Source organism: Panthera tigris, chromosome A3 (assembly GCF_018350195.1).
Source record: "Panthera tigris isolate Pti1 chromosome A3, P.tigris_Pti1_mat1.1, whole genome shotgun sequence".
Lineage (NCBI taxonomy): Eukaryota > Metazoa > Chordata > Mammalia > Carnivora > Felidae > Panthera > Panthera tigris.
In genome coordinates, this window is record NC_056662.1 from 21,470,465 (window position 1) to 21,595,320 (window position 124,856).

The 124,856-nt window shown below is 44.6% G+C and overlaps 2 protein-coding genes and 1 long non-coding RNA gene across 6 annotated transcripts; 1 reads left to right on the forward strand and 2 right to left on the reverse strand.

The window, feature by feature from the left end:
* Positions 1 to 6,309: 6,309 nt before the first annotated feature.
* Positions 6,310 to 56,528, reverse strand: RPRD1B (regulation of nuclear pre-mRNA domain containing 1B). 3 transcript variants are annotated; one of them, XM_042980427.1, is made up of 7 exons: positions 56,014 to 56,528; positions 50,853 to 50,982; positions 43,321 to 43,454; positions 35,902 to 36,011; positions 33,980 to 34,106; positions 27,567 to 27,742; positions 6,310 to 8,999 (listed from the first exon to the last, which is right to left on the reverse strand). In XM_042980427.1, exons 1-7 carry the CDS (start codon positions 56,162 to 56,164, stop codon positions 8,850 to 8,852), a joined length of 978 nt encoding a protein of 325 aa, XP_042836361.1. In that variant the 5' UTR covers positions 56,165 to 56,528; the 3' UTR covers positions 6,310 to 8,849. The 3 variants fall into 3 exon arrangements, with proteins under 3 accessions (XP_042836361.1, XP_042836360.1, XP_042836362.1); XM_042980426.1 differs by having other exon boundaries at positions 35,902 to 36,014; positions 56,014 to 56,526; XM_042980428.1 differs by lacking the exon at positions 6,310 to 8,999 and adding an exon at positions 13,331 to 13,607 and having other exon boundaries at positions 35,902 to 36,014.
* A 100-nt stretch (positions 56,529 to 56,628) lies between these two features.
* On the forward strand, positions 56,629 to 101,240 carry TTI1 (TELO2 interacting protein 1). 2 transcript variants are annotated; one of them, XM_007077708.2, is made up of 8 exons: positions 56,629 to 56,706; positions 73,142 to 75,481; positions 79,606 to 79,815; positions 82,776 to 82,924; positions 85,528 to 85,668; positions 87,624 to 87,828; positions 88,103 to 88,190; positions 100,508 to 101,240. In XM_007077708.2, the coding sequence occupies exons 2-8, from the start codon at positions 73,180 to 73,182 to the stop codon at positions 100,689 to 100,691; spliced, it is 3,279 nt and encodes a 1,092-aa protein (XP_007077770.1). In that variant the 5' UTR covers positions 56,629 to 56,706; positions 73,142 to 73,179; the 3' UTR covers positions 100,692 to 101,240. The 2 variants fall into 2 exon arrangements, with proteins under 2 accessions (XP_007077770.1, XP_042836359.1); XM_042980425.1 differs by lacking the exons at positions 87,624 to 87,828; positions 88,103 to 88,190; positions 100,508 to 101,240 and adding exons at positions 85,852 to 85,958; positions 87,542 to 87,583.
* A 2,357-nt stretch (positions 101,241 to 103,597) lies between these two features.
* On the reverse strand, positions 103,598 to 106,818 carry LOC122236977. The gene is made up of 2 exons (XR_006215169.1): positions 106,727 to 106,818; positions 103,598 to 103,874 (listed from the first exon to the last, which is right to left on the reverse strand). It is a non-coding gene; the product is annotated as an uncharacterized LOC122236977 (long non-coding RNA).
* Positions 106,819 to 124,856: the final 18,038 nt, after the last annotated feature.

Genomic DNA, 124,856 nt, shown 5'->3' on the forward strand with positions numbered 1-124,856 from the left:
GCCCCAAATGTTTATTTATTTTTGAGAGAGAGAATGTGAGCGGAAGAGGGGCAGAGAGAGAGAAAGAGAGGGAGACACAGAATCTGAAGCAGGCTCCAGGCTCTGAGTTGTCAGCACAGAGCCCAACTCAAGGCTCGAACTTCTGAAGTAGGAGATCGTGACCTGAGCCAAAGTTGGACGCTTAACTGACTGAGCCACCCAGGCGCCCCTCACCTTTATTTTTCAAAGACATTTTTGCTAAATACAGAATTCTAGATTGACAGGAGCTTCCCACACCACTCCCTTCTCCTTCAACACTTTAAAAATGTCATGGCCATTCTTTTCTGGCTTGCATAGTGTCTGATGAGAAGTCTGCCGTCATCCTGATGTTTGTGACTCTATGTGTTTCTTTTTACTCATTATCACTGGTTCAGCAACTTGATTATGATGTGTGTTACCATGTGCAGCTCTTTCAGGGTTATTTTTCTTGAGGTACTGAGCTTCTTGGATCTATGGTTTTATAAATTTCATCATATTTGAGGAATGGCCATCATTCCTTCAAGTATGTTTCTCTTTCCCTTTTTCCTTTCCTACCGGTATGTATTTTTGACAGTTGGTATTGTCCCATAGGCTGCTTTGTTCATTTCTTTTCTGGTATTTTCTCTCCATGCTTCGTTTTGAATAATTTCTAGTTCTGTGCCTTTAATTTCACTCATCTTTTCTTCTGCAGTGTCCAATCTGCTGTTAGATCCCATTCCATTTATTTTAGTTTCAGATATCGTATTTTTCATCTCTCGAAATTTGATTTGGATTTTAGGAATATGTATTCTATTTTTTTCCTCATTATGTTCATATTTTCCTTTATATCCTTGAGTAGTTACCATACTAATAGCAGCTATTTAAGATCTTTGTCAACTAATTCCATCACCTGTGCCATTCTGGATCTATTGACTTATTTTTCTTCCAACTCTGGTCATATTTTTTTCTACTTCTTTACAGGTCTGATCATTTTTCTTTTTCTTTTTTCTTTTCTTCCTTCCTTCCTTCCTTCCTTCCTTCCTCTTTCTTTCTTTCTTTCTTTCTTTCTTTCTTTCTTTCTTTCTTTCTTTCTTTCTTTCTTTGTCTCTCTTTCTCTCCCTCTCTCTCTCCTTTCTTTTTTGGAAGCCAAAGATTAAACTTTACTCTGTTGAGTGCTAGAGTTGGTTCTATTTCTTTAAATACAGCTGGACTTTGTTTGGCCAAGCAGTTAAGTTACAGACCAGTTTGAAGTTTACTACCAAGCTTTATTTATGGCTGGCTGAAAGCAAACTTTATTCTAGTACTAATTTAGCCCAACTACAAAGGCATGACCTTTCTGAGGATTCTCTCCATTGCTCTGTGTATTACAAGGCCTCTCTACTTTGGCTAGCAGAAACTTCACCTATCCGCAGACCTGTGTGAACTGCAGGAATTATTGGGGTTACTGCTTTCTGTTTGTTCTTTCCTTGGTCTCACTGAGTTTCATCCCACACATGTCCTCTGCAGATTTTCTGCATTCAGTCTCTGTGCAGCTGCCCCGTTAGCTCTCCGTGCAAATTGTAGCCGCCTCAACCTTCCTGAACTCTGATGTCTATCTCCTCAATTCAGTGATACAGTGGGCCTCTGGCTCCCCATCTGTGCACTGCAGATTGGAAGCACCCTCAGTGAGTAAGATGTGGCAGTCTCCTCTCCCTATCTGTTCCCCTTCTCCAGGGACTCGTAGTTCTGTGCTTCCTGATGTCCAGTGTTTGAAAACACTTGTTTTACATATCTACTTTTCCAGTTGTTCAGGGTGGAGGGAAATTCCCATAGCACTTAATCCTTCATAGGTGGAACTGAAAATCTCTACTCGAGTTGTTTTCACTATTGGGTTAAACTTCAAAATATCATTTATCGTTTCATAGATGGTAACTTCACTGAAGGCTGTTAGAGACCTTTAAGAAAATTGTACTTGGAGTAAATTCATGAGTATTCTGGAGCTTTACAACTCTACAGAATGCCAGGTCTGTCAAGATTTTATGAAAAGCTGAGCTGGGAACCTGATCTTCGAGGTTAAGGTGAATTGATCGAGATACAACCCATTACTGAAGTTAACTCAAAACGGATCAAAGACCTATATATAAGAGCTAAAAGTATAAAATCCTAGAAGGAAATACAGCAGTAAATCTTCATGACCTTAGATTTATCAACGTTTACTTAGATGTGACATCAAAAGAAAATGGAATTCACCAAAATTTAAAACTTTTGTATATTAAAGGACACTATCAAGAGAGCAAAAAGACACCTATGGGAGAAAATATTTGTGCATCATGTATCTGATAAGGGTCTGATATCTAGAATATGTAAAGAGCTCTTCAACCCAACAACAGAGACAAGCCAATTCAAAAATGGGCAAAGGGGCAACAGGCACGTGGAAAGATGTTCACTGCCATTAGCCTACGGTAGGAAAACGCAAGTCACTTCATACCCGCTAAGATGGCTACTACTATGGGTTGAATTGTGTCCCCTCTCAAAAAAGATAAGTTGAAATTCTGAGCTCCAGTATCTGGGAATGTGACCTTATTTAAAAATTAGGTCTTTGCAGGTTTAATCAAGTTAAGATGAGGTCATCAGGGTGGGCCCTAAAAAGAGGTATATTTGGACAAAGATATAGGGGGAGGATAGCCATGTGAAGACAGAGGCAGAGATAAAGGTTAGTTGCCACAAGCTAAGGAATGCTTGGGGCTACCAGAAGCTGGAAGAGGCAAGGAAGGAGCCTCTCTTAGGGGATTTGGATGGAGCATGGCCCTGCAAACATCTTGATTTTGGGTTTCTAGCTTCCACAATTGTGAGACAATACATTTGTTGTTTTAAGCCACCTGGTTTGTGGTACACCCAGGACTCAAATATAGCTATGATTTTTTAAAAATGTAAAGTAGTGTTGGCGAGCATAATGGTTAATTTTATGTGTCAACTGGGCGAGGCCACAAAGCCCAGATATTTGGTCAAGTATTATTCTGGATATTTCTTTAAAGGTGTTTTAAGGATGAGATTCAACATTTAAATCGATGGACTTTTTTTTTTTTAATTTTTTTTTTTTCAACGTTTTTTATTTATTTTTGGGACAGAGAGAGACAGAGCATGAATGGGGGAGGGGCAGAGAGAGAGGGAGACACAGAATCGGAAACAGGCTCCAGGCTCCGAGCCATCAGCCCAGAGCCTGACGCGGGGCTCGAACTCACGGACCGTGAGATCGTGACCTGGCTGAAGTCGGACGCTTAACCGACTGCGCCACCCAGGCGCCTCTAAATCGATGGACTTTTGAGTAGATCAGGTAACCCTTTATGTAGGTGGGCCTCATCCAACCAGCAAATAAATAATATTTAATAAATGAAACACACTGACATCCCCCTTGAGCAAGAAATGCTGTTAGCAGACTGTCTTTGGATGCCGGTGCCACTCTTTCTTGGGTCCCCAACTGCTGGCCTATCCTACGGATTTTGGACTTACTAAGCCCCCACAATTGCATGAACCCACTCCTTAAAATTTCTCTCCCTCTATACACACACCTCCAGCTCTTTGCTTTCTCCTCCTCAGCACTACACCTGCTTGGGGCCACCCCTTGCCTCTTGGCCAGGATCTGAGATGACCCCATGCCAGTTCTCTAACATACGGCCCACGTCTGGTCCTTGGGAGACAGACATGCATCCCTCGCCCTGACAAACTCTAGCAGTAGAGGCTGCACTCAACTCAGCCACCTCTCCCTGCCTCCATCATCAAAGCACTTTGCTTCTAGCATCCCATCCTTTAGGTTTTTCCAGGTAGGGGTCTGTCCTGGGTACTGGATTGTCACCCCAGAGGGGACACATGTGAAGCTCCACAGAAGCCCAGCTCCCTAGCCTGAAGGCAAGGAGCGGGTGGCATCCACTAACTCTCCCTTGGGGGACTCAAAACACACCAATGACCTTCTTCAAAGAAATCTGTACCCAAAATCGTCTTCCTTCAACTCTGAACTCCTGACTCTCTTATACCCTCCGCGAGGGTGAGAAAGTTTAAGTGGGCTACGTCTCCACTGTAAATAGAGCGTATGGTCCAGGCATGTGGTATCTATTGCTGCCTCCCCCAAAACGCCTGAACCTCATGTTACATGTGCACTGAAATACCTACATTCATTATTGAATATAGTAACGCCTACCATCAAGTCCCTAGTTTATTCCAGACATGGCCCTAGGCCCTTTTAAAAAACACCTCCTTCAAAGTGATTCATTGGTATGTTTGTAACCACTTTACCACTTTTATAACTAAGACTTCATACAGCTAACTGGCACTTAAAAACCAAAGGAGTGTATGGTGTGGGTGTTTTAGTAAGATTCTCGGTAGAAAGACTCCGAAAGCTTGGGCATATGGAACTTCAGGTCGGGAAAGGACTTCAGCGGTTAGTCAACCTCATTCATTTCCTTTGAGAAGCAGCTGAGGCACCTAAAGGCTGAGGGACTTGCCCAAGGTCATCACAGTGAGGGGAGGTGAGAGGTAGGCCATCGCTTGCAGTAGCTGCCTCTTATTTGTGAAAAATACTGAATCCTGATCCATACTGCTAATTTTAGTGTTTATCTAACCAGTGGCAGAAATGAAATTTCAATGCCAAATAACTATTTCAGAGTCAAAAAAATGGAACCAACTGGGCTTTCAACACTACATAAAGCTATATGAATCCCAATCTACTGTACAGGAGAATAATGGGTTCTTAATTGAATCTGTGCCTTAAAGTGGAAGAATGATTTTTAAATGAAAAACCCCATGGAGGTGGTGAGGAGAAATGAGTTTAGCCAGATGAATGATTCTAGCAAAAAGTAAGACGGCAAACCAGGCTGGAAAATAGTTGTTTTTTTTTTTTTTTTTAAGACCTCAACTATACAAAATGCAGATTATTTGTGCCCGGTGAACAGTGTTTACTCCCATCTTCTTGGTCTTGGCACTGTTTCTCGTGTTCTGTTCCTTACAGATTCCCGGGGTTTTGTATATGCTCCTCCTTTTTTTAAAGTAACTGTATACAACACAACAGTGGTATTATTATCCTATCTAACACATATTTCCGGGAACCTAGGACTTGCCATATTCAGCATTCTCAGACTTCGGTCCTGCCTTTTTCTCCTGCAGTAAAATCACCATAAGCTTTTAGGGCTGGCAGAGAACCTAGAGATAATTTAGTCCAATACCACATTTCAGAGATAAGAAAACTGAGGCCCGGGGAGGGAAGTACCTGGCCCAGGAAGGTCACACAGAGAGTTAATGACTCTAATCACAAAAGTTAAGCATTTTGACAGATTCATGAACTCTTGGGCAGTCCCATCTTCAGCTTTGAGGACCTCACAGCCGTATTTTGTAGCCTGGGGTGCTAATTAAACCCGAGGAATTATGGACTTACTATTTATAGGTAGGAGTGAAGGCATTAACTAGGCCATGAAACCTGGGGACACAGAAGGAGATTCTGTTCTCCTGAGATTCACGTATCACATTCACCTTTTATATTTTAGGCCTGAACTCCAGCAATGCATACGTTCAACTCCCCTGATTCTGCACTCGGCCTCGAGCTGCATTTAATCTTGAAGGACCACAGGTACTGCGGCATTCTTGTGGCTTAAAACAGCCAACCCTGCTTTTTCTGACAAAGGTTGCCTTCACCCAGTGGAAAGGGTTCAAATCAGCCTTCCAAGACCATCAGTTACTTCAAAAGGCTGTATTTCAAACTGTTTTTCCATTATTTCAAGTTCTCATTAACAGCACTCGGCCAATAGGCTTTCATTGCATTCACAAGTGAAAACAAAGGAGAAAGGAAACGTGCAGAAATGTTTTTAAAGGACATACCACTTGGATTGACAACGATCTCACATTTTGCTCTTTTAAACAGTTCAGAGTGGCTTTCACTGGATTGCCAAACTCAAATCTCTCTCCGGAGGCCTAGCAGTGTGAACAAAAGCGCTGAAATCAAAAACTTCCAAGTTTGAATCTGTCAGAGACTGTGGTAGTGGGGAAAGAGTCATTTAACCTCTCTCCATCCGTTCCCACTTCTGTACAACGAGAATAAAACTATGGAGGTCCCTCTCCGGGGCCCTGTGTGGATTGGCTAATTAAAGCTAATTAAGCCCCTGGAAAGAACCAGAACATACTATGTAAGTGCTGAGTATTTATGGGCCGCTAACAGTAACAAAACTCCTAAGGGACAAGATTCTGTGCAGACGGCAGAATCTCTATTGGTGATTACTAATTACCCACCACTTACAAAGGAAGCACCGGGTGTTCTGTAACGAGGCAGGGGAAAGAAACATCACACAGTGTCGTTCAACAACACCATCTTTATTCAAAAATATATATCTATGAGACATTTCAGAATATACTGCTGCCGCCAATGACAGCCTATACTTCTAAATAAAGTCCTAAATTAATATACAAATTTAAGCTTTAAAAATATTCTTTAAGAAAAACAAAACAAAACAAAACAAATTAGAATGAAGACGTTCTGAGGAATATGACCTAAAGGAGAGGTCCTTGAGGCCTACGGATGCCCTAAAGAAAGAAAACACACAAAACAAAAGCCACCCACCCCACCCCAGCCCACCCCACCGGCCCACCTGGTACAGACAAGGAGAAAGGCTCGTTTAAATTAAACAAATGAAGTGAGCACACATGGGGAGGATACAGGGAGCATGAAGATTTAAAACACAAAAGCATTTCATTAAAAAACAAAACAAACCCCAAAACTAACTTCCTCACAGGAAGTCCACTAGTAACAGGTGTTAGGCCAACACATTCATTTACATAATTGCTACAGTTTCATTTCTTGCTCTTGCTGTTAAGAATCACGCACCAATTGCTGGTCAAACTCAATCAGAGAAAATACAGCGATGGGTGAAATCCATCACGCCGTAACATTGTCATCCAGCTGATCAGAGCAAACATCTACTCTGCCCTTTTGATTTGTGGCTAGTCAAATTTTGCTTCCTTGGTAAAAGCACAGAGAATGTCCCAGATGGGTCCGTTCCACATCAAGCTTGCACGGAGGACTGAAGCAGCACACCATGTGGGGAGGGGCGTATGCGCAGAAAACAGCAACGATTAGAAGCGATCTTGCAATTTTCCTGCAATTTTCCTTAGTAAAGTCACCTACTGCCCTCTGGCCTCTGGGAGGAAAACTTTATAGTTAGAGACTCGTTAATTTAATAATGACAGGACCACAGGCAGTATCAGTAAGCAAACAACATCCAGTCTATATTCAAATCCAAAGAACAGCTTCAATGCTACTATGTTCTACACAGAGTCAAACTGAACACCTGCTAGGACTTTTTTTCACTGTTCTCACTTCATGGCAGACAGAAGAGCTTCTAAAAGGAAAGCCTGCACACTGTAAAAACACAGGCTATGTTTCAACATGTTTAACATGTAAAATTACAAGTAATTGGCTTTTTGGTAATCCTGAAAATAACAACGCAAAATAATGGAGATTCTGAAGCCCCCACCGCTGAATTCCTTTTTATAGCTTATGGATTTCAGCCTCTGGGCCCTGACTCCTGTCATACTACTGGGGCAAACTGTTTTCTGCCCTTTCCAATGTCGAAAAGAAGACTGCCAAATCAGAATGATTTACAGTTAGCAGGCCTAACCTTTACTAAAAGCAAGGTAAAAATCCTTTGTAACTACATTATATAGTCATGATATCAGCTGGCATGATAATGGAATTAAAACCCAAAATTAATATCCCTGACTTCCCCCCTTCCTCTGCCCGAGATGAGCTACTCGGTAACAGCCGATCAAGTACTCCTCCTCCTCCGGGCACAAGGATGTGTGCAGTGGCGTAAACTGACAGACAGACAGACATGCACAGAGCGTCATATCTGCAGGGGAGATACTCAAGTTCACTCGCCATACCGTAGACCTGAGCCCAGTGAAACAATGCTAGTGTGAGCCCTACTCCCCAAAAGACAGGAGTCTAAAAGCAACACCCGTGCAGAGTCCACACTCTTGGTTTTGCCTTTAGCTTTTGGGGTCCACCAGTGCCATTCCTAACAACTGCCTTCACAAGATTAGGGCCAGAAGATCACGTCTTTAGGAACGTTTTCTACGACAGCAGGAACCCTGGGAAGGTGGTCCGTAGGAACCCGAAGCACATAACTTATTTTGAACTCACGTCTGTGATCCCCGTTAGTCTTCCTTCTGAACCGTATATCCCAGGTCAGCTTTGAATCTTATTGCTAGATTCCCTAGTCTGCTTATAAAACAAATGCACTGCACCTGTAACTATACATCACTACAAGCAGGGGAAAGGAAGGATCAGAGATTTGGCAAACTCTTCACGGCAAAGCTGCTTGACAGTCGTGCCTCCAACCTTTGGGGTGGACGGTAGCCAGGAAAGTCAATGACTCCAGAGTGAGTCCTTCAGTGGAGGCCTGCACTGAACTTGAACAAACCCAGCTCCGAAAAGAGAAGCGGCTCTCATGACACAATGCTGTCGGGAGGGACAAGATTCTTCTGAAAACTTCCAGAAGTACACATGATTTTCATAACTTCTTGGGTGTAAAGAGACAGCTAAGAATGGAGAACCAACAGGGGCATGAATACATGAAGTGGGAGACTTTGTATTCTTTCCAAATATGAATCTAATTGGACTCCACTCGCCACTGTTCTGAATTGTGCTCAACAGGAGAGGACGGAGAGGAGATTCAGAGTCAGTGGTTCTTTCTTGAGGCTGCGGGACTGGGATGAAGGAGGGACAGAACCAGGGGCCACAAGTTATTTCCATCATGGTTATTTCCAACCATGACTTGCCCTCTCTCTTCTTTCTGCTGGTAGAGATGGGAATTTGGGGCACGACACCTGTCCTAGTCAGTTGAAAACAGGTCACCAGCAGAGGGCAGGGGGGCCAAGCCTCCTGTGACGTTGGGCAGCAACGAGAGGTCTGGCAAGCTCTGAATATGGGACTTCAGTTCCTTGCGGACCTGGGTTACCCGAGCGAGCTTCTGTTTATATTCCTAAGGAGACAAAGAGAAGACAACGTGGTTAAGTCTGTGTGTGCTGATGATGGTCAGGCCTCAGGAGCCAAGACAGATACTCTCAGCTTCCTGCTCTAGTTCTCTTCACCAGACAGCCCCTCCCCACTTCAGCCAGGTTCGCAAAAGGAAGAATCCTTTACATAAAAAAGGAAAGCAGAGTTCAATACTGGCAATAGTGAATTAAATCGTATTTAACGTAGCACTTGAGATTTAGAAGTAAAAGCATGACATTTTGTGTTTGCATTGCCTTTTACTGATGCTTTTCTATTTCAAAACACCTTATAAAATAAAAGACAGATGCTCAGGCTTTACAGTTATTTTGAGGGTGCCACCTAGACATGCCTAGAAAAATCACTATAAAGCTCCACTTTGTATTAAACTGAGAGAGTCATCCAGATCTATCACCTATGACAAACAAGCACCACAGAAGCTCAAAACACCCACGTCCGTGCCCAGGGCTTCCTCATCCCACACCCAAGTAACCACAGCAAATCCCCGATGAGTCCTTCCGGTTGTCTCCCCTAAACACGCCAGACTTCTCTTCCGAAAGCCCAGCTTTCATCCAGTCACCTCCTTGAGAGAGTGAAGCACGGCACCGTGCTAGCTCCATGGCTGCTCAGAGCTCAAGGTCTTTTAAAATTAGCGCCTGCCCAAAAGTATCTCCCACAACTTCTCAACAACCCCCACCCCCACCCCACAACGCACAGGCCACTGCCTGCACGGGCCATTTGTTCAGGAGTCTGCTCCAGCTTTGAGGGGTATCTTCCTTCTCCTGCTCCCAGTGAAATTCTGCCTCCACTTCCCTGCCTACCAACTGAGCTCTGCCTCTTTTAGGAAAACGCTTTCTCTTCCAGTCCCCACCTCCACCCGTTCTGGAGCCCTCCTGTGCACCGAGGTGCATCCGACCTCCTAACAGGCTGCTCTGAGGTGCTCTTTTCATACATGTTAGACTTCTATGTTCCTCTAAAATATGACTTCCCTAATGACAGGAACTTGGTGTACTATTTTCTTTCCTCCCAACAAAAAGCGCCTTTGGTGAATCTGTATGGAATAACAACCCTGGGCCATTTGAGGTCTGTTTATGGCCCCTCTTGGGTCTCCTAGCCTCTAGCTAGCTGTGTACCCTCCTCAGTATTTCTGCAAAGACGGGAAGTTCCTGAGGATGGATCCCTGCTGACTAAAGCCTCTCCTGCAGGAATGCAAAAGACAGCACTGGGCTCCGAGGCAAGGACCTGAGTTAATTTTGGCTCTGACTCCAACCTGCTATGTGACTGTGGACATGGTCCCTCTCTTCCTTCGTCCTCACCTTCCTTATCTGAAAATGAAGGAACTGGCCTATTCGTAAGATTGTTCTTCAAATTCTAGATTCTTTCCTACCAGATACCTTAGACACACTTAGAGAGGCAGAGAGTTTGAGGGCATATGCTCGAGGACTCCTGGGAAGAGTGGTAAGACAGGAAACAGGTTAAATGAAGAACAATTAGCTCAAGTTATAAAGACAAAGTCCAAGAAAAGAGTGGGAGAAGGGATGTGGAAACGTGGGCAGGGAGGCTCTGTGCCCACATTAGCGCAGGCAGTTGCGGCTTCTGCCCAGAAGAACTGCTCACACAAGCCATCGGATGAAGACACAGGGAAGAAAGTAAGCTTTCCTGGCATCCCATCTCTTTTCTTTGTAGACTTAACACAACTAAAATAATGACTTACGTAAATTGTTAATAATGACTCCGCTATCACACTAGTGAGCTTCAGGAGGCTAAGACCGGACCCATCTGCTTTACCCATTATCCACCATGACCAACAGTGCCCTGTGAACAGTAGGTGTCCAACAGCTGCCCAATAAATTAACAACATATAAAACATAACATTAGGTATAAGCACACCACATTAAGCTTTCAGTCTTGAAACTGAAAACAAATTTCACAGATGAGGATCTAAATTGTCAAGGTTCCCCACCCTTCCCCCTCTGCAAACATTTTTTTTCTTTGGTTTTATATACTTCAAGGGAAATTAATAGAGAAGACTAATTCTCTATTACTGAACATGGATCCATTTAATTAGCTTCTCCTGAATTCTATGTACAAAAAGGGTATAAGAGCTCCTGAATAGTTGCCCCTTGCTCCCTGCCCAGATCCTCTGACCAAAGTAGACAGGTGAAAGCCACCGTGACTTGGAGCCATCGCTCCTGGCACGTACCGAGCACTTCAACTCAAGGAATTCCTTAAAAACAGTCTGAAGATCACTGAGTCTCTAGTGAGTGGAGCTAGATTCAGAATCCAAAGCTCTGCACTCTTGGGTGACCCTCAGACTAATTTAGCAAGTCCACGTGAGTTTAAAAGAAGAGGTGGTTGATCTCATTAGACATCACCTTAAGTTCAAATAATCCTCTCCCAGGCAATCTTTTAAAAAAAAACCCAAAATCCCATTTGTTCCTATTTGGGGGTAAGGCGGGGTGGGGGGGGAGTGTTGGGGGGGAGAGGGTATCTCATCATGTTTAGGCTGTGATTACATTTTAAATACAGTCAAATAAACTTCATTTTAATTAAAGGAAATATGTTTCCCCATTAAAGTCCTCTCTTCAGGCCACTCTGAAAGCTCATGGATCTTATACACACCTCCTCATGCCATTGGGTTACTCATTCCATAGGGATTTCTACTTTAAGAGCAGGTGCATGAGCCTAGGAGGAGGGCATCACTACAGAAAGGATGAAAGTGGGACTGTCACTGAAAAAGATGAAGTACAGAGTTTGCATTAGCACCCAAAACAATGAAATACTACTTAGGTATAAATCTATAAGATCCACATGAGGAAAATTATAAAACTCTGAAACAAAGAAGAGCTAAATAAATGGGGAGATATTCCATGTTCATGAATAGGAAGGCTCAATACTGTAAAGATGTCAGTTCTTCCCAACTTGATCTACAGATTCAATGCAGTCCCAATCAAAAGCACAGCAAGTTATTTTGTGAATACAGACAAAGTGATTCTAAAGTTTATACGGAGAGGCAAAAGACTTCAAATAACCAACACAATATTGAAAGAGAGCAAATTCAGACATTATTCAACCCTAAGACTTTCGATAAAGCCACAGTAATCAAGACAATGTGATACTGCCGAAAAAATAGACAAAACAGATCAATGCAACAGAACAGTCCAGAAACAGACCCACATAAATAAGCCAACTGACCTTTGATAAAGGAGCAAAGGCAATACAATGGAGAAAAAATAGTACTTTCAGCAAAAAAGTTGAAACAACTGGACACCCACATGCAAAACAAACAAACAAACAAACAAATGCAGACACAGACCTTACACCCTTTACAAAAATTAACTCAAATGAATCACAGACTAAATGGAAAACACAAAACTATAAAATTCCTAGAAGATAGCAAAAGTAAACCTAGATGATCTTTGGGTTGGTGATGACTTTTAGGATACAATACCAAAGGGTATTATATACATACCTATATATATATATAGTATATAATCTACCAAAGGTACAATACCATGAACGAACCCATAAGGTGGATTTCATTAAAATGAAAAATTATCTGCTCTGCAAAAGCCACTGTCAACAAAATGAAAAGACAAGATACAGGCTGGGAGAGAATGTTTGCAAAAGACAACATTCGTTATCAGAGAAATGCAAATTACAACCAGATGCCTCCACACATCTATCAGAATGACCAAAATCCAGAACGCTGACACCACCAAAAGCTGACAAGGATGTGGCACAAGGGGAACTCTCATACATTCTGGTGGGAATGCAAAATGGTACAACTATTTTGGAAGGCAATTTGGTGGTTTCTTACAAAGCTAAACATACTTTTACCATACATTCCAGCAATCATGCTCTTTGGTAGTCATCCAAAGGAGATGAAAACTTAACGCCACACAAAAAGCTGCACATGAATGTTTATAGCAGCATTATTCATAATTGCCAAAACTTGGAAGCAACTAAGGAGTCCTTCAGGTAAATGGATAAATGAACTTTGCTTCAACCAGACAATTATGTAGCATTAAAAAGAAGGGAGATATCAAGTCATGAAAAGACATGGGAGAAATGGGGGCGCCTGGGTGGCTCAGTCGGTTAAGCGGCCGACTTCGGCTCAGATCATGATCTCACGGTCTGTGAGTTCGAGCCCCGTGTCGGGCTCTGTGCTGACAGCTCAGAGCCTGGAGCCTGTTTCAGATTCTGTGTCTCCCTCTCTCTCTGCCCCTCCCCCACTTGTGCTCTCTCTCAAAAATAAACGTACATTAAAAAAATTAAAAAAAAAAAAATTCATGGCAAGCTCTGATTAGGTCAAACTGAACAGTAATACTAATTTTATAGTCCCCTAAACAGATTCAGTAGTAACAGACTGTGACCTCCAACCCTTCCTTTTTTTTTTTTTTTTTTTCAATAGATATAGTGATCTATAAATGTCACCATGGACAAATAAAAACTTGAGATCGGATCCAAACTGCACTATGCCCACAATACAACTCCGGCTTCTCACTTGCCTTCCAGTTCTCCGGCTCCTATGCTCCCTTGGTCGGGTGATGGCATTTCCTCACTAGCTGTCTCTCCACGGTTTTTCTCTTTGGTTCTGGACAGGTAGAGGAGACAGATTACAAAACCCCACGAATCTTTCTTCTCAATCTACCAGTCCACCTTCTAACAAAAGTTGGTCCACAAGCTCTCCTGCTGCAAGGTCCCGAACCGTGTCCTCAGCAACTCCAGCCCGCAGAAGAAATCCAGCTTGTGGTGTTATCACTAAAACCGACATCAATGCAATGACACCTGGTCAAAGTCTTCTGACCCATGTAAGTGTGCTGCATCCCACCACCTCTTCAGTGCACCAAGTACTGCTCAGCTAAAGAAACGATGTGGCAAAAGGTGGTCCTATGCTCCTTGTTTCCAATACCTTCCACCTGTGTGCAACAGATGACTAAGCCTTTACTCTGGCACTCACGCTGCCCTGCCTGGAACAGGAACACGTGAGATCGGGACCTGCACAATTTACACCTGCGGGGGGCACGGCCGCAGCGCTCCTGCTTTCGGCCTTCTGCTCCCCCACCCCCGCTGCTCTTGACCATAATTCACAGTGGCTCTTTTTCGCACTCTTGTCTTCAGATACCTGCCTTTCCCCCACTACCCATCTCAAGCAAGAGACAAGGCAAATCCAAATTGTCCTGCAGCGATTCCTCTCCTGCTCATGCATGATTCGTACTGGGGTCGTGGCGGAGGCGGGGGACTGAGCTGACCCGTTCCGGCACATGCACTGACCGCAGCAGACCCTACTTCACCCATGAGAGGCTGCAGGGAGCCGGGAAAAAGGTGAGAGTTCTATCAGACTTGCTGCTGCTATCCTGTTTCAGGATCCTGGAGGAGGGGGTGCGGGGGGAGAGGGGGCACCTGTGATAAACTGCCTGGGTTTATTTGACTGCCAAGAAATGTTTAAAACGTAGAGGGTGAGGCCCAGTGTGCAGTTTGGAGATAATGCCTAGGATTTATGCTTCTGGCAAAGCTCTGGAATCTTGCCTCACAGGCTCTCTGAACTTGCAGCAGAAAACGCGTCCAACACCCTCTGGTTCCTGTGGATCCAGCTGACACCGTGTGAACATGGACCATCGTGGAGCACGAACACAACTGGCTGATTGGAGCAAGGCTTCCACATTCTTTGCCTTTTTTGGTGAGAGCAGGAGGCCAGACCTGACATGCTGCAGATGAGCTCTGAGATAAGAGGGTTAGAAACGATAGGGACTGACATTGTGGTGACCTTTCTACAAGCATTTCATCTTCAGAACAAACAAAATTATAAGCTTCTCCCCTGGCAAGTCCTATAAGAAATACTGATCAAAATGTAAACATTGTCCGATCTATTTTTTTCTGGCTAGGAAGTATATGCATAAGAACAACTGTGTTAGAAATAACACCACAGGCAGGGGCTCGATTTGATGAGACAAAATTTCCAGTACTGAGACCCATGTTTTTCTTTATCTTGCCCTGTTGTGCTACAGGACATATGGTATATAAAAATCACCCACTGCTCGGCTACTCGCAATTAAGAGTCATAAAGGGTTATTATGCACAAAGCAGTTTATGAAGGGCCCTGTTTTAAAGGTGACCTACCACACTGAATTTAAGTCAAAGGACTGCTTAGCTGCATGAAGGCTGGCAGCCAAACAGAAAGGGGAAGCTGACCCTCGCCCTAAAACCATTTAACACCCCTAATCGGCCGCCTCATCTTGCCACTAAAGCTCACAGGATCTACAGCCTCTACTTACACCACAATTAATTCACTTCTCTTTCATTTTTTAGAGAAAACATACAAATCTTTGGGCTGAAAATAAGAATGCCACTTTTGCCTTTTTTTCATGAATCTACATGAGAACAAAAAAAGCCATCGCTGATCTGCACCTCTCTGCCCCAGCCAGCTCCATGGTCCCATGGGACTCAGTGGCAGCTGCAACATTTCAAAATGATACATCTTAGGATGTCACAGCAGGGCTGGAGCTGCTGAGTAAGATGCTGGGGAAGATACAAGAAAAGGAGGAAGTTGTGGCTTTGGCTCCAGCGCCCAGGACCTCCCGGCCCCATACTGAACCAATAATAAAGGTAAACACAAAGTATTTCCCAGAAAGCAAAATGACAAAATGGCTGTAATTAGAGGAATGTTCTCAGAGCGAGTCAACCATCCATTGGAGGCGTTGGATGGGAAAGGGCTTCTTAGGCTTGGAATCGTACCATGAAGTCTTTTCAGGATTTTTGTTTCTCCCCAGCAGACCTTCTACACAAAAGGTTTAAGGCAGCTTCTACTGCTGCAGCAAAAACTCCCTTCTGACAGGGATTTGCAGAAACAAGAGAAGAATAAAAAGTGTCGACACATCCATAATTAAATTAATAAAAAAATGAAACTAACAAAAAAATAAAGTCAATTTTAGGACTGGGCAAATTTTCAAAACTTGAAATTATAAACCTAAATATTTATAATTTAACAGATGTCCATAAAATGCTTTAAAAAGAGATTTATTTAAAAAATGCACCTGGGCCCTCCAAAAATGCTTTACATTTTTGCTAGGGGTCTCTCATTATACAAAACCAGGTAAATATATGGTACTAAAGTACAAGAAGAACTATTTACTATTTATAATAAATGTGTTTTTTTTTAAGTCAAATGTCAAAAATAGAAGTTTGATGCAAGTAACAAAAGCCCCCGCACACTGGCTTCCTTAACCATTTTCGTGGAAAAGCAGGTGACTGATGTGCAAACATCAGAAATGCGGACCCTGGGGCGCCTGGGTGGCTCAGTCCGTTAAGCGTCTGACTCTTGGTTTTAGCTCAGGTCAGGATCTCCTGGTTTGTGAGGTGGGGTCCCCCATCAGGCTCTGTGCTGACAGCGTGCGGCCTGCTTGGGATTCTTCTCCCTCTCTCCCTACCCCTCCCCTGCTTGCTCGCTCTCTCAAAAATAAATAAATAAACCTAAAAAAAATTTAAAAATTTTTAAAAAAGGAAATGCAGACCTTCGAATCGTTTCTCCTTCTGAGACAAATGCTGGTCCAGTCCAGCCTTCCCGGAGGGCAGCTGAGAAGCAAAGGGTAGAAAGGAAAAGGGCAGTCTCACCCGGAATAATCGTAGGCGGTTATTTGTTACGATTCTAAGTGCCAGAAGGTCTGCCTGGGGCAAGGCAGCCTGTAGGTTACTGCACTGCATCTGGATACAGTTTTCTCTACAAGAAATAAAAAGACCGACTCCTTTCCATAAGGAAAAAAAAAAATACATTTCCTGGCTCCTCCAAAAGGCTGAGAGGATATATCACGTCTCCCACCAGAGGGAGGCTGCTGTGATAGGAAAGCAAATACGCAGTCAGAAACTCCAAGTTCAAATGCTACTGTACCATTCGCCTATGGTGCACCCTATGACTTCACCTCTCTGGGCTCAGCATCCTTACATTGAAGACGGGAATGGAAATAATGCCTACACTATGGGGAGGTACCAGATCTGAATAAGACCAGGCACTTGCTAAACTGTTCAAGGTGAATCAGCCGAGGAGGAAGAGAACTGCCACCACTCCCATGTTTATTATTTTATAAGCAGTCCTTAGAGTTCCTGATTTACATGTTAAGAAAAGGCATAGCAGAATTGAAAAAAAGAGAAGTATTAATGGGATACAAAGATCCTTCTTCCCCTAAGCCATCTGAGTATGTCCTGAAAATTCACCACATTCACTAAAGTTGGTTTGAGCAAATGAAAGAGCCTCTAACCTTCAAGACCATGGAAAAAAAGTCAGATTTTTATAACTAGGTAGTACCACAGTCTAGTCCTATCAATCTAAAGGTCGAGAGAGGAAAAATTGGTCTACCCAGTAAGCCTAGCTCTTATGGTAGTGTCGTCAATGTGAAAGGAGTCCGACCCCGCCCCCACCCCCCCCCATCAAAGATCCAGTCTGTCCCAGCCTAGAGACGAACTGAGCTACAACCACAGCTGCCGCCTTAGATCAGGACGCTGTGTCAAGCATTAGCATAGGGTTGGGGATGAAAGAGTGACAATGCAGACAGGATTTTATGGTCTGGCCAGGGAAATGACCAAATCATCCATAAACAGAATGACAGACTATGTGGTGCTCTGAAGGAAAAAGATCGGGAGACAGGACAGTATATATGGGGTGGGGGAGAGGGGAGAAACCTGGTTTTATGGGGTGGAGATGGGGGTGGGGTCTCAGGAGAATGCTGTTTGACATGGAATATAAATGATGAACCATAATCAACGAGGTAAGGGTAACCGGTGGGAAGAAAAGGGGACAGAGTGTTTTAGGCAAGGGGAACAGCACATGTAAAGCCGGAGACAAAAAAGGCCAGCACAGACAAAACGCAATGGAACGTGACAAGAGACACGGCTGATGAGCTCAACAGGGGCAGGCCATGGGGTGGAGTGTGGGGCGTGCGGTGGGAACACACGAGAATTTGGGCTTATATTCCAGGAGCAAGGAGAAGCCATTAACATGCTCATACAGGGAAACAACCTGCCCAGGGCTACGTTTTGGAAAGTATCACAGGGCTGCCACGTGCAGAATGAATTCCAGGACACAAGAACAAATGCCGATGGGTCTGCGATGAGGCCACTATGGGGGAGCAGGTGAGAGGTGACGGCGGTCTGGGCTAAGGTGGTGGAAGTGGACACAGAGAGGAAGAGGAAGGGGACAGATTCAAGAAAAACTGAGGACGGAAAAATCACAATGGCTTGCTGACTACTCCGACGGGGCAGCCAGGCAACAGGAGGCGTCTGGCAGAGGGGTGGCACAGGGCCTGAGGGAGACCGGGACAAAAGGAGGCTGAAGGAACCCACTGGGAGGTGGGACAAACAGGGAGTAACACTGGATGAACTCCGGTGTCTGGTTTTGATGAATGGCAATGGCATTCTCCAAGACAGGGAGAGAGAAGGGAAGGAAAGGTTGGAAGAAGATGGTCTGTTCGGGCCACCTGGCGCTTGAGGTGTCTGTGGAAAGAAGATACATGGATCCGAAGCACAAGGAAGCATCTGGGCTCACGATCTAGATTGAAGCCATCAGCACACCGGCGGTAGCCGAAGCCTTTCTAAACGTGTCACGCAAGGACAGGACGAGAAAAAGGCTAAAGGAATACCAACATCTACGGGGCGGGGATGGAGCCAAGCTTCGTAAAGGACACACAAGTAAGTGTAGAACAGCAGGGGTGGTGTACAGAAACCAGAGAAGAAGAACGCACACAGGGTAATTAACAGCATCAAGCGCCGTAGAGAGGGCCAAAAAAAGAAAAGGAAACAAGAGACGGGGGGCCAAGTATCTTTTGGCTTTTGAGACTGGACCAGTGGTGGCGGATTCTGAACACAGCCACTTCAGTTGACCGTAAGATGCGCACGCCATGCCGCAGTGGGCTCAGAAGTAGAGGCAGCGAGGGAAAACAGGCTAGTTACAAGGGGACGGTGGTAGTGGTGGCGGTGGAGGCGTGCGCTCGCGTGAATGTTTTGTTTCTGTCGTTGTTTTTAATATTAGAGAGGCGAAGCGTGCCACCTGCCGAGAAGGACACCTTCGGCGACTCTCCTGGAGACTTCTTCCACAGAAAGTAAAAGAAAGTGCCGCTGAAGGCCCCGTGTGATAAGGAAAGGCAGACGTTAACAACTTCAGGTTAGACAAGTGTTAGAACCCGTTTGCCCCAGGTGAGGGTAACGGGGCTATTTTATAAGTGGAAAAACCACACCGAAGAGAAAAGGCAAGGACCACTCACCTCAATGGAGAAAGCCAGAAAAAGCCTGGAATGGGGACCGCAGATCCTCATCAATGAATCGTAACTGAGGTAAATGATACCCGTAGGAATAACGCCTAGCAAGTCTACGCCTCACGGACTAGAAACACGGAGGGCAAAATAAAAGGACCCGGAAAAGTACCAAATACATCACACCAGACATTTTGAAGAAAGACTGGACTGAGTCCATTAATCACTATCCAAACCCCAAGAATGCTCAGAAGGCTGCTGGTAAATTTTTGTGGAGTTTAAAACTGCAAAGTTGCTCTGCTTGAAGTTCTCCAAGTACCTAATGACTGCATTAAGCAAGACAGTTGTCCATCCTTTTTCCTGAATATAGAAGAACCTGAATAAAGAAGAGAACAGATGAGGAGGCAAAGTCACAATGACAGCTGGCTTCACCACTTCATGTGAAGTGCACCACACCCCCGGGAGCTCACGGACTTGTTTGCAAAGGTTTCATTCGGACTCCTATTCCGACCACGAACATCTCTACTCTAATCATAGAAAAAGACTTTCTGGGGCGCCTGCGTGGCTCAGTCGGTTGAGCGTCCGACTTCGGCTCAGGTCATGATCTCACGGTTCGTGGGTTTGAGGCCCGCGTCGGGCTCTGTGCTGACAGCTCGGAGCCTGGAGCCTGCTTCGGATACTGTCTCCCTCTCTGTGCCCCTCCCCCGCTCACACTCTCTCTAAAAAAATAAATAAACATTAAAAAAAACCCCAGACTTTAGAAGAAGACTTTCTTTTTTTTTTTTTTTTTTTTTTTTTAAATTTTTTTTTCAACATTTTTTATTTATTTTTGGGACAGAGAGAGACAGAGCATGAACGGGGGAGGGGCAGAGAGAGAGGGAGACACAGAATCGGAAACAGGCTCCAGGCTCCGAGCCATCAGCCCAGAGCCTGACGCGGGGCTCGAACTCATGGACCGCGAGATCGTGACCTGGCTGAAGTCGGACGCTTAACCGACTGCGCCACCCAGGCGCCCCTAGAAGAAGACTTTCTAATTTTCAAGCCCTATATTTTATAGAGATAAAAACGAAAGTCAGAGAAGGAACTTCCAAGATTACAAAGTATGATACAATCCAGTTTTACTTTCTAAAAAATGACAACCTGAAGTGGGTGAAGGCCCACCTTAACAGTCGAACATTCATAAAGACCAAAACAGACCTCTGCTCAAAATGGCATGTATCCACCGGGTCAAACACTTAGACACTAGGGCTCAGATTTCTGTAATCTGAACCTGCTCTCAAAGTGATGGTCATTCAAGTCACTGTTATAAATAAGAAGTAGCTGCTATTTTCCCACAGCAGTTTCAAATGTAAACCCAAACTTAAAGCCCAGAAGAGAGCCCCATTTGTCTAATTAAACTATTCAATGCTCTCACAATCCTTAACTCGTATACCCATGGATACATGGATTTTGTATCTTCTATCTCTAAAGCACCAGACAGCCTAAGAGCATTGCAAAGAGCAAGAACCCCTGAGGCAGGCGTGCATGCTGGTGGCAAAGACCTTGAAATGCATATACACTTCAACATACCCAGAGACAAGATGGCATCTACACATTCACACAGCATTCATTTTTAGAAATTTACAGGAAGGAAATAATCCAAATACTGGCAGTTAGCTCAAGGTAAAACAAAACAAAAAAATGTAAATGCTCAATACAAGTATCGTTGATTATCCAGCCATAAGTGTTCAAGCAGCCATTTCAAGTGTTTATATAAAGTTTGTGTTAATAAGGAAAGATGATCACATACCATTAAAATAAAGTAGGACAGAAAACTGTCTACATATTATGATCATTTTAATTTTAAAATTGGAGAAAAAAATAAAAGAAACACACCAAAATGAAAACATGTTATCTCAGGGGCTCCTGGGTGGCTCAGTTGGTTAAGTGTCCAACACTTGGTTTCGGCTCAGGTCATGATCTCACAGTTCATGGGATCGAGCCCTACATCAGGTTCCTTGCTGACAGCAGGGAGCCCGCTTGGGATTCTCTCTCTCTGTCTCTCTGTCTCTCTCTCTCTCTCTCTCTCACTCTCACTCTCACTCTCACTCTCTGCCCCTCCCCAGCTCCTATTCTCTCTCAAAATAAATAAATAAACATTAAAAAAGTTATCTCTGGGTAATGAGATTATAATACTTTTTTAAATACTTATTTTCCACGTTTCCTGTGATGTATGTCTTTTATTTAATCAGAAACAAAGAAATAAAGAAAGAACTGAGTATTCGCTGAATAAGAATGAACATTCTGGCAGGGAGGAAGTGACAAGGGGCCCAGATGCTGTTTTCACTTAACACGTATATATACTTTGTAAGTATGAGAAATTAGTGCTACACACACCAGCTAACACCCAGTGGAGTGGGTTTGGAAAACAGGAGGAATCACCAGAAGTTGGATTATAAATATGGAAACAATGCTATGGCTAAAAGAACTCTCGCTGGAAGAGCTATGAAATCATGTCACTTTTCCAATGTGAAGTCTCAAATGTTGGGGAACCATGCCTTTAGGTCACCAAGTATGTGAACTACATTATGATTATAATGTGGTATTTCCCCCTGGGATGAAAAGAGATGAACAAATACCATTTCCACGTTGTGACATGGCAAGAACACACACTAATACCTGCACACACGCACACACATGCGCGCCCTCATGGATCAAAGCTCAAGCTGCACACCCAACCAGAGCGTAAGGGTCAGCAGCAACTCAAAAGAAGGGAAGGACTTCAAGGATACAGCCCCTAATTCCAAATGACAGAAGCACATAATTCAAGAAAAGTCCCCATCTACTGGAGGGAAACTTTGTGGGGGGAGGCTCCCATCTCAAAACAGGGGTGAAAAGGCAGTGGGTAAGCCTTCCGCGGGGTCACTGGAGCTGTGTAAGCAGACTGACCTTTCGACAATGGCTGGAACAAGCCCACGGTGCTGACCACACTGCTAGACCAGGAGGAAAGAACTCTAGGCTAAGGAAGGGCACTGAGTGTAGAAGACTGTGGGCAGGCAGGGCCTCTAAGTTCCCAGGGGAACACAGTACAGGATCACTGGAGTCAGGAGTCAGTTTAGGGTTCTGGTCCTCACCGACTTCCTCTGTGACCCTGAACCGCTCACAGAGTCTGTTTTGTTTTCTCATCTAAAATGAGGATTAGATCGCCTGCTCCCATCTGCCCGTATTGGAATGGACAATGAGATACTGGCTTTAAACATCATGGGAAAAGGAAGAATCTACTCCAAAGCTGACAAAAATGGAGCTCTCTATCTCCACCTATCGCCAATCCCATTATTGAAATAACCATCTGCACCCTCAGGGAGGGGAACGATGCTGCCAAAAACAACAGACGGCCATCAGTTTGGTTTAGTACCTCCTCGGCTACAGCCAAAGAATTTCTCAAGTTGTTATAACCAAAGTGCAAACAGAAATACGAAGAGTCACAAGGCAATGTTAGATCCGGGGCCACTTCCCCCTTCCCAGCTGTACTGTCTGAAGTAGAAGGCTCTGCTCCTGAGTACTCGTTACAGCCAAGGGGGAGATGCCAAGCTGGGGAGATACAGCAGCACCCCCAAGTTCGATGAGCCAATCGCCCTCCCCCACACCGAGCACGCCCGGTCATAGCCAGGAGGGTACTCAGAACCTCAGTGGCAGAGTCCGCTCTCTCAAACCTTAGAAAGGTCTTCTCAGAGGCCACTCTGAAAATGCTTCATGCAACTATTTTAATTCCCCTACATAAGATGGCATTTTTCTAAAACAAGGTTCTTGGGGATTGCTGAAATGATTCAACTTTGGCTACTCTTTCGTGTAGGATGTCTTCTGGCTGTTCACCTGATGGAATCAAATCTAAAATAAACAAAACAACAAGAAAGAAAGGCAAACACAAACCTGATGGCAAGTTACCAGATGTCTGCCTCAGATTCTATTCCTGGTCTGTGGCAAACTCCCTTCTCTGGGCCTGAGTTTCTTCACCAATTCGGAAGTCAGATTCCATGATGTCTAAGGTTCCATCCAGCTCAAGAATACCGTTAACGACTTTGCCCAGACATCCGGGCCTCAACGTGCCACTTCATCTTGCGTGAAAAGTGAAGCTGGCTGCCATGGCTGTGCCTCGGTGGCTTTGCTGAGCACACACACGTCTACAAACACACCTCGTAAAGGTGGGGAACACACGCCTACCGAAAGGCAGCACACACCACAGCCCCCTCCCGGGACCCCTGATACTTATGGCACCTAAACGGGGCCTCTGTAATGTCAAATCCATCAGTAAGAGGGACTCCAGGATGCTTTTTTAAATTCCGCAGCGGATTAAAGAAGATCTAGGTAAACAGAAAGAAATCTTGTGTTCACTGATTGGAAAACCTATGATTGTTAAAATGGCAACAGTTCCCAAAGCAATCTATAGATTCAGTGCAGTCCCTATGAAAATTCCAGCGACCTTTTTTTGCAGAAATGACAATACCACGATGTGAATGAAAATAACTGATGTGTTAAGGTAGTAAAACTGCACACGTGTCCACCTTTTTGATTTTTTCCCCAGTGCTTGTACAAATAGATCTGCACTCCCTCCCTCCGCCACCGCCCCCACGTGCCCTGACCCCTCGGATGGAACATACCCACGCCACGCTTTATCCAAACTGACGAGACAGGAACTCCATCCAAACCATTCAGACCATGGCTTGTGAGCTTCTTACAGCCAACCGGGGCAACGGTCACCTCTGTCTACCAGAAACAAGCCTTCCTTTTGCTCTAAGAACTGAAGTTTGGAGGCTTTTCTGGTACCTTTGGCCTTTACCTTTGGAATTAACCTTCTCTGTCCCCTCCACATTTCTGAACTTCACCTCCAGGCTGCCATTTGTGCTCCTACCCACATGCCCTTTCCCATTTCTAGATTTTCTCGTGTCCGTGACAAAAGCATTGCAGACAGATTTGAAGCAGACCCTTCTAACTCTGCCTGTAGTTTAATGGAAAGGTGGTAGGCCAATGTCAACCCTAACATCCAGAAACAGAAGCTTAAAAAACAAAAAACCAAAAAATGTAAAAAAAAAATCATCTCAAAATGGATCATGATTCTATCTAAAGTGAAAAAAGCACAACAAATGAGAAACCCATAGGAGTTTCTATCAAAAAGTCACCTTTCTTTACCACAAATTAAATCAGATTTGTCAAACCACTTTGCCCACAACCTAAAAAAAAAAAACAAACCCTCTTATTTCTAGAAAAAGAATACACTGACTGATGAGATTTCATGCACAGAACAAATATTCACTGAGGAACAATTATGTCGCCGGCACTGACAGAGCAGCGAGAGTGTGCAGTCCAGCAGACTTCAGAAGACCTGTTGAGGGCACTGCCGTGTTCAGAAACTGCCTGTGTGTTTCATAATTCTCTCCTATTTTAAGTAAGCTTCAGACCAAATTAGTGTTATAATTAACATGTTAATTTCTTCCGGGTCTATTTCAACTGAGACACAGTGAGCTGGGATGCTCCCCTTACTCTGTCTCACATTCTGACTCCCCGTCTGCTGTTTCTCCCCCAACAGAGTGTCAGCACGTCTTGCTCATCTCTGCACATCTCCTGACGGGTACGAGACTTTGCGGACTTTCTTCACGAAGAAGCAAGCAGCTCCTTAAAGAGTACAGAGCCTCGTTCCCACACGTTCTGTCTTTCACCTTTCTTCACACACAGGTCTGCTCCAGTCTGGCTGTTTCCCATCTATAAACATATTTCTCTTCTTCGATTGCTATTTCCTTTTACAAAAAGGCTTCATTGCCTTACAGGAAGTTTGGATTTGCCCTTAAACCACAATCAGAGTTGCCAACTGTCTCCTTAATCTACATTACGTATAATCCCCTGGTTGGGTTTTATGTTCACCTATGCTGTTTATGCCAGAATGACTTCCTGGAGGGCAGAAACACAATCTCTTTCCGTGAGCTGTGACTGTCCCCTCCTACATCCCAGGGTGTGAAACATCCTTGGCTCTGAATCCTCCTATTCCCTATCCCAAAGTTTAGGAGCCATCCAGAAATCTAATGTTAAGTTTCTTAAGTGAATGACAAAAAGGTATGCTTATTATGTGAAGGAAGATATGAATTTAAAAAATAAAAAAAGTAAAAAAACCTCATGTGTTAACAGATCAGAACTTTGGGAAGAAAAGAGACTTTCAAGCAAAACATTACATTTCCAGAGTTCTAAGAATTCCACGTTTCTAATTAAAAGGCAATGAAAGAATTAAAAAAATAAAAGCAGATTTCATTTACATTCTGATTTGGCAATCTTAAAGCAAGGACTGGCAGTGTTAAAAAAGGGAATGTTAAAAACGTAAGTATATATTTGATACACTGTCCTCATCAACAGGAGACTCTGAGGATTTGGAATAATCCATGCTAGTAATGCACCTTTCAAGTGGCATATACTTTACAAGGATATGGTGGAATAAGACCAGTTTGTTATGGAATGTGAGAGAAAAAATCACAGTTTCCAGAGAGCAGAGTATTTGCACTTTTAGCAAACATGAATAAAGAACTACAGCCATCTCTCAACATCTTACACTGTATGTAGCCATTTGATTTTTCAAACAAGCAAATTTAGCTTCATTTTTACAGTGAATGGTTTTGCTCAAGTGGCTAAGAGACATGGTTTGAAAATAGAAAGAATCTTTGGTTCAGTGGTGGGACCCTCCTGTTCGGATTCTTAAGCAATGGAATCCCAATGCCCAGATGAGCAGAGAATTTGGGCTGGAAAGCTACGGAACAGACCCAAATCTCTGATCCATCTCTTTGCTTAATGGCCTGTTATGGCACCTCACAAAACACTGGTTCTACAGAAACCTGAATGATTCCCCCAAGAAACACAGGGAGCAAAGTGCAACTGTGAGGAAGGGAAACAAACAAAGAGTTAATCCACTCTACCAACCCAATCTCCTTCTCAAAGACTCTGTCCTCTATGGTAGCTTGCCACGTTCCACCCAACAACAGCTGCTCATGATAATCAATGTCTGACAGATCAGAGAAAGCCCTTAATGTGTCGCCAAGGGGCAGTTCAACAGATGGCATGGTGACTTACAACCAGAATCATTAATTACACTCTCTTATTAGTCCCGGGGCACAGTGCTGAAAATGCTTCCTCAGTGAAAGATGAGCGTTTCAGATAAATGACCGTCTGGTACTGCCTGTGAAACTCCCTTTAGGATTTCTGGTCAGTGTCGATTTCTAAATCTAAGCCATACTATTTTCACAGCCGTTTCCCATCTTCTACTTCTAGGGTGGCTTTATGAAGCCCCCCCACCCCCGACCCCAACCCGCACCACTACCCATCTCTGATCCCATAATCACCACAAGTAAGGATATGGTCAAAAGTGCCCATCACTCATCACCTGCCTCAAGTCAGCAACTGTGTGAAAAGGCAAACATAATAATCTCAGCCACAGAACTAGCTCCGTTTCCCCTCCCTCTGTGCCAGAGAACATGTTTCTTGAGTGCTGGGGTGGGGAGAGGGGACTATCCCCTCCTTCCCTTATCTATTCTGGTATTTTTCTTACAATATGTGACTGCTTCTCCAACTCAAAACTGTCCTCACCCCTGAAACCACTGGCAGCTTGGGGCAAGCAAAGATTCCCAAATGTCCATACTGCTGGCTGCATTATGCAAGTGCTGATGTTAAACCACCATGTACTGAATTAAGAAGCCAAACAAATTCGTGGTGAGGAACCAGTTCTAGAGCCTTCCCCAAGGGCATTCACGCTAATGTGAACTCAGGGTAGGAATCAGTTCCTTCTCCACAGTTTGAGAACTGGACTCCATAAACATTACTGTGAAACTGTAGAACTGATTGAAGACAGAGCTTAGAGGCAGACTTCTTATTGGCCTTAACCGTGGATATAAGTCAGAAATAAATCTCAATATAATCTAGACGACAGAAAATTCAAAGCATTTTCCAAATACCACCAAATGAACATGCTTGGGTTTTATTAACCACCTATTCTTTTTGTACCTCAATCTAGGTATATATTTTTTTAATGTGAATTCAAACTAAAGCAATATTAAGATCCTAAATGCTTTAAGACTTCGTTGTTTGTTTCCTGCATTCCGGTTCGTTCCTTCTTGGACACATAAAATCGTGACTTCATTTTCAACTCGGTTCAAATAATTACACAATTATCTGACGGATATTCTCATCTCATAAATTTTTAAAAGACAAAAAAATGTGTTAATTAAAGCATAATAAAAATCTCCTAATGTGGACTATAGGCAGGGAAACTTGGAAAGTCTGGGTCCGCCTTGCAACGTACTCACTTCTAGTTTTTTCTCCTTTTCTGACAAAACGTCTTTCTGGTTCTGGGTGTACTCCACCAACATCCGAGCCAGCTGGCGCCGGTCTTCCAGTTCTGCCGCCAGACGCCCGTTATATTCTGCTAGTAACAGACATGCTTCATCTACTGTTTTTGAGAGACGTTCGGCTGCCTCTTTGTCTACATACAAATGAGACCAAAAAATAGAGACAATATAGAAATCACACAGGCATGATTGCAAACATTTCTGGGGAAGGTTAACAGTTTCTCTCAATGTACAGAGTCCAAAAATAAGCCAGAACCTGTAGACAAACAACGGACTGACTGACAGAGAAACCCAAAGGCACTCACTCCTAATAAGATAGGACATTTCTGAATTACCTGAAGTGAGGGTAATCTTACAAAGGATTTCTAAATGCCTATTCCTGCAAAAGCTCTATAAATAAACCAAGCAGAAAGAGATATCTAAGCTCATACGTGAAATAATTTTTCCTTGCCTCTGAGAATTTCCAAAGTGCTTTCATTCATATTATTTTGTTAAGTATTCTTCGCACATTCTTTTGAAATAAAGAAGCAAGCACTCGTTTCTTGGGTGTGGAAACTATGACCAAATAAAAGCTACAGGACAGGTTTGACACCAGGCGGTCAGCAGAGGAGCTGGGACTCAAAACCACGGCTCTAAAATGGACCTATAGGACTCTACCCCTTACACCGTGTAAGCCTTAAACCCGGGGATGAGCTCTTGTCTTCCATTCAGCAAAATACAGGGTCTGATAACAGACATTCTTTCAAATTCTTTAACTGCGACCCATGCTAAGAAACACACTTTATGCAAACGCAGAAAAAAGAAGTGTTTCATAAGACAATACTTATCCTTACTATGTACAAAGTGTTCCATCTTCTTTTGTTTTTGTGTTTTTTTTTGGTCATTACCTACCAGACTGATGTACATCCCATTAACGAGTTGCAACTCATTATTCGTGAAAAAACCGGGAAGCAGCAAAGAAAGGGTATTCTTGGGAAAGAAGGTGAACAAGACTCAACATTAGGAAATGAGAAGAAGAAACGAAAGGATGATCTGTATTAGGAAACAATAGATATAATTAATTTCATGCGGGTGTGGTGAAACCGCAACTTTAATATGTGCATATCATTCAAGAAAGGCCGCTAGGGGTCAAAAGAGCGGATCAGTTCTTTGAACCAAGAACACTAGGGACACCAGCAGCTCTGTGGGACCAACTGGAAGGGGATTACAGGGATACTGGTATGCTGTTCCCTGTGAATACAGGTCATCAGAAGTGAGAGACCTCAGTATTCTGGGAGGCAATGGGATTTAAGGATTCCCAACAGAGTTTCTGTTTGGCACACAGGCTGTCTGACTTTTGGATGCCTTCTTAACATGAATGTCAGGAGGTGAACTGTTGAGAGATCCCAAATTCGGTCTGATGCCAAAGATGAGGAACTTCTACGCTCCTCAGGAGCAGGGAAACAAAAGGATGTTCTTGGTGAGGAAGAAAGAGTGAGCCAAAGAGAACACAAAGGAAAGAGACAATCTCAATCACAGAAAATTAAAGAAGATGGTGAAACTTATTCTTCAAGATCGGTGGTAAGGTCTGAGAACAAGCTGCCGGAGTGGTGAGGCTGATTTTACCTTTGTCTTCGCTTGACTGCATCTCTTTTCCCCCCAAATAGTTAATTCTTTAAAATGTTTTGAGCGCCCATGGCAAAAACGGCAAGGAAAACACTAATTTTAAGATTAAAAAAAGGTGGGGGGGGCACCTGGGTGGCTCGGTCAGTTAAGCCTCTGACTTCAGCTCAGGTCATGATCTTGCAGTTCGTGAGTTCGAGCCCCACATTGGGCTCTGTGCTGAGAGCTCGGAGCCTGAAGCCTACTTCAGATTCTGTGTCTCCTCTCTGCCCCTCCCCCACTTGCGTGCGCACGCACTCTCCCTCTCTCAAAAATAAACATTAAAAAAAAAAAAAAGATTACAAAAAAAAAAATCAATTCTCACCCTCCAAGTTGTACCAAGGGAGAGAATTCCTTCACACAAATAATTACAATCCAGAAAAATAACCTGTGATTTTAGGAGTCGCAGAAAAAATGCAGTCAAAGCACAGCAGATAGACGCTTACTCCAGAGAACCTACCAACTGCGCCTATCCTCACATGCTCTGCCCTCCCAGTTCTGCAGGCCAGTGGCTGTGTGCCTCTTTTGGCCGGCCCTCCACTTTGTGCACAGGCATCCTATTCCCTCTTGCTTACTCCAACATTCTGTTTCTGCAACTGTCCCTCATGCTTCCCCAGACCTCTCGATTTCTTTACTCTTCCTCCGCAAGCAGTGCCACGAACATACAGACATGCTGCTCTACCTTCTGGCCACGTGTTGCTTTCTAGCTACTGCCCCATCTCCCGGCTTCCCTTACAGAACTCTTCAGGAGAGCTGACCATATTCCTGGTACCCACCACCCTTTCTCCTACCAATGTCACTAAACCCACTCCGATCAGACTGCTATGCCCCAAACCTTCCAATTAGCTTAACAAATACGCGGCCTGCTATTATGTGCCCAACACCATTCTAGGCCCTCAGAGCAACAGGGAACAGGAAGGACAAAAACTTTCTGCTCCAAAGAGTTTACATTCTCAGGTAAGAAGAGAAACAATATGCTACATTTTGCATGTTTATCAACTGAAGGTAAGAATGCCAGAGAAAGAAAAGGCAGAGGAGAAAGCATGGAGCATTCAGAGGGAGGAGTGTAATTTTAAATGTACTGGTCAGGGTAGGGTTCACTGCGGTGGTACGTAAAGCAAGGCCTGGAAAAAGTGAGAGAACAAGCCATGTGACTATGTGGGAAAGATCATTTCAAGCAGAGAAAACAGCAAGTACAAAGGCCCTAGAACTGGAAAGTGCCTGGCAAGGAGCCTTTGCTCTGAGCAGAGGGAGACGTGATACAACTTCCATTCTAATAGATCACTCTGGCTACTCTGGTTATATTGAGCACAGAGTGACGGCTGGGGCGAGAAACAAGGAGGAAGCACGGACACCAAAGAGGAGACTGCGGCGGTGACCCAAGTGAAGATGGCGGTGACTCACACAGGCGGCAGCAGTGGAAGTGGTAACAATGTCAGATACTGGTTTTGGTCCTGGTCAATAGGGTTATGAGGGGCTCATTTACTGATATGGGCAAGACCATAAGAGAAGTGAATTCTGGAGAGAGGATGAGAAGTTTGGTTTGAGACAAGTCAAGTTTGAAATGCCTTTGGAGACACCTAGCTAGCAACACTAAGCAGAAGGCCAGATGTACGGGTCTCAAGTTCAAGTGAGAGGCCAACACTAGACATGTAAATTAGGGAATTATTAGCCCAAAAATGGTTATTTAAGGCCACCGAATTGGATTAAGAGGGACAGTAAAACTAACTAGAGAAGAGGGCTAAGTACTCGACATGAAGAGGGAAAAGAGGCACAAAGAAACCCCCAACGGATACTGAAGAGCCACTGCTAGAGAGAGGCGAGGAAAGCGAGGATATGGAGCCCTACTTTCCTGCTGCTGCTGTAACAAATTGACCACAAACTCCCTGGCTTAAAATAACATAAATGTACTACCTTAATATTTACTATTAAGGGCCTCTTCTTCCATCTTCAAAATGCATCTCTCCAAAGACTGTTCCAGGGTCCTATCTCCTTCTTTGACTCTTGCCCTCCTGCCTCCTCCTTAGAAGGAGCCTGTGATTAGATTGGGTCTACTTGAATAATCCAGATTATCTCCCCACTTCAAGATTCTTAACTTCATCACATCTGTAAAGTCCCTTCTGCCACGTAAGAGTACATTCACAGATTCTGGGGATTAGGACATGGACAACAGGGTGGAGTCGGGGGTATCATTATTCTGTCTACTGCACCAAATGAGAAGAAATGACCAACTGGGCCAAAGGTTACTAAGATCAAGTTACGGTGACCACAGATAAAGATTGGGTAAAAATTCACCACTGAATTTAGCAACATGGAAGTCATCAACGACACTGATAAAAGCAGTTTCAGTAAAGTGTAGTCAGCAGAGAATGGGAAGAGGGGAAATGGTGGCAGATGAGTAAAGGCAATCTATTTAAGACGTTTTACTATAAAGAACAGAGAAATGTAGGAATATCTGGGTCAAGGAAAAAAGTCTCTTCCACGTGGGAAAAAAAGTACATGATTTTATGCCATAAAGAATGATCCAGTAGACGGAGAAAATGGAGAACTGTTGGAGCTACATCCTTGAGTAGTGAGAAGGAACAGGGCTAACAAACAAGTAGGGGGCTGGTTTAGAAAACAGCATCATCACCCACCGAAGTAGGAAGAAAAGTCAGCCTATGTGTGTTATTTGTTTTTCCCAGCCACACTCAGCTGTTCAGGTCCAGGAAAGGAACAGAGGAAAAGCTGGATTTCAGAATGGTGGTTATCAGGGGCTGAGGGAAGGAGGAAATGAGTTATTAAATGAGTATAAAGTTTCAGTTTTGCAAGATGAAGAGAGTTCTGGAAATCGGCTGTGCAATAGTGTGAGTGTACTTATCAACACTTCTGAAGTGTACCCTTGAAAACGGTTAAGGTGGTAAATTTTGTTGGGTGTGTTTTACTGCGATAAAAATCAAAATAGGGGAGCCTGGGTGGCTCAGTCGGTTAAGTGTCCGACTCTTGACTTCAGCTCAGGTCACGATCTCACGGTTTGTGGGATCGAGCCCTGAGCATCTAGCTCTGCACTGACAGCATGGAGCCCGCTTGGGATTCTCCCCTGCTCGCTCTCTCTCTCTCTCAAAATAAATGAACGTTAAAAAAAAACCAAAACTAATTTTTTATTAATTTAAAAAAGCTATGAGACATGAGACCTTTAGGTCAGTGAAAACAGATAAATAAAATCACATACATTGCTAGCTTTATGTTAAGCTGCTCCCAATTTTTACAGACTTTGATTCTGATAGTACGAATAAATGAGTTGATCCTTATAGTAACAATAAAAGTTGAATTTAACCAGGAGAAAAGCTGGGGTCTGCCAGAAGACCACAGGCAAGAGGACAAAGAAAAACAGGGATTGAGGGTGTACGTAAGGGAGTGATTACAAAGACTCCATGCTAAGTGAAGAGAATAAGGGCACAGAGAAGTGGAAGCTGGCAAAAGGCAGAAGGAGCAGTAGACCGTTCAATCTAGTAGAGGGTCCAACTGCTGGAGATGGGGAAGTGGAAGCGCGAGCCGAGACGCGGCTTGTGGCATTCAGACGGCCTCCATGTTGTGTCCTCCAACTAAGCAGCCTCCCAGCCTCAAGGCCTCTCCTTGGACTATACTCTCTGCTTGGGTGGCACTTCCTCCCCTCAGAGAGCCTCACGGCTTGATTCCTAATCTTGGGGGTCCTCTGATCAAAGGTCATCTCATCAAAAAGGCTTTCCCTGACCCCCTTTAAAATACAGGTGTGGCTCGGGAGATACTGCAGGTTTAGTTCCAGACCGCTGCAATAAAGCAAGTATCACAATAAAGTGAGTCAAGTGAATTTTTTGGTTTCCCAACGCATGCAAACGTTACATTTACACTACGCTGTTCCCCCCAAGTGTGCAATAGCATTATGTTAAAAAAATGCACACATCATAATCAAAAAATACTTGTTGCCAAAAAATGCTATCACCTGAACTTTCAGTGAGTCCTACTCACTGATCACAGATCATAACAAATATAATGAAAAAGTCTGACATGCTGCAAGAATTACCAAAAGGGGACACGGAGACATGAAGTGAGCAAATGCCATGGGGAAAACGGCACCAATAGACTTCTTGAAGGCACCTAATCTCTCAAAGCCTCAATTTCCTCTGACGCAATATGGGGATATTCAGTGACCTCAAAAGGTTATCACCAAGAGTAAAAAAAGTATCTGGCACAGAGCATACTCTATAAACATCAGTTCATGCTTCACTCCTTCCTTTCAATTCTCCATGCATAAAGCGTTACTTGTCCCTCCCTATTGAAACGGGGGTGATCATCGTGAGGGCAAAATGACATGACTGACAATACACACCCAGCATTCCTGGCATTAGAGGCACTACCATCCACGGGGTGTGTCAGTGTGTACAAGTCACACAGCACTCAACCGTAATTTTTTTTAGTAAGAGGATCACGAGTTTAATACCTTCTCTCCTGGCCCCCACATCACACACACAATCTGCCCTGTGTTTTCAACAGTCCTGACTTAGGAGTGCTGCGGGTAGTGGCAGGCCTGCATTTCTGCATAGTTCCTAGAATCACTATTAAAGCTTGGACTATTTCAACAGCGTTGCTGTTTTGCAAAACTCAAACCGCACAGACGTCTGTTATCTCCAAACATAAGCATGTCCTAGGGCTTGATGCCTCAGAGATATGTCCCTCTTCCCTCACCTTTCACCCCAACTCTACCCTCTCACCTGTTATTTTTTCCAAGAGAGAAACATCTTGCACTTCTTGGGGCAAAGAAGCAATTTTCTGCCGGACAGTAGCATCCCCCGATGCAGCATTCTCCAGGTCCTGCAAAGCTTTGATTAGTTCCTCGGTCTGTACAATGAAAACACAAACAACGCTGTCCATTAAGATGTAGGAGACTTAAAGAAAATTAGCTAGAAATAAATGAGGTGGAGGCCAATTCTAAAAATAATCATTCCTGACATTTAAAAAAACATTGTTCTTAGTACCAGAGCCTATACTGAGGTCAATGACATGGAGTCTAAGAGAATGTACAAAGTTAATTTTTCTAAGTCAATGACAGAACATAAAGAAATTCTACATAATTCTGAAAAAAACAAAAACAAAAAAACCGCCACAACTTTTTAAAAGAGCATGGTTTCGGCAACTGAAAAAAAATGGAGTCTGGTTCATACTGCTAGGTTTCAATGTTCATTTATTTATTTTTGAGACAGAGAGTGTGAGTGGGGGAGGGGCAGAGAGCGAGGGAGACAGAGAATCTGAAGCAGGCTCTGAGCTCAGGGCTCCAACTCACAAGTTGCAAGACTGTGACCTGAGCTGAAACTAAGAGTCAGAAGCTTAACCGGCCGGGCCACCCAGGCACCCCCTTACTGCTTAGTTTCAAATAATGTATGATTTCTAATACAGAACGGTCTTGGTCGCCAGTACAGAACAAAGGCATACACACCAGATGTTGAACAATTGTGCGATGACTGATTAAATGAAATGACACCGCCGACTTCGATTCTTCCTTGGATTTGCTTTACAAAATAAATGTCACAAAGATGACAGTTTCGATTTTGGCAGCCACTCCCAAAATTAAATGTGTCAAACTCATTAATTACAAACAGAGGGGAAAAAGACACAGAAAAGAGCAAACCAAGAATGCATACTCTGTGTATCAAAAAAGAGGTTTTTAAATCATCAGAAAACAACGAACACCAACAGGTTAGCCAGTCCATAAAGACCCAGGAGACAAACTGACAATGCAGACGGTAGTCAAGTTATCCTACAAGTTGATAATTCAGGCTGTCCTTCTGGAAGTTTTTAAATGGAAAGATATGTAACGCTGTTTTCACTTAACCCACCATCTAAGTCAACATTTTAACATAACACAAATCAGACATGCTTCCTATTTACATGGGTCTTGGCCAGACCCATGTATAATAAAGTAAAGCTGTTTTAGGCAAAATGAGAGGCCATGTAACTCAGTCAAGAGCATAGTCTCTGAGGTCAGTCAGACCCAGATTCAAATTAAGACACTGGGCAAGTTATTTAATCTGTCTCTTTGAGCCTCACTTTCTTTGACAGTAAGTAAAGTAAGTAAGTAAGTAAGTAAGTAAGTAAATAAACAGCAAAAATTAAAACCACACAGAGTTCATGAGCTAATTTATATGGAGGGCTAAACAGCAGATATATAATTAAAAATTCAACGGCCTGTTTTAATATTTAAATAGGTTATATTGTAGCAAATTTGCTATTGCTGCACAGACTGTCCTAGAAACTAATGAGTTATTTACTTATTAAAAAAATAACCATGCTGTTGGAGAAAAGCCATGGCAGAGGACAGTCAAATGTCTTTGTAGCATTATCTACCCTTTCACAAAAATCTACTTTTTAAGAATACTGTCAATTCCTAGGAGTGAAAAAAAGCCAAGTCCAAATACTCTATAAGACATAAACCCATCCAGGCTCATGGCATGCGAAGACAAAGGCAAGCCTGCTATCTGCCAAGTTTCCCTGGGTGGATCTTGCACCCAGAGCCCCCGGAACTGCCCTCTGGTGATTTTGTACCATTGGTCCCTAGCGCCACCTTGTGGCCATAATCTTCAACTAGAAGTCATGCCACAAAGCCGCTCTGCCCCACTCTCTGGGAGTCCAGACATACCAAGAGGGGTCCTGCAGAAGGATCTTGGGGAGAGTAGCTTCCAGGGTAGTCGTCATCCTCCTCCTCTTGGATCTGCTGAAAAGTTCGCTTCAGGGATTTCTTCTCTTCTGCTGCTAGAGGAAAGAAATAGGGCACAAACTTGGGTCACGACAGCCCGTGTAGGTAAGAGTCAAATGCTATGCACAATGGGCCACATGCAAAAAAAAGGGCAAAAGGGGGTGTACATTTCCAAAGATAGCTTAACGTTAACCTATACGCTAGTTATTTTAAATTGGTGGTAGTTCCCTACATTACTGAAGAGTCAAAAATGGTCTTAGGTCTGTCATCTCACATTGACTCACTGAAGAAAATACTACCGAAAACATGCGTCTAAAAACGAGACTTCCCCAACTAACACATTTCATTAAAAAGCTTGTTTCTTAAAAATAAAAGTTAACAAGAGAAGTGAAGTGGCAAGAAACCCATGAGACAATATAACAAAGCCAGCCAATATACGGGAGGGTTTGTAGAGAATATACTGCATATTAAATGGAACACTATATACTTCCCAGGAGGACTTCAGAAAATAAAAACAGGCATTCCCCACTTTTCTAAAGCTTGCTTTTATGAAAGACCTACAGTAACAGCATCCGTTTTCACTAACCAAAACCAATTCAGAGAGGATATTTGCTTTCGCAAAGAAAGGCAAAAAGTGAATAGTGGTCAGCATTTGTTTTGAAGGGAGCATTGACAGAGGTGGTGTGCACCCCAAGCAGCCAGAGGGGCCCGCCAAGTTCATTCCAGAAACTACACTCAGAATTTCAACATAAAGCCACCAGAGCTTTGAGCTGTATCTGTGAGCATCTGTGCTTCATCTCGATTTATTTTGTGCATCTGTTAGCAAGATGTGGCCTAAGGTATCAGAAAAGCCTAAGAGAGGTTATTTTTGGAGTCTGGGAATGCTCAAAACTTTTTCCATATAAATTAACGGTAACTGCTTCTTCACTTTATTCCAACTTGGCTTAGGAAAGGTTTCATAGATACGGTCTACTTTCGACAGCAGGAGAAGCCTGTAGTAGAGAGAAACCAACCAATAAAATTGTGTCAGAAACTCTAAACACCCACGCTATGATAAGCATGACCATTTCAAAACTCTTTCCTTTTGCATCAAACTGGACAATACAAAATAAATGCCACACATCTGTGGGACACAAGTCTAAATGACACGTTCAGGCTTGGAAAGCAAAGAAACAATGGTACACCTAACGTGTGCCAGGCGCTGCAACAGCTTCTGTACATTTAGTCCTTCCAGCAACCCTAAGATGTAGTCTCTCCATCTTGCAGGTGAGAAAATGGAGGCCCAGAGAGGTTAAATAACTCGTGTAAAGGTATGTACGACTTTCAAAAATCTGTGCTCTTTCCACTGCAGTCAAATTCCTTAGCAGCACACAATCACTCTCTCATCTGTCAAATGACAGGTCGCCATGCACCTGCCTTAGAACTCTGTGAGTTATAAACAGAATAACGTACACTTCTTGCCTAATCAAACACTTTCTCCTGGAAAGAAGGATGTAGTTCCTGTTTCTACCTTACACATTAACTCACCAAACTATGCTTGATGTGAAAGCCAAGTCAGTATCACGGGTTCTATTTTTTGTTAATGCTTTGCTCCTCTGTTCTACTAAATATCTGCAACACAAGCAGGCCTCACCTTGCATGATTCTATTATGCATGGATTTGCTACCACAGTTTAAATAACACCAGTCCCCCAACGACACAGTCCAAATTTCAGTTACTGTGGCATATTAACTCTGAGTAATTACATAAAGTAGAACTTCACTAACTTCAGTCCACAAATCACTGCATAAATAATACAAATGCGTCATGACTGGTGACCACATCACTTCTTCCAAGGTCAGTGGCCGGTCACTGCACAGCTGTTCGGTTCACACACCACCAGCAAAGTGTTTAGCTGTGTTGTCCCCCAGTGATCAAACGCACATGGCATTTTATAAAAACGATTAGTCAAAACAGGGAACTGGCTGAAAATGACAAAGATGAAAGAGCAGCCCAGAAACTAAAACTAAAGCTCATGACGGAAGCGAGTGGAACGTCACGAGAGCTGGAGAAGACGTAGCTGGTGGAGGGGACACTGGTGTTGCCACACCCTTCCAGAAACTCTAGGTCCGCAGCCAGAGTCACCTGGGGAAAGGCAGCTTGTCCACAGAAATGAAGAAAGCGGTTGTGACGAAAAGGATGACCGTGTCCCAGAGGAAGCAACGCTAACGACACTTCACGCTTCGGGAACCCTCCAACTTATCTCACGACACGGCAGGCACAAAGGCTAAGCTGCCGGAAGCTGATCCAAACTTCTAGGACGCTTGCTCCGTACCACAGATGACACAGGAAGGCAAGCTCTGCACAAACCCCTCTTGTTAAGCTCATTACAAAGAAGTAAAACACTTTAATTCTCAATGTTTCTAACGTTTTATGTGACAGCATGCTAGGCAACCATGACTGTTACTATCTTTTCTGTTTCCCTATAGATTTGTAATGAACAGTGAGTTTTCAATTCTCTGACAAAGAATTCTTAACAGTCATAGAACGATCATAATTTTTCCCATTAAGATCATTTTTGCATGGTTTCAGCTCACGTGGTCATTTTTATAGTCCTGCACTATGCAAAATAAGGACAGCTATATTTGTAGAATAATCTAATGGTATATAATTTGCATATGAAGTATCTAACAGTACTAAGCACACACTAGCTGCTAATTAGTATGCAGCGTAGAGTATGACCCAAGTAGACACTTGGCCCCCACAGCATCAAAGAGGCCCCTGAGTCAGGAGTCACCAATAAAAAATAAGCACATAAGCAAAACAATTTTTTAAATATTTTTTGGTTCACTTCCAAGCACCTAGAACAGTGCTCGATTAAATAATTGTTAAATATGCTAAGAACGGTAGAAAAATTACAAAACTTGAATCTTTCAGTTTTCAAACTTCCATACAGAAGTTATTATATATAAAAGCCACACACCGTTTAGTATCTCCGGACATTCAGAATCACTGAATTTGGGCACTGGAAAGCCTTAGATAGATCTATGTCTTTGCTTTCAACCCACCTCGTTTGGGCCCTGTGGCCAAAGTCACCTGCCTCCGAAACTGGAGTGCTTTCTACCACTTCATGCTGCCACTCGCTCATGGCATTACAAGACTGAAATCAAACTAATGAAAATCACAGGCCCATTTCTGTCCTTTGTCCTCCCGGTGGAAGAGGGTGTAATAAGAAAAAACCACGTCATCCTACTTCAGTTCTCTCCTCTTTCCACTTGGAGGACCTATTGGAAATGCATTATCATGACTTCCTCCCTAAGCCTCCTCCTTTCCTGAGCTACCTACCTACTCACACTATGAACACTTCCACTGGCCCCATCTTCCAAGTACATCACCTTGGAGACCACCAAGATCTCTCCCGAAGCTCTAACTTCCAGCAGAGTCTATGCTTCTGAGAGGTACCTTACAGATCTCTCCTGTCTGTTCCTTCCCATTGCCTCTTATCAGTAATGTGGCCTTCTCCGTGCCTGGTCCAGACCACTGTCCCAACTGGTCTCCCTGCATCTAGTCACTCCTTTTTCAACTCAGACTATACTCTTATGAAATGAAATCACCCACTGCACCTCTCTCTCTGCTCAAAACCCTGTAATGGCCTCTAACGATGTGACAGTAATCAATGCCTACTAGTGGTAACCGCACGAACCATCATCTCCCTCTACGTCCACAGCACTTGGCCCTTGCTACTTTGAATGGCCACTGGCAGGCACGGGCCTTATCTCTCTGATAGAAACATTAAGCATCTTATTTCTTTACATTCCTATAATACCTAGGAAAGTGTCAACAGACCCAAGCTGGAAACCTCTTGAAAGCAGAGGCGGCACAGAGCTTGGAAGATGTTAGTGCTGTGCCAGAAATGACTATATTGCTTCCATTTACACTAACAGGACAGCCTGCTCTGGTAACTCTGCCCTGATTCATCTGTACAAAGACAGCAGTTACGACGCCTGGGATTCTCAAGCCAGCCAGGCAGCTATTAAAAACAGCCTAGGAAATCTGTCAGTCAACAACATACCCTCCCACTATCAATTCAGCTTCCGACCACAGTATTTACACTTCACTTTGGACTTATTCAACCACTCTGTTGCAGGCAGGGCAAACACTACGGATGGCTCCAATCTGCCTGTCCTCATATCGTATACCGTCTATTCTATTCTATTCTCCAACCTGTCCCTGTGTCTCTAGGGGCCTTGTACTTGGCTAACATTCAAGTAATCCTGGTTACCTAAGCATTTATAATGTGTCTCTTGGAGACCTGACCGTGATAGAATTTCACACACTATAGCAGACTATGAAATTAATTTTAAGGCAAAAAGCCTGAAAGCCCCCAAATCATTTTACGAAATGCAGTCATCTACCTGTAAAGCTAGGTCGTCCAGACAATCCACCTGAAATTTTCTGGGATTAAAAAACAAGCAGAAAAAACCCCAAACCCACAGATCTTATGTTACTTTTAGAATGAAAAAGAATCAGGAAATATTGTTTACAACAGCTCCCTCATTCTTTGTTCTCTCCCTGCAAAATAAAGGCAACTTTTAAAAGAAGCATATCAAACTTTACTCACAGAAAGATCCAAAGCAAAGGTCTGCTGCTGGAGGTACCATCCTGAAAGCACTCATCAGTACCGTCTAATCGAACTAAGTGCCCAGGTCCAGACCTGAACACCTGGGGACGCTGGGCCTGGAGCTCGTGCTCTTAACCACTATGCCTTCTGGTCTTGCACAAAATCTGGGGGACTGAAAATACTAAGCCTCTTCCTGTGTTTGCCACTGGCTCATACTGAGAAACTTAGAACATTAGATATTAAAACCTCAATCAAATAAAAGTCATATCGCCACTTTGTTAATAACATCTCACCTCCGTTATCTCAAATAACCCTCACAACAACACTATGGGGTATTAATACTAACAGACACATGGTACAGTGAAGAACCCAAAGCTCAAGAAGTCAAATGCTACGCACCAGGTCACAGAGGTCGGAAGTAACAGAGCTGGGATCCATACTCTGGAAGTCTGGTTTCAAATCCTTGCTCTGAAGAGCTAAATTAACTATATTAAGGTCCAGGAAAGTTGGGTGACGTACTCATAATAAACTCATATCCTAATTTAAGTCTACTGAATCCATGCGTTTTAAGAAAACAGGCTTTAAAGTCGTATAGACCTAAACATGAATTTTCCACTTACCAACTTCTTTTCTAAATCCTTCTACAACCGTAGGATACTGTGTGATTCACGTGTGACTTAAGTAAATGAAATTCCACGTAGTCGAGCGACAGCTTGAGTATTCCCACGAACAGAGAGACAACTTTAGAACACCTGGGGAGACGGGTATATAAACCCAAGAAACTTCCAGTTCTAAAACAAAATTCCTAAGCTCATTTATTCTCCACTGTCAAGGTTCCACAGGAAAATTTTTATTTCAAAGGTAAACTCTAGAATTGTCTCCAGACAAAGAAATATCATGAATCAAAGCTGAAAATATAAAAGGACAATTTGAATTCTGAAATAAACTTCTGTAGGACTTATCAATATTTTGAAAGGACTGAGGTAAAATATTTTGGTAACTCAGGTCCAAAGACAACACAAGACCTAACACATATGTTGGAACCTTTAGCTGTGTGCTTCCATGTTTATAGCACAGAGAAAGAGAAATTACCTTCAGATCACCACTGTCCTCCACACAGAGTACTGCTTCGACCGCTATTAACGTCTAGATGCTCAAAGAAATCAGAGACCCAAAGGAGCTGTTTTCAAATGTACCACTACCATAAACTCGCCAATTCGCCTGGCTGCTCCCTGAGCGCAAACCTATTTCTCGCTCCTCTGCTCAGTCCTACAGCATCTAGCATAGACGTTTACTCAAAGCACACGTCTGGCAAACGCTTGTTGAATTGGAACTCAACTCTTAGTTTCCAACGTTGTCTCGCAGAGCTCTCCTCCTTGCCCAAAGGTGTTCTAAAAACTCAGCACTGCTTACCAAGGAAATTTAAGAGTAAAGAATGCTGAGTAATTCCCCAACGCTGTGCAGAACACCTCCAAAAGACACGATACAAACACTACCAGAATCCAAAGTAGGAAATACCCTACTTTTCAGAAGCTTCCACCAGAGTGACCTCAAAATTGTTTTCCATCACCTTTAAGTAAAACGACGACGACCTGCAGTCTGAAAGCACTTATGTCATTCTCACAAAGCCTCTAACTTGGTAGTTTTACAGGAAAGTTGTTCTACCTTGAAATGCATAGAAACTCAGACCTGGGAGAGATCATAAAAGGTATACAATAAAGGGGGGCTGAATGAATGATATTGACACGTCAACTAACCACGGTTAAAGGCCACAGCAGAGGCATGTACAAAGTACCAGAGGAACATGGAGGGAATGGTTACATGTGCCCAGACAAGGTAGGGAAGATGTCAAAATGAGAATAGCATTCTTGAAGAATGAGTTCACCACACAGTGAAAGGGACAGAGGACATTTCAGGCAGAGGTAACACCGGACACAAAGGAAGAGGTACCAAGAGAACATCCAGAAGGGAAATGGGTATGGCCAAAGACTATGGTGTGTGTGAGGCAATGGCAGCAGAATCTGGGAAAGTAAACTAATTTTAGACTATAAAGGGTCCTAAGTATTATGTTAGCCCTTAGACTTATTCGTCCAGGCGATGAGTTCATGTACAGTCAGCTCAGGTCTGTAGCCCAGAAACATGTCGTGCCATTTCAAAGTAAACCGCAACTAACCATAAACCCAAGAACCACATAATGTTTGATCTTACTCCTCTTTAACGTAAGCTCTTAAGAGTGTGTGAGGTTCACACACTTATGTGTACACACTTCTGGAGGGTATCCTGGGTTCAGTGAAGACCAAAGTCAACTGTAGGCTGCAAACTGACAAACATCAAAAGTATGTTTCCAAACCACACCAATATCTAATGAAGCCAAGTTCTGAGAGGGCCAAGGGACATATCAGACCCTGTAGGGGTCAGTGGCAGGGCTAGGACAAAACCTCAGTCCGGGGAGTTTCCTAGTTCCCCAAAACTAAACAGCATTGTTTTCCTTTCCCTTGTGCAAGGAAAAGTCTCTGCAAGGCAGGAGAGAGCCAAGGAGGATACACGGCAAAGTTAAGGGTGTGAGATGATGAATAGCATGAATACTAGAACCAGGCTTACACGCTGCAAGCACTACATAAATTCTCACCATCATTTATGAGCATCTCTCTGAAGAATCATACAATCGCTGGTGGTTCACAGCAACCCCCACTGCAGCTTTTCATATGTGATTCGAAAGTAGGCAAAGACCAAGAGCTGTAAACATGTGGTGATGTTTCTACCTTTGGGGGGAGGGCTCTTGGAGTCCTCCATAGACAGCTTCAGCTGCTGTATGAACTCGCCGCCATACACACTTCTTTCTTGCCAGATGTTCAGCAATCTTTCTAAAGGTTTTTTACAGCCTTCATCTGCCTCTCTGCCCAGAAAAGACGAAAAGATATATATAAGCTTAAGATGTTTTGCTTTTATTAGGACAGATCTACTTTAAAAACAACAAAAACTGACTAAATGATTGGCATATTTAAAAACAGAAGGACGAGTGAGATACATATCGTGATGAACAGATACCCAAAATTTGACCAGAACTACATTCTTCCTTGGTGCACAGAAAAGACAGAGGGATTATGTTATAGAAGTAATCTGTGTCCTTGACCTCCTTTTAAAGATGGGGTAAATAGGGCAACAAGCCAATAGCGGGTTTTTACAGACAATTATCAAAAATTGATCATTTCAATTGTGACCACTTGCTTTTCAGGAAGATATTAATAGAAACGTAGTGCCAGACATTCTGCTGGAAAACAAACCTAAAGGGTCAAAACCTTAAAGGATAGAGAAAAAATGATTTAAAAAATAAAACATTTACAATGGGGAATAAATTCGCCACCACTCATCAAAGCTAACACAGCAACACCTCTATATGTATAAATAGAATCATACACACGTATATGCCAAGACCGATCTCCACTTAAATGAACTACTGCATACTTATTTTAATTCTGGGTCAGGTCATAGTCCTCATTCACACAAAGGTGTCGAATGGATAATCTTAGAACACACTGAGAATACAGCCCTCTGTAATTTATGTCTGAAAGAAGCTGCACGGTTTTTTTTCTGATGTATTGCACTCTTGAAACAGTATTTTCAAAGAGATAACTGTAACTCACACCCTGCCTGCGAGATGACTGTAACTAGCACTCCGCGTGCAACAGCTGCTTACCAGAAAATGTCAGACAGCAAGTGGAAGAGAATGGGAAGACTTTCTGAAAGGAAAACAAATTCCTCACCATCCACAGTGTTACTATGAATTGTTCTGGTTGGTAACGCTGTCTGGATGTCCGTGATCTTACCCTGAGTGACTTTCAACGAGAAGGGATAAGCTGACATCTTAGTTTCTAAGCCAGTGTCTTTAACATGAACTTCAAGAAGAAATCATACCGAATTCAACAGAGATGGGAACTTCATCCACCCTCAGCCCCGACAGCACTCTTCTAAAACTTACGTTAACAGTCAACATAACGTGAGGGCTCAGCTTGATCTGGTCAGAATGCATTATTTATGAAATATTAGTGGCAAATTTCACTGAATCAGGGCCAAAGTACTGTATCAGGGTTCTTACAAAATTGTTTTTGCTCAAACTTTTTTTTTTAGTCAGAGGTGAAGTGAAGGGGGAAAAAAAGGAAACAATTTTCAATGATAGTTTATAAAACTTAGAGATAAGACCTAATTAGCTGATATCTGTGACAAAAACACTTTTATTCCACCTTCAGCATACATCTGGAAACAAATGACTTCTCACTTCTTCCTCTGCTGTCCACCTGGTCCAAGCCACTATCATCGCTTGCCAGATGACTGGTCTCCCTGCTTCCACGCTTGTCCTCCTACAAGCTCACCTCAAGCTTTAAAACTTCTAGCTCTGGCCTCAGAGAAGATTATGTCAGTCTTTTGCTCAAAACTGCCAATGGTTTTTCCCCTCAGAATAAAACCGCAAGTTCTTAAAAAGCCTACAAAGCCATTCTCAGCAGAGCTTATTATTTCTCTGACCTCACCTACTCTCTCTCCCTCCTTCGCTCGCCAACAGCTACCCTGGCATTCTTGTCGCCTCAGGGCTTCTGCACTTAAAGTTCACTTTGCCTGGAACCCCATTTCCCTACATGGTGGCATGGCTCAGGTATCCTTTCCTAATCTCCCTATTTAAAGTCATGCTCCCCGAGCACCTGGGTGGCTCAGTCGGTTAAGCGTCCAACTTGGGCTCAGGTCATGATCTTACAATTCGTGGGCTGGAGCCCAGGGTCAGGCTCTGTGCTGACAGCTCGGAGCCTGGAGGCTGCTTCGGATTCTGCGTCTCCCTCTCCCTCTGCCCCTCCCCCACTCATGCTCGGTTTCTCTCTCAAAAAATGAATAAACATAAAAAGTTAAAAATAATTATTCTCCCTACTCCATTAACTTAGCTTCTGATAAGCTATAGAGCTGACTTGTTTATATTCTGTCCATTTGGATGTAACTTCCACAGGGCCAAGCGATTTGTCTTCTCAGACCCCCACTGCTACCCACCCTAGAACAGGCACAATATCTGTCTAATTGTAATCTTTTTTTTTTTGAAAATTTTTAGATAGATTTCAGTAGGCCATACAAATAGTTACCTTTCAGCAGCCATTTTCCCACAACAAAGCCACCGGGTCAGACACCAGCTAAACAACTCCTCTGGGCCTTCAATGAGGTTTAGGAAACACTGTGCTTGGAATACAAAGAACAAGGCCCAGGGCCTGACCCATTGGCCCCTTCCCTTTCCAGACCCCAACGTGGGCTTCGCATTCTAGCAGCACTCAACCATACGTATCTTCTATTCAGAACTTGCTCCCTCTTGCCCACATGTCTTTGCTCATGCCATCTCCTCGAAAGCAGAACAAGGTGAAGAGGGAGAAGTTGTGGGTAATATATAAGATGACTTAAGTATATAAGGAGTACATGGAGCAGAAGAATCTGGAAGGAGAGAGTGGAATTAGATTACGAGGGCCCCGAATGTCATATTAAGTATGTGGCCTTTATCCTGAAGGCAATGAGAAATCACTGATGAGGTCAAATGTATGGTTTAGAAAATAAAATAACTAGTATAACCAAATCACAACTAATCGGAACTTAATTAACTGGCTGATAATTTTAACACACAATCTGTTCTCTGCAAATTCTCTGTTCACTTAAAAGAGAAACCTATCATGACAAATTCTTATCAAGGATTTAGTTAAGGAGCCAGGGGACCACAATGCAGACTAAATATTTGGGACTCCATTTAGACTAAGAATGACTCGCGGTCCAGCTTCGACCACGACACTATATGCAATGGAAACTGATACACAAACCTGTAATAACCAAGTCATTTTTAAAAGGCTTTTACCACTAAAGGCGAAAGCCAAAAGGGGGCTCTAGTTAAACTGGTGAATGTAATTAACCAGGATAGGCTAATTCCTGAAGCAATGTAGTAAATGAAGACTTTGCCCGCTAAGTTTCAAAGCTCCAGATACAACAGTCAAGAAATCTTTTTACTCATGAGGTTTTGCCGTAAGCAGCTCAAGTGAACTGGAAATCCCGTTAGCACTTGGAATGAGGTACAACTAAAGCAATAAAGTAGTTTTATATCAGACAGAACTATCTTTCCAGGTTGCACTAACTCCATCCTAAACTGAGAAATCTTTAAGTGAAAAAGACACCAAAAAGTCCTTGCCATTAATCAATGAATAAGTGGAAAATGATTACTAAATACATATATAACTTATGTTAAACACAAATTAGTATGCATTTCAATTCCGATTATAAATCCAATCACTGCAAAACTGATCTGAAAAGTGCAAACTGTGTATTATACACAGAACTGTTGCTTGAAATGTCAGCTGAGGCCTTGCCAAGTCAGCTTGGGGCCTTTTCTTCTTCTGGCACTTCCTTGGTATACTCGCCATAATCTGTGTGTTCCCGTCTTGTGCCAGGCACAGTAGCACTGTAATAGGCCTACTAAAGGCAGGAATTCTTTCTAAATATCCTCAGCACTTCCAACAGAGCCTCATGTGAAACCGGAGCAGAAATGTTCCACTGCCAATAGCTCAGAAAAGAATTAGCATAGCAAGCCTGAGACCGTTACCCTTAGAAAAGGCCTGCTCACCAGGCTGGCCCTTGGCTGTCACCTGGAAACTTGGGTTTCTGGAGCGTTCTTGCAATTTCCTAACTGATAATCAGGGTAGTTTACTGTGCCTAAACTGTTTGTGCAAACAATGTAATTTATGCTGAAAACCTGCTTTCTTTCTGGGAGTCTGGAATTTTGGCAGAGAGTATCTGTGGCTAACGCCAATAAAAACCCTAGGCGCTGAGTCTCTAATGAGCTTCCCAGGTACACAACACTTGACACGTGTTGTGGCAATTCAAAGATGGAGGAATTCAGTATGTTTTGTGTGACCCCGCTGTGAGAGGACTCTTGGAAGCTTATACCTGGTTTCCCCTGGACTGTGTCCCGTGCACCTTTTCCTTTGCTGATTTTGCTTTGTATACTTGCAATGTAATAAATCACAGCTGTAAGCAAGACTATACGCGGAGTGCTACGAGTCCTCCTAGCAAGTCTCCAATCCCGGAGTATCCGTGGGGATCCATGACACAACAGTAAATAAATATGTATATGGTGATAACCTCAAATGTATGTCTCCAGAAGTTAATTTCCTCCTCAGCTTCAGACTATTTCATCCATCTGCCTATCTGGCATCACTCCTTGGAATATCTACTAGCCATCTCAAACTTAACGTGGCCAAAACAAACCTTCTGACTTCCTCTACCATATCTTTGCCCCAAACTCCATCTCAGTAAACAGCACCATCAGCCATCTACTTAGCCATGTCAAAAACCTAGAAATAATCGGATTTCTCTTTTCCTTTACTACCAGCTCCCACAAATCCTATCAGTTTTTACGGGGGGGGGGGGGGCAGTCAAATACATCCACAAAGTAAACACTGGATAAACTAGAAGCTATTACTATCTTCTCACTGCTTCTGAGTCCTGGCCATTGCCACCTCTAGCCTGTAGTAGAGCAATATCCTTCATCCTCACATCCCTGCCCCTCCCTTGGCCTTTATAACCCATTCTCCACACCAAACCAGAGAGACCTTTTAACGATGTGATGGAATACATCATTCTCCTGCTTGAGACTCTGTCACTGACATCCCGTCAGAACAAAATCCTCTCTCCCAAGGCTTACAAGACTTACGTGACGGGAACCTGCCTGCCCCTCTGATCTTATCTGGATGCCACTTTTCCCTTTCTCAACGCAGTTGCTCTAACCACACTGGCCTTCATCCTGATCCTCTTAACACGCCAAGATTACTCCTACCTTAGGTTCTTTTCAGCAGCTGTTTGCTCCTACTTCATGGATGATTACCTCAAATCCCATTTCCTTAGAGAGCTCTTCCATGAACACACTAGAAGGGATGCCACTCCAGAATGTCATTCTATCTCATTATGTCCATATCATCACTCTCTGAAAGCATCTTGTTCATTTATTTGTCCTTGCCTGCCTTGTTCACTGCGGCTTCTCTAGTGTCTGCATCGGTACTTGGCACACAGAAGGCACTCCAATATATGTTGAATGAAAAACAAAGTGCACAGCTATCTCCAAACTGAGAAGACAATAAGAAGGCCTTGTGTGGAAAAAAGTTCAAAGTCTAGCTAATTAAACTACTATTCAAATTAAATCTAACCTAGGAGCTTGGTAGCTTCCTCTGACTTGAGAGGTTTGGTTTTGAGGGTTTTTTGGGGGGCAGGGGGTGCTGAGGGGGTGGAGTGAGGAAGTAGGAAATTACCATAAAGAGATTCTTTTAATCAATTTCGGTCGATATTAATGGGTCCCCTATCTTTGTTCATCAACTGGGCAACGAAAACCAGACCGAGTACTTCTTACTACAGGTAAGGCACGTCAGGATTGAAGTGGAGAAGCTGACTCTTCTGTTCCAAAAATGGTGGAAGGGGCTTGGAAACATGGGGACCCTGAACCTAATACCCAAGAAGGACATTATACTAGAAGAATGCAAAAAAAAAAAAAAAAAGAAAAGAAAAAAAAGGAAAAAGGAAAGGGAAAAGAAAAAAAAAAAAAAAAAAAAGGACCAGGTTTACTTTCCGCATAATGCCACAGAATCTGCCAAGACATTTTTAAATAAAAAATGTTATGTTTACTATCCTTATAGGAAATTATTTTAGTCAATTTCCTATACCCTAATTAATTCATTCAACAAAGATTTACTGAATCCTCCCTGTACCAGGGCAGACCACAATGTTGCCCAGCTCCGGGACACCAATCCCATCAAGGCTACATAAATGGTATTCCCTAAAACTATGCAACCTGGCAGCTCTGTGCCAGACCGTTTACCAGGTGCCCAGGATACAGCAAATAAAAAACAAATGGTCCCTCTTGTCACATAGTTTCTGATTTAACATATATCCACGAATGAACAAAGACTGGGGACCGGGCATCAGACTACGTACTTTCGAACAGACTGGTGTACTTCAGCCCCACAACAACTTCAGCGAGACAGGTGCTGTTGGCCCTTTCTAATCAGTTAGGAAACTTGGGCTCCAAAAGCTAAGTAATACATCCCAGGTCACTCAGACAGTGCTGGAGGTAGAGCTACAGCCTAAGAAACTGAACTACATCTCCTCAAAACAAGAAAATGCCTGGCTCCTATCTCAGATAGCTTTTCTGGCAGTCTTTTCTAAGTTTACTCTGTTACAAGGATTCAGGATTGTTTCAAGATTGTAACACATTCTGCTTCTTCAGTGCCCATGTTCATTAAAAGAAAGAGCCAGCCAGGAGCTGGCAAACAAAAATCTTTTTCCCACCTCTAGAAAACTAGATGTCATTTGCTTCTTTTGGATTTCTCATTTTATGCCTTCAAACCTGTCAAATCTTTCCTGAAATGCTGGAGCCATTTACACATTTAAGGCCTTTCGCTTACACTTTAGATCTACAACAATTTTGTTTAACCAGTCGGTCTCCTTTTTGGTCTTCCCAATTTCCTTTCGCAAAGATTTTTTTTTTTATACGTCTGCTAATATTCTAGTGAAAAACAGTTTTTCTTTGCTCCTCCTGGGCACCCAACTTGGGTCTACAGGAAGCAGTTTGTTTTTAAATAACTAAAAATGATTTATAAAAGTTCTAATCAAATGTATTTTCTGTGATATTAGCTACACGTGTGCTCTATGCTCTAGTCCTCTCGTTCACAAAACAAACAGAAGAGATTTAATATGATATAGCCAGAGCAAATATCTACTTTTCACACTAATAATTATCTCTATTGTTATAGTAATGACTACTATTTTTAGTAAACTAGACCTCTAGACATCTAGAAGAAGGAAAGAAGGGAGGAAAAATGAAGGCATAAGCAACTAATATCTTGCTATTAAGGTTGTGTTACTGGAAAGTTTCCACAAACTCTTTAGCTTTGTTTTCTGACCATAAACTAATGAGACAACTTAGTCAAACCAAGGAAAACACCATATTCAAGAAATGAGTTCAATAAATGAATATATTTTGGGTAAAAAATGTTCTACAAGTGCTAGACTCAATCTCTTCAATGCATCAAAATGTTTACATGTCTGAAATAGTTCTTAAGGGTGCAACAAAACATAAAATTATAATTTGGCCTCTGCAACACTGTAAAGCACATCCCTGTAAAATATGAAGTTGTCCATTTACAAAGGTTATCCCAGAAAAGGAAAGAACAATAAAGAGGAAAGGGTAATACATTTAAATACCAAACGAAACAAACAAAAAAACCAGACAACATACCTGGCAACATGAGAAAAAGCATCCACAAGGACAGATTCAAATTCTCTAGTGAATTCAGGTCCTTTCCTTTTACTGTTTTGGATGACATCATTCGCTAAGTACAAAAAAGTAAGCTTTCTATTTGATTTGGCTGGAAAAAAGGAAAAAAAAAGATAATTTAACTTACACCAAGGAAATGCTCAATCCACAATTCTTCTGCCCTAAAATACTCCCAAAGAAACTAAGATAAGCATTACCTACCTGAGATCAGGGCTCCTTTATGTTTGAAAAAACAACTTAAGTAACTTTTTGACATCTCTAACAAAACAGGTTTGAGAATACAATTTTGAAACAAAACAAGAATGGGCCATTTTCATTTCTGTGATATTTTAACAGGAATAATTGACAGTAAAAATAAAGATAATCCAAAGAAAATTCCTACAGGAGAAGCAGTCAACATTCTCAAGAAGACATATTAAAATCAAGGTTTTCATTTATTTTACTGCAAAGATAAGCATTTCTAATTCACTATTAATTATCAAATCCTGCAGAATGAAAGACTGAGCTAGGTGAACTAGGTTTCAGTTTTAAAGCAGATTCTTGTAATTTATGTTCCTATGGTGAGAATTTCTCTTTGGACGTTCCAATAACAATAATCAGCCAATGATACCAACTTTATAATCCAGAAAAATCTCTAGATGCACCAATGGATATTTACCTCAAATACAAATATATTATTAATGCTACGTTATTACTGAAAACTTAAAGATGTCTGAATTCTGGATACGCAAAATTATGGCTCCCACAAAAACTGTAATTCTTCTCTCTTATACATATTAAATGTAGTATTTTCTATTACTCTATATGGTATCATATATTAAACCATAAAAACCTCATGCACTGTGTCTGAGTTACAGTTGCTTGGGGGAACATTACTGAATTTCCTGGCTTCTATGCACATAACTTCTCAACCGTAAAGTTACATCACTATCATTCTTGGTCCCAGTTTTCTTTTAAAGGAAATAAATAAGAACACAATCAGACAGTCCAAAACACTACGTTTTCTCCCATGCTAAAATACCTGAAAAACTCAAACAAGCCTTATAGAACCTTCACACACCTAAATAGCTGGTCCTTACTCTACTTGCTCTCAGAAACCACCTGTTTCTTTTGAAATGCACACAGCATGCATAAATTCTGACACAGCAGGCATAACATGTGACATTTTAAAATATAGCTACAGAAGAATAAACCAAGTTAAAAACAATCTTTAAAGTATGTATTCATAAAATTAAATATGGATATCCTGAGTTACATTAACCTTCTGGTACTAACCTAGTTTAACATGGCTAACTGATGATAATATGTAAACCTGGAAGTATCTTTAATTATTCTAATTATTACTCAAAAGCAGATGGAAAAGTGTCAACAGTTACAATATTCTACTCTCGCTACAAAGGTATCGTTATGGCAAAGGCTGTTCTTTTTTTTTTTAAAAGCAAACCTCGTTCTGGGATGTTGCAACAAGTAAAACCACCAAGTCTAATAATGCCACGAGTTAACAGATTCAACTTCAACAAAGCAAATTGGACTATGTGAAGCTTTACAAATGCCATGTATTTTATGTTTAAAAACTCAGAATCCATTGTATAAAATGTCAGTTTGGACAATTAAGACGTGATACATTTTTCAGTACTACAAACATGATAGCCAAGAGGCCAGAGAGCCGAAGTTTTTCACTATTTACATTGCCAATGAATTTTCATCATCCTCAAACTTTGCAATGAGGATTTATTTAGCATGAAACTTTATCCCTCCACATCCAGCTTCTTGAAGCCAACATAAGTACCCCGTGTGTAAAGGTGCTATGACAAAGCCCAGAGCACCTGAACACACACACCCTCCACTCTAGTCCCAGGTGACAGACAACTCACTTGTTCAGATGTCTTTCCAATATGACAAAATAGATCCTTTCACGGCCTAACTATGCCCATTCCAAATGAGCAGAACAGTTATTAAGCAAAATTTATATGGTTAACTGACGGAAAAAATGTCACGTTTAGCTGGTTTTGACATCTAAAACAGTTAGGAAAAAAAGGCCTGTTTTTCTGCACTCAAGGCAACATACAAAAACATTACTAAAAAAATATTCGTCCGAGAGCATTTTACATATAACTTCTCCATAAAGGGAAGTTCTACCTAGAATGGAGCCCAAAGGGATAAATAAGAATTATTTCTATTATTTTATCAAAATTCCTATTATTTTATCAAATTCTTATTATTTTATCAAGAATAAAAGTAGTATTTAAGCAAAACACAAAGTAATTTCTTTAAATCCTGTAATACTTTGAAGGTGACTCACAGATAGTCTGTGAATACCTTAGGGAAAATGACTTGACCATCGATTGAACTGTCCACTTCTAAAGACTCAGGGTGGGCCAGAATCTAAGAGGCTAGACGTTTTCAACATAAGGGCACAAAATCTTTTTCCACTTCAGTGTGGGGGCATGCTCAATTCATGATCCTGATGCTTGGAGGAGCATCCCCTACCTTGGCACTATCCAATATGGCAGCCACTAGCCACAGATAGCTCCTGAATACTTCAATTGTAACTAGCACAATTATTTAAAACGGTAGCTCCTGGGGCACCTGGGTGGCTCAGTCGGTTAAGCGTCTGACTTCAGCTGAGGTCATGATCTCATGGTTCACGGGTCCAAGTCCCCTGCTGGGCTCTGTGCTGACACCTCAGAGCCTGGAGCCTGCTTCAGATTCGGTGTCTCCCTCTCTCTCTCTCTGCCCCTCCTCCACTCACGCTCACTCGCTCTCTCTCCCAAAAAAATGAATAAACGTTTAAAAAATTTTTCTTAATTAAAAAAAAACACAAAAAAACGCCAGTTCCTTAGTCACACATTTCAAGTGTTCAACAGCTACATGTGGCAAGCGACCACCTTGTTGGACAGCACGGATATAAAACATCCCACAGAAAGTCGTATGAGGTAGTGCTGTTTGGATCCTTTACTCAACCATGAAAATGATGTCAGAGACCACAACTGAACTCCTAACCTATTTTTAAACTGTAACAGGCACTATGGTAAATCCTACTAGCGTTGCAAAGAAACAAGAAGGCCTAGTTTCTCCCTCAAAACACAAATCTAGTGAAAAAGCCAGAACTAGTAAGAATGAAATAAATGCTAAATTAACGTGGCAGGGGGTGGGATACAGTGACTAATTCTAATAAACAAAAGTGCTATGGGTTTGGTTGGAGTCAGATGATCACCTTCACTTATTAATGGGCACCAAGGCAGCGGGTATTTGAAAGCACGAATTTTGGCATCAGAGGGCTCTAGGCCTATGCCCCAGCTATAATCTCTCAGTATCTTTACCTTCTCATCTGTAAAATGGGAGATAATAATGCTAGCCTCCTTAAAACAGTAGGCTCCATGAGATCAGGATCATATAAAATTAGGGTGAAAGGAGCTTCATAAATGAATGCACTCTGTTACTTTCCATAAGTCAAATAGGATGAGGTGGGGAATCAAGAAGGCTTCACAAAAGTGACATCTGAGATGGACTTCGACCTCTCTGAGGTCCCTGTAGAGGTGATTCACATCTCGGATGTTGGCAATAGTATCTGAATGGCACAGTGGGGTACAAGAAGGAGGATCTGGGGGGCTCCAGGTTCTAGCCCCCAAATGCCCAGAGGGGACCCCATCTCAGTACAGCACGTGATATCTGGAGGGAGGGGAGTCTCTGCTACAGGGCTAGAACTGGGTCTCCGGAAAGAATTCTGGAATTTGGTGCCTGACAGCCTGATGTAGTCTAAGCCTCCCCAGTTCTGAGGCCTTGAAAATACTTAACCACGTAGGTGGGATCTCCACCTCACAGACAGGAGAAGCACATGTAAAGCTACTTCCTATACTACGGAGGGCCTACGACACAGAGGCTGTCCACAATTGCTCTAAGGTTCACTGCCTCAGCTTTCTGCTGTGGAATCGTCAGGGTAACAGCTGTAAAGGTGCCTATCCTTCCCCATCGAGCTGTACGCACTTGAAGGCAAAGACCCTGCCTCACGCGGAGTAATTAGCAGTCCCATTTCACCATTGCTTATGAAACGCCTACACTGTGCCTGACACCAAGCCGGATGGTCATCCGCACTATCCTGTTTACTGTTTACTCCTTGCCACAGCCAGTTGTTTGAGCCTCAGTTTTTCCTCTCTGCAAAGTTCCCACTCCAGAGAACTCTGAGAATTTAAAAAATGGCAATGTATGTGAAGGTACCAGTACTGCACCTGGCACATAATTAAAGGCACAGCAAATATCAGTCTACATCATACCCACTTTATAGGTAAGGAAACTGAGGGTCAGAGAAGCTAAGCTACCGGGGTCAGTGAATGGCAAAATCAGGCTTAAATTCCAGGCAGTCGGCCTTTGGAGCCAACGTGTTATCAAGCACCCGGCTCAGTGCCTGGCACATAACAGGCTGGGCTCAATGAATGAATGTCAGATCCTGAGCAGGGTCCAGAATCAATGAAAGATGCATGAGAAGAGAGGCCTGAGAGAGAAGGTCTAGGTAGTGTGGCCTCTTAACCGCTCTACAATGGGGGTAACTGTACCCACGTCACAGAGCGGGTCTGAGTGCGAGGATGTACGTAAAGTTCTCAGCATAGTGACTGGCACAGAATAAAGGCTCTGTAAGCGGCAGCTATCTTTGTCCTCGTTTTACAGATGAGGCAACAGAAGCACAGGGAGATGAAGACACTAGCCCAATATCATTCAACCAATAAGGGGCTAAGCCAGGACTTGATCTAGGCAGTCTTACTCCAGAATCCTCTGGCTCCTACTCCAAATGCCCAGCAAAGCGCCTGGCGCACAACAGCCTTGGGCCAGTACCTTCTACAAGGGTGTCGAGATAATAATAGTCACAAGTGGCAGGAGGAGCCGAAGGGGAAACGGGCCGGATGAACTGGGAGTCTGGGAACCTCAGACAAGTACCTTAAACCTTCCCGGGCCTCAGTTTCCTTCTCCGAGAAATGGGAATAACACTGTCTCCAACCTCAGAAGTGCAATCAGAGGCCGGGGCTTGGAAAGCAAGTCTCCACTAAGAAGCCAGAGGGGCCTCGGCAGTGAGCGGAGGAGAGGACAATCCAGGGGAGTCCCAAGGGGCTACAGAGGGGGTGTTTACCTTTGCGGAGCTCGCGGTGCCACACGGAGACGATGGGTCCCGCATGCTTGCGGTGGTGTATGAGCCACAGAGACAGGGTTTGCACGCTCTGTTGAGAGTTGCTCAGCTCCGAGAGCTTCTTCTCCAACGCCGACTCGGAGAAGGAGGACATGGTGGCGGCAGAGAGGCCCTGCAGGGAGCGGCCTGGGCCGCCCAGTGCGGCGGGAAGAGCAACGGCGCGAGGCCGGGGTCTCACCTGACGGCTTGCGGGGCTCTTTACTGACTGACAGACGGCCACAGGGGTAAGGAGGGGGGAGGGGATGGGTCTCCGCAGTAACAGCCACCCGCGCCGCCGCCACAAGATGGCCACCGACCTCTCACCCCGCCGTGAGAGCAGGGTCAAAGGGCAAGGGCCGGAGTAGCTGCGCACCGAGAGGTGTCGGGGCTACAGAAAAACGCCCTTTCAGTGGCGGCGGCCTCTCTGAAGTTCGCTTAGGGCACTTCGAAAGGAACAGACGAGGAGAGAGGCGCAGTTCTACGGCCTCCGGAAGGCGCTTTGACCGCTCGCAGCCGCACGCAGGCGCAGTGAATCTCACCGGAACCCTTTCTCCCGCTCCCGCAGAACCTTTCTGGCGCTGTACGGCGCGCTAGTTAGAACGTCACTTCCGGCGGGGCCGAGGAGGCGGGAGAGTGAGGGAAAGGCTGGAAGACGAGGTAAGGGAAGAGTGGCGGGAGCTAGAGGGAACTCAGCAACCGGGAGCCCTCGGAGGGGGATCCCGAGGGAGCACTCCTGCTGAGTGAGCCGGACCGGGTACGGGAGCGGGGGGGCGGGGGCGGCTTTCTCCCTAACCTGGCGGGCCCCAGGCCGCGCTCTTCTCCGTATACGTTCCGCTGTCTGGCTGTCCCCCCCCCAAAATCTTCCTTTTGGTTCTGCCAAGCCACCCACGTGCACTTTTCACGGCTTGGCTCTTGCTGTTCTTTCTTCAAGGGTGACGCCCCTTTTCTCACCTGGGGTGCTCCCACTCAGCCTCCAGGACTACCCTTTAATGTCCAGTTCTGACGTTCAGTCTGTGACAGCACCACCATAAAACACCGTCGTGCCCTTAATTTGTTGGCTTCGTCCGGGAAATTACATGCTGCCCTGGCCCTGTGGGGGGGTCCTTTCGATTGTTTCTCAAATTTAAGTAATATGTTAACTTTTTTGAGGGTGGGGGCAGGGAAGTCAGTGGTTTCATTGACCTCCTTTAGAGCACTATTTGAGTCTCTGACCCCTTTACCTATTTTTTAAAAGTTTTAAAGTCCAGTTATCAAATCCGTGAAGAAATTTGTCTTTTTCACTGCTATGGGGGTGGTGGTAGGGAGTCAGGTTATTGTAGACATAACCGAGTTTCACATTTTACTGATTAGTGTGGAATTAACCAGAAATGGGCAAACTCCAGTTAAGAAACATTCTTCTAGTTGGTGACTGTTTTTGCTGTCACTGCACCGTATTGTAGTTCTTTGTTCAGATGCTTTGACTCTCTTCTAGACTAGAATCATCATAATTGTAGCCAACGTAGTGAGCAGTTGCTAGGGGCTAGACACTTCACACGGTAACTCATTTGATCCTCATGGCAAAGCTATAAGGTAGTTATTATGTTATTCTCATTTGGCAGATGAGGAAACAGACAGACGTTAGGTGGCCTACCCAAGATTACATAACTAAGATTGGAGGGAAAGGACTGCTTCTTAACCTATTTTCTCATCCCACCACTTTATTTAAAGCTGATTGAGGAAATTAATATAAAAAAGGTGAATAGCCTAAAATCATACAGTTAATATCTAGTCATAATTGTAACCAAGGGCCTTTGAGTCCAAATGTAGACCATGTTTCTATATTGAATAGCACTGTCATATACTGAACCCTTTTATACCAAGTCACTTTGTATTAAGCACATTACATACTTGGTTTTATTTAATTCTTAACAACAGTTCTGTGGGATGAGGATTATTACCACTATTTCAAAGATGAGAAAACATGAAACAGGGGTGAGTAATCTGTCCAATATCACTTGGACATGGAAAATGACAGAGCTAGGAGTCAAATCGAGGTTATCTGATGTCCAATCCCAAAGTCTTCACTCCTGAGCCAGTGATTCATTCTTCCAACAAATATCTTTCAACAAATAATTGTTGAGCACCTATGTCTGAAGCACTATTTTAAGCAAACAGGATCTGTGTCCCAGGAAGCTTACCTTCTACAAGGGAAGATAGATTGAAAAAACATGCGAGTATAAAATAAGTCAGAAAGCGATATCTACCTTGAATGAAAATCAAGGAGGGCGAGGAATGGATTTGTGGGAGGATAGGAGTCTGTTTTATATGTGGGTCAGAGAAGTCCTCCCTGATAGGATGACATTTGATCAGAGCCCTGAAAGAAATGAGAGAACAAGCCATATACTGTATGTGGAATGTTGTTCCACGCAGAGGGAAAACCAAATACAATTGTTAGACTGCTGTTGGCATTTTTGAGGAACAGCAAGGAGGATGGTAAGGCCGGAGTGATAATGAACCAGAAGGCTAGAAATGAGCTCAAAAAAGCAGCCATAGACCACATGACATGGACCACATCACGTGGGAACTTGTAAGCAATAGTAAGGAATTTGGATAATACTGTGGATTACATCAGAGTTCACTGAACACTTTTGAACAAAAGAAGAACGTTGTGGCTGTTGAGTAGAAAATAGCAAGGGTGCACGGGCCGAAGCGGGAAGACCAATTCAGCAGCTGTTGTGATAACCTAGGTGAAAGGTGAAGACCAGGTGGTGAGAGAGGGTCAGATTCTGGAGATAGGAATCTGGGGATTTTGTCTTTTAGAGGAAGACTGGGACTTGCTGACAAATTAGATAAGCGATCTAAAACAAAAATGAGTTTATGTGGTGCCAAAGGTTTTCTCCTAAGCAGCCGTAAAAATGGGAGATTGCGTTTACTGAATTGCAGAAAGAGATGGTTTGAGCAGTGAAAGCAGGAGTTTAGGTTTGTACGTGTCCAGGTGGAAATGCCTCCCCAAGTAGAGGTGTCTCCATAGGCAGCGGGGTTTATAGGTCTGGAGTTTAAGGGAGAGATCTGATGGAGATGGAGATATAAATGTGGGAGTCATAAGGGGGAATAAGTGGAGAAAGAAACAGGCCCAGTGACTGAGTCCTAGAACACTTCAACACTTAGAAGTGAACGACGAGGGGGATATAATCATGTGATTTTTTTTTTCTTTAGCCCATTAATGCTAATTGCACTGATTGATTTTCAAATATTGAGTCAGCCTTCCATCTCTAGAATAAAACCTACTTTGTCATAGTATATAATTGTTTTTACATGCTGCTGAGTTGTATTTTCTAATACTTTGTTTAGTATTTTTGCATCTGTGTTCATGGAGGAAATTTGCAGGTTTTTTATTTATGTATTGTCTTTGTTGGGTTTTGGTATCAGGGTGATAGTGGCTTCATAAAATAGCTGAGAAGATTTCCTCCTCTTCATTTTCTAGAAGATTGTGTACAGTTGGTGTTAATTCCTTAAATGGTTGGTGGAAGCTTCCAATGAAACCGTCTGGGCCTGAGGATTTCTTTTCTTTTTCTTTGGTATCTGTCTTTCCCTCTCATCAGTCTTGCTAGAAGTTTGTTGATTTTATTGATCTTTTCAAAGAACCAGTTGTTTCATTGATTTTTCTCTATTTTCTGTTCTCAATTTCATTGATTTCTGCTCTGCTCTTTATTATTTTCTTCTGCTTTCTTTGGTTTTATTTTGCTCCTCTTTTTCAAGGTTCTAGGGTGGAAGTTTAGATTATTGATTTGGGACCTTTTCCCTTTTCTAATATATGTATTTACTGCTGTAAATTTCCCTCTCAGCATGGCTATAGCTGTGGCCCACAAATTTTGAGACATTGTATTTTTACTTTCATTTCTTTCTTTCTTCTTTTTTTTTTTTTTAAGTTTGCTTTGAGAAAGAGAAAGAGAGAAAATGAGCAGGGAAGGGCAGAGAGAGCAGAAGAGGGAGAATCCCAAACAGACTCTGCACTGAGCCTGATGCCGAGCTGGATCTCACAGCCTCGAGATTGTGACCTGAGCTGAAATCAAGAGTTGATTGCTTAACCAACTGAGCCATGAGCCACATAGGCGTCCCTTACTTTCATTCATTTTTATGTATCTTTTTAAAATTTCCCTTGAGATTTCCTCTTTGATCCATGGATTAATTAGAAATGTGTTGCTTAGTTTCCAGGTATTTGGAGATTTTCCTGTTATCTCTGTTACTGAGATTTCTAGTTTAATTCCATTGTGGTTGGGGATCATACTGTATTCTCTGTTTCGTGGTGCAAGATACGATCCATCTTGGTATCTGTTCTATGGTCACTTGAAAGTGTATTCTCCTGTTGTGGGTTGTAGTGTTCTTTAAATGTTGCTTAGATCCTGTTGGTTGAGGTGTTCTTGAGTTCTGTTATCCTTGCTGATTTCCTACTTGTTTTATCAGTCTTTGAGAAGTCACCACCTATGCTTGTGGTGACCACCCATAGTTCTCCTTTCAGTTTTATTCTATTTTTGCTTCACACATTTTGTGGTTGTTTTGTATTTAGCATTTATGTCTTGACAGAATCCGTTGAAGATTGCTGTCTTCTCTATTGGTTTCCCCTTTAATGGTTATAGAATGTCCCTCCCTATCTCTGGTAATTTTCTTTTTTCTGAAGTCTATCTGATGTTGAGATAACCACTCTTGCTTGCTTTTGATTAATGTTTGCATGATAATATCCCTTTTCGTCTGTCCTTTTACTTGCAACCTACCTATATTCTATTTGAAGAGAGTTTCTTGTAGACAGCATAGACATAGGTCATATTTTGTAATCTACTCTGACATTCTCTATTTATTTTTTCATTGGTATATTTAGACCTTTTATATTTAATATAATTATTATGATAGAGCTTAATCTTCCATTTTGTTTTTTGTTTTCTGTTCTGGTTTTTGTTTCTCTATTTTCTTTTTCTAGCTTTCTTATAGGTTACTTGAACATTCTTTGGAATTCCATTTTATTATCACAGCATTTCTGAATGTATCTCTTTGGAACCATTTTAATGGTTCTTCTAGGTATTGCATTGTACGTAATTTATCTTTACCAGCACTAGTGAAGGATAGTAGCCTTACTTCCCTTTATGTCTCCTTACCCTCCCCCATTTATAATATAATTGTTGTAAATATTTCCTCTACCCGTACATTTAGATCCAAATCAGACAGGGTTACAATTTTTGCTTCAACTATCAAACACAATTTAGAAAACTCAAAAGAATAAGGAAAGCCTATTATATTTATACATATCTTCACATACCATGTTCTTTCTTCCTCCTTGACACAAGTATTCCTTTTTTTTTTTTTTTTTTTAATTTAATGTTTATTTATTTTTGAGAGAGAGAGAGGGACACATAGAATCTGAAGCAGGCTCCAGGCTTTGAGCTGTCAGCAGAGTCCCATATGGGGCTCGAATTCATGAACTGTGAGATCATGACCTGAGCTGAAGTCAGATGCTTAACCAACTGAGCCACCCAAGCACCCCTAGTATTCCTTTTTCTAATGTGTCCTTTCTGTTGAAAGAATTTCCTTTAGCTATGTTTTTTTTAGAGCAAGCCTGATGGTGATAAATTCTTTTAGTTTTCTTTCATCTGAGAATGTCTCGATTTACACTGCACTCCTGATGGGCATTTTGGCTCAGTATACGATTCTGTCTCGATAGTTCTTTTTTTTTTTTTTTTTTTCCTTTTTTTTCTCCCAGCACCTGAAAGTTATTGTGCCACTTCTTTCTGGCTTACATGGTTTCTGATGAGAACTCCATTGTCATTCCAATTATTTTTTCTCTGTAGGCAAGGTATCATTTTTCTGACTGCTTTCATTATTTCTTTTGTCATTCCTTTTCAGAATTAAATTATGATGTAATTATAATCAGTGTAAATTTCTTTGGATTTATCCTATTTGGGGTTCACTAAGCTTCCTGAGTATATAGATGTATGTTTCTTGCCAAATTTGAGGGAGTTGTCAGCCATTATTTCTTTGAGTGGTTTCTCAGCCGTGCCCTTTTTCACCTCCTCTTCTGGAACTCTTAGATCTTTTGTTATGGTCCGTGGGTCCCTGAGGCTCTTTTCAGTCTATTTTCTTTCAGTTGTTCAGATTAGGTAATTTCTGTTATTCATTTTTACAGCTCATAGGTTCTTTCCTGTGCCCCCTCCATTCTGCTGTTGAACTTGTCTGCTGACCTTTTCATTTGTTATCGAATTTTTCAGTTCTAAAATTGCTATTTATTTTTTTCTTTATATCTTCTATTTCTTTGCTGAGGCTTTCTATTCTTTCGTTTGCTTCAGGCAAGTTCAGAATTGCTCATTGAAGCATTTTAATCATGGCTGCTGTAATAACTTTGTCAGATAATTCTCACATCTGTCATCTCAGTGTTGAATGTATTAATTGTCTTTATTCTTTCAGTTTGAGATCTTCCTGGTTCTTAGTATGATGAATGATTTTTGATTGGACATTTTTGCATTATGTTCTGAGTGACACTCTGGATCTTATTTAAGTCTTCTGTTTTAGCTGGCTTTTTCTGACACCGCTCTGGCAGAGGAAAGGGTTACCCCTCCCCCCCTTACTGCCAAGTGCCAGTAGAAGTCCAGATTCCTCAGTTGGCCTCCTTTGACACCCAAGGGGAAGAGCTCCTCACTACTGTCCAGTAGAAGTAAGAGTTCCACTCCCCACTTGGTAACCAGTGCACTGCACTAGGGGTGGCCTCATTATCACAGGACTGTAGTGAAAATCATACCTATCCACTAGGCCTCCTCTGACACTACCCCAATGATGAAAGAAAAGAGCATATATTCTTGACGTACACCCTTTTCTAAGTTAAGAGCCACTTTTCTAGAATATACTGCCTACCAAAGAACTTCTTGTCTAGTAGAAGGTATAGGCACATAGTGTTAGTGTAATACAAGGCACTGTTTCACAAGTATTCTGTAGAGGACAGCTGTAAACAAAATGAGCCTAAAGTAATTTCTAGAAGGATCTATGGGAGGTCTCCTTGATTCCCCTCCTCCACCTTCTATTTTGTATATGCCGTAGGGTTCTATTGTATACTTCTCCCTTGCAGGGCTAGACCCTCCAGTTAACTTTGTATCTCCCTTTCCTTGTCAAGAACTTAGCACAGTGAGTGGCACATAGTATATGCTAAGGAAACATTTCTGGGTAGAAAGAAGTAGGAAGCTACAAAATATCACGGTATGCTGGAGGTTTTGTGTTTATCCAGCTTCTTTTACTCATTTTTAAAAAATGTTTGTTTATTTTTAGAGAGAGAGAGAGAGAGAGAGAGTGCACATGAGCCGGGGAGGGGCAGAGAGAGGGGAGACAGAGAATCCCAAGCAGGCTCCACGCTGTAAGCACAGACCCTGACTCAGGGCCTGACCCCATGAACTGGGAGATCATGACCTGAGCCAATCAAGATTTGGACGCTTAACCGACTGAGCCACCAGGCACCCCTCTTTTACTCATTTATTAAACAAACAGTGAGTGGGACCTGCTTGGCAGACACTGTATCAGATGCTAGGAAAATCACAAGTAACTAAAAAAGTGTACTATTCAGTTGGAGAGATGCACTAATAAACCAGTCATTTTATTTTACATTTTTTTTTTATTTTAAATTTTTTTTTCTTTTTTTTTTTTTTTACATTTATTTATTTTTGAGAAACAGAGTGAGACAAAGCATGAACGGGGGAGGAGCAGAGAGAATAGGAGACACAGAATCTGAAGCAGGCTCCAGGCTCTGAGCAAGCGGTCAGCACAGAGCCTGATGCGGGGCTCAGACCCACGAACTGTGAGATCATGACCTGAGCCGAAGTCGGACACTCAACCGACTGAGCCACCCAGGCGCCCCTAAACCAGTCATTTTAACCCATAGCAGTGGTCCCCCAGTGTACTTTGTACACTACTGCCAGATGGATACTGAGCACGTACCCCTTCATCACCTGGTTCTTATTCTTCAGAAGATAGAGTTTGTGTAGAATGTGTACAATGCGGGATTCCCATGCCTGGCTGGTCATCAGACTGACCTTGAAAACTTTTAAAATAGTTTCAGAAGCATACCTGCCATCTCCTCCACCCCAATATAGATTCTGATTCAGTAGCTCTGGTGTGGGGCCCGGGAATCTGTACTTACATCGCTCCCCCTTGATTCTGATAAGCAGACTGGGGGAACCTCTGGTATGGTAGAAAGTGTGTGTGCAGCCTTTGGAGTCACACAGGCTTGAGGTGAATTCCATGTCTGACATTGCTTGCTGTGTGCCCATGGCATCACTTAACCTCTCTGAGCCTTGTGTTATAGTCAGCTTCTGGATGAGGAACTTTTATGCACATAAAATACCTAGAACATGCCGGGCATTTGGTGAGTTTTGTTCAACAAATATTAATTCTCTTCCGTCTGTCCAAGAACTCGTATTGGCAATTCTCAGGTCTGAACTCCTGTCTCTGGAATCTAAACCCAGTCTTTGTATCCATATGCTTGTTATTCAAAGTTAGAACTTTTGGAGATCATCTTATCTACCAAGTGTATGTTAGGTTGAAAAAACTGAAATTCATGGAAGTCACACAGCCAAGAGTAGAGCCAGGACTAGAATCCAGATAGTCAGATTTGTGTTCTTATTGTGGCCCTGTCCTAGAAACAGCCTATAAGTGGCCTAGCCAAAATCTAGAGCTATGATTGCCTCTTAAGAATGAACCTAGCAAGATCCTCCCATAAAGGATGATGTCATCTACCTGTAGGAATTACCCCAAGAGAAGAAGAATATGGCAGTTTTAACCCAGAATCCAGTTGAGGCGTAGCTGATATTAAAGCTCTACCAATGAGAGAACCAGACCTTAGAATATGGCTGTTGACTCAGCAGGCATTTATCGAATACCTGCTCTGTGCCAGAAGCAATAAGCAAACATGTCAAGTTATCACTCTTCTAGAGCCTATATTCTAGTGAGAGGAGAGAAACAGTAAACAAATAAATAGTAGATAATCTTGTTTGACGGATGGTGCTAAGTGCTATTGAGGAAAACTACAGTCAGGGAAAGAAGATAGGGAGTGCCGGGTGGGGAGGAGTGAGGATGGGTTGCAGTTTTCCATAGGAGTGATCAGAGAAGGCGTCACTCAGGATTCACGTTTGAGCAAAGCCCTAAAAGAGATGAGAGAGCAAATCGGGAGAATATATGGCAGAGCAGCAAGTGCAAAGGCCCAGGTGATCAGAATGTCAGTCCTGAATGGTGTGTGGCTCACCTGCTCTGATGGCATCTCTATCTTGTCTTTGCATTTTCTAGATGCTTTCACTCTTCTTCCTCCAGGCCTTTGCTTGTAACAGGCATTTTACCTCGAGCAGCCTTCATGCATAGCCCCAAACGTGTAGTCCCTGAATTCCAACGCAAATCCTCCTCTCTCCATGAACACTTCACTGTTGGTGTTCATTTTTTTCCCCCAAATTTCTTTTGTGCTTCTTTCTTTCTCCCTTTTTCACTTCTTGACTGTGTGATATAGTAAGTACTCTGTCTACTGTCTTATCCTTGAAGTGTCTGTAAGGCATAGCACTTTGTCCTGTACAGATCGCTCCCATTTGTCTTCACCTGTATGCCATGGCCCAGGGATGGTCCCTGACCCATCCCCATGACAAGGCAGAGAGAGAGGAGAGAACCAGGAGAGGCCGTGGTGGGGAACAGGTTCGCCCATGCACTACAATTGCAGATGTCTTCCCTTGCCTCTTTAGTGACTGCTTTCCACAACCACAGTCTGGGCACACTGAGCTAGGAAGGTAGAGTTGGCCGTCAGCAATCGAGAATTGGTTATTCAGGCTTATGTTTTTTCAGTCCCAGTCTGCCACAGTTGAACTCTGGGTGGTATTCTCTACTCAGCCAGAGAATCCAAAGGCCTCATCCCAGTATCACTTTGGGCCAGAATGCCCCTGGTGCCGTCAGTTACAGCAACAACAAACCTCGCAGTGCCACTTTAAATAATCAGGGTTGCATTTTATAGGAAAAGAATCTGGAACTCCTGAGTCTCTAAGTCTCTAAACAATTCTTTCTGTAATTGACATATTGTCACACAAGTGTGATTTCACGGCCCTCCCATAAAGGTATATGATTGCCTTTTATAGTCGTGTCAAAGTAGCAATTTGGTATACTCTCTTCCTTACAGAAAGCTGGTTTATCTCTTTCTGAGTCTATAGCCCATTCTTTTGAAGATCTCCAATTGTGATAAATCTTTATCTGTAGAGTACTCCATTAACAGAATATACCGAAATCTACCCATTCTACTAGAGAAGGGCATTTGAGCGCTTTCTGTTCAGGGGCAATTGTGGATAGTATAATCCAGAATGCATCTTTTGGTATGTTTGTGTACGCATTTCTGTTGGGTGTTTAGCAAAAAGTGAAATTACTAGATCATAGAGCATACGCATGTTCACCTATAGAATGATGCTGCCAAAGAGTTTTGCAAAGTAGTTGTGCTCCTACCAGTACTGAATGAGAGTTCTAGTTGCTTCATTTCCTTGCCAACACCTAGTGTTTTCTTTTTCTTTTCCTTTTCCTTTTCCTTTCTCTTTTTCTTTTTCTTTTTCTTTTTCTTTTTTTTTTTTTTTTTTTTTTTCACCTTAGCCCTTCTGGTAGGTATGCAATATTTCAGTGACGTTTTAAATTGTATTTTCCTGACTAATGATGTTGAGTGTCTTTTTATATGTTGATTAGCCATTTGGACATCCTCTTTTTTGATACGTCTATTCAAGTCCTTTTCCATGTTTCTTCTGGGTTGTCTTTTTCTTAATGACTTATGAAAAATCTTATATTATCAACATGAGTGTTTTGTCAGATATATAGCAAATATCTCCTCACTCTGTGGGTTGTCTTTTCACTTTCTCTCTCTCTCTCTCTTTTTTTTTTTTAATGTTTATTTATTCTTGAGACACACACACACACACACACACACACACACAGTGTAAGCAGAGGAGGAGGGGCAGAAAGAGAGACACAGAATCTGAAGCAGGCTCCAGGCTCCAAGCTGTCAGCCCAGACCCTGATGCAGGGCTCAAAACCACAAATCGTGAGAACATGACCTGACCCGAAGTCTGACGCTCAACCAACTGAGCCACCCAGGCGCCCCGGTCTTTTCATTCTCTTAATGATGTCTTTTGATGAACAGAAGTTGTTTAATGTAATCCAGTCTATCAATTTTTTTTATGGTTAGCCCTTTTCTGTATCCTGTTTAAGAAATCTTTGCCTGCCCCAAGATCACAAAGATGCTCTTCTCTGTTTTCTTACAGTTTCTTTACATTTCACATTTGAATCCAGTGTCTGATGGAATCAAGACATATATATTTTTTCACATGGATGGGCAAATGACACAGCACCTTCCATTAAAAAGACTGTTCTTTCCACCAGGTCATTTCAGCATTGCCCTTGTCCAGTATGCAGATCTGTTGTACATGAGGGGGCTATTCTGTTCTGTTAGTCTGTTTGTCATTCTTTATGCTAATAACACACTGACTTTAATTATTATACCTTTACAGTAAACCTTAAAATCAAATAGCGTAAGAAACCACAACTTGCCAGTGTAACTTCTCTTCAAGATTGTCTGTGCCATCAATTTTAGAGCATTATTGTTGCTTTCTACAAAAGTCCTGTTGGCATTTTGATTGGGATTATGATGACTCTAAGCTGGTGGTTCTCATCCAAGGGCCATTTTTACCCTCCATGGGACATTTGGCAGTTTCTGAGGACATTTTTTGCTGTCACACCTGGAGTGATGCTATCTGGGGGACAGAGGCCAAAGATACTAGTAAATATCTTACAATGCATAGGACAGCTTTCGACTCACAAATAATTATCAAACCCAAAATGTCAATGGTGCTACTGTTGAGAAAGTCGGATTTAATATAATCATTGTTTCAGTTAGGCTTCTGTCTACCCTCTTATTGTTTTGTGTTTGACCCACTGGTTTTGCTTCTCTTTTTTCATTTTTTACCTTTTGCGGGGGGGGGTAAATCAAAAGTATTTATTCTACTTTTACCACTGTCTGAACATATTAAGTATGTATTCTTTTACAGTTCTTTTGGCACTTTACCCTACAGATTTCAACATGCATTCTTGATATGTTACAGTCTGATATAAATTATCTTATCACCTCCTGATACTCCTAGACTCTTAATGCACATAACTCTTTTTACATCCCCTCCTTTGTAGCTTTTGTGCATTATTGTCGTGCATTTTGGTTTTATATATATATATATATATATATATATATATATATATATATACTTAAACTGCGAAAAACATAAATATTGTTTTGTACAGTTAGTATTATTTTATATTGGTGTGTTCCATTGTTCTTAATTGCCTCCTACATACCCATGTTTCTCTCTAGATTCATTTTCTCCCTTCATTTTTTCCATTAGTGCAGACCTGATAGCCATGTTTTTACTTGGTTTTTATCTAAACACAGCTTTATTTTACCTTCAGTTTTGAAAGATGGTTTCATAGGGTATAAAATGCAAGATTGGTAGTTATTTTCTCTCGGCACTTTAAAGATGTCATTCTACTGTCTTCCGGATTTCATCATTTCTGTTAAGAAGTATCTATCAGGGCATCTGGGTGGTTCAGTCGGTTAAGCGTCCTACTTCAGCTCAGGTCATGTTCTCGCAGTTTGTGAGTTCGAGCCCCACATCCGGCTCTGTGCTAACAGCTCAGAGCCTGGAGCCTGCTTCTGATTCTGTGTCTCCCTCTCTCTCTGCCCCTCCCTCGCTCACACTCTGTCTCTCTCTCTCTCTCTCTCTCTCAAAACTAAATAAAACATTTTTAAAAATTGAAAAAGAAAAAAGAAGTATGTGTCCGTCTTACTGCTCCATTAGTTTTAAGATTTTCCTCTTTATTTTTGGTTTACAGCAGTTTGACTATGATATGTCTGTCTGTGTTTTTCTTTGTACTGCCAACCTGGATTTATTGAGCTTCTTGAACCTGTGGGTTGATCTCTTCCCATGTGCTTGGACATTTCTCAGCCAGTTGTCCCCCAGAAGCAGCCTTCTCTCAGAAGCCATGTATTTTGAGATCTCTGAAAACTGCAGTTTTGCCCCCTCAACCTCACATAAACCACATTAAATGCGTTATGGTTTCTCTTTCCTCAGTGACAGCCCTCGGCCTGGGCCACACTGTAATCCTGAGCTCATGTTCAGGGTCAACAAATGCAGCAAGGGTAAAAAATAAAAAACAAAAGAAACAGCTATTGACTATTGGCTCACTGAACATTCATCCCTCGCTAGAGTATTCATCCATCTAGTCCTTGTTGTACCCATGACTAGTTATGCTTTAAAAAGTATTTTTTGTGGTTTATCTGGTTTTTTCTAGTTGTCAGCAGAAGTTTGGCCTGCCATGCCCTACCACATCCAACTTCAAAGCAGAACGGGCACAATGTTTTTGAGTGCTTGTCATGTGCCAGATGCCCTTCTAGGTTTGAGATATATGATTGCCCAGTGTAAAGTTGCAATGACAGGGGCACCTGGGTGGCTCAGTTGGTTAAGCATCTGACTTCGGCTTAGGTCATTATCTCGTGGTCTGTGGGTTCAAGCCCCACATCAGGTTCTGTGCTGACAGCTCCAAGCCTGGAGCCTGCTTCAGATTCTGTGTCTCCCTCTCTCAGCCCCTCCCCTGCTTCTGCTCTGTCTCTCAAAAATAAATATTTTTAAAAAATAAATAAAGTTGTGAAGACAGACGTATGCATACAAGGTAATACAGGGTACTAAACACCATAGTGGCGGTATGCACAGCAGTGACCGTGAAGTAGGAACGAGGAGGAGAATGTGAAATTGCGCCACCTGTTCGGGAATAGCAAGTTTTGTCATTTTACATGGCTGCAGTTTCACGTGGAAGGGGTGAAGCCCTGAGAGATGAGGTTGCTAAGATAGGTGGGAGCCTGATGGCGAAGGGCCACGTGTGCCTTGGTGATTAGGCAGGCTAGGGAGAGCAGTTGAAGAATTTTAAGCAGAGAAGAGTGATCGGATTTTTGTTGTGCAAAGATTACTTACATGTCAGGGTGAAATGTGGATCCAGGAAGGGCAAGCACATGAGGCCAGGGGCCAGCGAGGAAACAGTCAGTCCAGCATTAAATAGGTGGTTATCGTCACCAACAGATTGGAAAGATATTGAAGGGGTAGAATAGATGAAATTGAAGAGAATGGTGGAATTAAGAGGGAGGTGGAAGAAAGACTAAGGTTTCTGGCTCAAGGTGAGGGCTATAAATCCCAAAGGAAGCACAGAAGAGTGGGCAGAGAAGTTTAGTTTGGGATATATTGCGCGTTCCCACTTCGTTAGCTCTATTGCAGTTTGTGTCATATAATCTGAGAACATAATTCTGCGGGCCCCGGGTTATTTTCTTGAAACTCCTGAGATGAATAAGAGAGATGCAGAGCCCCAGCCCATCACCTTTACTCCAGCTTCAGCCAGACCCTCTGATTTTATATCTACCTTGTATGCTGGGCTTCCACTTAAACATTGTATTTGAAGAAAGTTTTCCACACTAAAAAAAAGTTACCAACAAACGGTGTTTCCTTTTTCATTCATCTTCCCATTTTAGGTCTCTGTTTCCCGTTGTTTGATGGAGCCCTTTCTCAAGTACTGGATCTTCCTTGGGAGGGTATATGGGTAATGCCCTCTCTGAATCCTTGCTTTTGTTCTTACAGTCTGACCGGTGACTATCTTGGCGGTATATAGGGTTTGGGGGCCACAGTCCTTAATTTGCAGTCAGCAGATACTATTCCGTTGTCTTCTAGTGTCCCTTGTTGCAAATGAGAAAGCCAAAGCAAGTCTTCTAAGTTGTTTGTTGTCTCTTCCTGAAAGCATACATGATTTTTCTGTCTTTTAGTGTACAGGAATTTTACCAGAGTGTTACTAGGTGTGTATCCTTCTGTCTTTTCACTCTCCAGATAAATCTTTCTGCAACTCAGGAAAATGCTTCCGTTACTTATTTGTTTCAGCTCCTCCATCTGGTCCTTTTTCTCCTTCCAGAATTCCCAGCTATTTACACACTGGTTCTCCCAGGTCTGTTCTCCCAGTCTCACGAGTTCCATCTCTTTGTCCTTCTGCTCTGAGTTTTAGAGTAGCTCTACTTCATCTTCCAGGCCACTGATGGAATATCAGTCATTAACCATCTTCTTTTTTTAAAAAATTCCACCAACTGAGCTTTTTTGGTGTGGCAAGTCATGTGCTAAAAATTCTAAGGGATGTCATTCACCTTGTGATCAAGCTTTTTATTGCTTTTATTATTTTTCAAATTAACACAACCCCTTCTGTTAATCTAAGACTTACCACCTCAGAGAGTGCTGTGCCAGCTTTTCCTGCCTCTTGACTCCTGGGTCCCATTAAGTGGTTATCTTCCTTTCCTTCTGTTCCAACTACAGTACCAGAGGGGATGGCCCAGCAGCCTCTGGGTCATCAGCGTGTGGGCCGGTGCCAGTGGGGTGTCAGCAGTCCCAGGCTGAGCCTTCTGGCATCAGTGACCTGAGATAGGGAAGATTTGAGCTTCCTCCCTTCCTTAGCTTCTCGGGGGGGTCACAGCAACCAGGAGATATCTCCCCCAGTGAGCCTCACAGAGACCAGCTTTGCCCTTTCTTGCGGAAGACCATGGAACTCTGTGGACCAGACTCTTTCTAGGGTTTTAGAGCCTGATTGTTGCCCTGAGCCCTCTCCTGACCCAGGAGGAAAATCTGGCCCCGGCTCGCTCTCTCTGGGCTGAGTAGGTCTTGCTCACACACTCACCAGGCTCCAATTGCCTGCTAGCCTTGTAGTCAGTGGGGCTCAGGAGGGTTGATTGGATTGGGGACAGGGAGAGGCATCATGTCTCCAGAAGCCCCCAGCAAGTTGAGCCAAAAGAGGGGAGAGATTGTGAGAGACAGACTGACAGACCCCACCAAACTAGACAATCTCTAAGCCTCCTTCCAGTGCCAACATTTTACAGTTGTACACATTTATGGTCTCCAGCTTCAGCTCAGTCCTCAGTACCCTTGGGCCACACTTTTATGTCTTCCCAGCATGCTCTGCTTCCCCAGAGGGAATGTTTGAGACTTTTATTTCTCTTCTCAAGCCCTCTGTTTACCTCACTTCTTGTTCACTGCCAGCCCATGATTTTGAATTTCTTCTCACAGAGAAAAGAGATTTTCTGGTATTAAGTTGTTCACTTCCTTCAGCCACCTATAGACCTATCTCCTTTCACTGCCTGCCTGCCTGCCCTCCATCTTTCCATCCTGTTGGGCTCTCTTCACCCGTGATTTCTGTAATAGCGTGTGCGCCTGGTTTTCCCGTTTCTTTGGCTACTGCCTTCCGTTTTGTTCTGCCCTTGGTCTCACCCAGCTCTGACTCTTCTTCTATATCACTGGCTGCCGGGGCATCTTCTCAGTGCATAAAGTTGATCATATCAACTTCGGCTTAAAACCTCTCCATGACAAGAACAGACAAAATTAATCCGTGGGGATAGGAGTCAGAATAGAGGTTACCACTGGGCAGGGGAAATAGGAATTGACTGTAAAAGGCCTTGAGGGAGCCTTCTAGGGTGTTGGAAATATTCTCTATCTTGTTTTGGATAGTGGTTACATAGATCTCTATATACACAAAAATCCACTGAGCTGTACGTTAAGACTAGTGCATTTTACTCTGTAAGTGTCCTACCTCGACTTAAAAAAAGATAAAACCTTCCGTGGCTCTCCATTACTACCACAGGTTAAGATCCAAACTCCTTAGAACAGCCCACAGTCTTATTTATTCCTCCCTCAGGTCTGGCTCAAGCATCTTCCTCCTGTGAAACCCACCCCGGCTTCCCCAGGGTTCGGACATTCAGGGCTTCCACAGTCAGGGTCGTGAGCACGGGCCTGTCCTAACTCTCTGACCGCGTGGTAGCTGTCCGTCTGCTTCCCTCACTGGACCGGGGCCCCCTAAGAAGAGCGGCCGTCTCTCTTCAGTTCCCTCGCCCCCCTCGTGCCTTGTGCAGCGCCGGGCACGTAGGCCCCCGCGAAATGTCTGTTGATCGACTGAATGCAGGTTCTCTTTGCATTTGCTTTGAGCTTGACCTTTACTGGGGGTTTTCTTCCTCCAGCCTGCGGGATGCGTCCTCAGTGAGAAGGCCGCTGCGCAATGGCAGTTTTTGACACTCCTGAGGAGGCCTTTGGCGTTTTACGTCCGGTCTGTGTTCAGCTCACAAAGACACAGACGGTGGAGAACGTGGAGCGTCTGCAGGCACAGTTGCGAGCCGTGAGTGACTCTGCCCTTCAGGAGCTCCAGCAGTATGTCCTCTTCCCTTTGCGATTCACCCTGAAGACCCCGGCTCCCAAAAGAGAGCGCTTGGTCCAGAGCGTGGTGGAGTGCCTCACGTTTGTCCTCTCTTCAACATGTGTGAAGGAGCAAGAACTTCTCCGGGAGCTCTTTTCGGAACTCTCCGCTTGTCTGTATTCGCCCAGCTCCCAAAAACCCGCAGCTGTGTCCGAGGAGTTGAAATTGGCGGTGATCCGGGGCCTCAGCACATTAATGCACTCGGCTTATGGGGACATCATTCTGGCTTTTTACGAGCCCTCCATTCTGCCTCGTTTAGGATTTGCCGTATCTTTACTGTTGGACCTAGCAGAACGGGAGAAATCAAAGCAGATTAAAATTGCCGCCTTAAAATGTTTACAGGTTTTACTCTTTCAGTGCGATTGTCAAGACCATCCGAGGTCCTTGGAGGAGCTCGAGCAAAAGCAGCTGGGGGACTTGTTTGCCTGCTTTTTACCTGGAATCTCAATGGCACTGACCAGGGTCATCACAGGAGACTTCAAACAGGGGCACGGCATTGTCGCGTCTTCTCTAAAGATCTTTTACGAGACAGTGAGTTTCATTATGGCTGATGAGCAGCTCGAAAGAATCCCACAGGTTCAACCGAAGCCTGCAGTGGAGCACAGAGTAGCAGAGCTGGTGGTTCACAGGGAAGCCAAGTGGGTAAAAAACACCAGCGACAAATTGACTCTCCTTATTAAAAAGATAATCGAGTGTGTTTCAGTTCACCCACACTGGAAGGTGAGGCTGGCACTGATAGAACTCGTCGAAGCCCTTCTTCTGAAGTGCAGCCAATCACTGGTCGGATCGGCTGGACCCCTTCTGAAGGCTCTGGTGGGTCTGGTGAATGACGAGAGTCCCGAAGTCCAAGCCCAGTGCAGTAGAGTTCTGAGACATTTCGCGGACCAGAAGGTAGTGGTAGGCAACAGAGCCTTCGCCGACATCCTGTCAGAGAACCTGCACTCCCTTGCCACATCTCTTCCCCGCCTAATGAACTCCCAGGACGATCAGGGCAAATTCTCGACGCTCTCCGTGTTACTCGGTTATCTGAAACTCTTGGGCCCCAAAGTGAACTTCGTCCTCAACTCCGCGGCCCATCTTCAGCGCCTTTCCAAAGCGCTTGTCCAAGTTCTAGAACTAGACGTGACTGACATCAAAATCGTTGAAGCGCGGCGCTGGAATTCTGATCAGCTGAGTGCTTCTCCGGAGACCGCGGCCGCGCAGCCGTGGAGTCAGATGCAGAAGAGGTACTTCCGCTTCTTCACCGACGAGAGGCTCTTCCTGCTCTTGCAGCAGGTGTGTCGGCTTCTCGGCTTTTACGGGGACCTCTATTTGCTCGCAGATCACTTTATGGAGCTGTACCACGAATCTGTGGTTTACCGGAAGCAAGCTGCCATGATCCTGAATGAACTGGTTGCGGGGGCTGCTGGGCTGGAGGTGGAGAATCTTCACGAAAAACATATAAAAACAAGCCCAGACGAACTGAGGGAGATCGTGACATCTATACTTGAAGAATACACAAGCCAAGAAAACTGGTATTTGATCACTTGTATCGAATCTGAAGAAGCGGGAGAGGAGCTAACAGTGAAGCAGTCAGGCCTCCGGGCCATCACATCTGGTGCACACACCTGCCAAGTTCCATCTTTTCCAGCCTTCTCAAAGCCAAGTGCCACTATTTGCTCCATGAACGGCAACATCTGGCAAATATGCATCCAGTTGGAAGGGATTGGGCGCTTTGCGTGTGCCCTAGGAGAAGACTTTCGTTTGCTCTTGATGTCAGCCCTCTATCCGGTACTGGAGAAGGCTGGAGACCAAACCCTGCTCGTTAGTCAGGCAGCTACCAGTGCCATGATGGACATTTGCCGTGCTTGTGGCTACGACTCTCTGCAGCACCTGATCAATCAAAATTCGGACTATTTGGTGAATGGAATCTCTTTAAATCTGCGTCATCTGTCTCTGCACCCCCATACCCCAAAGGTCTTGGAAGTCATGCTGTGGAACTCAGATGCTAGCCTGCTCCCTTTGGTGGCAGATGTGGTTCAGGATGTCTTGGCCACTTTGGACCAGTTTTATGATAAGAGAGCTACTTCCTTTGTCAGCGTCCTGCATGCCCTGCTGGCAGCATTAGGTACATTCAGAACCCTTTTTAATGCTGATTTGGGGGAAGGACTAGTATCCTTGTTTTTTGTCCGTGTGTGGTTATGTAATGGAGAACATAATTTGAATAGTTGTCGGTCCAGTCCCACATGTTACGAGAGCGGCGGTCCACTGCCCTTTTTTTTTTTTAATGTTTATTTTTGAGAGACATAGCGTGAGCAGGGGAGGGGCAGAGAGAGGGGGAGGCACAGAATCTGAAGCAGGCTCCGGGCTCTGAGCTGTCAGCACAGAGCCCCATGCGGGGCTCGAACCCACAAACTATGAGACCATGGCCTAGGCCCAAGTCAGCCGCTTAACCAACTGAGCCATCCAGGCGCCCCACTTTTTTTATATACTTCTGATAATCTCTACCATATATTGAGTTCCTGCTCTGTGCAACAGACATAAACCCTGTAGACTAAATGTAAACATCATTTTTATTTTACAGAAAAGAAGAACTAAGGCTCAGTGAGATCCTACTTAGCCAGGGTCACACAGGAAATAAGGAGTAAAGTCAGGATTTATGACAGTTTTGTTCTTTTCAATATACCAAACTGCTTCTGACAATACTTGGAGTTAGTGGTATCTGTGCTGGTGGGGAATAGGAATAGCAGGAATTACTCAGTCCACAGATCAGCTAGAATATTACTGTCCAGTGGAACTTTCTGTGATGATGGAAACAGTTTGTATATGTTCTATTACAGTAGCCACTAGGCAACATGTGGCTAGTGTAATGGAGGTATGTATTCTTTCTTTTAATTTAAATAGCCACATGTAGCTAGTGACTACCATAGTAGAGGTCTAGAAACTTTCTTTTAACCTTTTAATTGTATGAGGTGGTTTGAGTTTCTCTCTTTTGGTCCTGTTGGGTGTCTATTGGAGGTATTAGTAACCATTAAAATGGCGAAGTTTTGGACTACAAGAAAAAGAACCTCTCAACTAGATAGTCCGTCTTCAAATGAAGAAAACATAGTGAGTTATATACTTGAGTCCCTTTTATCCGAAGACCCTATCTCTAGTATTTATTTCAGTACGAGTAGCCTCCAAAGTAGGTGGGAATGTCGCTGGCCTCATTTTGTCAGCCGAGAAAGCCAAAGCCACGTAAGAAAGTTTGTCACAGAAAGGCAGGTGACTGGAACAGAGACAGCCATCTGCCCTGTACCTGATGCCATTTCCACTGTTCATTCATTCATTCATTCATTCACGAACGTTCACATGCCGTCTAAATGTCCTTTTATTCATTCATTCAGTGAAGAGTGCCTGCCATATGTCAGACACTGCTAAGTAACCAGGATATAGCCGTGAACAAGACAGATAAACTCATGGAATTTTCTTGCTACTGCAAAAGAAATGAAAAACAAGTAAATCATTGAACAAGTTCCCTTTGGATTCTAATGAGCACTGTGAGGAAAATAGGTAACTTGCTGCAAGGGAGCGACAGGGCCAGGTAACTTTAAGTAGAGCGGTCAGGGAGGGCTTCTCTAAGAAAGCAACACTAAAGCTGAGACCCGAAGGCTGAGAAAGGTCCCTCAGTACATACGGAGCTGTCGTATCCTTTTTATGGTTTTTAAGAACATTCAGGCAAAGGGAACTGGTGCAAAGATCTGGAGGGAAGAAAGGGCTTGAGGCCCTCAGAGACTGGAAGAGAGGCCGCTGTGGAGAGAGTGATGCAAGACAAAGCTGGAAGGGTGGGCAAGGGTAAACCCCGCACAGCCTTGGAGACCGAGGGAAGGAGTTTGGATTTTATTTTGCAACCACTCTTAAGTCTGCGTACTGGACTAGTTGCTGGGACGTCACTGTTGACTGGGAAGAACCGGGCCCCTGCCCTCGTGGCAGGCTGGCTGACTGCTTACACATTTGAGACTGTGACTTGCTTCCGCAGTCCGAATGTAGCACAGACTTCCACCTCTAGTACTTCAGGGAACTATACTGTGTGTCGGTTTGAGATCTTAAAAATATATTGAGGAAAGGCCTATTAAATATATCCTCTCAGGAGATATCTCAGTGTGGGCCTTGAAAACTGAATTCCCTTGGATTGCTGATATCTTTGGTCATCTCTAAAGGAGAAACCCTGTGTAGCACTTTTTTTTTTTTTTTTTAATGTTTATTTTTGAGAGAGAGAAGGTGGGGAGGAGCAGAGAGAGAGAGGGAGACAGAGGATCCAAAGGCGGGCTGGGCTGTGTGCTGTCAGCGCCCCTATGTGCTGTTGAGCCCCAGTGTGGGGCTCGAACTCACGAACCGTGAGATCATGACCTGACCTGAAGTCGGTGGGAGTGGAAGTGTGGTCTCACAGAACCTCTAAAAGGTCTGCAAAGAACCCCGCACACGTTTTAGGAAATGAAAGTATATCAGGAGGGTTAATTCCTTAGGAGAACTGACTTCGAGGGCAGTACATTTAATCTGGTTGTTGTTTTTTAAGTAATCTATATACCCAACGTGGGGCTCGAACTCACAACCCTGAGGTCAAGAGTCGCACACTCCACTGACTAAGCCAGCCAGGCGCCCCACATTTATGTTTTGGATGGAAAGTTTCAACCTGCTCTCCGAAGAGGTTGCCCCAATTTAAACCCCTATCAGCAATGCGGGAGAGTGCTAATTTTGCCACGCCCTCATCCACACTATATTCCGGAGCTTTTTGCTAATCCTTGCTTATCCGATAGGAGAAGAATAGCACCTTATTATAGTTTAATTTACATTAAGAGGGAGGTTGAGCTTCTTTTCATATGTTTAAAAGCCATTTGTGAGCCAAGACTTTAATGTCTGGCACTAGCCGAATGTAGAAATAATCTTCGCAGCACGTCCACTCTGAGTATCGTAAATGCTGGGTCCTGGTTTTAACTTGTTGGGAATTCGATCCCTTAGAGGATACTAGGGCCTGACACATCTGGGGATGGGGCATTGAAGAAATGGCATGGTTGATCCCTACACATGGGGATCTCTAGATCCTGGATTGAAGGCTCTTACCCAGCATTATCTCTCTGCCGCTCCCACTAGCCTGGCCCTGCCATCTCCCCTGTGTTTTTGCTCCTACTCTGTGCACATGCTCCTTGATGGAAAGGAAATTAGCAGGTGCTAAAGGTTATCGGAGGCATTTTTCCTGCTGTCTGTAAGAAGAGGGTGAAAATTCACACTGGGGTTTTCTTGTTTCTTTAAGTGTTAGAGCCTTTTTTGAAATGAAGCCCAGGGGAACCCCAGGGTACAAGAATAGTTGAAATCAGAGCTGCTGGGTTAGAGAGGGGTTAGAAGTCCTGAGTCCACCCCCTTTAGCATGCTGTCTTTTGGGGCCCTCCCTGTTGTGGCCCCAGGACATTTCTGCAGAGCCCTAGGGCTCCAGTTTGAAAACCGCTGGCTCAGTTGATGTTTAAGGCTTATTCTGTGGTGACACATCAGAAGTATTGGAGCATCACTGAAGAAGGGAAAGCTTTGGGGAGAAAATGCCAGCCTTTTATATCAGAAATACAGATGTGAGGGGCTGTGTCCTAAGTCCCTGTAGAGCCTGTCTTCTGCTACTGAGCAGTGCATCTTGTACTCAGGATTTTGTCACTTGCATGTATTCTCCAGTCTAGCATGTTTTTTCATCCAGTATATATCTTGAGCACTTACTCCATGCTGGGCATATTGGATTCCAGTGGCGCTCCATGGAGCATGGAATCTAGTGGGAGATTCAGACCCTAAACAGTAACTCAAGATAAATGTAATTGCAAATCATGGTGAGTTGATGTGAAAGGAAAGAAGATGGTGCTATATAGGAGCCTGTGAGGGACCTAAATTGGATTGGGAAGTCCAGGGATGGCTTTGCTGGGCAAGTCCTATGTGTATTGAGATGTGAAAGGTGAGTTGGAATTAGCCAGATGTGACATAGTGGGGAAAGTATTCCAGACAGCGAGAACAGCATCTGCAAAACATTCTAGGGCAGGAAAATACCTGCCACATTGGAGGAATGGGAAGGTGCCCAGTTAATAGGCAACTGGGAGTGGCTGGAAGATGAGGTTGGAGAGACAGAGGGACTAGATCATGTGGGGCCACACAGGCCATGGCAAAGAGTTTATTCTGCTTATAGAGTACCGATGCCTGTTGTCCCTGACTATGGTGATCGTTCTAACACTTTGCTTACAGCCCAGTGGTTCCCAGACACAGGTGATCTTGGACAACTCCAAGAGCAAAGTGCAGGGGAGGAGGGAAGTCATTTGAGCCAGAGACCAGCAACTCCTGAGAAAGGACTCGAGAATACCACCACGGCGGAAGACATTGAACAATTTTTGCTGAGCTACCTCAGAGAAAAGGATGTGGCGGATGGAAATGTCTCAGATTTTGATAATGAAGAAGGTAACTATTTATTTTGACTTAGCCGTTTTTTTTTTTTTTCTTTTTGAAGCAGATTATTATAAGAATGAAATATCATTACAGAAAGTTTGGTAGTCAGAAAAGTCTACCAAACCTCTAGATCCTGGATCAACCTCACCATGCTAAACATAAGCATCCTCTTTTTTGTGTGTGTGTGTGTGTGTGTGTGTGTGCAATCTTATCCCGTTCCTTTTTGTTGCAAACCTATTTTTATATGGTTGTGGCCACAGTTTCAATGCATTATACCCTTTTTGCACTTAGTTATATAATCAGCAACTCTCCACGTTGCTATAGAGTTTTCATAATTAATGTTTTAATAGCTGCTGCTAAGTATCCATTCCCCTGTGGCCAGTTCGGGTTGCTTCCAGCTTTTCTCTATAATAAACAGCGCTGCAGTGGTTGGTTCTGTGCACGTGACCTTTTCCCTTTTTTTGCATATTTCTTTATAAATCCCAGAAGTGGGATTTCTGGGTCAAGGATATGAACATTATTTTATGCTTGCCAAATTGCCTTCCAGAAAGGTTGTGTCAATTTATACCTTCCGTTCAGTGGTGCAGGATTAACACTGGTTGTACCACAACCTTGCCAACATTGGCCATTACTCGTTTCACTTCTTGCTAAATTAAGAGGTGAAAAATGTTTCTTACTATTTTGCTTGGCATTTCTTTGATTACAGGTAGGGTTGAACATCTTCCTATATGCTTTTTTCCTAACAATTTTTTTCTTCTGCCCATTGTCTGTTCATATGCTTGGTCTATTTACTTATTAGTGGGAGGAGACTTCAGTGTTTTTCTTACCTATTTATACGAAAAAGGAGAAGAGAGTTCAGGCTAGTTGAAGCTGTGGCCTGTTGTTTTATTCACAAGCTTAATCTGGAGCTTCAGGTCACGGAAGGATTAATAAATTGTTAGAATCTCCTCTGCAAATATAAAATGCCAAGTCATAATGAGCTTGGTGGTCTCAGAACTATCCTAAATCGAACTGAGTCCCAAATTAGTTTGTTAGGTTGGAATTGAGCAGATTTCTTTTTCTTTTTTGGTGATCTCTACTCTGAGACTCTGGTGAACTGAAGCCAGTACTTCCAGGATAACAGGAAATCGTAGTTCAATGCAACTAACTACAGCAAGTTCCTTCTAAATAGCAGAGAAGCATCACAGGCCCCAGATAGTGATTTATGCAGAATTGAGTCATTGCCTTCCCTGAGGACAGTTTCCCAATCTGAAGTCTATTATCAGGCCTTTTCTTCTTGGTTTTATTTCTGAAGCCAACCCAGTCTTTGTTCTCCCGACCTGCACCCCATACCCAAACCCAGAAACCCAGAAGAAGGAGAGGCATCATGATCCTTCGTAATCCGGATTTGCCATTCTTGCTGGAAATTCTAGCATTGTCCGTGAATCCATTCTCTCATGATTAGGATCTTCTGGTTCTAGTTGATGTTGGCTAGGAGCAGACTGAATGAATCAACCTTTCTCCCAGTAACGGAAAAATCCACATCCCTCAAATAACATTCTGCAGTAGGTGAATTTCAAACAACAAATCCTCCTCTGGGAAGAAAAGCACAGCCTTATCATTCTTATAATTATCATTCATCAAGTACACACCAAACACTTGGCATTATAAAGAATGTCTGGCGTGATGTTGGTTTGACATGTGTTTTTTGTTTTAACCACAACGAAAGCACCTCGCGTACCTGAGGTCCCTTTCTCCAAGAAATCCAAGCACTCTACAGATGCCTTTTCATTTATCTTTGCAGCATCTGGTAGAGATAGTGTGGCCTGTACTATAAGATTCTGTTTTTTCCAGCAGAGAAAACTGAAATGCGAAAGAGTGAAGGGAACGACGTTCAGCTCGGTGGAAATGAGCACAACTAGTAATGGGGGCTTGGGCAGGGGGAGCTGGGGGCTGTAAGTAGACAGAGGAAACATTTTCCGGATAGGGATTTTGGCCTGGGTTTCATGCAACTCCCACGTCTTTGTTGTTGTTTTAATTTACAAACTTACGCCTATCACATGCGACACAGCACTCTAGGCAATGAAAGAATAATAGCTGGTGACATTCATCATCTTTAACTCTCTCAACACGCAAATGAGGTGGGCATGCTTTGTACCTTTTTTCCAGATGAAGTAATGCAGGATGAGAGGGTTGCTAATAGGTGTGTAGGCAGGACTTGAACTGACCTCCTTTGACCAGACCCCCTCCCCGTGCATTACATTAAGCTGCCCTGCTATTATCTCTCGTGCAGCATCAGTAAGGTCTGATCTTGGCCATTAAAAGGTCTTACAGGCTGGTGGAAGACACACGAGTCCTTTCGTCAAAGAATGAACCAAGAGGAAAGAAAGAGTAAAGGACGGAGCAAGGCCAGCCCAGGAGCTGTCCAGCGTCAGAGCTCCAGATTAGAATGTTGCCCTCTTATGTTTTTATCTTAAATATTTATTAATGGAAATTTAGAAAAGAGCAAAAAACTTTGGAAAAAAATTTTTTGGAGAAAATTTGAAATGCTGTATGATCTCACGACCCCATCTCTCTTAGTATTTCATTGTACCTCCTGCTATGCAAAAATGTATATAATAATGCTCCCACTGTGTATGCAATTTTATATGCTGCTTTTCTCTTTTTAACACAATATTCTTTCAAAAACATATTCCCTGGTTGGTAAAGCCCTTGGCAAACACAAATTTGGGGGCCCTCGTGATATGTCATTGTACGGATGTAACCTCCTTGAGCGGCCATGGAGGGGTTTCCCCCCCAGTTTTTAGCAATTATAGTTAATTCTGTGGTGAATATCTTGACTCGTAGCTTGACCCAAATTTTACATGGTTTCCTTAGGGTCGTTTCCTAGACACTTTCCCTTGTGAATACTGTTCCCATGCCTGAGGTTGGGAGAGTAAGTCAAAGTGGGCATCCCTCATAAAACACTGTCCCCGGTTATGCTTTCTTTCCAGAGGAGCAGTCAGACCCTCCCAAAGGGGACGAGCGTGACACCGGTCCTGATGTAGAGCCACCACTGCCAGTGCAGGTCCAAATAGCCGCAGATGTGATGGAACGCTGCATCCATTTGTTGTCAGATAAACATCTGAAAATCCGATTGAAGGTCAGTGTGCAGCCCTTTCCCTGCGTTTGTGGCAGCAGGACTCGGGTTTGGTCCGGTTGGCAGTGACTGCACGGATGAGCAAGCAGCCGCCCTTATCTCCTGGTCCATGTGTGGTGGCCAAGAGAAGACCTCAGGAAGAATTTATCTGTGGGATGGCAGCCTCACGTCCTTCTGTATCGGCTCAGATGTCAAAAGGGAGCCAAGTCCCCTTTCTGGAATTAAAAACCGCACAGTGCCGTTGGACATTCATTGAGTCTCCAAGGGAAAGGAAATCATACGCTTTGGCAGGGATATCATTTTCTGAAGCGACTTAATGCGGGATGCAGGTTTTAATCCTTGGGAGTGGTCATTCTTCCAAACATGACTCTGGCCTCTATCTGTTTCTGTTTCCATTTCACACTTCTTAGTCTTGTATCCTCGTTTGCTGGCAGTTTCCCGAGCAGCATCCCTGTCCCTTAAGTCCCTTAAGCAAGGACTTAAATTGTGCAATAGTGAAACAGGATGGTGGGGTGTGTGGGGGTGGGGACAGGGCTTTCAGAATCACCTGGAAGAAGATCACACAGCCAAGGGAAGACAACGCAGCCTGGCCCGTCCCTTCCCCATTCCCAGGCAGGCCTGAGAAACACAGCTGCTTCAGTGAGTTCCTGTTAGTGATGAGAGTGCATTGCCCTGCTTGGAGTGATGGGCTAGGAAACCCCAATCCAGGATTATCTCACATTTGTTTAGTTCCCCCAGAGACACTTCTTAGCACTCATCTCTTATTCCATTCAGCAGGTACTCTTTGAGTGCCTTCTGTATGCAAGGCTTTATTGTAGACGCCTGGGTGATGCATTAGCAAAGTGTCTTCCCTTTCATAGAGGCTTTGTAGCAGCTATAGCCACACCACAGTTATTGAAATCATCAGCGTTGGAATCAGACCTCCATACTTGAGTTCACATCCCGGCTCTGCCTGTGCAACCTTGAAAAAGTTAATTCACCATTTTAAGCCTCCATTTCTTCTGTAAAATGGATGTGATGGTACCTACCTCACTGAGTTGTTGAGTATAAATATGAAACAGCCTCACACACACGTTTATTCACTTAATGTTTATTGAGGACCGCTACAGGTCAGGCAGAGGGTGTCTAGAAGGATATGAAGCCAGCATTCCTGTCTTCATGGAACTTCCTGTCTCTTGTGGAGAAAGGCAATATACAAACACACACCTATAAGGTATGGAAATCTCTGACGGTAATAAGCAGGTTCTAGGATAGAAAATAGTAATTCACCCATCCAGTGAACTTGCATTAGGAGCCTACTCTGTACCGAACCCTGTTGAATAAGACAGAGCTTATACCCTGATTTTGACCAAGTCATTGGGGAAGGCCTTTCCTGAGGTGGTGATATTTGAGCCAAGACTTAAAGGCTGAGAAGAAGCCAACTTTCCAAGGGGCAAAGGCAGGGAGATGAACATTCCAGGCAGAAGGAGGAAATGTATATCTTGGAATCAATGACGCCCGACCTAATTTGCCCAGTTAGTGACAGAACTCACACTCAGCCAGTGATGGCAGTGCCGTTTCTGCTGGGCTACTCTGCTCTCCGCTATACGCCAAGGTTTCTCTTATTCTGCCTGCCTGTTCCCTCCGAGGAGCAGGCCCACTTCTGTTCCTTGTTTCTATTCCAGTGTCAGTGTGACCAGCATATAATAGGCACCAGCAGGATTCACCACTCCCATGTTGGCAGACCTCGCTCTGTCTTATTCAGACGTGCTCCTTCCCCTGTGCTGTGAAGGCTGGCCGTCTCGAGGAGGAAGGCCTACAATGGTCATCATCGTGACCCCTGCCGGCGACACAGAGGCAGGCCAGTGGTCTTCAGTGTGCTCTGAGCTGTGGGAGATCAGGAAACATTTTCAGGGAGGGTGACAAACCCAGTTTACATTAGGCTACCCCGAGCCTCTCTTCTGAAAGTGGACTTGTATCTCGGCTGCCTACTTGGCCTCTCCATTTAGAAGAAAGAGCATGTGACCTCACCCAACATCTCAGCCTCCTCCCTTCCACCGCTCCTGCCTCATCCAGAGGCGCCTACACCTGTTCAGTTGCTGAGCCTGACCCCAGGCAGCCCCTTTGGATAGATTCCTCTCTTTATTGCCCCAGTATGGAGTCCATCAGCAGGTGAAGCCATCCCAGGACAGACCTCAAAGCCTTTCACCCCTTGGCCACCACCCTGTGCCTGCATGCCCTCCTCTCAGGGGCACAGTGCCAGCTCCCTGAGGGGCCTACTGGCCTCTCTCTCCCGCTGCAGGTCCCTCTCCCCACTCAGTAGCCAGAATGACCTTTTTAAGACACGAATTGTATCCTGGCACTTTCCTGCTTAAACCATTCTGATGGCTCCCTACTGCACTTAGTACAAAATAAGAAATTCCTAACATGACACCTTCACGGTCCCCCTCTTACCCCTCCTCTGTCATGCCGCACACGGCCCTGCCTTAGTTTCCTAAGCCCTGCAAGCCCTCCCTCCTCGGGGTCTTCCCCGTTGGCTGTTCCCACCTTTAGGAACTTCTAGGAATGCTCTTCCACTCCTCCCGTGACTAACTCCTACTCTGCCAAAATCACATCCTCTCTTTCAGGTCTTGGATGTGCTGGATTTGTGTGTAGTTGTTCTGCAATCCCACAAGAACCAGCTCCTTCCCTTGGCTCACCGGGCCTGGCCCCCACTCGTGCACCGACTCACAAATGACGACCCCCTGGCAGTGCTCAGAGCCTTCAAGGTACGGTGCTGCTGCCCCACCACTGTCAGTCATGGGAGTGGGGGGTGGTCAGCACAGAGCGCAGCGGTGTCTTTGGGGATGGTTCTTTTTATCAGGTTGCAACATCACGTACTTTGAAGAAAGTATAGCAAAACAAGAAAGGCACAGAAAAGAAAGTAAAAGTCTCTTATTTTGAATTTGAAGCAGAAGGAACTAGGAGATGAAAAGGGCTGCCGGTATTTATGGAGCACCCACTGTGTACCTGGCACATCCTCACATACGAACTCCTCTCCTTACAACAACCTGGCAAGGTAGCTACTATTCCCCCCCGTTCTTGACAGAGGAGGAAACAAGCCCAGAGAAGTTAAGGGATTTTCTCAAGATCACACAGCTAGTACGTGATAGAACCCAAATCTGTGAGTTTGTGCCCATGTTCTTCGCACTGCACAGGAGTCCAGGGGAAGGGGCCTAGATTCTAGCAGTGGGCATCCTCCGCCCATCCAGTGACTTGGGGCAAAGCCCAGGACCACTCAGAGTCACGTTGGCCTTAGGACCATGTGTTCTACCTTCCTCATGGTATTGTCGTCAAGGGTAAAATGGGACTATTTGGTGAAATACTTTGGAAAGTTAAAAACCATATATATATATGTCAGGTATTATTCTCTTGACTTTGTCTTATATCAGCACATGTATTTCGGCTTATTTATTTATATCCTTCCTTGTTCTGGAACGCACGTAAGGCAACCTACAGAAATATATTTATCAGGGCAAGCTAACATAAATTAGGAGTATGTGAGGAAGATAAGGCAAGGAAAAAGGATCCGTAGGGACAGAAAATGAAGCCAGAAATGCAACTAGTGTACTTGGAGCAAGTGTTTTGGTTTTCTGTATGATTCTTCAGCATAGCCTAGACCAAAATATAAGCTTACGTTTAAAACATAAAATTGTCAACGTTGTTAATATTTTTTTGTAAAGCAAAATATGCAAAATCACACACACACAGAAAGGGGAGGAGGGAGGTTGGGGGGAGGGGGAAGGAGGGAGGTCTTGCTAAATCTTATTCAGATGTGCTGCTTTCCTTTGTAGAAATTAATAGGTAATCTGAAATAACGGCAAGTGTAGAAAAAGGAAAAGATATAAAGATGTGTGTGCTCTGAGGCTGCTTTCCCACTCCCAGACACGTCGATGACATCTGAGGTCTGTAACGCCTTGTGCAGGCCAGCCGAGGGACCTGAAATAAGGGCCTTATTCTCTGCAAAGTCGGCATTCTCTGCTGGTTATGCTTTGCTTACCAATTTTTAAAGAAGTTCCTATTATCCTGTATATTCAGCCTTGTGCAGCAGGGCAAAACGTTTCAATATGTTCTGCTAGAGAAAGTTTAAAACGAGACGTGCAAAGAAACCGCCTGTTGTGGAAGATGGGACAAGGGTAATGTACAAAGGAGATGGTGTGATGGGACGGGAAAGGCCCCGACATGGCCCTGACCACTGGGTCCATGCCCCGACTCAGCCGAGGGGCCTCAGCCAACCACTGCCCTCCCAGTGCCTGCGTAGCAGCAGCTGGGCCTCACTGTTTGTGTTTGTTCAGCTAGCTAGGGTTCAAAGCACAAGCCTTTTTTCAAGGGATGTTAGGAAGAGTCAAGAGATGATCTATGTGAACTGCTTTAAGCTTTTTTTTTTTCTAACCAAAAAAGGGAGGAAAATCAAGGTATTAATCATATTATTCATCCAACCCAAGATTCCTTTGACTTATTCCCCGTGTAATCTGTATTTATGGATAGAAGCAGCCATGCCTTGGGAGCAGAGACCTCCGAATTCATAACTGTCAGAATCACAAACCACGGGCAAGGAATTAACAGCAGTAATTCTATTTTTTTTTTTTTTTTTTTTCCAAGAAGAAATTGAATTACCAGGCATTCCTTAGCTCTCTGCTGCCGTGGCGACACGCATTCACCACATTGGGGGCTGTTTCTGCAGGTCTTGCAGACCCTGGGAGGCAAGTGTGGCGACTTCCTACGGAGCCGTTTCTGCAAAGATGTCCTGCCGAAGCTGGCTGGCTCCTTAGTCACCCAGGCTCCTGTCAGTGCTCGGGCTGGGCCAGTTTATTCCCACACACTGGCCTTCAAGCTGCAGCTGGCCGTGCTGCAGGGCCTGGGCCCCCTCTGCGAGAGACTGGACCTAGGTAGGTACCAGCCCCTCGCCCCTGGCGACACGCACCCCGCGTGGTCTCGCCGCCACTCTTGCGCTCCGTGCCCGGTTGTGCTCCTCCCTCTCCTTCAGTCTCCCTCTGGCCTCATTTTTCCACCTATCTTGATGTGTTTTCTGATATGCGGGATGGAGTAAAGAGCCCAGGGCATCTCGCCTAGCTGTTCCAGTTTCAGCGGACAGCAGTGGGTTACTGCTTGTCCCAAATGAAGTCTGAGGGCCGATGCTTGTTTCGTTTTTCCTCTCCGCAGGTGAGGGTGACCTGAATAGAGTGGCTGATGCCTGCTTGATTTACCTCAGCGCCAAACAGCCCGTGAAATTACAAGAGGCTGCCAGGAGGTACGTCTGCTTGATCACCCGCATCTCTCTACGTTTGCCCTAAATTATCGATGATTTGCTAATGGCGAGCAGAGTCGAGCCACGTCTGTGCTCTTCTCTCCTCGCTCTTCTTGCCAGGTTACGATGGTTTCTTTAACTGGGCCAACTCTAGAGATGGTATTTTTACTGGACGCGTTTCTCTTTGCAAGTAACCTTTTCCTCTGCTGCAGTGTCAGCAGCAATGCCAAAGGGGCAAAAAGCAGAAAGACGCTGTGCTGAGGGGGACAAAGCAGTCTCCTGGCCGGAGAGAGATCTGCTCCTAGGCCCTACTCTAGTGACCAGGTGACCCTGGCGCCTCTCCGGACCTCAGCTCCTTTGCGTGCAAAGCAAAAGCCTTAGGTTACTGATCTGGCAGTAAGATGGCAGAAGTGGCTTCACTCCACGGAGCATCTTAACGGCTGTCAGGTGCTCTAAACCCTTGCAGAGTGTGCACAAAATTGGGTGTGTACAAGCAGACACGTAGGTTCCTTTTTCTAGGTAGAGTCCACAACATGCATCTGATTGTGGAGAACTAATAGTTCTCCCAATAACCAAGAGTTAAACTCCATGGACTAATAGTTTAAAAGGCCTTTTCTGGCTCCGAAATTATGTGATTATAATTTCCAAGAGTTGTGCTTGTTCGAGAATAGCTGCGACACCTCCAGTGGAAGAACTCGCTTTCCTCGAGTCCCAAAGGGCTTTTCTCAAAAGCTAAAACCAAGCACATCATCAGTCCCCAGACTTGAGACCAAAAATGCACTGTGGCCCCCTTTCCCCAGCTCTCCATCCGTCGGGAGAAAGGGGACCAGAGTGGACTTGCTATCTCCTGGGTGTCTGCAGTTAAAACAAAAGTTGGCCTCTCTGGCCTGGCTCTGTGTATTACCCTGGGCCCTGCAGCTCTGGCTCAGAGCAAATAAACAGTCCCTCCCACTTCTTAGGCTTCTAGAAACGTGTCCCTGAGTTCCCTTGGTGGGGTAGGAGTCATCTCATTCCCTGAAGGGCTGCAAGGCTGCTCAGACTGTGAAATGAGGAAGGCTGCTTGCCCCTTATAAACCTTGCAGTCTCTGGGAGTGATGGAAATATCTTTTTGAATTGATTTATTGTCCTTTGCAATTTTTTGCTCTTGATTTCCCCAGTTCCCTTTTTTCTTTCTGTCACTTCCCCGTCACTTCCCCTAGGCCCAGAATCAGTCATGGTTTCTGGAGCACAGGGGCGCATCCCAACCAGCTTCTTATCCTCAGACATTCTTGTTCCTTAAAGAACCAACTTAGGGTGAAAAGAGTCTCCCCACCCCCCCAACACACACACCCCTGGCTGTGTTCCTAAAGCTAATGGTGCTGATTTCAGGTACAACCCAACAACGTAATAAATTCATCCTGAAGCTTCTGTGTGCCTATTACAACCAAGAGTCACAACGATCTGACTTTCACATTCTCTGCCCCATTCTACTTTTTCTGCATCCACCCCGTACCTATCCTTCAAGTTGAGAACCATCAAACAGGCTAATATTCGCAATTCATTATCTTTTCATTTCTGATTTTCTTTTGTGCCGCTAAAAGCAATTAAACCTGGAATTGGACCTTGCTGAATTTTGAGTTGGTATTCAAGGTGCCTCTGGAGGAGGAAAACGCAGCCAGACCACTTGACTGCAGTGCCTTTGTTTGCTCTACCGCATTCCATTCGGGGTTGAGTCAGATGACCTCCCTCTTGCCAGGCTGGGAGGGGAGGAAGTGCAAGGTTGATTGGTTCACAAACACATCATCTGCAAACTTATTTTGAAGTCAAGGGAAAAAAACCAGTGTTGTCCTTGATCAGGAGCTGATTTGGCATCTTGATTCAGAAACTAATAAGCTCTCTAAATGGGAAAAGAAGCCTGAGACAATGGGAAACCTGGTCTCTTTGTGAGCCTCCTTACTGCAGGAAGAGAGGCGGGTGGCTGGGTACTGAGACACTCATGCCTGCAGGGACTGATGAATCAGGTCCCCTAGCTCAGCAAGTGGCCCCATCTTCCATTCAGTTGTCTGTCCTTCATTTTTCTCTTCCCTCACACCCTACATCCGTTCCAGAAGGGAAGCCTGTCCACCTACCTTGCAGAATTTCTCTTCAGACTGTCTACGTCTCTTCACTTCCAAGCCACCAGGCTAGGCCACCCACCCTCACCTCTTACCTGAACAATTGCAGAAGCCTCCTCGCCGCCCTCCCCCCCCCACCCTGTGCCCACTCCTGCCCCTCTGTATTCCCCCCACACAGCAAGCACTGACACCCGCCGCCCACTCATGGGAGAAGGGAAGGCTGTTGTGTTTGTTGCCAGGGCCCAAGGGGGAACCCTATAGCCAGAGGGTAACAGAAACGCAGTAAAAACCAGAGCTGTCCACAGATGCCCCAATGCCCCGGCTTCCTTGGAGCTGGTGAGTTTCCGACGCGGGGTGGATGACCAGCTTCATTTGGAAGTGGCCCCTCTGTCTGACACGGCTGGTGAGGAAACAAGTGAGGGCCGGTGGCTGCTCTGAAAGGAGGTAGGTGAGCAGCTGTGTTAGGGGGGATAAGAATTTTCCTTCTGCTGTACCCTTCTAGGTTCTTTGGCTGGTCTAATAATTGATACAGGACAGATTAGTGGGAGATAAACACTTTTTTTTTTTTAATTTCATATATAAGGGAGCCTTATAAAAATATGAGACCCTGGGTCACATGGGGCAGTTGAAGCTTCCTTGCCATCCTGAGGAATGGTCTAGGGGCCGGGGCTTCACAAGGGGAGGGAGCAGGGTGATCCACAGGACCTAAGATCAGGTGTTTGGTAATTAGATGTTTGCCCTGCCATACACCTAGGTTATTCTTATGAAAAGTTATCTCTGGTAATAGTTCTTTTTCTGGGCCAGGCTCCCTATTCGAATTTTTTTAGGTAGTTAATGGAGAAGTAAAAGTTTTTCTTGAAACTGCTGGGTCTTGATTCCCTTCAATCTCAAGTCAGTTCACACACCAAAGTGGCACATTTTGGGGCAGCCTTCTCTGTTCCCCTTCACATGTCTGTGAGTCCAGCAGGTCGGGGCTGGGGCCTCTGAGGGGCGGCCTCCCTAGCGTTGGCATGGAGACAAACTCAGCAGTTCCATGAAAGTTCCTCTTTGTGTGCATTACGGTTGGCTTTTTCCTCCCTCCTGTTTGCTTTTCCTGGCTCCAAAGGATGACCAAGCCTGTGTTTGCTTTTTTAATTTGTCATATTAAATAGAGCCTTTGTGGCAGGCTTTTACATCCAGGCTGTAAACTCTAGAAATGGAAATTGATCAGGGGGTGGTTGATATAACCAAGGCTGTAAATGCTAAGAACAGAAACGCCATTCCAGTTTAATGCTTTTATCTAGCGAATGTGCCTTGTAAGGAGGGGCATAAATCTTGCAACTTGGGGGAGGGGCGGGGGTAGGGGTACGGTAGAACCTCACTGTATATTACCACTAGGTGTCACTGTTAACTGGCTATGCAAGAGAAATACCAGCTCCCCCCAGTCCATTTGGTTAAATAACTTCAATGGGTAACAACAAGTGAGCAAATCCTATTTGGGGTGTCGGAGAAGGGGTCAGCCTACCCACAGTTGTAAACAGGGCAGTGTCCCTGAGGGTAAGTGTTCGATTACAGATAACAGGTCTGTGTCAGCCATGCCCCCGCCTCCACCATGGCAGAGGCAGACTCAACTGATTTAAATTCTCCAGTAGCCCCAGAAGCCTCTGAGATCTCTCCCGGCATGCAGTGGGCCTCCACAGTTCTGTGCCTCCCTGACCATGGAGCTTTTCCTTCCCATACATGAAAGGAATCTGAGATGAGAGCACATACCCCAAATTTCTGTGTTTTTCCTTAAAGCCTGTACATGCTGTCAGCCTGATTCAACTCAACTCTGTTAAAACCATACTCTTTGGGCCTCTCTCTCAGCGTCCTCTGAGGCTCCCTGTCTTTTGCAGGGAGGACTCAAATCATCCAATAAGCCTTCCACCCTGGGGCTAAAAGGAACAATACCTGTTCTGAAAAAGATGAAGAACAGAGCTTTTAGGCCACTTGTTCCCCACCCCCAGTCCTGCCTCTGCCTGCCAAGCGCAGGACCCAGGTGGGGATGCAGGGGGCCAGCAGGTAGTGACTGGCGGGTGCACCCTCTGATTGTACAGGAACTGAATGCTGCGGTCCTCGGTGTGGTGGTGGTCGGGGAGGGGGTACTGTGGGTGGGGGTCCCCTCCCAGCTTCCTCTGCATAGCCATTGTATATAAGGGCATGGGGCACCAGCCTTGGAGGTGGACAAACGTAGGTTCAGATCTTACTGACTCTGTGACTTTGAGCGAATGACTTCGTTTCCTTGTGCCTCATTTCCCTCCCCTGTAAACTAAGGGTGGTGATAACACCTTCCTCCCAGAGTCATTGTGCACACGAGTTACATTTATACGTGAGGGAGACCACTCAGCCAGTTCAGTCATTCCACTGACCAGCTGAGGATCTGTTGCGTGCCAGGCAGTGTTCTAGGCACTGATAATAGAGGAGAGCATGAGAGAGGAGGCCTCTGCTCTCACAGGGCTTGTGTTCTGGAGGTATACTCATGTGTATATACACACCTATGTGGGATATATATAAATACATTAGATGTATGATGCTTTACATGAGTTCCTGTACATTTGGGCATGGCGTTTCTTATAAGTCTGCTTCATCTTTACTGAACTCTGAAGAGAGTTTTTCACCCCAGAATGATCTTTTCATGTTAATTGTGCCACGTCCCCCTACCACCCTCTGTGTGAGAAGTCAGGACCAGGTTTCAAGGTTCATTTACTGGCTGACTTCCCTGCTTTCTTTCTAGCAGTAGGATCCCAGCCCATCAAAGAACCAGCCGGTGCTTTCAAACCCTGGACGAACACAGACTAGCACAGGCTCGTTCATTTCATCCCCGTCAGAGCCCAGCTCCTCTCTTTACCCACACTTGGGCCTATTATATTTGAACAGATCAGGAGCCACCGAGGTGATCCGTTAGTTCAGCTGAGCTTGAAATTAGCAGCTCATCCCCTTAAATGTTGTGGGCAGTTTGTTTGAGCTTGGGCTACAGAGCTGTTGTCCCCTTGGGTTGCGCCCAGCGTGGAAATGAGGGCATTCCTGATATTTTTTCTTTTGACACTTGATTAATAGTTGACAAATCCAGACCCAAGTAGTTAGCTTTCCTATTATCCATCTTTTGACAGGCATTGCTGCGTTTCTTTTCCAGGCTCATTGTTCTAAAAATACACTCAGATCTGAAGCTGTTCACTGTGCATATATAGGCATGATTTCCTGGTGTCAAAGATAAGAGACATCTGCCATGCAGATTGTAAACAAAGTGGGTTGCTGGGTTTCAGATCTGAAGGTGGGGACCTCCGTGCTACTTAAATCAAGTGCTGCGAATCCTTTCCCTGCTTCCTTGGTGTTGTCATGTGATTGATCATTTACCAGGGTCAACCATTTTACAACCCGGTGGGAAAGGCAAGTATGGGGTGTGCCTGCGCGTGTGCACGCCAATCCTACTGGGTTGGGAGCCAGGATCACCTGCACGGAGTAGATTTCACATATCAGACTGCCTGGCAAACCGGAGGGTAGCCATTTCCTCACTTTGCAGCGTCCGTGGTCTGTCCCGAGCACCTAAGAGGCTGCCGTGAATGTCATGATCTCAGTCTTGAGTAAAGTAGCCAGGAAGATAGCCTTGGTTGTCTTATTATATGTGTGTTTATTCACAAGACTTTTTTTTTTATTAATGAGCCAAGTGTACCATGTTGAAAGTTGAAAGATTGCAAAGGTGAATGCCGAGTTAGAGGGAGCCTCGCGTTGCTGCTCGGTAGCAGTGGCACCGTGGACGAGTCACTTTACTTCTCAGAGCCTCTGCTCCCTCACCTGCGAGACTCGAGCAGGCATATCTGTTGCCTTCCACCCAGTCACATTATTGCCAGGATTCAGTAAACTCGTGCATATTGTATTCTTCAGCAGAGAATATCAGCTCATGGGAAAAAGTAAGTAGTGGTTGTTAGCATTATTTAAACTTCTTCCTGATTCCAAAAAAGACCTAGGGTATCTTATCAATTAAGTGTATGCAACAACAACAAAAAATAATAAAAGGAAAAACCCAACGTGCCGCCGGGGCCGAGGTTAACATAGAAAGCGCACACCTAGAGCTCAGCACCCTTGCTGGAGATGGGCCTTAAATGTGGCTCTCCTGTCCCTAACAGACAGCAAAGAGGGCAATGTATATGTTGTGCAACTTCCAGGCATCCCTGAAATAAGAAAAGAGGGAGAAGAGGGCTTTGTAGAAAAAAGCACAGCTTTCCTTGGTCCTGAACCCTAAGAAAATTTCTCCATGGGTCATCTTAGAAGAACGCTGAGTACTGTTGTGACTAATATCTCTAACGCCCTTGCGGTGAATACACAAGTATACTTCCTAGAGCTGTTTCTTCCCCGCATCCATCAGCAGAGCCTGCTGGCTTAGCGCCAAAGCGTAGGTTCCAGGAAAACAGTCTGGGCGGGGGAAGGGGGTGGGGGGGACAAAATAGGTAGGCTGCTACAAGATAGCTTCATCTTTCAGGGTTTGCACCTTTGTGGTGGGGGGTGGAGGGGGAGTGCTGAGGAGCAGGGAACACCGCATGTGGCCTGAGTCAGCCCCCTTGGCGCTCTGGCACAGGTCCGCTTTGAAATCTGCGCACCTAGCAGCGGCTTCGTAGCCAGGGGGATCCAGGCCTGCAGGGGGCCTGGAGGCAGGAGAGGCAGCCAGATGGAAGGGGCTGCTTTTAAATCCTGCCCCAGTGGGATTTAAACCCTTCTAGGTTCTGGCTTATTTTTGAATTGTCTGTAACAGATTGGTCCTCTCAGTGCCATATCTTTTTAAATATGCACAAAGCAATGGAGTCATTCCACTGCATTTATGATACTTTGTCTTGTGGTACTTTAGGGGTACGATTAGCATTGTAAGCTTCTACTGGTGTTTATGGTTTTAAATCCCGTCCCCGTTGCATTTAAATATTTTTATTATCGGTCTCTGTGTGAGTATGCGAGATGGAGTTAGATCGATAGATGAATGGTTTTGAACAGGTAAATATAGTTAAGTCTAACGAGTACATATAGCTGCAAAGGTAATTGGTAGTATTTATTTGGAGAGTAAATCGTTGCTCCAAGTCATAATCCTCCATTTCCAACATTTAGAAACAAAAAACGACCTCCTCGCAGGAGAAGATAGCTAAATTGAATAGCAAGAAAGGACAGGCTTGAAATACTGGTTAACCAATGAACCGAGACCCATTAGAGTAAATTACCGAGATAGAAACATCACCCCACTGCTTGCTGGCTAGGACACGTCGACACCCTGAGCATCCATTTGTTTAAAAGGAAACACACACAGCCTCATTTGTAGCATCAGCATGTACTGAGTCGTGGGAGAAGAGATGGCCAGAGAAGAAGAGTGTGGAGGTTCTGCCAGCGAGGGAATAGCAGGGAAGCTAGAATAACTTTGTGGGTGTGCCCACTTTCCGACGAGTGAGTTTATTTTCTGATTGCATTTAGTCATGGCTGTGTAGCGACAGCCTGTATCATGTTCCTAAGGAGACATCCCTGAATAACTTCTTTAGAAGCCCAAAATAAATAAATAAACAGATCACAAAGCCACAAGTTCTTTACCACTGGCACTTATGCAGACAGCTCATGAGAGCATTTTATAAATCCAGAAGGAGACAAGGAGCAGCAGATCCCTCAAGCAAGTAATTGACAGAGAAAGAATAGCCTGTCACCCAGGAGGGCTGGAAGCTCTGCATTTCAGTTACGGTTTATTTAGCTCTACTGGGCCTCGATTGGCTGGCGGTTTTCTAGAGCGTCTTTAGAGCAGACGTCGTCTAGACCGAGGGGACACCCTGTAATGTTTGCATCTGCAGCAGAGGGCTTTCTTTGGGGTTTTGCCACTGACCCGTTGCCCGTGCTTGAGGACCAGTGTGGACTGCTGGGGCTGGAAGGGGCCATAGAACCGATGTTACTTAGAGAAGCAGCTTGCCGTGCCCTCCTCGAGTCCTTCCCCAGCCCCACCCCACATGGGACGCCTAGTGTGGTCCTCTCCACAGTACACTACGGGCCTCTGTGATTAGTCCGTTCTCCCCACCCACATGGGGAGCCCTGAGGCCAGAGCCTTTGTCCATCTATCATTGTATCCCAAGCACCCAGCCCGGCGCCTGGGCTGGAGCAGGTGCTGGGAAACATTTGGCAAACCACAAGGAGATGGTCCCCAGCCCCTGCTGACCGGATTCTGGTAGCACATTGCTTATGTCCCCAGGCCACCTCGCCCCCTGCTTTGTCACCGGGAGCGGTCCGCTATTGATCATGAAGGAATGAGCCGCTTCTGTGGGTTTTGGTGTCTGGAGTTTATTAGGTACTTGCTGCTGCCCGTCAATTGTAGATAGGGCTGGAGTGCGGGGAAATGGCTGCCTGCATGAAGCGAAATTCAATAAAACCGCATTTTAAGTGAAAAATCAGTATAAACACCAGGCTTCTTTGCCATGGAAACAGAGGTTGCTTAGAAACTGCCTAACGGCAAGTTCTAAATTTTTTAAAGTCAAGTTATCATTTAAGCTACACGGCCCTACAGGTTATTGAGAGATAATCACTCGCCTCAGGACACTCGGAGGCATGAGGCACAGCTGAGTGCCTCCCGAAACTCTGGGGACCAGATAATCTCTTGATAACTGTGCTCCCTGGAGCCACTGATTTGGGCCTAGGGGAAGGAGAAGGAAATTTTTGTTCAGGACTTAAATGGTGTACATATATTTTTTTTTAAGTGTTTCTCTTTGGGTTTGAGAAAACGTGGAGCTGGCCATTTGGCATGTTCAACAGCCATCTCTGCCACGTCTCATGATGTATTAGGAACATTTTCCAGGCAGTTGCCCCAATCTCGTCAAAGCAGAGGTCCTGTCTTTGTCTTCTGGCTTTGGATGACTCACAAGGGCTTTTAAGGTCTTCAGCTTTGGGCTCTTCACTTTCTGGGAGCCCCTGTCCCCAGCTAAGGATGGGCAGGAACCAGCCCCAGGACAAGCTGGTACCAGAGTTTGGAGCAAAGCTGGGCCACTGAGCTCTCAGACAAGACCTGCTGGATCTCCGCTCGGCTCCCAGGGCCTTAAAGTGAACAAGGTCCAGGTTCAGAATGTGTGTCGGTGTTTAGAGTTCAGCAGGCTGCATGTCTTTGGCCGAGCAAGCGCACAGCTACACCTGCCAGCACCTGGTTGCACAGCGTGGCATTCCCTCCCAACCTCAGGCGCACAGAGGGCAAAGAATACTGCATTCGCTTCTTCCTGAAAATGACGGGCAAAATTAGAACACCATCGGCTGAGAACTGGGACCCCCACCAAGTCAGTAGGAAGGAAATTATGAGTGAAACAAAAGACAAATGTTTTGCCCTTTTCAGAGTGTCTGAGAAGGTTCTGTGGTGTGGCGGTGCTGCTGAGGTTGGTAGTGATAATTATTCCTTAGACACACACATACTCTCTGGAAGGAACAGTGTTTTCATTGTATGCCTCAAAGTGTTTTCCTGCACCTCATCTCCCTTAGAGCCTCGCAGCAAACCTGTGAGGAGGGTGGGGGTGGGGGCTGTGATCATCTTCCTTTGGAGAAAGAGGCAACTAACTTGCTCCAAGCCGCAGAGGCAGGAGAGGGAACTTGCGTCGCTGCCTGCCATTCTGGGGAGTCCACCCATTTAATAGCTAAGGAAAGAGACTCAAAATAATTCTCCCAAGAATTTGGCTTTTACTCAGTAAAAGAAAGTGAACTTCGTATGCACGCTTTCTTTGCCTCCCTGTTAGTATCTTATTTACGAGTTCTCACAGGGTTGGGTTAAGCATCTGACTTTGGCTCAGGTCATGATCTCATGGTTTGTGAGTTCGAGCCCCGTGTCAGGCTCTCTGCTGTCAATGCAGAACCCACTTCGGATCCTCTGTCCCCATCTCTGTCTCTGCCCCTGCCCCACTCGTTCTCTTTCTCTCTCTCTCTCTCCAAATAAATAAATAAACTTAAAAAAAAAAAAAAAAGGCGTTTTGACAGGGCAAGGAGAGTGGCTTCTTTCCTTTTCCTTTCCTGCCAGAGAATACAACATCCACATTTAGCATGTTAAAAAGGACTCAAAAAGAACATTGCAATGCTTTCATGCCATGTAAGTCAGAGCCGAGCTCTGACTGACGTGGGCTGGGCTGGGGCACCACTTCGCTGGGTACTGCCCGGATCAGAATACTCCTTCGTGCGCCATGCTGTAGCTTGAGAAATTGTTCTAGTCCTAGAAGGAGAAAAAAAAATCACACAAAACCATTTGCATTCTGACAGTCTTTGGCACCAGGGAAACCTGTCAACTGTGTCACGTGTAAATAGAAATCAGCTTCCCATTTTTGGTGTGTTTTTTCATAATTTCCCTTGCCACTCTAATTATCAAAGATATTTTTGTTTTTAAACAAAAATTGTCTCCCACGCAGGCCCATCTCCTTTCTGCGGTGAAGTGGAAACAGTGAATTAGAATATTCTAACCACTTCTCCAGCAACCACTGCTGAGATTATAAGCACAAGATTATCCTAAGTAAAGGAAACTTAAATTGTCTAGGCACAGACCAGGCCAAAAACCTGTTCAAAGGGTCCCCTCCCACCTGCCTACCTTGCCTCCTTCGCAGGTGTCTATTAAACCCAAGGAAGAAAGCAAAACTGGCTTCCCCAAAGTAAAAGCCAAATCCCCTGAGGGCACGGTTTTTCAGATTAACAAAATTAAAAACAGGATTTAGCTCCATTGAAGTTCCCATTTGATGCCCAACAGTATGGGAAAGGCTCCTAGGGATGGTCATCAAGAATAACATGTGATCCATCCAATAGATACTATCTACCCTATGACTGGGTAGATAGGGATCGCATGGGCTAAGCGCTGTGTAGGTCTGGATCTGTGTCTTCTCATTTAAACCTCAGCAAAACCCTGAGTGAAGTACATCCCCAATTTTTAGAAACAAGGCATTTTTAGAGACTGAGAGCAAGACAAGTTGAAAAATCTCCCACGGCCACATAGCAGTGATGCCTACGACAACATGAATCCTATTGGTAATGTTCCCTAGTCCTTCCTTGGTGGTGAGCAGCTGGCCCCTCCTTTAGATCCTTTTATAGAATGTAATTTTCCAGAGAGATCTGTCATCTTAAGTCATTAGTGTGCAGTGTAATAGACCACTTAGCTAAATACAAGAACCTGTCGGGTGAAGTACTTGTTGAGAGCTTACCATGTGCCATCCCAGGTGCCCAGGGTATAGCGGTGAACCCAACAGACATGGTCGTTGCCCTCAGGGGCTGTATTGTGAGGAAGGAAGATGGACAGTAAGTGCTGGGAAGGGTGTCCCGAAAGAAAAGGAGGGGGCAGCCACCTAAACAAAATGGTCCAGGAAGGTCATCTTCTCTGAGCATGTGCCCTGTGGACTGAGATGGGGAGGATGGCTCACGGAGCTGCCCAACTGAGGAGGACCTTCTCCTCCCTGAGGTTGAAAAGCCAGAACCTGAACCACTGCGTCAGCCAGGGCGATGAAATTTATACTTGGACTGCCCAGTGCGGTGGCCCTGGGCACCTGGTTGGTCATTCAGAAATGGGATATGAGGAGATAAGAGGCAAGGGTGTGGCCCCAGAGTTCGGTGCAAGTTGAAAAGCCTCACCCTTCGTGGGCATAGGGTGTTAGGTGGCCCCGGCTCCTTCAGCTCTGTCCCTGTCATGTGGAGGACACCAGTGCTCTGCCTCTAGACTGGCCTGGCTCTGTCCGTTCCTGCCTCAGGCAAATAACTGGGTCTGATCCCTTTATGAACATGTCCAGACTACCAAGAATCCTTGGCTCTTGGTGGCCAGAAGAGGCCAGCTACCCAGTTCAGCAGCAAGCTAGGGGGCCAAGGATGAGGACCCGGAGACTCAGGAGTGTGGGCCTGCCCTGTGAGCCTGAAATGAGGGGTGGGCCCTGTCAGTTTTCTTTGAAAACGTCTGCTTGACACCCCAGAACTTAACTGGATTCTTTGCCAAGAGCTTGTTTGATGTCAATATTGTTCTGCTCAGACTAATTACTTCTCTGTGTCAATGGATATGAAACTATACACTTTGGGACCATCCTAATGGCCCTGTCTTATGAACTAAAGTGGGTTTGCTGTGCTATTCGAAGGGATTTGATGTTATTACCAGTTTCATCTCCAATAGCCCAATAAGCAGCCTCTTCCGTAGAACACCAGCCTCTGTCCCTTCTCTCCCCTCCCTCGTGACCTCAGCCCACCATCCCTTCTGTCTCTCCACAGAGTTTTCCTCCACCTGATGAAGGTGGACCCGGACTCCACCTGGTTTCTCCTGAACGAACTTTACTGCCCGGAGCAGTTCACACCTCCCCACCCCAGCCTCCACCCTGTGCAGCTGCGGGAGACCACAGGACAGGGCAACCCCTATGCGGCCAATGTGCTCCGCCTGCTCCAGGAGCTTCAGTGACCCCACACACATACACCTGGATACAGCAGCATCCCCCGTCCCCGCATGCGGGGCCGACCCCACCCTGGCCCGAGGCGGTGGCACGGCAGCAGAGAAGACTCCGAAGGTGGATTAGACAGCCGATCGATTTATAAATTGATCGATCACACAACTGCTTAGAAATTGGATTGAAGGAAAGTAGCTGACTGTTATTTATATTTCATACCTGGTGTTTTCAAATGACATTGTCTAGCAGCTCTAAGGGCTTAACTCCTTCGCTTACCATCTCCGAGGCCCCAGCTGCCTCCTGGGCCGTGCCCGCCACATCCTCCCACATCGGAGAGCCTCAGGACAGGTGGCGGGGAGGGCCTCTGCTGCGCACCGAGTGTGTCCCCCCGGGCATCTGACGACCATGTGGAAGTACCACGCATCCAAGACTCTTCAGAGCACAGCCCCGCATCACAGACGCGTGCACGTCCTCTCCTCAAACAATGAGCTGGAGCCAGCTCATTGTACCTAACCTGTTATTTGGAAGAAGATGAAATAAAGGCACCTCTTGGACGAACAGTATGATCAAGAGCTCACTTTAAAGTTTGTTATTTAAATTGGGTGATTTTTAAGAAATGCGTTTAAGTTCTTAAATGGATAAGGCAGAGCCCTGGTATAAAATCCAAGCAGCACAAAACAGAAACAGTGAAAAGTCAGTCTCCCCTCCTTATTCGCCAGACATCTGGTTTCCCTCTCCAAAGACAAACACTCTTGACAATTTTTTGGATACCTGTTCAAGAAGAGATTGATTATTTTTTACTGTTTATTATGGATAATAGTATACAGCAAGCCCTGTGTACCCATAACACTGTTGGACCAGTCACCAGCACACGGCCAGCCTTCTTTCATTGCTACCCTCACCCATTTACCTCCCCAGCCCATCCAGTCCCTGGAGTATTTTGAAGCACATCCCAGATGTCCTATCCAAACCTTTTTTTTTTTTTAAGTTATTTTTTTTTTAATTTTTTTTAACGTTTATTTTACTTTTGAGACAGACACAGAGCATGAACGGGGGAGGGTCAGAGAGAGAGGGAGAATCGGAAGCAGGCTCCAGGCTCTAAGCCATCAGCCCAGAGCCCGACGCGGGGCTCGAACTCACAGACTGTGAGATCGTGACCTGGGCTGAAGTCGGACGCTTAACCGACTGAGCCACCCAGGCGCCCCTTTTAAGTTATTTTTGAGACAGAGACAGAGTGTAAACAGGGAAGGGCAGTGAGATGGGGAGAGAGAAAGGATCCCAACCAAGCAGGGTCTACACTATCAGTGGACAGAGCCCGACGCCGGACACAAACTCACCAACCCTGAGATCATGACCTGAGCTGAAATCAAGAGTCGGATGCTTAACTCTCTGAGCCAGTTAGGCACCCCCAAACTTTTTTTTTTAAACATAAACCCCAATAGCATCATCACACCTAAACGAATCGGCAGTGGCCCTTTCACGTTGTATGGAATTAGATGTTTACGTTTCCCCAGTGCGTTGAATCAGGATCCAAATAAGGTATATACATTCCTGTTATCTGTATGTCCCTTCATAAATCCCTTTTAATTTATAGATCCCTTCTCCACCTCTCTTTTCTTTTCCCGCTAAGTTTCTGTTGAGGAAATAAGGTCATTTATCCTACAGCATTTCCCACAGTCTGGATTTACTGATTACATCCCCGTGGGGGTCATTTCACAGGCTTCTCCTGTCACCTGTATTTCCTGTAAATGGGAAGGCAGAACAGGAGGCGTGATCCGGTTTGATTGTTTTCATTTTTGTTTTTGGCAACACTCCTCCGTAAGTGGGATTATTTACTTCCATCAGGAGGTGTATAATATCTGATCTCTTATGAGATTGGCAGTCACTGGTGATCCTCGCCTGGATCCACTCACTCGTTAGGGAATGCACAGTAGTGTTGTTCGGTCCCACCACACCAGCTTGCTTTTAGCTAGAGTACTTGTGTAAAGGGAACCTTCCCTTCATCAACCATGCAGTAACCTTGAGGGAGTTTATGTAGAAAGGCAGGATAAATACTCAATTTTTCTTTTAGCTGAGGGATTTAAAACACAGATTATGTAAATTTAGGTACACAGCCACAGACACACACACACACACACACACACACACACACACACACACACACACACAAATGTGCTGAAGGATCCTACAAATGATGAATGCATCCTTACCAGATGCATGGTGAGGCACCATCTAGATAACTTCTCCAGTGATGCAGATAATCCCCAAGCTCTATAAAACCCAGAAGGCAGTTGGCATGGAGACATATTGGAGCAAGGGCTCCCAGTCAGTCTGGAGAGGCCCCTCATTTCTTTTTAGGGTCTTTCTCTGCAAGGGCAAAGGATGTCCAGCTTGGGTCTAGGTGGCAGCAGCCTGACTTCTGGTCTGGGTCATCAGGGGCCCTCCCTCTCTTTGGGCCTCAGCAATCCCGCCTGCAGAGTGGAGAGAATGGACCAGAGAGAGAGAGAGAGCTTAATTTGGGGGATTCTGGGTCCCTCCAGGGGGAATCTGATGACAGGACCCACTCTTCCCCCATCACTCCCAGGCACTGCGTCCTCCAAGACCAGTCAGGCACCGTCTCATTGCTTACAGGGTCTGCCTAGCTGATCTCGCAAATTCTAGGTACAATTCTAGAGACTTCACCTATGACCCCGTGGGGATCCCAAGTGAAGAACCCCTGAAAGAGAGAATTGCTTAACTCTATTCCACTTTAAAATTCTGAGATGATTTCCTTTGGGAAGGTGGGGGGGGGGGGGAATGCCCTCTAATTGAGAGTACTGTAAAAAGATTCACAGCATTGTTCCTAATTCCACCGGGGACGCAAAGTGAGAGGCTAATTCAATCTCTAGGTCCTGACAAATGAGAAAACAGGTCAGAGAGGTGGTGTGACTTGTCGTGTATTTCCAGGCTTCCAGTGCGATTAAAGTAGCCTGCCTTCCCAGGGCGCCTGGGCAGGGCAGGCCATAATGGTGTGCCAAGAGGGGCGGGGGGAACACGCACACACGTCCTGTGCCGTGATAACACGTGGGCTCTCGGGAGGCTGTCCAGGAGATAATCCGCGTGGGAGGACTTGCCATGGTGTTCCAAAACCCATCTCCTCCTCAAAGAGTAAAGACATCCTGAGTTGCTTTCGTATTCCTGCAGGCAGATTGTTGCACCTGATTAAAAAAAGACAAAACAAAACCTTATTAGAGTGCCTCTCCGGTTATTATTCTACCCAAGCAACTTTAATTTGAACCCGTCCAGCTGACTCATTCCAGTCCTTGTTTACGTGGGCTTCTCAAAACGATCATTGCCCCCTGTTAAACCCGGCTGGTGCAGTGACGGTTTTTCTTTCATTCAGGCTTTCTGAGTGTTGGTTTGGCTGGAGTTAAGGGTAGGTCCCGAAAGGCCTCCAGTGTCAGGTGGAGACTTTGAGCTCTGATCTGTAGGCAGTGGGCGCCTCCTGGGGGATGCAGGAAAGCACAGACATGGATCCAGGGATCCTCCAGAGGGGTTGAGTGTGGTCCTCAGGAGACTCGTGTTGGAGAAAGAGCATGGATGACCCGGGGCTCATCAGTGCTGGGGCTGGTTTCAGACTCTACCTCTTAGTGCCTGTGTGACCTCGGGTGAGTCACTTCCCTTTATTTTCCCATCTCTAAAACGGAGTTACTGCTTCTGCCTCTTTGAATGGCTGCAGCAGGAAGGGTAAGTGCTGTCATGTTTCCAAATGTTTAGCATAGTGCCCGGGGCGTGGACACTGCATCCTTTCCCTTCCGTCCACCCGACCCTTTCGCTCACAGCTTTGTTAGGATGCGATACGTACTCCCCTGGACGATTACAGCTGACGAAGTAGATGGTTAAATCTCAGAATAAACCACCCAGGAACTAAGGAGAACCCCAGCAGAGGAGGGTAAGACCCTGGTAGGACAAGGAGACTTTTGTCAGGAAGAGAGGATAAAGGGCATTCCAGACGCAGAAAATGACGTGCCGGAAGGCAGACGGGGATACTTGCCAATATCTGCTTATCTCATCATAACTCCTTCCACTGCCACTGACAGGAAGACCCAACTCAGACTGGCTTGAGCGGAAAGAAACATCTTGGCTCACGTAACCAGCGGGCTCTCCTGGCTCCAGATCCCAAAGCCAGGCTCCGCATTTTGATTCTGTTTTCCCCGTCCTTCTCTAGCAGCCTCTCTCTATCAAGTGTCCAGGATGGCCAATAGTTCCAGGCTTCTTTCTCTGAGTTTTAATAAGCCTAGGAGCATGTGCACCTCCTCCTGGCAGTTCCAAACTCAAGTCCTAGGCTTAGCTCCTCTCGGCTCAGCCCATCCTTTGCCCCACCCCAAACCAAGCATTGTGCATCCAAGCAGGTTTTGGCAAACTTTCTCTGTGCAGAGCCAAATGGTGAATATTTTAGGCTTTGCAGGCCATAGGATCTGTGTGGCATTTTCTTTGATTTTTTTTTTTTTACAACCTTTTAAATGTGTAAAATCCTTACAAAATAAGCCGTGAGCCATTATTCTGCCTGTGGACCATAGTTCGCTGCCTCGTATACGGCATTCTCATGGCAGGCCTGGAGACAGATGCTCAGGTCAGCTCCCCCAAACCAAATGGAGGCAGAGCTGGGGTGGAGTGGTTTCCCCTAAAGGGAAGGACCGCATTTGGTTACCAGGAAGAGATGCGGAGTGGGCAGTGGGCACCAGTGACAGCTACCACCCCGTGTCTGTGGCAGGTGACCATTATGGCCCGGCGGTCTGGGAGGGTATGTGTTAGCAGGTGTGGCTGCTGAGGCCACATTTATGAAGGGCCTTGAAGGCCAACCTAGGGATTCCAGCCATAAGAGATCAAGAAGTGGCCTTAGAAGGTTTTTGAACAGGTGAGTAATGTATGAAAAGCAGCATTTTAGGAATATTCATCTCGTGGCAGCATCCAGGAGCAATTGGAAGGGAGAGAGACTGGCGATGAAATTGTGTTCCCGAAAGTCCCAGGACGAGAAAATGCACCTCTTCCATCAACCCCAAACTGTTTGACGTGCCGTGGTTCATGGGCAACTTGAGGCACATAAATATGTGCTTTAAAGTTTAAAAGTAAGAAGTGAGATGAATGGAGCCTCTGATGAGGCTTCCTCCAGCTCGTGCCGGAGAGTTGAGAAGCCCTAGAAATGATTTTCCGCAGCTCCAGCCGTGATGAACAGTGCGGGGGCCCCTCTCCCTTTGTGTGACTTACCCCAGCTTCTGTGTCGGGCTTGATTGGAAGCAAAGTGCCCACACTGCCTTTCCTCCAGAGTACGGAATAGAGGCCAAATTTCGGAAAATAATTCTGAGTGATGGCTGACTCTGTCGAAGCGTTGATTGCTTTATAAATGGCATTCTCCTCTCTGCGCCCCCCCACCCCCTGCCACCACTGAAGTTTGGAGGCAGCGGCTTTTCAAATTACGCTTGAAAAGCAGCCTGATTTCCCCCAGGAATCATCTCCTAGATTAGGAGCTGTTCTACCTTTTCCGACAGTTTTACCCAGAGTACAAAGCCTGTCTGCAAAGGGCGAGGAGGGAGTGGTGCTGTCCTCCCTTCAAAGCCTTCAGCACAAACCATTTTTGAAAATGTCTCTCACTGCAGCCATCCCTCCCAGCGTCCGGGGCTGCCTGCTTTTGCAACAGGAAAGGGTTAAAAAGCACTGATGAATGGCTGCCTCCAGCCCCCACCCTTCCGCTTTCCCTCCTTATATAATTTGCCATTCTTTTTGCACAACAGCTCCTGGGTCTCAACCTGCTCTCTCAATCAGTACCCTCACGTCCTCAGCTTCCTCCCACACAAGCGGGCTCAGAAGTAAGGAAAGCACCTTTCAGAATCTCTGAGGCCGTTTCCAAGGGAGAAGACGTTGGTGGGGGGAGAGGTGGAGAGAAGTAGTAGAGAAGAGTCAGAAGTTTCTTCATGAAATAAAAATATTGCCTTCCCTAAGGCAGGGTGGGGAGTAGACAGACCTCAGTGCACCCCCTTCCCCTTCGCCCCATCTTTGTGTCCTTTCTCACCTCATGGAGCCCATCCAGTACTCTCACACATTCCACCCAGGACACTGCCCAGTTCCCTAGGAGAGGCCAGAGATTCTAATTGAACTGCGCTCCAGCTCACAGGTGACCTTGGGCACCCCCTCCCCCTCCCTGGGCCTCAGTGTCCCTGTCTGCTCCCTAAAGGGTTTGAACCAATCAGCCTCCAAGCATTGTTCCACCCCCTAAAACATCTGTGACTTGATAATAAAGTGTTGGCAAGTATGTGGGGAAACGGATATGTAAGGTGGCACAAGCTTTTTGGAGGTCAAAACTGGCAGTGTTAGCAAATCTGAATGTGTGCACCTTTCGACCGGCAATTCTGCTTCTAAGAATTTAATGCCCACACGTGTGCACAAAGATGTACATGCATAGGCAATTCACTGCAACATTGTGATTTACAGGAACTTGCAATACTGAATGTCCAGTATGTGCCAGGCATTATGCCTAATGCTTTACATTAATATCTCAAGAGACTGGGTGCAAAAGATAGGAAATAACCTAATCATAGAACATAAACATCCATCCAAAAGAGGCCAAAACATCCCATGTACCTTCCCCCTCACAACACAGAAATTCTAGTGAACCATTGTACTAAAGAATGGTGCCTCCAAAGTGAAATGTTACTGTTAACTATTTTGTAAAAGCAAATATTAGAAATTGAAAAGAAGGTAGGAGAAGAGCTTGGGGAGGGAGGGACTGGTTAAATAAACTAGGGTACATCCCTGTAACAAAATGAATAAAACAGCAACAGCTATCAGAATTTAAAATGCACACACCCTTTGACTCAGCAGTCCTGCTCTTAGGAATTTCCTTGTCCGTGTGCAAAAAGGATGAACAAAGTGTTCGTTGAAGCATTGTTTGCATAAATAAAAGGTTGGAAACAACCTGAAGGTCCATCCAGAGAAGCCCAGCTAAATAAGTTCCTTACCCACACTTGCCATGTGGTCTTTAAGAAGAGAGAGCTAGTTCTCTGTGTATATCTCCAAGGTACGTTATTAAAGAAAATGGCACGCAGAACAATGAAACTATTTGTGGGGGATGGGGGCACTTTATGTGTGGGATTTCTCTTAAAGAACACCCAAGTGGCAGCCTCCAGGAAGGATAACAGGATCAGTGCTGAAGACATCTTTTCACATTATGCCCTTTATACTCTTCACATTTTTAAACCATATACCTGTGTAACTTATTCACTCACAAAAATTTTTATTATTAAAATGTAAGACATTTGTGAGTCTACAGTTCTATGGTAAACTCACATTGTGGTGATAGGAGCCTAATGTCGTCGGGGTCTCCTCTTCTGTGCTTTGCATTTCCCAAGTGGAACCAGGGCTGGAGTTGGGAGGGGGCATTGCTTAATCCAAAAATGCAAAGGGATCTTGGAGAGGATCTCTTCAGGAGATGGCTGTGCACTGTGCAGGCAGCACCCCTGCCCCACCATGGCTCCCGTGTGCATACAGGAAAACCATTTCCGATCTATGCCCTAGCTCATCCGAGTCCCTTAGAACCCCAAGAGAAGCAGGTCGAGCATCAGAGCTTCTCGTGACTTCCCAGACAGAATTTAGGGCTCGTGCTCAGTGCTCTCAAGGCATTGCTGGATGCTCTGTGCCCTGCCACAGCTCTGTCCAGGGCTTGCAGCCTTTTTTCCCCCCCGTTGAGGGGTTGCCTTCCTGACTGCATCTTCAGCACCTTGGACAGGGCTGTGGTTTGCGCCTTCCTCTCAACATTAGGATGCCCAAACTTTCCAATGCCAGGCCCCAAAACACCAAGTTAAAGACAAAGATAGGATCCAAACCTGAGAGTGCTGACATCACATGATCAATTATATCAAGTTTGTGCAACAGGATCCAAAATCTGCAGAATGGAAACCAATTCAACAAGCATTTTTCAAGGCTTTCTATGTACCAGGCCCAGAGATAAAAAGACATAAATGCTGCCTCCTAGGGGCTTGGCTCAAAGCGCTAAACAAGACATGTCATGAGGAGGCAAGTATAAAGTCTGTATTAGGAGGAGGTCAGAAGCAACAGTTAAGAGCATGGTCTCTGGAGATGGACAGCCTGGCTTTGAATTCTCACCCTGCTGCTTTGGGCAAGTCTCTTCATAACTCTAAGCATTGATTAAATGGGCATAAAAATATACCTCCCTGGGAGCATGATAAGAAACTGACTGATAAAGTGCTGGACTCAAGGCCTGGCCCCTAGGCAGTGCTCTGTAGGAGCTGGTCATCATTATGAAGATGATGATACGTTAGAGGTAGAAATGGCAGCACAGAGGTTGAACTGAAAGGAAACTGGGAGGCTTCCTGGAGGAAAGGCCATCCAAGCTAGCTTTGCAGTATTTGCCTGTCAGACACAAAGGGAAAGACCCCTCTGGGTAGAGGAAACAGCATATACAGAGGCTTACGCAGCACATTCAGGGTGTTGCTCATGTCAGTGGGAGGTAGGAACCATAAAGAGTGAGGCTGGAGACAAGGATGAAGCTTTGGGAAGAGAGCCTGGTCTGTTCAATACCCCTGTAAAAATTAGTAATGGGAAACCACTAAAATGAAGGTTTCAGCAGGGGGAGCTCTCATGCCCTACCACTCAGTCAATTGCAGACCCAGAAGGAAGAAACACATTTGACCTCATGCAGACTTGACCTTGCAGGTGGATTCTACTCCACTACTCCAGTGGAGGAAGAGATTCTTTCCTTATCCCCCCAGCAACAGCTCCACCAGTGAGAAGCCAGCACACTTCAAACTTTCATTTTATTCCAATGGATTTTTAGTTCATAACAGCCTTTCCGGCTTGCCCCTTTTCTCCTTAAAAAAGTGTGCCTCTCCTTTGTTCCCAACTTGGCTATGGCTTTGCCACAACTTGTTTGTGCCAGATTGCAATTCTCTTTTATTCCCGAATAGATCCATCTTTTGCTGGTAAAAAAAAAAAACTGGTAGTTTTAGTTTTCAGGTTAACACCCCAAAGGTGGGCCTGGGATCTACTGTCAGGGGACATCAAAAAGATGCTTGAGGGAGGGATTGGTAGCATTCCCCCGGGAGGTTGTTCTCTGGGGCTTTTCTGCAGGCCTCTGGTTGGGTGGAGGGCAGAGCTCACTCTTGCCATGCCACCCCCAAGCCCCTTGTCCCCCATTCCTGAAGCCTGTGGTGGGGGCAAAACAGTCCTGCCAGAAGCGAAGTGCACAGGCTCTGAAGGCAGACTGCCTTTGCCATTTACACACAGTTAGGGGTTCAAGGCAGGCCACCCCAAAATGGGCCAGTTTGTTTGTCATGAACATTATTTTGAGTTAAAAGCAATAAAACCCCAGCAGATTCAGGAAAAGCTTTTTACCTTCTCTCAACTGCCTGCTTATACTGGGAAGAGGGTTATTCACAGAGATTCCTTCTTACCTAAGAAACTTATTTCTATAACAGGACAACCTTTGTTTTCCAAACATCTCTTCTCATCTTCCTGCTAATGGTCTTTCTCTCCTTTGTATCCTCAGATCCCCTACTGCTCTCCTTAGCTCATATAAGCATCATATTGCTTCACTGTCTTCAGAATTTCCATGTGTGTGTGCACTCCTCATACATACACTATTAAAGTTTATTTTTGCCTGTTAATTTGTCTCATGTCAATCTGATTCTTTGTCCAGCTAGAAGAACCTTGAAGGTCAGAGGAAATTCTTCCCCCCCAACACCAGCCGTGTGATCTTTGACAAGTCAGTTTCTTCATCTGTAAGATGGAGATGGTAATAATAATAGCTCCCCCAGTAGAATTTTTTTTGAGGATTCAGTGATTTAATGAATGACAAGCACCGAGTACTGAAGCTAGTTGGCACTCGGACAAACATAACTGTTTCTTTTCTGCAGAGCTACCGGCCTCCTGGGAACATTAGGATGAGTAAGACCCGGGAATGGCAGACCCACCTGATGAAGCCTAAGATGGGCAGAGCACCCATTTCTTTTTCGAGGGTCAGAGATGGCTTCCTGAGGATATGGCTCAGCATGGGCAAGAGAAAAGGCCCCGGGCAAGAGCTGCTCCCCTCCAACTCTCAGTTTCCATACCTGCAAATGCAGGTAATAAGGGCTACCTTGTTGGTTTGGCTGTGAGGATTAAATGAGCCTATGCAAAGCAAGGGTGGGCCTGTGAGCACCCTCTAAGCATGGGCTGCTTGCTTATGAGGAAAGAAGAGCCTGCTTGTTAATAAGACCCTAAGTTCAAACCAGTGGGGCTGCTGGGTAGCTACTTCCTTAAAATAGACTCCCTCCTCCCATAGCCTTTCAGGGAGGATAATACCAAGGTATGAGCTGACATTCCTGACTACACAGCTCCCTCTAATCTTCACTACTAGCCATGAGATTAAACATTGTGCCCATTGTACAGGGGCAGAACCTGAGCTCAGCTGAAGACACAGGCTCCTACTGTGAGAAAGGACTAGGGTCCTAGCCTAGGGTATCAACAACTTGTGAGCACCTGCTTTGCTGACATCTGGGAGGTCTGTACAAAAGAGGGGGTGCAGCCCCTTGAATGTAGACTCCAGTGTGGGAGGCCAGACTTCCCTGAGAAACATTTTCATTTACTAATGGATTTAATGAGTGCAGAACTTCCTGTTTTAAACAAACAAGTGATTAGCATTGACTACAGAAGTGAAAATGGATCCTAATGAATTGCTAATTAGCCTCCTCCTCTTCCTGGGGTCTTTAGCTGGTAAATTCCCTCTCTGGCTACTGGGAGTCTTAGTCAGTCCGACTGGAATTCACTCATTTGTTGCTTCATTGTTTTATTCATTCATTAATTTTTTTTCATTCATCATACATTTCTTGAGGATCTGCTGTGTGTTGCTGTGAACGAGACAAGCAAGATTCCTTCCTTACAGTCCAATGGGGAAGGCAGTATTAGCTAACCGTACAAACATATAATGATGCAATTATAGGTCAGGGAGCTGGGGCAAAGTGCAGCAGGAGGACTTGTTCTTGCCTTGGGGCAGGGGGTGGGGTGTCCCTCAGGGAAGGCTACTTACAGGACAGGTCTTTTGAGCAAAGACCTGAAGAGTAAGTAGAGGGGTACCTGGGTGGCTCAGTCAGTTAAACGTCTAACTTGATTTCAACTCAGGTCATAATCTTACTGTTAGTGAGTTCAAGCCCCCTATCAGGTTCTGCACTCACAGCCCAGAGCCTGCTTGGGATTCTCTCTCTCGCCCCCTCTCTGCCCCTAACTTGCTCGTGCTCTCTCTCTCTCTCAAAATAAATAAATGAACTTTAAAAATTAAAAAAAAAAAAAAAAGAGTAAGTAGGACTTAACTAAATGAAAGGAGAAAAGGAAGAGTAGATGAGTGTCTCAGACATCCAGAACAGTATATACAAAGGTCCTGTGGTGGGAGGAAGCAGGGTAAGTCTGAGTAAAAGGAAGAAGGTTGTGTGAGAAATGTATGGGAAACATATGGTTTTGTGTGTGTGTGTGTGTGTGAGAGAGAGAGAGAGAGAGAGAGAGAGAGAGAGAGAGAGAGAGAGAGGTGAGGCTAGGCTAGGGTTAAGGATGTTGATCTTCCTCCTTTGTAGCAGATGGTGCTGAGAGCCCAGCCCATATTCTGCGAGTCTTACCCCTTCAGTGTGCTCCAGCCAACTTCCAGCTGCCTCGTGTTTGCATCTCTTTGCCTGAGGACTTTACAGCTAAGGAAGCCCTTCTGTCTTAATACTTTGCAGGCCAGAAGTCCTGGTGAATTAACACCCTGGAAGCAGGCCTCAGCCAATGACTGAGGAGGCTGAGGCATAAAAACCACCACTCTCCAGCCTTTGGGCAGGATGATTTTGAGATGTGTGTTCTGTCTTGGCTCCCAGAGCTTCCCAGTAGGATGGAGCCCCACCTGCTCACAACGGTCACTTGTCTGACAGTGCACACTTTCCTTGTCTCACTTCCCCATGCCCCTGCTGGTGCTTCCTGGGATCACCCCCAGGCAAACTCCTTGCCCCCAGTGTTTTGGCCTAGCATTTGCTTCTGGAGGAACCCATGCTAAAACTCCTTTAAACAAGACACAGATATATTTCCTACACTTCTCTGTACTCTGGATGCCTGGATGCCTTCCTCTCTCTCAGTTGCTTCCCTCACAGAATCTGGGGCCCATGGACCATAGTGGCCCAGCTGAGGTCTGCCTGGCATGATATATAGACCAGCCCTATCACCTGTCTCTTTCTTGGTACTCTGCCTCTGTTAACATGACCTGAGATGTCTTTCCTCTGGAACGATGCTATTTGATAGAACCTTCTTCAGTGATGGAAATATTCTCTATCTGTGCTATCCGTTATAGTAGCCATTAGTTATCTGTATCTATTGAACATTTAAAAAAATTTTTTTTAACTTTTATTTATTTTTGAGACAGAGAGAGACAGAGCATGAACGGGGGAGGGGCAGAGAGAGAGGGAGACACAGAATCAGAAGCAGGCTCCAGGCTCTGAGCCGTCAGCCCAGAGCCCGATGCGGGGCTCGAACTCACGGAAGGCAAGATCATGACCTGAGCTGAAGTCGGACGCTTAACCTGAGCCACCCAGGCGCCCCTCTATTGAACATTTGAAATGTGACTGATACAGCTGAGGAGTTGAATGTTTTATTTAATGTATTCTATTTTATTAACTTCAAATAGATATATGTGGCGGCTGGTTACTGTCTCCGACACTCAGCTCTGAGACTTGCCTTACCCCCTGTAGGCTGCTAAGCTTCCTGGAGCCCAAACCTGATAGACTGTGAGAAGGGCAGCCAGGTGGACCCAGCTGTCTGCACTCAGTGCAGTGATAGGATCTGCCAGAGCTTCCTCAGGTAGGTCACCCAGGGCCCCAGGAAGGTTAGCGGTATGGGCCTCCAACGGATCCCATCATTAACTCCTCCCTTCTGCAAAGGCCCCGTCCTTCAACTGCTTCCTACCCCCTGTACCTGGAGCAGACAGCCCTGAGGGAGGAGAACTAGGTGGCTGGCCTGGGGGCAGGGAGTTGGGCCTGGTGGTGCTGAATGAGACGCCTCTGCTATCCCCACCAGCCTGGCTTTCTTTTGTATAGTGAATTGAAAATTCCTCCGTAGAGTTGAGGAATAAACATGTTTTTCAAATAATACAGTGTACTGAGCCTGAAGTACCTAGAATTCAGGACAAAGTCAGGCTCGCAGTGGGGCCTGCTGGAAGTGATCCAATATCTATCTTCCCGTTCCTCTGAGTACAGGAACGCTGCTATTCATCTAGGCACACAGCTGTCAGAATAAAGGCCATGTTTTCTGGTGTCCCTTGCAGCTAGATGCGGCCATGTGACTAAGTTCTGTCCCACGACAGGTAAACAGAAATGATCTTCATCGTCAAACAAGTGTCTTTTAAAGCGAGAGTGTGTACCCTTCTCACCCTTTTTCTCGTTCCTGCTGGCTGAAATGCATACCCAGTGCAGGGAGGTAGGGTGGCCCTCTTGAACTGTGATAAGAAGCCTGGCTGAAAGGGTGGTAGAACTCAGGGTAGAAATGCCAACTAGTTCAAAACAAGGGTTTTTGTGAAATTTAGGGAAGGAGAAAACAGGGCTCCAAAAAACTTCCTTTGGTTAAATAAGATGCAGTGGGTCTAAACTTTGACCCAGCCCTTACAAGCTGTTAATGTTTATCAGAGGCAAATCCATATTCATTTACAGAGTGTGTGCCATAAGCCAAGACCTGTGCTAGGCATTGGGGATGCAGCAGTAAACAGGACACTTAAGAGTCTGTGCCCTCACAGAGCTTCATTACCATTCCTGGCATTTTCCAGCTCAGTCTACATTCGCAAGTGTTTTTATAGTCACCTCCAGTCAAGATGGCATTGAGTCCGCGCTTTAAAAATAACCTGCTCCTCAGCCAGAACCCTCACACATTGTAGATGGGAATGCAAAATGGTGCAGCCACTTTGAAAAACAGTTTGGAAATTCCTTGTAAAGTTAAACATACACTTAGCTTGGTGCCCAGTAATCTCAGTCTTAGATAATTACCCAAGAGAAATGAGAACATGTCCACACAAAGACTGGTGTATGGATATACATGGAAGATTTGTATGTAATAGCCTCAAACTAGAAACAACCCAAATGTGCATCGATGAAAGGATGGATAAACAAATTGTGATAAATCCACACAACAAAATACTACTCAAAAGTACAAAGGAATGAAGTATTGGAATACAGGATATGGATACATCTCAGAATCACTATGTTTAGTGAGAGAAGCCAAACACAAGAGTATCTACTCTCTGATTCAATTTATGTGAAGTTGTAGGAAAGGCAAAACTATTCTACAGATAGAAAGCAGATCAGTGATAACCTGGGCTGGGGTTTTGGCAAGAGGATTGATAGCAAAGGTGTACAAGGGAAGTTTGCAGGGGCTGGTGATGAAAGTATTCTTTTCTTGATTGTAACAGTGATTACATGACTATATTTATCAAAACTCATTGAATTTTTACACTTTACATTGATGCTTTTTTGGATATAAGTCATACGTCAATAATGATATAGGAAAAAATTAACCACACTGTCCATGAATTGCGGGGGGAAAAAACTTCTCTTTATACAGTGCAATAATATATAAATTACATATATTTTTAAATAAATGAAATCACATAGCCATACTCACAAATATGGTAAACTCTTTGGAATGGAAAGGGATGAGAACTACAAAGTAAACGGAGGCCAAAGCCTCAGACCTGCCAGGCCCAGGGTCCAGAAGTGACAAGGAATTCCAGTCCTGCAGAGTAAATGGGGACCAGAAGGATTCTTGGAGAACTGGAGGTTTAGCATCAGACTCATTGCTTAAAACTCTATGTTAGGTAACAGGGGGAACAGATGTAGGTCTGGCGAGTGGGACCTGAGCTAAGCCACCCCAACTCATTAACTTCATCTGTGACATCTCTGATAGCCCCCCAGACTGAGAATCCTGAGCCACCTTCAGGAAGCCTGGTTTGGGACTAGGGTCCCAAGAGTCTGGGTTTAGACAAGTACAGAAAAAGAAAATGGAGAGAAAAATTCCTCTTAAAAATAAGCCTGTGAAGAAACTGACACTGAGGCAGCCAGTAAGCTCAACTCGTTATGGATGGATTCACTTGTGATAAGTGCAAATAATAGAGCAATCTTGGAAGTGAGTTTAAGTTTAGGACTTTAAAAAAGGTAAAGGAAGGATTGATTTCCTTTCCTGTAAAAAGGAGAAAGTTATGAAGTAAAACAATTGTTGATGTGAAAAAGAAACAATGAGAAATACTAAAAATGAAAAGTATTATTGAAGTGAATTCAAATGGAATAAACTCTAAATCAAACACATTTGAAGAGATAGTTAGTGAATTGATAGATAGTCCTGAGTAATTCACGTAGATGGAGATAAAGAAATGGAAAATATGAAAGAGCCAGTTAAGACATGGTAAACCAGGGGCACCTGGGTGGCTCAGTCGGTTGAGTGTCCGACTTTGGCTCAGGTCATGATCTCACGGTTTGTGAGTTCGAGCCCTGCATTGGGCTCTGTGCTGACAGCTCAGAACCTGGAGTCTGCTTCAGATTCTGTGTCTCCCTTTCTGCCCCTACCCCGCATGCTCGCTCTCTCTCTCTCTCTCTCTCTGTCAAAAATAAGTAAACATTAAAAAATAAAAAAAAGAAAGACATGGTAAACAGATTGAAAGTTTCCAACATATGTGTAATAGAAATTCGAGAAGGATAGAATAAAGGTTGTAATGGAGTTACAATATTTAAGATATGGTGGCTGAGAATATTTCAGAATCAGAAAGAAAGTCCTCAGGCAAAAAACACATACCAACAGTTAAAACAAGTTGGTAAAAAATATATCTCAACCAGAAAAATTGTAATGATAGAGCAGAATGTCAAAGATAAAGAGAAAAATCTTGAGTTACAAAAGAAATTGCCTGTGAAAGAATGCCAATTGAGCTGACAGAAGATTTCTCATCGATAGCAACAGATGACAGAGACAGAGAGTAATATCCTAAACATGCAGAGGGAAAGGCATAATCAACCTACCTCAATGCACAGCTAGATGAACACTGAGAAAGGAGAGCAAATGACAGACATTTTCAGCCTTTCATAGGTTAAGGTAGTTTACCACCCAAATCCTCATTGAAAAGATTAATAAAGTATGTATTTCAGCAAAACAGAAAGTGAAAGAAGAAAAACACTAGGTCAGAAATTGGTCAAATATATTGGTAAATCTAGTTAATTTCTGATCATATAAATATTAATTTTTATGAAAAATAGAGTAATTAAAATTCTAGACTATTACCAGGAAGATGGGGTGGGGGGGCAGTTCAATTAGTAATTACATTGTGTTAAAGGGGTTGTCTTGTCAAAAGGAAAATAGAGTTACTGAATAACTTTAAACTGTTAGGAAAATACATAGTTAAATAAGTATGTTAAAAAGTAAAATAAAACCACTAAAAGAAATGTGATTTATAGCCTTCAAATAAGTGGGGAGGAAAAGGGATGGGGTACTATTCGTCAAAAAGTCAAGAAAAAAAATTAAACTAATCACACATACTCTTCACCCCACCTCACCCACCAAAATCCCATGGTAATAGAAAACACACACAACACACACACAAAATAAGATGTAGAAAATAAATCCAAATAAATCAGTAATCACAATAAATGTAAGTGGACTAAACTTACCTATTAATAAGACAGAGATTATCAAATGAATTTTTTTCTTTTAAAAATCAAAATCCGGCTAGAAGCTATGTATAAGAGATACTATACCTAAGACAATGACACAGAAATGTTCAAAACAGAGAGAAAAAGATAGCCCAGGCAAATAATAACCAAAGACAATTGGTCTAACAATGTTATTATCAGGCAAATTAGAATGTAATGCAAAAAAGCACTACTAAGGATAAAGTGGGTCATTATATTTATGATGAAACCAAGAATCCCATCAAGAGGGTGAAAACTCATGAACATAACTCCTTCCCTAGAATTTGAATGGAATCCTATTGCAGCTACACTTATTCAAGGATTGATGGTTCATTAAACTGAATCTTTGTGCAGGCTTAAGTCCCTTAATGTGGAAAAAGATGAGAAATGAGGACAAAGGGAGATTAAAAAATAAGGTCGCTTAATAAATTATTAACCATAAAGCTATGGGCTAAATCAACATAACTGCAACTGGAACAATAAAGGTCTAGCACACCCTAAATCACTTGTGGTACATTTGCATATTACATTAGAACATTTATGTAACTGTAGCCTAGAAAATGGTCTTTATTAAAATGTGCCCACAGTTAACACTTTCAGAAACCAAACTCATGTGGCTCCAAATGCAACTCAGCAAGCCTAACCTCCTTCTCTTTGGGGCAGGAGTAGAGACAGTAAAAGGGCTGAGTTGTCGTTGAAGGAGATCTTGGAGGGTCAAGAAACCTAGGGCATTTGACAGAAATCGCATTTGATGACTTTGTAGACAAGAAAGATGAATGAGTTGGATGAGGCACAAGTAGGTAAATTTGTCTTGGGCCCCAAAGGGCAGCTGATTAATAGATGCTGTTAAGCAGGAGGAAAGTTCTTAATTATAGAGTTCTATAAGCCAGGCTCAAATCCTGGGTCTCTCATTCATTTACCAGCTAGGTGACCTTGGGAATTTTTTTCATTTCTCTGGGTATCAGTCTCTCCAGAGATTGCTGTCCATCTCAAGGATCAATGTGAGAATTAAATGAGATAACTCATTAAAACACTTGGCACATGACAAGTACTCAACAAGCAATACTTCCTATTCTGTAGGATAGGAGCCACATGTATGATACAAGTTTCAGAGTTTTGGTGACATAGAGTTCAATAGTATAGAACAGCAGTTTGTAATCTGGGCTGCAATAATAGGAGCATGCTCTTGATACTGAGGGAGGTGATAGTTCTGCTCTGCTTAACTAACACTAGTCAGACCCCCGTCTTGAGTAGTGATTTCATCTGGGCAAGCCATATGTTTATAGGGACCTAGACCAGTGGTTCTCAAACTGTGGTCCCCAAGACCAGCAGCATCATCACAGTGAGGGAATTTGTTAGAAAGGCAAATTATTGAGACTCACTCCAGTGTTTGCTGAATCGAAAACTCTCAGAGTGGGACCTAGAAATGTACGTTTTAACAAGCTAACGTTAACAAACATTAACATGATTCTGATGCATGCTAAAGTTTGGTAACTACTGACCTAGACAGACAGACATATTAAAAACATGTCTCTTGAGTCCATTGAAGGACCTGAAGATGTTCAGCCTCAAGGAGAAAAGATGTGATCAATCTAAACAAGGGTCAGATGGAAGAAGGAACTGGCTTGTTTCTCCATGTGACTCCAGTGATGGTTAGGATCAAGCATGGAAAACATGGGGGGACAAAAATAACATGGTGGGTTGAAGAAACTGCTCTTGTCTTCAAGTAATTGACAACTGACCCAACTGGCCTAAACCATAAGGGATTTATTGGTTGATAATAGGAATCCAGAGGTAGGGAGGTTCTTGTCTAATTCACTCAATCCACTGCCTCCTAAAAGACCTAGGCTTTTCACACCAGTTGCTTCTACATCTCAAGTGGATCAGCTGCTCTCTGCATGGTTGCCCAATGGTAGGAGAAATTCCCAGCTCACATGTCCAGACGCTAGGGAGCAGAGGAAGAAAGTATGACTTCCTTGCGTCTCCTTTTAAGAAACCTTTCCCAAGAGGGGCTCCACTCTGCCTCCAGCAGATGTCCCCTCAAATTTCACGGTGAATGTAACACAGCAGGTCACATGACCCTTCTTCAGCTAGTCCCCAGCCAGGATAATGGAATTGCCAGCCCTGGCTTAGACCAGGGTTTATCCACCTCTTCTGTGCCATGGACCTCTTTGGCAGTCTGGCAAAACCTATGGACCCCTTCTCAGAAGACTGTTTTTAACTGCATAAAATAAAATGATAGCATTACAAAGGAAACCAATTACATTGAAATACAGTTTCCAAAATATATTTTTGGAAATGTGTGATATAGGAATAAACTTGCTTCTTTATTAGTGCATTAAATAACAAATTCTAGCAGCAGATCTAATAACAACCATAATTTTGTAGTAGTGATGAGTGTGAACAGCGTTCTGAGACACTGTAATAACTTTTGTGATATGAAAATATTTGTGATTTCTCCTGGTGATAAAGTCACCAAGTTGCTGCCCACACTACTGTGGTTTGTTGCTTACATTCATAAGAGAAGGAAATGCTAAACTTCAGTTGGAGCTTAGTAAAAACAGAGATGTAGTGGTTGTTTTCCCCATGAAAGTTGGTGAATCCCATGCGTATGATCCACGGATCCCTGATTGGGGTGATCTGTGGACTCCACACAAAGAGCCCCTAGCTTCGATTAATCAAGATTCACACGCTGGGGCTAGGAGTGGGCAAGTCTTCGCTGAGACAAATGGCCTAAAACAAGTGTGGATACCTAAGCTACATCAAGACAAAATCGAGCAACACAAGAAGTGGGAGTGGGGAGGGAGAGAGAGCTCAGTCACCGCGTGGTGTGCATAGCAGGATTCCCTCCATTTTATTTACTTTTGGTTCCTGGTTAATTTTTGAAAAATATTTATGTGCATATCAAGTTACAGATGCAACACCTGCCCGTTACAAATGTTCAGCCCACTGGGGTATGTTCCTTCTGTTCTACTCCTTAGAAGGGACCACAGCTCTCAGCTTGGGGGGTGTCTTTTCAGACAAGTCGCCGTGCACACAAGGCATCCCAACAGCTCACGAGCTAGCATGTGTGAGCAGTTCAGGTTCCCGGGCCCTGCCCCCCTCCGCGTTGGTGAGTGAGAGCAGCTTCTGTGTGCCAAATGCGAAGTTCACCATGTCCCCTTAAATTCAACCCCCCCCCTCCCCGCCAATTTTTTGAGATTGTCAGGTTTGTTGAGGGAGAGCAGTTGGATAGACTCTCTCAGATTCAAAGTGTGTATTCATCTGTCTGGTGCTAGTATTTCCATGTTTTAAGGATTTCCCACACACTCTGAAACACCTTGAGTGTGCCAAGCAGTTCATAGAACCATATTTGGAGAATCATTACCTGCAACAGCAAATCATTAGAAATAACTTAGCCCTTAGGGTAATTGTGGTGCCTCCACGTGCTGGAATGCTCTTTCGGTTAGCAGCAAAAACGAGAGCTGGTAAGAAGCAAGGACTGTGACATGTGGTTAAGTGAAATAAACACCCACTTTTATGAAATGTATTATTATTATTTTCTTTCAGTTATGTGTGTCTGTTTCTTTAAAGGATCATATGGTGCAGTGTTTCTCAAACTATCCATTGGCCACCTCCATCAGAATCCTGTTGGACATAGATTCCCTGGGCTCCACTCTAGAACTACTGGGTCAGAATCTCCAGGGATAGAGCCCCCAAACCTGGGTTTCTCACAAGCTCCCCTGACTCAGATGCCCGGGTTTGGCCAAAGTGTGGGCCTCGGTAGGCAGCAGACCCCACTCATTTCCAGGGTCCCTGGTGGGGCTCTTGAGTCTCCCTCCCCTTTCCCTGGACCAGGCCTCCGTCATCCTCTGCCCCAACCTGGTTCCTCATTCAGGTGCTGGGATGATTTTGGAACTGTGCCTGGACCTGTAGGTCGCTCATCACATAGCCGGGACTTGCCAGGACTAAGAACACAGTTCTGCCCTGAACCCGGAGGGCCAGCCCCTGGGTTGAAACTTCGACATGCTCTCACCTCCTAAAATGGGGCATCCCTGCCTCACACCCTGAATCCTGGGGTGAAGGACTAAGAATGGGGAGCAGACGCCTTGTTCTTGCTTTCAGTTATCCCATCTCCACCCTGCACAAGGTGGGGGCAGGGAAAGGGAAGCCCTGGACAGGATTAACAGGGGAGTCCTGAGAGGGGCATACATCAGGGCGGCCAGGCAGCCAGGGTAGGTGTGGTTTGGGCCAGAATTCAGAGCCTTGGAGACCAAGGGAGCTGGGGGCTAGAGATGCGAGAGTAAGGGAGCTGAGCAAGAGTATGGGAAGAAGTCCCTGGCCAGGAGTTTGCTCTCTCTCCCCATCATGAGACCCACCTACGGGCATTAGCTACTGATGTAGGCAGGGATCTGAGGCAAGAAGGGGCCTGGACATCTGAATTTATAAGAAGCACACCAGCCCCATTATTCTTATGGTGGTACCCAAAGGGGAACGTGGCCTGCAGCTAAGCTGCGGGTGTCCAGAGGTTTATCTGAGACTTGAGGACAGCACTAGGTACCTTTTAGAAACTTCTGTCCACCAGATGCTCTGAGGTCAGCACGACGGGGCTCTGGCTTCCACATAAGAATCACAGTAATGTTGGGGCGCCTGGGTGGCTCAGTTAGTTAAGCATCTGACTTCAGCTCAGGTCATGATCTCACAGTTTGTGGGTTCGAGCACCACAGTTTGTCGGGTTCTGTGCTGACAGCTCAGAGCCTGGAGTCTGCTTTGGATTCTGTGTCTCCCTCTGTCTCTGCCCCTCCTCCACTCGTGCTCTGTCTCTCTCTCTCAAAAATAAATAATAAACATTAAAATTTTTTTTAAAAAAGACTCACAGCAATATTAATAGGGAGTCAGAATTTCCTGGGTGTCTCCCACGGGCACCATGCTGTATTTAGGAGCAGCTCCTTTCTTTCAACAGATTTATTGAGATATAATTCACACACCATACAGTTCAGCCACGTAAAGTATACAATTCAGTGGTGTTCAGTATTTTCGCAGAGCTGTGCATCCATCACCACAATCCCTTTTAGAATATTTCAGTCATCCCCAAAAGAACCCCCCTACCCATTAGCATTCACTTCCCGCTCTCCTCTCCCCCTAGCCCTGGCAACCACCAGGCTGCTTTCTGTCCCTGTGGATATTCCTGTTCTGGACATCTCGTATAAATGGAATCATCCAGTATGTGACCTTTTGTGTCTGGCTGCTTTCACTTAGAATAATATTTCCAAGGTTCATCTATTATGGAGCGTGTAGGATTCCTTTTTACTGCCAAATAATATTCCATTGTCTGGATATGCCACATCCTGTGTATCCATTCATCACTTGATGGGTATGTGGGTGGTTTCCACTTTTTGGCTATTATGCATAATGCTGCTGTGAGTATTCCTGCATACGTTTCTGTGCACGATACATGTTTTCAGTTCTCTTGGGTATATACACGGGAGTGGCACTGCTGGGTCACAGAGTAACTCTATGTTTAACATTCTGAGAAACTGCCTATTTTCCCAAGCTGCCGCATGACTTTATAATCCCGCCCGCGGAGTATGAGTGTTCGCCAACGCTTGTTATTATCTTTTTGATTCTCGTCATCAAAGTGTGTGCAAAGTGGTATCTCATGATTTCTATTTTAACCTCCTGGGAGCTTCCGCATTTCACAGAAGAGGAAACTGAGGCTCCGGGAGGTGAAGAGCCGTGCCCGAGGTCCTGAGGATGTCCAGCAAGGATGGATAGAGGCAGGATTCTAACCCAGGCACTCCTCTCCCCTGGGTTGCATTCCCAATGGAGCAAGAAAACTCCCTCCATGGAGGTGAGGGCCCCTCTGAAGGTGGGAGAGACTGGAGATGGGGCACACGCCCTAGGGGGTGTGTAAAATGAGATCCTGTAGAATCTCGGGATTTCCCACGGAAAGCCCTTTCACCAGTGTTTGGTGCAGCGTAGGGACTCAGAGTATTATCATTCTAGCACAAGTCTGTACCCCGCATACCTTTCCAGAGAAACGTGGGCTTGTCAGGGCCTGCCTCGCACTTTGGCGTTTCTGGAAGGGACCATATTTGTTGAAAAAGGCTGGCCGCTGACCTGACAGGACCACAGGCCATATAGACCATCCAGCGCAGGGATACCTGGATTCTGCAGCAGGCCCCCAGCCCTGCTTCATAGCCTGGCTTATTCATGTCCTTATCCAGTGAGCCAGCCAGCCAGCCTCCAACCCACCCTTTCCCACACTTGATTCTCTCCATCTCAAAACTGGGGATACACACTTCCCTTTGGGGCTGCTGTGGTGATCAGCACAGGGCCTGGGGCACATTCAGTGCTCAACCAAGCACTCGTAGGTCCCAGTCCCTGCCCTTGAGAGAGGGCTCACTCAGTCTGGCTGCAGGGGAGCTCGGGGACAGGCTCATGCCCCAGGCTCAGTGTGGGTGATGCCGGTGGTTCCTGTAGGTGCAGAGGAGGGACCAGCTGGCCGTGAGGGTTTCACCCGAAAGCCCCAGAAGGACACACCCTCAGGCAGAGAGATTCTCAGCAAGACTACGGCAGGTGGGACTCCTCTGGCATGAGCCAAGGGGAATTAAAGCCCGGGGCATGACAGGAGAGGTGGTGATGTTCAGCGGGGGTCCAGGTCTGGAAGAGCAGAGTTCAGCGACTGGGTGACCTTGGGCAAGCTACTTAACCTTTTGATGCTGTTTCCTCAACTGTAATACGGTGATGGCCACACCCACGGGAGCAAATGAGATCCCAAAACCTCTGACCCAGCAAACCCACCTGAGAATCTCATGCTCACGTACGCCAGGAGACCTGGGCGAGAATGCCCATGGCAGTGTTATTGATAAGAGCACCCAGGTGGGAACACAAATTTTTGTCAACAGTAGAATGGATAAATCAGTTGTGGGATATTCATGCAGTAAGAAAAATGGACAAATTACAGACACATGCAACACACAAATGATGCTCACAGAGCAGTACATGCAAGGACAGAAATGATATGATTCCGTGCATATAGTTCTAAGTGAGAGACCAGACCCCGCTGTATTGCTTACGATGACATACATAAGGGCAGTAAAGCTATGAAAAGAACATGAAAAACGTGCCCAACTTAAAAGTCAGGGCGGTGGTTACTCTCTAAGAGGGAGGCAAGTGGGTATGATCAGGACCGGCTGGGCTGGGGGCTTCTGTTCTGGACTGCTGTGGTTTGGTAGGTGGTGGCTCGCCCGCATTTGCTTTATAATGTCTTTATTGACAAAACAGTGTAAACGTGTTTTACGCACTCTTCTGTATGTGTGATTGCCTCAAAATCTAAGAATAATTCAAGTGCCTGGTGACGGGACTGGAGCTGGACGAAGGCTGGCTTCCCTTGGCCCTCCCCTCGTGCCCCAGCCAGCTCACGTTCTGCGCTTGGGGGACAGAGAGCAGAAGTGAGAAGTTGCTGGCCAGGCCGTCCCCACCTGTGCC

Bases quoted from the DNA above. Each gene is read 5' to 3' on its own strand.
- RPRD1B (XM_042980426.1), bottom strand. From the start codon at position 56,164: ATGTCCTCCTTCTCCGAGTCGGCGTTGGAGAAGAAGCTCTCGGAGCTG. The intron at 50,983-56,013 runs GTAAACACCCCC...CCTTTTTTCCAG, and splicing joins GCACCGCGAGCTCCGCAAAG to CCAAATCAAATAGAAAGCTT. The intron at 36,015-43,320 runs GTAGAAACATCA...TCTTTCCTCTAG, and splicing joins CAAGAGCCCTCCCCCCAAAG to CAGCAGAAGAGAAGAAATCC.
- TTI1 (XM_007077708.2), top strand. From the start codon at position 73,180: ATGGCAGTTTTTGACACTCCTGAGGAGGCCTTTGGCGTTTTACGTCCG. The intron at 87,829-88,102 runs GTAGGTACCAGC...TCCTCTCCGCAG, and splicing joins CTGCGAGAGACTGGACCTAG to GTGAGGGTGACCTGAATAGA. The intron at 88,191-100,507 runs GTACGTCTGCTT...GTCTCTCCACAG, and splicing joins TTACAAGAGGCTGCCAGGAG to AGTTTTCCTCCACCTGATGA.